The sequence below is a fragment of the Zosterops lateralis genome, assembly GCF_965231275.1.
Source record: "Zosterops lateralis genome assembly, chromosome: 4".
NCBI lineage: Eukaryota > Metazoa > Chordata > Aves > Passeriformes > Zosteropidae > Zosterops > Zosterops lateralis.
In genome coordinates, this window is record NC_139765.1 from 66,841,659 (window position 1) to 66,985,837 (window position 144,179).

At 42.8% G+C, this 144,179-nt stretch overlaps 1 protein-coding gene across 7 annotated transcripts; it reads left to right on the forward strand.

Moving 5' to 3' along the window:
- The first annotated feature begins 38,447 nt into the window (after positions 1-38,447).
- On the forward strand, positions 38,448-97,530 carry FAM107B (family with sequence similarity 107 member B). Of its 7 annotated transcripts, XM_083859170.1 has the most exons (5): positions 38,448-38,555; positions 40,355-40,473; positions 88,052-88,235; positions 92,244-92,397; positions 94,383-97,530. In XM_083859170.1, the coding sequence occupies exons 3-5, from the start codon at positions 88,108-88,110 to the stop codon at positions 94,497-94,499; spliced, it is 399 nt and encodes a 132-aa protein (XP_083715296.1). In that variant the 5' UTR covers positions 38,448-38,555; positions 40,355-40,473; positions 88,052-88,107; the 3' UTR covers positions 94,500-97,530. The 7 variants fall into 7 exon arrangements, with proteins under 7 accessions (XP_083715296.1, XP_083715295.1, XP_083715300.1 ...); XM_083859169.1 differs by lacking the exon at positions 40,355-40,473 and having other exon boundaries at positions 38,454-38,555; XM_083859174.1 differs by lacking the exons at positions 38,448-38,555; positions 40,355-40,473 and adding an exon at positions 38,938-38,956.
- Positions 97,531-144,179: the final 46,649 nt, after the last annotated feature.

Below are 144,179 nucleotides of genomic sequence, written 5' to 3' on the forward strand. Positions count from 1 at the left end.
TGCTTGAGCTGTTTGTCACCTGGAATACAGTGGGTTTACACCTCTTCTTTGCCACTGGATGGACTCATTGTCAATTTCTGTGAGCTCTGGGCTCCCTTCCAGATTTGGGGAAAATTCATGGTGGTGCTGTAAAAGTCATAGAAATGGAATATAAAGGGATTTTATTAGGCAATACTTCCTGTTGTAGCCTCCTGTCTCCTTATCTTTTTAAAGTAACGACAAGTAGTTTTAATATAATTCCTACTCTCCTTACAAATTAAGCCACTCTATCATTATTAAAAATGTGGCTGTTTCAAGTGATGGTCAGTCATTTCTGTTTTGGATGAGTGGGAATCAGCCTGGACTCAGGAGCTCCTGTGTGTCTCTTTGCAAGTGCAGAGCAAATATTGCAGAAAAGGCAGAAATCAGGATAGAAAAAACTGATGTAAATCAACAAGTTTAGCCAGGGAATGCACTGTTGTTGCAGCAGTAAGTTGGTTATAGATGAGCTGTAAATCACAGTCTGTTTCTGGTGGTTAAATCATTCCTGGGAAAATGAAAAGCAGCAAAATTTGATTTTCCTCCAAACTGGTCCAAAAGCAAAAGCCTTCAAAATTTCCTATAAACATACTCCTTTATGCAAGAATTCTATACAATATCATGTCCCCAGTAAGGTTTTGCAATTTTTTAAATCCTGCATTTATTACAGCACCAGGGATCATCTCTCCTCCCCTTCATTCAGTTTGTTTCCACAAACCCTTTCTCAATTTAGAGATACACAATAATTGCAGTCCCAGTCTAATCTCAGGGCCACCTTTGAGACCCAGAGGGTGGAATATCAGGACTGATTTTCTGTTTTTGACAAACAGGATGGAGACTGGAATATGATTCCAAGCAGAGACATTAGAGTTAAGTGTTTGAGAGGCCTTTTTTATCTTGAGGTGGAATTAAAATTTGTTGATGCATCCAGTGCCTTTTAATACAATCAAGAGGCTTAGAGAGGGACAAAGTGAGGCTTTTATTTCAACTGGAAAGTGGTTTCTGCCCAAAGAAATTGTGAGAAAACGTTTCTGTAAGAGGACAAAGAGGTTTTCCAGGCAGAAAGTACAAAAGCTGTTTACACGGGCTTCAGCATTTGATCACAAAGCCTAGGGCTGGGCTGGAGAGAGCTTGTGACAAAACATTCTTCCTTGAGGAAAACCAGCAAGAGGGAGTGAACTTCAAGAACAGATCAGGCAAGACCAGTTTGACTGGCTATAAACCCCTTCAAAATGCCACCCTTCTTTGTAAAAATGCCACCCCTTTTTGTGAAAAGTCATTCTACCATAAAGAGGACCCTTTCCAAAGCCACTTTGCAGTGCTGGCTTTGCCACTAACCTTGTAACAGACACAAAATAAATGAGGTGAGAAGTCAATCCTCTCAAAATAAAAATTAAAAAAAAAAACTTTCTCAAATGTAATTTTGAGAAATAGAATTTATTGCTATACACCTATTTGTATATCAAAAATAAAAAAAAAGAAAGAGAAAGCAAATGAGTCCAGGAAATTCCCCACTGATTTGCTATTGATTTTATGCAGAAAGAGCTCAGATCCTGCAGCAATAGGAAACATACAAGCCACCCATAACACATCTGGAAGCTGAAAACCCCAAACCAAGAAGAGTCTCTGGCTCCCACATGCTTTTGGGCTGTGTGACTTGCACTGTTTATGGAGAAATGTGCTTGCCTTAGACCCACACCTTAAATTAAAGACCAGGGGAATATTCTGCTCAAGGAGCTCTGACCTGGGTGAGGGATGGATGGCAGGGTGGCTCAGCAGCTGTTTTCTGACCTTGAGATGAGGCTGGTGCCTTTGCTGATGGAATAGGGTGAGACTTTATTTTTTAGTTGATGTCAAGTTTTATATGCTTAGAATTAAACATCTCTTGGGATCTCGCTAGAGCCAGTTGTAGCCCTGAGGAAGTGAAGTTCTGACATATGGGTTTATCAAGGTGAATCATGCAAACAGTGCCAGTCTTGGTGGATTAGAGACACTCCATTCTCCACCACTTAAAGATTACACCTGACACCCAGAATGGCTGATTCCGGTCCCTGGTTTGGCTTTTGTCACCTGTCCTGTGGTCCTTGTGGGCAATTCCAAGTTTGCATGAGTAATGCATAGACTATTCTAAATTACTGAGAGCTCAGACTGATGATGATCAAGCTATAAACATGGGATTCTAAGTGACCTTCACAGTGGCACCTTCCTGCCACCTCAAGGAAGGGGACACTGGAAGTCTGTGTCTATATCAGGTGTCAGGGCTTTGGTCAGAACAAGCCAGAAAGTCCTTTCTGCTCAGGAGCAGGAATTCTGATAGTTCTCAGATGAGGACATGGACACTTCGAGGGCAGCTATTAGTCTCCAGGCATTTGTGTGAAAGGGCAGTGAGGTTCTTTGCTGGGATTTAGGAGAGCCTGGGAGCGGAAGCTGGAAGTGTGGGTGTGTGTGATGTCCCCCATGGTTTGTCCAGGCTGAAGAAAACCATCTGGCAGATCAAGTACTCCCTGCTGGCCTGGTGGGCACTGAAAAGATACAGCAGACAGGACATATGTGAACACCCATCCTCCATCCTTCCTGTGCATCCTGTTATCAATGGCTTTTTCAGGATCCCACAGCTTTCTCCAAGCTTTACTTTTGTCCCTGGAGACTTGGTGGGTTTTGTTCTTTGTCAGGGACTGAAGAGACACAGTCTGTGTTAGAGAAGCACAAAGGCAGATTTTCTGCCAAGGAGAAAATGCTGTGGTTTGTCTATGAGCTACAGAGGCACATCAGAAACATGTAACAATCAAAGCTAAAAGTCCAAACAGAGCCATAGTCCTGCTATCATCTCTCTCCTTCCCCTGACAGGGACCTGGGAGATGAATTAGGAGGGTTCACTGATCCTTTGTTCAGGTTTCTTGGTTGGTCACTCATCTACCACTTACCACAGCCTTGGGTTCCTTTTCAACTTCTTACCCAAGCAGAGTTCTTCCAGCCTGTGTCTCTCTGTGGGCAGCTCGTGGGGGCAAAGGGCTCCCTGGTGCTCTCCCCTGGTGTCAGACCTCTGCCCAAATCTTCAGTGAGCTGTGGCTGTGCTGCAGGAGAGGGATGGAGGTGATGAGTGCCTGCTGGACAGATTCCCAAATAACTCTTATATGAGAAGGGTGCTGCAGAATTTAAACCAGTTGTGGTGGTGGGAAACCAGAGGTGACTTTACTAGAGGAGGTGGGGCACAACAGAAGAGGGGAGAGGTAAAGGGCCAAGACCTGAGGTGAGGGCTGTGCACCCCACTGCTAAAACCATGGCTGGGTCTCAGCCATATGACCATTTCTTTGCAGGCTGATACAGCTGCATGCTCTGCTGGGCCAAGGGGAAACAGAAAGACCAGCTTTAATTATTACAGCCCAAATTACATGATGGAATGAGCTGATCATGTAGCTCCTCTCTATGTCATAGTTGGCATGTGGTGCACATACATTCATATCCAAGGATTATAGCTCAGAAATGTAGCTATTATAAATCCTCTTATCTATTCCACGAGGCCCGTAAGAAAACCTTTTGTTTTTATCTTGGAAGTGCAGAAATATGTATGAAATGTCACTGGCCCTGCACACACAGAAATATGGCTCTTGCCATATCACTATGCTTTCACTCAAGACATTATTTCATGCCCCTGGTATGTCATTAACCACCCCTTCCTTATCAGCCCACTCCTGACTGGGAGGAGAACTCCTGTACTGCTTGTCCTCTTGTTTTCTGATCCTTTTGGGTTGGGCATACAATCCCAGGTTTGGGTTGAGTGTGTGACCCTCCCTGCAAGGAGAGACACAAGGTTTAGTGCTTTCAACCTCCAGAGTGATTGATACACTGGAAAAGTTTACCTGGGTCCAAGCCAAGCTAAACCTGTGCCTGGTGGAGAGGTGACCACTGTCCTTCCTCTCAGAAGGGTCCTTGAGAGATGGCAGGGAGAAGACATTCACAGCACTTATAGGCAGGGAGTCTGTTACTACTCCATGTGGCTTCTCTCTGCCTGAGGTGGCTGCTTTTCTGGTAGATACAGAAATTAATTTATTCTTAAAAATAAAAAGCAGAAAAGTGACAACCTCCCCTTGGATCCACCCAGCAGCTCCTGACTAAGGAATCCTACATTGCCCCATCAAACCTGGCCTTGAACACTTCCAGGGATGGGATAGCCACAGCTTCTCTGGCCATCCCATTCCAGAGGCTCACCACTGTCAAGATACTTAAGTTTGATTAAACTTTTCCAGGAGAAAATGGTGGCCCCATGTAGTAGGGAGTTATATTTGTTTGGAAGCTTTGATGCTACGTCCTGCAACTACAATAAATGCCTCTCTCCCAAAAATTTTGGTCTGCTGTAGTAAAGACTCATGAGACTTATCTCAAGTCTCTACTGCATCGTGATCTGTGCCTTCCAGGATATTTGGCTTCTGTGTCCCCAAAATCTGCCTAAAATGTCCACTTCCTGAAAAAAAGGAGATGGTTTCAGAGACAGAGCATCGCTTGTAAAATGAGAACAGAGCACTTATAACATACCCACTCATCCATAAGCTCAAACCCAAATTAAACACCTGTGAGGCACCTTGGCAACATTTTGATTCACTGCCTTCAATGTCTGATGAATACTGTTGTTTTTAATTTTTCACCAAACGTGAAGAATTTCCCTATTTAGAATTTTCTATCCAGAATTTTCCCATGGGGAAGGTTCAGTTTGCAGCAAGTTTATGGTGCTGCCGTCAGGGTGGTGAGGCAGCCTTCACAGAGCTGAATGATGAGAGGGAGTGAAATGGTGCAGGGCATACAAAACCTCTGCCTGCAGATGGTGTGGCTCCCTCTTGGCATATACCTTTGTGCTGGACACCATCAGCTTTAATCTCCTATAGGGACTTTCACTGTGGCCAAGGAATGTTGCAGCAGGTGGAACCTGGTATGCTCCAGAGCAGACAGAACAGTGGAGAGCCAGGGAGATGGTTGGAAATGGATGGGAGATGGATGGATGGAGGGAAAGCAGAAGCTGGTGGAGTCTTCACCCAGCATGTCCCAGTGGCATTGCCTGCTCTTCCTCTCTGTCATTGTTGTTGCCATCTCCTCCCCTCCATCCCCACAACTCCTGCTTTGCTTTTCTCCCCTCTCTGTTCCGCCTCATTAAACTGATTTTCTTAAATCAACACAGAACTTAATTCTCATTCATGGCCTTCTTTCCCCACCACAACATTTTAAGCAAGCTTCCAAGTGGAAGAGAACATTTGCTCCTTGCCCCCCACATGGCTGCTTTGTGCAGTTTCTGTCAAAACAGAGCTGAACAGCAGCAAACTCTCCACTGACCCGTCACTCGAGAGGCTGTTGTTGTCAGCAGGTTCTCCATAACCACCTCATCCATCCTCCCACTCCACGTGGTGCCTTGGGTGTGTGACAGATTTGCAATCCACACTGCATTTTTAATAAGCCTGTCCTCCCTCTTTGGACGTCAAAGGCACCGTTCTGAAAGTCAATCTCAGCCTCTGACCTCTCTGAGCTTCCCTCTTATATTTAATCTGGAAATACTACTCTGACAGACGAATATGATCTGCCTGCTTTATGCTCCAGCAGCACTCCTGGCCTTGCCAGCAGCTCTGTGGCATTTTGCCACTGCCAGCACAGAGCCCTCCAGGCTGCCTCACTCACACTCGTGTCCATGTCCCCAGGTGCCACAACAACACATGGATTAAATACCTCCAAGACTCAGCCACTTCCCTGGACAGTCTGTTACACTGCTTGACAAACTTCATGGTAAAAAAAATTGTTCCTAATATCCAACATAAACCTCCCCTGGTGCATCTTGAGGCCATTTCCTCTTCTCATATCACTTGTTAGTTGGGAGAAGAGACCAACCCCCACCTGCTACAGCCTCCTGTCAGGGAGGTGTAGAGAGCACGGTGCTCCCTCCTCAGCCTCCTTTTCTCCACGTTAAACATCCCCAGTTCCCTCAGATGCTCTTCATCAGATTTGTGCTCCATACCCTTCCCAGCTCCATTGCCTTTTTCTGGAGTTGTTCCAGTCCTTCAATGTTTTTCTTGTCATGAGGGGCTCAAAACTCAGGATTTGAGGTGAGGCCTCACCTGTGCTGAATACAGGGGGACAATCCTTGCCCTGGTTCTGCTGGACACAAATTGCTGGTACAGTCCATGGCAGGGCTCATCTGATCTAGCTCAAATTTGACTGTGAACAGATTTTTCCTCTGAATGCTAAAAACGTTCACTTATCAATGGGTAAAATCACACAAAAATAATAGTTCAGCCTCTTGCTTCATTCTGTATTTGGCATGAATGGATTTTTTCAAAGGAATGGAGTATTTGAATAAGGAAAAGTAGAATAATTCTAGTGAAACTTTCTCTTTTGAAAGTGAGAGATAAGCTTAATGACTTCAGTGGGAGCATAAGACAGACAACACTGGGTTCAAGTGTCAAGATTAAATCTTAGATTTAGAGGTGGCTCCAGCCAGCTTTTTCAGTGTAGTTCTGTATGTTCTAAAATGCTGTGTGGTTCTCTGAGGCTTTACATGATTTCTGAGCTTCATCTCCTCCATATATAGTGCTGGCATTATGTGGAGGTGATGCCTGACTCAGGGCTGTTGGGAGCCTTGCTGTCATTCTAGGCATGAGTTACAACACCGTTTGATGAAAGATGTTTTTGATGTAAATCATGTTTCTGTCTGGTATTAGTGCTATTCATAATTTTTGTCTTGTTTTGACGAATAGTTTAATGCTTTGCATTTTCCCTCTTTTTCTTTTTTTTTTTTTTTTTTTTCTGCTTTCTATTGGGAAATGCAACATAAAAGGAAGAAGATGAAGAAGAAGAAGAGCCACCACAGAAGCAGCTGGATTTGCCAGTCTTGGAGCATGAGCCCTTGTCAGGTATGAGTGATGTTCAGAGCTTGCATCCATTCTGTGGACCAAATTGAAACCAGTCTTTTCTAGATGGGCCTGAGCTGGGATGATAATGTGCTGACATTCAGATCATGGCAAATGAAAGGAGAGGTATCTGTGAGATAACAGGCCTGGAAGTTGTTGCATGTCTATTACAGCTTGTCTCTTGTCTTGGGATTTGTTTCAATTTGTGAACACGGTGCTTCTCTGGTCAGGCATTTGCAGCTAATGCAATTGAAATTGGCTTTCACCTCCTCCCTTGCAAAAGACAGTGACTGTGGATACAGGCAGTATTTGATCTCTCCCTCAGTCTGTACACTGCAGAGAGAGGTTCTAACAGCATGAATAAAGAGGAATTTGTCCATGTCTTCCTGTAAAGAACTTCATTCCCTTTTTGCTTAACAAGAAACAATGGGCCATGAAACCTCCCTGTAAAGTTTTGGCTATGAATCACAGCCAGGCTAAAGGTTTTTAACTCCAGTTTGGTAGATCTTGCTGTTAAAATCACTGGCAATTCCCAAAACATCTGTTAAAAAGATATCCAGCAGAGTATTTTTTTTTTTTTTTTTTTTTTTTTTGCCAGTCTGAGCCTCTTTTGGTGGGAAATTTCTTTTCCTACTTTTACCTGCCCAGATTTATTTTGGGAGCATTGTGCACCTCCTGCTTCCAGAGATGTGTTGGGGGAAGTGGACAACAGGTATTTCTTACAAAGAGAAGCCATCATCATAAGAGAACATCCATCATCAGTGTTACTGTCTCTTCTCAGGCCCAGCTGCTGGATCTGCTTTGTAGATTCAAAACCTGGAGGGATTTTATCTTTCTCTTGTGGATTTCTAGACAAGGGAAAACAAAGGAGAGGACAGCACAGCTTTCAGCTGTGTAGGGTTTCCCCCTACCTTTCCATCCCTGCCTGGTTTGCTGCATGTAGAGCAATAAAATAAAAACAAACCTTCTGAGCAAATCTGTGGTTATAGATAGAAGGGAGGGGCTGTGTTTAATATGGGCCCACCCAGCCACCAAGTGAGACATCAGAGGTGGAAAAGGACCCCAGAAAGAGTTGCCTGGTCATCTATTTATGGTGTCTGAAATTCTCTGGGTGAGTGAATTAATTGCTTGGTAATGTCCAGTGCTGGGACATATTTGTGCTGTAGCCTGGTCTCTCTGTTTATTTATGATAATACAAGCCCTGGTGCAAATGGTTGTCATCAGCTGCAGATGCTGAGATTTAGGATGCTGAGACTGGAGAGGGGAAAACACAGCAACAACTGAGCAGCTGCTGGTTGGGGCAGTGCATCAGGACAAACCTGCTGAGGGATGGAATGGCATTGGAGCTGATAGAGATGTGGAATAAATGTAGCGGGGGGGAAATGCCCTAAGCCCAAGCTGTGCCATCTTCCCCACTCATGTCAGCTCTGACCCAGCCTGGCATGGACACACAGGGCTCATGTGCAGCTTCTGTGCCACGTCCTGATGGCAGCACTGCAAGGATGCAGCAGTCAAATGAAACATTTGTACCAATGTAGCTTTTACCCTCCATCAGTTCCAATCAGTCACAAGGTTGCTTTTATTTTTTGTGGCAGACAAATGAAAGGGAACCGCCTGGCCCTGGCATTTACAATCCAACAGGCAAATTAGTGAGCAGAGATGCTCTGAGAAGCACAAAGCTCTGGGACTGGTGTTTCAAGAGTCAAGTAGAGATCAATATTGAGTCCTCTGAACCACGATTTATCTAAACTCCACCAAAGAGAGAACATGAGCAAGGCTTATGTAATTTTCCAAGCAAAAGAATAACAAATATTTTCCGTGTAAAGTCTGAGAAGCTCAGACATAATTTTGTTATTGTTTTTTAACATTGCTCACAGGAATGTGTCTTTTTCAAAAATAAAACCCCACATATTTTCCTGACCTAAAACTAGAATGGTGCCAACAGAAAGGCAAGTTTGTGAAGAAAATACTCTTTTAATAAAAGCAAAAAACAAAGATTGTTTTTAATAAATCATAAAATAATAGAATAAACTGAGAGAATGGTTTGGATTGGAAGGGACCTTAAAGACTATCTAGCTCAACTCTCCTGCCATGGACAGGGACACCTCTCACCTAGATCAGGCTGCTTAAAGTCCCACCCAGCCTGGCCCTGAATACTTCCAAAGATGAATATCTGAACAAAACTCAGTTCAGGGCAAGATGCCAAGAGGAACTGGGAGGAGAGACAAAAGCTCTGGGAATCACTGCTATGTCCAACTGCTGTCCGCATCTGTCTGCAGATAACCCTGCAGCACAGAACAGCCTCTCCCAATCCAGGCTGGCCATGGAGACTGGCAGGAGCTGTGTTGGGTGACAGTGAAGCTGCTTTGCACAGTGAGGCTGAGGGACTTTTCCCCTCAGCCCCTCCTTAGTCCTCCCTCCAGGTAGGCACTAGATCAGTATCTTCCTCTTCTGTGACTGCAAAAAGAGGTTAACTCTGACCACAGGCAGCACCCATGTGTTGCTGAGGATCTTCCTGGTGAGCCTGTAGGTTCCAACAAGCTGCAAAGAGTGGAAGAAGTAGCAGCACCCCTGGTAGGGCCAGGAGGAAGTGGTGAGGGTGTTTGGTTGCCTGGGGGGTGAAAGAGTAGAGGAAGCTCTGCTACAAATTCCTCATCTTAGCACCTGCTAACCTTGCTGCAGGAAGCCAGCTCCACCTTCAGTCTCTGGGCTAGAGCAGGATGTCACACTGCTCCTCCTCATGCTCTTTGGTGACAGGTCCCTCCAAAGCTCTGGGCCACTACCTAAACATCTGCAGCACCAGGATCCCTGCTAAGGGCTTTAGTGTGAGCCCTGTACCATGCAAGGAGCAAGTTTTGTCAGCCTTCTCACCACTGGTTTGCAACTCCAACCTCTCCAGCCCCATCATCCATCACCTCTCCCTGCACAGACACCACAAGCAGTGCTGGCAGAGGCTGTGAATTCCACAGGGACACAGCATCCAGGGAAAGGTCAGCTCCACAGAGCAGCCAAAAACCACCCAGCCCTCCTCCACAAACCTTGAAAGCAAAGCCAAAGTAGGAAACCAAGGGGAATGAAGGAAAAACAACATTCTGGCTCCTTGCTAAAGAAAACCCTCAGGGTGGCTCCTCTTTTCTTGCTGCTGTGGTGTGGTTACAGCTGCACCACAAGCCAACTGGCCACGATCCAAGCAAAGCTGAAAGCACATTTCTGAGCAGGAATCAGGGGCTTTGCAGGTAACTGGCAATGGATGGATGTAGCTGCAGTAATTTAATATATTAAGGACTCTGACTGGATGCGCTGCTCATCTGCTTCTGCATCAGGGAAGATGATTAAATCTTCTAGTGATAAAGAATATGGAAATGCCAGCTCTGGATGGTGAGCTGCCCAGTGAGACAAGGGTGTGTGTTTATTCCTGCAGCCTTTCAGGTCAGCCTGTGCTGTTGGTGACACTAAAACAAACATCTGCACTGTTGCAAAATGACTTTTCTTTGAGATGCCTTTCTTAATCTAGGGTAGACTTCCTTCAATTCTGGCAGGATCAAGCCACAGGTATTTTTAACCAGCGCTGAAGCAACTGCAATTTTTGTTCAGCTGCAAAACAAGTGTTTTCCGGGTTCAGCAGGTCTCTGCTCTGCTCAGGGCTCTCTGCTGCTCACAGGGCTGCTCACAGTAACCCACAACTTCCTTCTACAGCTACCACAGAATGAAATATGTTGTGACCTGAAACTTCTTCCTTTTCTAAGATAGCAGCTACCATGATAAAAGCCTCAACTGCCCAAGGTGTTTTATCCTTGGCAAAAAAAGTTGCTTGAGCAAAACTGAAGCTGCAGGTTAAAAAATGGCAAATGAAGCAGGTCCTAAGAAAGTAACTTGCTGAAGGAACCCACTGGTGCAAAGTGGAGTTCAGCCTCTGATTTGGGTCTTGCAAACCAGCAAATACCTCATGATCCACATTGCAGTTTTCTTTGTATGAGTGACTGGTGGTCAAGAGTGTGAGTCTGTGGGTAGAAAAATCTGGATTCTGTTTCCATCCCTGTTACACAGCTCCTATTTTAGGGTCCATGTGTGTTCCCCTCTGCAATGCCATGTATAAACAGGAAGCTGAAAATCCCAGACAGTGCTGGAAATGAAAGAGAAGGAAGGGCCCAAGGCAGGTGGGTGTTTTATTACATGGAGCTCCCTTAACATGGTGTACCTTCCATTGACAGAAATTCTTTTCTTGCTCAAAACATCAGCAGCATCACAGATGCTCTTCCAAATTACAGTCTCTTTGTTTACACTGAGACAAAAATAAGGACTTCAAAAAAATCCCTTCCTGCAGCCCAGGATGCAAATATACAGCACACACCTTGAATATAATTTAAAATAACAACCCATGGCACATGTGACTTGAACCAAAATACAAACATCATGTAACACGTCAGGGACCAGAGAGCAGATCCTTTCATGTTTGGTGAACTAGCCCTGACCTGTTTTTCCTTTGTCACAGCCCATCTGAAGGGGGGCAGAGAGAGGGAGCGTTCCTTGGCAGCTCCTGCAGATGTCAAGGAGCTGGGGGTGTCCCTCTGCAGGGTCCCTTCCCTGACATGGGGAAGGTGCAAGGCCTGAAGCACCAGCCAGCTCAGGAACAAACTGCTTTGGGGATGGCTCTCCAAAAAGCAGATGGTTTGCAGTTTCCCTTTTGGTGTGGTTGATAGGTAAGCACATGTTGGGAGATTTATCTGTGTTTCTTGAAATGGAGTTGGGAATCTGGTGGGATTTCTGGTATTTCCTACTTTCAATCAGACTAAATATACTTAAAGGATGACCTTTATCTTGATATCTTTAACCCCTACCTCTTCTAATCCTGATGTGAAAAACAAAGCAAAGAGATTCCTGGAAATGTGAGGTTGAAGAAAAAAAAAGGTGCTGGTCCTCCTCTTTTTCCATCTCTGGAAAGGGAACATGGTCATTAAGGGATTTGGCAGTTCAGTCTGGTTATTATTTTATTCCATATAAATCCAGAGTTCTTTCATTGTGCTCAGTGAAACTTTCCTCACCTTCTGCATTTTTTTAATAGAAAATGTAAATCACTTCTATTTAAACTACTTTTGGACCACCATAGATCCCTAGCCATTAAAAACTTCTTACTGGAGGAATTAATGCTCTCAGTTAAAATATCAGTATCCTTGAAACAGAGTCAGCAAAACTTCTGACCAATTAAAGCTTTTGCTTGTAATCATAAAAGTTATTTCCCAAAGCAAATTCCAGGAGAACAATCTGTCGTCAGCACTGCTTTTAGGGAGCACTGAACCTCTGGCAGACCTGCTAGATAGAAATCCTCTTCTGGAAGCTTCTGCAAGGAGTTTTCCTCCAGCCTTTTGTATTCCAGAGATTCTTTCCCTCCAGAATTAGGTTTTCTTCTGTGCTCAGTGAAAGATCAGCCACTTTGGCACAACAGATTTGATCCAGGTTTTTATTTCTCACTTGGGATTCTCCAGCAGCTCCAAACTAAAGTTCTTAGAAAAAGACTTTAGAAAAGAAAAAAAAAATAGTAAGTTTTTATATTAAAAATATTGCATGCCATGCCATATTTCAGGAAAGTCTGTGTGCAAGGATCCAGATGAGCTGTCCCTCTCCACATCTACTTGTGTAAGGAGGGGCATTCCCTCCCCTGTCCTCCTGGAGAGTAAGACTGGGAATATTCTTTATGTGTCCTGAAAGGCCTCAACCAGACAGGCCTTTCAGTGAAGAAATTGTTCCTAATATCCAACCTAATTTCTTCTTCTTATATTCTCCTTTCTTTTAACTCAAGACAATGGAGCACTAGGTACGGAGGAGGTAAATGAAGGCTCACATAATGTTCAAATTTTTAAAATCCTTCAGTCTTGAGACTCTTTTTATGAGAGAGTTTGGGAGATACAGAACTTGTATGGGGCTAGTTAGGGCAGGAGAGATATAAAAATTAAATTTTAAGCACCAAATTTAAGGGTGTTTATTATCACTTCTAGAAGGGAAATATAATCTTCACAGCTGAAGGGATATGCTTATCTGCTCTTGAAGTCACTGGTTTCAGGCTTCTTCGGAGGTTAGATACTCATCTAGCTGGACTTCAGGTCAGACCCAGTGTAGTGATCCTCATGTTGTTCCTATCCATGTGCATGTCACACTCCCTGCAGCTAAACTCTTCCTGATGAGTCAGTTTTGTATCTAGGTTGGATCTGTCCCTAATTCTCTCCTCTTAAAATCCCAACCAGCCTCTCAAACTGAGGGCATAAGAAGCGGAAAACACCTCAGGGTGCTGTTGGAAAGCAAATTTCAATAACAAGGAGCTGCTTGCACACAGTTCAAGGACTTGGCAGCTCCTCTTACCCAAGGCAGTAGAAAAAAGCCACCATTATCTTCCAATCTTTGAGTGTTGCTCTGCACATTTAGTGGCACTGTGTTTACTAGTCAGTGCTGGTTTTATTTGTGAAAGGGGAGCTGCAAACAAAGGTCCAGCTCTTGTCTCCAGGAGTGGGGGAGGCTGGATTTCCTGTGGGGAGGAAGCTGGGCAGGTGGTGAAAACTTTGTGGAAATGTTTGTTTTGCCAGCTGTGGTGTGGTGGGATACATCCCAAGCACCCCACACCTATGGCTCCTGCTGCTTGTCGTGCAGCAAAAATAAAACCTCAAATCTCTCGGGGTTTGTTCAGACTGGAAATTGCATCCTTCGAGCCAAAAAGATCAGCAGAGTATTTCCTGCCTTCAGCCTGCAGAGAGTGGGATGTCAGTGAGCAGCAGCACATCTCCAAGGGCCAAGAGGAGAGAGGGAAAGCCACTGAGGAGTTACACAAAGCCAAGTATTGCTGGAAACTACAAAGAGCTGGGGACTGTGTAATATCTGTGATGAAAGGGCTGACTAGAGCAGAGAGAGATTAATTTCTATTCTTTCTGCTACAGACAGTACAAAAGCACCCACACTCCTCAGCACCAAGCCAAGCCCTGAGCATAAGACCAGTTAGTTACCCAAGAAGGAATGAAAGCTCCTGGGGTCAGAGCAGGCAGGAGACCACCAAGCAGGGCTGCTGCTCACAGCACAGGTTGAACAGCACTGCAAAAAATTCACATTCCCCCCTTCCTGGACCTCTTGTCCTATTTCAGTGTGGATAGAGAGTGGGAGGGTACAGGATTGGTGCCAAGAGGTACCTGAAGATCCTCCAACAGCAGTGAGGGAGGAGTAAATAAAGAAGCAGATGAATTTAGGGGCTTGGTTTTCCAGCTCATGCAATGAAATACTGTGGTTTTTCTCAAAGGGCTCTCCTTCCCAATGGCTGGAACTGCATGAAGCATCCCAGTCCCAGGCCATGCCTGGAGCAGGGTAAATGATGTGCTCTGTAAAATATGATCAGGTTTCTGTATCAGATTGGCTAAATATGCTTCTGAGGCAGCAGGGTCTTCTCCATGCCAGACTTTGCTGATGTGTTTAAAATAGCTCCTACGCTTCAGCAAATGCAGATTCCTGCTCTCTCTGAGGCCCCTCAGATCCGTCTGCTCAGGCTGGCAGAGCCCAACTGCAAGAAGCAACAAGCTGCAGGACCATCTGGCTTCAAAACACCAGTGCCAGGCAAAGCACAGCCCAATGCAAAGGAGCAAGAGCAGGGGCCATCCACCCAGGGTGGTCTGTGCCCACCACGTCCAACAGGGCCACACAGTGTCACCAAGGCACGCCTCCACCTGCTTCCTATGGGAAAAACAATCTCTGTGCCATGAGCCTGAGGGACAAGTCACCTCCCCTGTGCAACCCCTCAATACTCAGCACTGGTGCAGGGGTAGGTTTGGGCCCCATTGACTGGAGGGAATATCAAGAGGAATGAAATAGGACATTTTTGTTTTCAGCATGAGAAGTACTTGCTGTGGCATGTCAGATAGATCAGGACTCTGATTTCTACAGGAGCACTCCTATACTGGTTACAAGGTGAACATCCCAGGTTCAGTCATTCATTCATTCATTCATTCAGGACTGGAAGAGAAGAACCATGGATGTGAGTATGGTCCAAGGATTAGAAGAACATCTAGGGGACCTGAGTTCAGGTTTTGTTCTGCCACAGTCCCTCTGTATGAAGCAAGAGAAATTACCATCCCTGGAATGATTTAAAAGACATTTGGATGTGGCACCTGGGGACATGGTTTAGTGGTGGACTTGACAGCACTGGCTTAATGGTTGGAGCTGATCATCTTAAGGGTTTTTTCCAACCTAAAGAACTCCATGATTCTATGATCATTGCCCAATTTGTGTCTCACTGACCCAGTGTTAATAGAAAGCAATGCCATTTTCCATGCTGACAGTGATCTGGAGGAGGAAAGACATGCAAGACTGCGAAGGGCTGAGCTGTTGCAGAAGAGCACAGGGAACAGCCAGTGCAAAGAAGCTGAGGGTGTACAATACGTCCGGCCCCGTGGTAATTTATTCCGTGCTTTCTTACATTTCCACTTGGCTTCCTCTCCTGCTCCAAGCCAGCTGCCCACCCTCTCACTGAATATCTGATTTCCCAGCTGGTAACCCTCACCCTGTCCACATCCCTGCTGAATGTGGTCTAGACAGTCTAATTGTATATAATCCTAGAGCTCTACCAACACCCCACACTAAACCCTGCAGTTCTGTGCACACAGGGGACTCATTTGCACACGTATCTGCTGAACAGCCAGAGCAGTCTCATTAAGGAGAACGTTGGGGATTAAAAGGTGAGGTTGAGGTGAAGACAAAGGCACATCCTTCCCAGTATGGGAGACACAACACTGCCTCTGACTGATTTTTGCTTATGATGCAGCAAATGTTGAAGGGAGTCACGATGTCACCTCAGAGCACCTCGTGTTGCTCCTGCTCTGCTATTGCTCCTTGCATCTCTCACTCTCCTCCTGCCACAGCCTCCCCTGTGACCCAGCCATGGGTACCTGTGCACATCTGAGAGGGGCACAACCCTCTGCACCCTCTGCCTGCCTCACAGGGGAATCCATCGTGTTCTTCATGGGTACAAGTCAGTGCTGCCTTGTGGTTTCTGCTGCAGAACCTAGGAATCTCTTAAAAATCTCTTTTCCTTTTTGTCTCCCTTCTCTTATTAATGAGGGAGTCAGGCTCAGAAGGGACCCCCATAAGTGATGCTGGGAGACTCAAGCTGAAGAGCTGATCTCTGAAATGACACTCTGGCCTCTGCTGAACAAAATAAGATGCTGTGGGAGGTTCTGGGAAAGACAGTGAAGACCTGGCTGGCGTTTTTGCTTAACACAGGCTATTCTCTATCAGTCTCAAGAGCTTGTCAGTGTGCAAGCTTCAAGTTTTGGAAAGTGTGAAAATGAGATGGATGAAATCAAGAAGGGAACTTATCTGGCTTTGCAGCAGAGACAGGGGCCAGATGCCGAGAGGTTACTGGGAAAAGAGATGACAAGTTTTTTTAATGACAAGTGTTTATCTTCAATTGCTCACAAACACTCTTTGTCAGGAGAGGATGGGTGGGGAAGAACAACATCTTCTATGCTTTCAAGCCTTAGAAATAGAGACACATTCTTGCTATGGCAAACACCCTTGCAAGTTCCAATAGACACATGCCCCAAGGAAGCACTGGAGCAAGTGGGAGAGTTCTCTGGCAGATCATGTTGAGGTGTCACACAGCTGCCACTATCCTGAAGCATGTAAAGGCTAAAGGGGAGTCAGGGGAGTCAGGGGGAAAGGGCAGAGAGGGAACAACCTTGCCTTGGGACTGGGATCTTTGGGGGGCGACAGGGAAGGTGTTGGAGTCAGGTGATGGATTTTAGGGACCTGTTCACAGCAAGAAAGACTCAAACATGGCTCCTCTTACACAGAGGACATCCTGAACGAGATTTATGAAGCAGGGAGAAGTGGGCAGTAAGGGGACTCTTGGTAGAACTGATCTGCAGGTCAGTGTGACAGGACAGCCAGGGCACATCCATGAAGAAACCAGCTCCTCACAAGGACATGCACAGCAATCAAAATACTGCTGGTGAGGCCAGGTTTCATTGTTTTTCCCTCCCTTCACTGACTTCTTTTTTGCCCTTTCCTTTTTTCTTTACTCTACCCAAAGTAAACACTCTCTGCTCAGGCTGCTGCCCTGACACAGCAAGTCAGGCTGGGTTTAACAGCAATCCATGTTTTCAAAGCTCCACCAGATGAAGTGTGAAGGACTTCCAGCCCTGCTCACAGCCTGACTCCCAGAGGGGTCAGTGGCTGGTGCACAGAGAAATGTGTTTCCTGCCCTGCAGCAGCAAACGAGAGGTGGATGGAGGAAACAGATGTGGAAAATACAGGCCCCCCTCCTGCAGCCTGTCTCTCAGAAGCTGCAAAAAGCAGATTTGGGCTCTTTTTCAGTGTGGTGGTAACGACTGCTCAGTTTTGCTAATGGAAAAGGGCTGCTGATTCTGGCAGTGGGGTTATCATGTTGCCATGCAAGCACACAAGGCAGGAAGAAAATAGATTTTGTTTTTGCCTCTTGCTGTTTTTCTTACCATTAGTCAGGTAAGAAAAAAAAAAAAAACTTCACAGGGCACCAATAACAAGTCTTCTCTTGAACCACTGACTGCAGTGGGTGTGATGACTCTGGTCATCTCCCAACTCCTTGCAATGACAGCTGGAAGGCTACATATCAGGTACAGCCATCCCAAGTGAGCAGAGCTATTTTATCTCCAGGTAAATATCTCCTGTCTCCAGAGGTGAGTGTTCCTTAGAGTTTGCATTGTCAACAGCTCAGCTCTCTGCTTAGAGAATAAATACATCACCCTCAGATGCAGCAACTGCCAAAAGCCTGGGAGCATAAACCCTGAAACACTCATTGGGTTTCCTCTGAAAAGAGAATTTGACAGGACTAAACTTACTTGCATGGAAAATTCCCTAAAGATGGGGACTGGAATCTGCTCTGAGCAGAGGCTTGCTGATGCCCATTAAATATTATCTTGTACATTATAACTGATGCACATGCAAATTCTCTCATTCTAATTGGAATATCTAGCTGAGAAAAGCCATTATGGAAATTCCTGCAATTATTAGCTATACACTTTATTTAGTCTTGGATTGCTTTGAATCAGGAAGAGAAACCTGATAAGGATTTGGAAGAGGGTTTAAATACATCAAAATATTCCATCGAGAAAAAATCCATGAGGGATATGGTGAGTGTCTCGGTTAAACAGATATACATGGTCCTAAAATACCCACACAGCTTTCACTTTTGGTGAATTTCCCAAAGAAATCCCTTTTAGTTGATGCCATCTCCCCCAAACACCTGGGAACCCAGAAGGCTCCCAGTGCATCCGTGGTGCCTCCACCTTCCTCTTTTCTTTGGAAGAGAATGGACATGGTCATGGACAAGAGAAGTTTTACAAGCCAAACACAGAGCCAACAGAGCTGGGACCGCTGCCTGGGACTCAGCCATCAATCAAATAAATAATCACTAAATGAAGAAAGCACTGCTGTTGCTGTCAAAACCAGAGGAATTTTTATCTTCAGTTTCACAGGAAACTGGATGGGCCCCTTAATCTTCCTTACTTAGGGAGAGGCAGGAGTGGGAAAATACAACTTTTGCTTAGGAAGAAAAAAATTATGCAGATAATGTGTAGTGTTTTTGTCAGGCTTTTAATTGCTGTTGCCAAGGAAATGTATACACTTGGGTCAGGGATAGTGTAATGACAAAATGCAAACAGCTTGATTCATGTTTGTAGAGAGACAGAGCCAAATTCATCCCTGGTGCAATTGGGCCGAAATGCAGAGATGAATTTGGCTTGTTATCTAGCTAGCAGTTCTGTGTTAACATGTTCTCCCAAGCTATTTTACAAACAACACCTAATTTATTAAAAGGGAAAGTTTAGGAAATGTTTTTTTTATGATTTACTGCTACTTGCCTGCCAGTTGTTCGAACAAGACTCCACCAGTCTGTTCCTCTTTGCATTTTTATTTGCTGAAAGAAATGCTCTGGGTTTGGGATTTCAAATCTGCCTCAGCAAGCTTTTAAATCAACAGCAGTGATTCCCTTCACCCTTGATTATCACTTATTCCTATGTCTTTTTTTACAAGGCAACATTTCTAAAATAATCAGCAATTATTAAATTCCCATTTGCAATATCACCCTGACTGCACAATACTTTTACTACCAATCTGCTGCATAAATTATTGCCACAGATCACAGTTACAATTTTAAAGCAAGGGTAATTAAAATACTTATAAAGGTCTCCTGTTCTTTAAGTGTTTCCTCAGTCCCATCTCACTCATATCCTCATCCTGCATAATGAAGATCAATGGGAGCTTTGCCACAGTGTGGGATCATGTACATCAATCCGAGCTGTGATCATGGAATAAGCTCCAGATCTGGGTCTGCAAAGGACCCACTTTGGCTTCAGCAGAGTCCTGAGCACAACTCAGTCCTTGTTTGTGATTTCAGTGCCCCAGTGATGCACCCCTGCTGGGTGTCAGCAGTCAAGGCCTCTTCCTGTGTTACAGAAAGGGGGAAAATGGCAGCACCTTGATGCAAAGACAAGGAGTTTGGGGCTGCTCTCAGGGCAGGTCCATGCCCAGCTAGGTTCAAGAGCTCAGATCTCTGTGTACCTCCCTGGGTATACATGCAGCTCTTCCTCCTCTAGCAGAATCTGCAATAGATTTTTCCAGCAAAGCAAAGGTGACATTGATTCCTCCTGATTTTCCAGACAAATCAGAGAGAAAAGATGGGCTTCTCCAAAACCAAAATGTGTTTTCAGAGGAGATACGTTCTCCAAGAGACTTCTGATGTAAATCTCACAAAGAAAATGTTCCAAAGTTTGCAATCCAAAACTGAAAATTTTATGATTCTAATCCAACATTTTTTTGATTTTGGCCATTTACAAAAAGCCCCAAAAATGCCTATAGAGGGAACCTCCAGTTAGCTGTCACCAGACTGGAGTCTTGCAACTCAGTGATGCAATTGATATTGATATGGAAACTGTCAGGGTGGCTAAATCTTGTTCTAAAATACCACAGAGGAAGCAAGCTGAGGAAGAAGAGAGGGAGGGGTGTGAACAGATCTTTGATAAGGAGAGCTTTTAGCTGTGGAATGAGCAGTTAGGGGAGGGTTTGGATGCTATCTTTAGGAGCCAGGAAACAGGAAAGATTAATCCTAATCTTCCAAAAGACCTTGCTACCCCAGCAGAAAATGACAGACGCTGTTGGAAACTCTACATTCTTCATTCTAATTGTCACCAAAAATGTCCACAATGTTCAATGTTGCAACTGGAAGCAAAACTAAAAAAAACCCTATAAAATTAATCAACACATTAAAAAAAATAACTGAAGATGCAAAGAAGTTAATCTGCTCCCTATTTTATGTGATAGATGCCTCTGTAGTACAGAACCTGATGGAAAATCCTGAAAGATTGGTGAAATTCCCCACCAGCACTCTCCAGAATTGCAGCACAGTTGATGTTTTATGCAGTTTAAAGAATTGGAATGTCATAGAATCCTAGAATCACAGAACACCAGGTTGGAAAAGACCTCAAGGATCATCTCATACAACTTCTCTTGGCAAAAGCACGGTCTAGATGGACCAGGACCCTGTCCAGTTTAATCTTATAAGTGTCTAATGTTGAGGAATCCACCACTTCCCTGAGGAGATGATTTCAGTTGCTGATTGTTTTCACTATGAAAAGTTTTCCTCTTGTGTCCAGCTGGAACCTCCCCAGGAATAACTTGTCTAACTCATCTTTTCTATGAGACTCCTTGTGAAAACAGAGTCTCCATCTCCTTTGTAGCATCCTTTGAATACTGGAACATGGTGATAAGGTCTGCCCTAACATTTCTCAAGGCTGAACAAACCCAGATTTTCCTCATACAACAGGCTTCCCAATCCTTGGGTCATCTCTGTGGCCCCTCTCTGCACCCTCTCTAGCCCACACCTCTTTTTGATGTGTGGACCAAAACAGAACACAGAATTCCCGGTGTGGCCAGATTAGTGCTGAGTAGAGTGGGATGATGACTTTTTCCTCTCTGCCCTTGTTGATGCAGCTCAGCACCTGTTCTTTCTTTGCAGCAGCAGCACAGAGCTCACTCATCCTGAGCTTGTTGCCCACCAGGACCCCCAGGGCCCTTCCCACAGAGCTGTTCCCCAGCTGGGCTGGTCCCAGCCTCTGCTGCACTCCTGGATTGTGCTTTCCCAGGTTCAAGACTTTACACTTATCCTTGGTGAACTTCATATGGTTCTTGTTAGCACATCCCTTCAGCCTATCCAGGTCTTCTGCAGGGTGGTTCTCCCTTCCAAAGTGTCCAGTTCCCCACTTAGTTTGGTGTGATTGGCAAAATTTATTAGACTTCACTCAATCCCATCATCCAGAACAAGGATTTGTTGCTAATCTGTCCTTCACAAATATCTGCTGTTATTTTTTGCTTATATAACCCTGATGCTGTATATTTTTAACCTACTGTTAAGTGTTATCTGTTGCACAGGAATGCTGGAAAAGCTCAGGTTTAAATAATTTGGAATGCCCTGGAGAGATCTTATTTTGTTGGCTTTGTTTTCAGCTGCAAGTAGCTGTTACATTTTGTAGACATGTAAAACCGCATTTCAAAAAAAAATTAAAAAGTCCAAGATCAAATTAGGCTGGTCCTGGGCAAACTTAACAAAGTTTGTCTACTTCCTGTCAGACACACAGACTGTTCTGCTCAGGAATTTGTGCCTTTCAGTCCACATTTAATTCTATTTGCTGCCTGATTTCTATTTATAAGGTACAAAGCAATATTATTTGCCAGTAACACTTTAAACAATGCCAGCAATACACTGCAATATGAGAAGTATGGGGAAAAAGAGAAGACTTTTCTAAGTGAGTTACCCGACTAAATTTCTGTCTTGTTTGAATATAGAGAGAACCACAGGAATGAACTACAGGTGTTCAAGGTTCACACTGGAGCCTGACAGTTCTGTGTCAATAAGGGGCTGGGGAATAAAAGTTCTGTTAACCCTGTGGTGGCCAGAGGGGGAGGTCTCTTCAGACAAGATCTTGTTTTCCTCAAGTTTTGTTGTTCTTATGATCTGTGATTTTCTTTATTCTGTGTATACATTCAAACCAAACTATTGCAAGCTGAGCACAGACCTAAATCACAGGCAGAAACCAAATCTCTGAACCTTATGCTTTTTTTTCCTCCCTCCATCCCACTGACATCTCCACCTATGTCACTGACATCTCTACCTCTGTGCATACATCCTCACCAGAGCCACTCATTTTCTTCTCACAGTTTTCCTTTCCTTTTGGAGTATGTCAGTCTGCCTGCTTTGACATTTCCTCTCACCATCTGAACATCCAAACCTTTGTTGAGTGTCTCACTGGGTTACACAGATAAAAGCAAAGTTCTTGAGCCCTTGAGCTGCTGACTGAATGTCTGTGTCTTCAGGTGATGTCACCTCAGTCAGATCCTTCAAACACATTGGAGTTTTCCCCATGGGCATCTCAACTTCAGGAGTAGTGGTCAGCAGTCCAAGATGAACAAAAAATTGCATCTCTGATGTTGGTCCCAATTATATCATTCTGTCAATTAAACTACTCTACAGCCCACACAACACCCAACACCTAAATACTGTGTAGGAGGTGTAGTACTGCCAAACAGCAGGTACAGATCAAATGAAAGCAGGGAATTCATCACAATGTTTTGTTGACTTATGGGGTGTTTGGGCTGCCAGCAGTTTACATGAGTTCGTTAATGAAAAACTACATAAAAATCACTGAAATGACGGAAGGTTGCTAAAACATAAAAATACCATCTGTGGCTTGGCACATTCCATACCTTGTTGAGGACTGGGAAACCACTATAGTTTTATTCTGTTCCTACATACCTTCACTGCTGGGCCTTGTGGAAGACATAAAATAGAAAACAACCATAACGAGGCCAGTCTCATCTTTTAATGACATTTAAATGACAACTAAATGCAAACTTCATTAAACAATGACAATTCCTGCTGCACAGCCTCAGAAACGTGAGGTTAAACCAGCAGGATCTTACACAGGACAAGCCCCCATCTCCAGCTTTGCTGCTCCCTCAGGTTTGCTGTTCAATAAAATCACAGTAATTCAGAGCAGAGACACAGTCCAAAGCAATCAGCCCTTAGCCAGGAAATCCCCCCAATGTCAAGAGCATAAATCTCCCAGCCCACGCAGAGCTTTGCATTCCTGCAGCACATGGGGCCCATTAATGCCCCTCACAGCCTTGAGGAACAGCAGGGCTGGAGCAGCTCTGCTCCAGGCTCCTTCAGCTGCTACATCTCCTCTGCTTGCCCCTGGTCCCTTTGGGGCTACTGAGGATTCCTTTCCTATCCCAGAAAAAGCCTGAGTGGATCTTCTGCACTTCCCCAGAGCCTGTGCCAGGTGCTGCAGGAGGGGCTGGAAACTCTCTTTCTTGGCTGCTTTGAGGACAGTCATGGTGCTGAATTCCTGAGCAGTGCCAGCAAACCCTGTAATTTTGCCTCATTATGTTCTAATGAAGCAGAGAATGAGACAGAGCTCCAAATTTAGTGGTGTTCTTTTCTGACAAGGCTGAGAAATGTCATCTGTCACTGAGCAGTGAAGCTCAGAGGACTCAGCTAAGATTCTTCCTGTTCAGATCAGTTCTTTAGAAGCAAGAGGCTCCTACCACACACACCAAAAAAAAAACCACACAAAAAAGGTTCTTCCAAGTTCCTCAAGCTCCTCATGCCTTTCACCAAAGTTTTCATTGCCATATTTACAAGTAGGTCAGGATTAGCAGCATCAGTGGGGGAAAGTGCTCTGGTACCTGGTCCTGGATGTGGACTAGAACTTTTAAATCTAAGAGAAACCCTTCATGGTGAAGGACCTGCAACAGCAGCTCTGTGAGAGACAGGTCTCACTGCCTGCCTTGGCCTCAGCTGTGCTGCAGCATGGAAAGGGAAGTGGGAGCCCAGTGTAGAGCCACAGACATCTCTTCATATGGCTACACTACCAGGTTTCCTTCCACTACAGCTGCCCAGGGCTGTTTGGTGGGGGATAGACCAAGTGGGTTCTTCTCATGTGATTACAGCCTTAAAGAGGGAAATGAGTTGTAAAATATGTGCACTGTTTTCTCACATGGAGAAGGATAATGCTTGTGTGTATCCTCTTACTGGACAAAAAGGCCCACAGCATACTCATGGAGCACCTCAACTCATCTGAACTAACCCTGCCTGAATTTCAAAGTTATTTATGGTTATTAACAGACATTTGAAAAAGAAACAACACCAGCAAAGCTTTTTATTAGCTTTGCCTTGGTAAGATGGGATGCACATTGTGTTTGGAACTTTAAAAGTTTTATACCACTTTCAGTCTAAAGGGAGGCCTGACTTTGCCCTGTCTAAATGAAAGCCCAGCTGTGAACCTCAGTCTTATTAAGTCCTGTGAGTGCTGAGGCAATCAGACTAAAGCTGAGTCAGACAATTTCAAATGAGGACATTGAGAAGGAGGCATTGCAGGCTGGACATGCACTGGAGATGTGAGAACTCAGAGTCATCTAGGCATATCAGGATTTGACCTTGGCTCCCTCATCTTAAGAAAATACCCTAAATTCTGAATTCTTACTATTCTGATGTAGGACAAGCTGATTATCATGTTGTGTAGATTTTCTCAGGAATGTCATTGTTGCTGAAACTGGTGTGAAAATTCCCACAGAAACCCCTTAGCTCAGATGCATGAGTTTTCTTTGTTTTCTAGTAAAAATCCATCTCATTGGAAAATTCCTAGTCCTGTCTTAGCATTATCCTTATAATTTGCAGCCACAGACACACAGCTGCAGGTGCATTTTGTTTTCCAGAGCTGGCCAAAAAGGAACCAGTGCCTGCAGTTTTGCTAAGCCCCATGAGAGGCACAAATTATCCTTCCCTATAACTGAGGACAGAAAACCACACTCACAGTAATTTGCAGGTACAAAGGAAGAAAATAGTATAAAAAAAGGAAGAAAAAAAGTCAAGGCCCTGGTGCATAGCAGGGATCTGTGTCTGTCAGGTTCAAATGCATATTCAGAGTGTGAAAGAGCACAGAGGAGTGAAAGGAGAAGGCATGGGTGAGAAAGAGAAGTACCTTCAAGCAATTTAAAGCTGTGTCAGGAAAGCAGGAAAGCAAGCTGAGGAGGTAAAAGTCATTGTGAAGGCTGTGTGGTATTTAATGAACTCCTTGCCCTTGACATCTACTGACCAAAGAGCTGAGCACAAAACATTCTATAGCTGAGCCTATAGAAATTAAATCACATTTGCTGTCTTTGTGAGGTTCTTTCATTCTAATAATAAAAGTAGCAAAATTCTACTCATCCTACCACTTTTAATTCATGGCACTTCTGATGGTGGAAAGCCCACCTCCTGTGTGAGTGCCAAAGAATCCATGTAGTAGTCCAAGCCCATGAGCAGGGATGTGGGATCTGACATAGATTTTTCAAACCAAAACCAAGGTGAGCCAATCTATGATGGTGTCACAGAACCACAGAATGGCCTGGGAGGCCTGGTGCTGTCATGTCCCCAGGCAGAGCACCTTGGGCAGCAGTGCTTCAGCTCACGGATCCCCCCCAAGAAGCAGCTCTCGTGTTGCTGTACTTATTATAGTATTCAGGGATAACTGTGTCCTTTAACCCAGCACCTCAGTGAACAGACAGACCTCAGTCATATCCCTGCTCAGCTGCCTCTTCTCCAAATGGCAGCTGAGTTTCAGCCTTTTCTGCCTCTTTGTGAGGCAGCTTCTCCATCCCTTGACTTCAGCTGTCTTCCTCTGCACCTTCTCCAGCTCCAGCTCCCCACTCTGATACCTCAAAGCTGAGATGAATTGTGCTGGGTTTGTCCTGCAGAGCCTTCTCACTCGTGTGACAAAGGGACACTGTGCAAATCACAAGTCACACAGCCCTGGCTGATACAATTTGGAGACCAAGAATTATCTCTAACTCATAACATATTGTATATCAAGTATTCCATCATTAATAAACGTTTCCTCATTTGTTTGTTTTAATTTCTGCAATCTGTTCATGAATAGTTTGTGAATATAAATAGTACAGAATTCAGAGAACAAATTGTGTGTGGAATTATCTGCTGAGCTCCCTTTGTCACGAGTTTCTCACCCTTGTTTCAGTTAAATTGGCACTTCTTGCACATTCCTTGTTTTTAATCACAACCTTGTGAGAATCCCCTGGAAATACCTTGCTTGCCTGCTCCTAACAAAACAGATAGACTTGCAGCTGGATTTAAGTACAGTTGATGAGAAAAGCATTTCATTGTTTCATCTAACTACCCCCTTCTCCTTGTTTCCTTCCACTCTGAAGTCTCTAGTTAGCAGATTATTTCCTACAGCAGAAAAAAAGCCATCAGGCCTTTGGGAAGACTCCAGCTCTGCTAGGAAAACTCTTGTGCTGATGGACAAAATGCTTCCAGCTCCACCCTTTTCCTCTGTCCTTTCTTGCCATCACCTCAGCACATTCCCATGGTCCCAGGCACCCAAGTGGATTTTCAGACCCAAGTCCTGTATCCTGTAGTCAGACATAGAGCTGTACCAAGGGATTGCAGTATCCAGTAATATAGGAATTGGCTGAAACTGTTGTGTCATATATGAAATATGACAATCTCCTAACCCATATGTACTATTTATTAATGATGATTGAGATGGGAGAAGATAAACTGATTATATAGATATTCATGCTTTAGAGCCCTGAATGACCTAAAATGTCAGAAGCACAGAAATTCAGCCTAATTCCATAGATCTAAATAGCTCAGGATTCTTTTAATTGGGTTATGTGTTTAGTTTAAATGAGCATGAGATGGCTCTAAGTAGTCCCTGAATAATAAGATTAACAAAGGAGATGGAGTGAAACCAGAACCAGAACCATTTGCCTAACACCTCCCAGTCAGGGACTTTTGATTATATCCCCATCATTCCCACTTTGGATTTTGCAAACAAAAATCTGGCATATGGTGCCATATGCAAACAGGGCCTCAGGTTCAGTGCTTGGACTGGTAAAATCATGTTTATATGCAAGATGTGGCAGGTCCTAGGAGGGCTGGTGACACATGGTAAGTTTCAGCTTGCTCCCTCTGATCCCTTGATCTCAGAAGTCTCTGAAATCAAATGTGCCACAGGGAACACTTTTGCCAGCCTTTTTCCGTTCATTTAATTGCTAACAAAATGTGTGTCTCCACTCTGGATGCTGTGAGACCAGGACAATGACATCAGTGGACAAAAACAAGGGGCCATGAGTAAACACTACTGAGCTTCCCTCTCCAAAAAATTCATTCTGTTAACACATACATAAGTTAGAAAAAAACCCATTGATTTTCCATTCTGTCTCTTTCTGGGAATGAACACACGGAAAAACACCACTCATCATCCCTCCACTGTCATTAAGTCCAGGGAATCCAGACAATGAGAGACACACAGGGAATGACTTGGTATTACAGGCAATGGAAATGCCATTTATCCAGGGTTTAATGCATAGGAAGCTTCCATAAGGAAGAGCAAACAGAATCACCCACATCACAGGGTCAGCCCAGGATCACCCGAAGTCTAACATCAGTCTTGCTAAGAGAATTGGTATTTTGAAAAGAAAATTTATTTTCCCCCAGAAACACGTTTTTAGACTAAATGGAAATATTTGTTAACAGTCTTAAGAAGGCATGTGGGTTGTGGTTAATACATGAACAAATCCTGAAAAAAATGTTTGATTTTAAACTGAAACAAAATTGTTTTCAATTTTTCACTTAAGTATTTTGCAAGAAAGCCAGAAATTATGTCTGAACAGCTGTTTTTATCAGATCAGAGTCAGCTTGAATATTGTATGTGTACCAATAAAGACAAATTTGCAGCTCAGTGTAACTCCTCTCAGAGGAGTTTATATAAACTCCTGCCAAAACTCACCCTGTAACTATGTCCATCCAAGTGCTGCACTTTCCCCTTATGATTTCCCCAGCAGCTCAAGGACATTTAGTTTGAGTAAAGACTAAATGCTTTCTGCAGGGTTATGATGGTGAGTGAATACACTGGGAAAACTCCACTGTTTTCTACAGCCAAGTTGTTCTTTCTCTCACTTCTAGGGCTGTATTTTTCTAAAGATTGATTTCTGATGTTTTATAACCATCCTTTATTTCCGCAGGATACTGAAGTGAATTATTTCACTTCTGTGCTTCCAGGAAAAGCCAGCAGGAAGCCTTTTGTTTCCCTTTCTTCCTCCTTTGTGCTAAGGGGATTTATTTAATACAGCTGGGAGGTCAGGCCCCCAGAGGTCTATTTGTACGTAATTCTACAACTGCCTTGCATTATAAAAGAATGCAAATGCAATATGTATTGACTCTATGGGTCACAGTGGCACATCTTGTTTGGGGAAATATTGAAGTTATCTGTAAGTACATAAATAAGAGAGTGCACTGAAGTATGCTGTAGTTACAGGGTGCCTCTGCCTGAGTTAATAACACAGAAGAAACAGCTGATCAAAACCAGAATACAAATGGCATAAATTTGAGGGAATTACAAGGAGATAATTCAGATTTAAATTCTCTGATAAAAGGAGACACAATGTAGCAAGATGAGTCTTGTAGCCACGTAAATGAGAGCAGAGCTTTTTATTGAACCTATTTGTTTCAGTAATTGTCGTGGGCCAGCCCCCTCACCACTCAGCCTTTCATCTATCTTTAAAAAACACTCTGCAGCTTTTTTTGAAGTGAAATTATTGTTTTGATGAATCCTGCTAGAAACTAAAGCAGGATTACAAAGCCAGAACTGCAATAAAGGGTACTGGGTACTTAGGGAGAGATGAAGCTTCACTTGGACTAAATTACAATCTGTACTTCTTTTTCTAGTCAGCCAGGAATTGTGGACCTAACAAAAATTAACAATCTCTTGCTGATTTTGAGGGGGCTTGGATTAAACAATACTGCTGAGATCTAACACCAGAGAAGCCTACAGAAGTTTGTCTTCATTGACCATAGGATAATGTTTCCTTTAAGTAGAATTGTACTAAGCAACAGTGATTAACATTTACAAAAAACCTTACTAAACAGTGCAGAATGCAAAGATTACTAAGCTTTGAAATTTCTTGCCAAAAGATACTGCCAGAGTCTCACTTGAATTCAAGGGGAGGCTGGATAGGTCCAAGGGAAAAAAAAGGATCGATGCAGGGTTGTATCTAGAAATCTTCATCTCTTTGTAGAAATTAGTAGAAATCTGCAGTCAGTTCAGGAGGCTGAGAGGGGGGTATCATGTATGATGTTTGTCCTTTTCTTGTATCTTGTCTAATACCCCTTGGGAATTTACTTTTGTAAATGGGTTGTGAAAAATTTCAACCTGAACACTACAGCCACTCTTTACAGACTTTTTATGTCTTTATACTATGATTGATCAGGAGGAAGCACAAGAAAGGTTCCCAAGAGGATCCTGTGAGGGCTGTCCCAGGACAGGCAGTGTTTCCTTGGGCTGATGAAGGATGATCTGTTTGTAGTCCCACCATGCCCTCAGATGAGTGTTCTCTTTCTGTTGTCTGACATCCCAATCCAGCTCAGGACAAATAAATGATCTAGTAAACAGCTCACATAGATGGCAGCAGCAATGAGACAGATTGTTGATTTCCCACCAGAGATGTCAAAATTCACTCTGTATTTGGAGCTGGGTGAACAATAAACTTCTCTTAGACAAAAGGAAATGCTGTGCAATAAACATAATCTGAGACATTAATGCATAATTAGAATAAGTCATTAATGTTATCTTGAGTCAAACTGCCATGTAACCTTGGTGTGGGTTTACAGATTTCATTAATTTAATTCCTAAATGCACATTTCCCTCTGAATGAAATAAATTCAGTTTCTTCCCATTTATCCTGGTGAAAATATAAAGGTATAAATAAGCCACCCATCTAACAGTGTTCAAACATTATTTTTGTATTTGCATAAAGTCAACATACAATGTAAGGCTTTTTCCAGAGAAAGGGCTCTCACAAAAGGAGAGGTTCAAGACAGGTCAGAGCTCAGACAGGACCTGCAAAGCTGGACTTGGGTGCTGTGGGGTTGGTATAAGACCACAGAAAGTGACAGCAGTTGTTTGAAATTGCTTCAAGTTACTGGAACTTGGAGTAGATACTGATCCAACAGGAGCACTAACAGGTTCCTTTCCTCACCCTTTTTTCAGTATAATAGGATGACTCCACTAATGAGATACTTTTGCTCCCAGTTATAAGATGGACTAACTCATCTCCATCAGCACTGATGTGTTGAAACTCATCCAGCAATCCAGAATGTAATTTATCTACCTAACACAAAAAGATGTTAAGATAAGCTTATCCCTTTTCCATTTGCTCTCTCACATTCATTGATCTCATAAATTAAATGTCTTTTCTGTATTTTGGCATGGCCTTGAAGCATCTCCCAAGGACTTCTGTGGTAGGCTGGGGACTTTAAAGTGACTTACCCAATACATTTCCTAAGGCTGCCACCTGAATTGTCATGCATGTTGTTCTTGCAGATAGAAATACTGACAAGTAGTTCTACTGACGGGTAGAACTTTCAAACTGATTTTTAGAACTGATTGTGGTGAGATAACAGTCAACATTAGAAGGAGTGGTGATATGTTTTTCCTTTGGAAACCACATGAAAATCAGGAGACTGGCCCTGAAAATGCTTAGCTTCACTCTTGAGTAGTCATGTTTACCTTATGTAGGAATAGTTTATTTCATTTCATATTCACTGGGGAAGCCACTTCTTGAATTGTACTCTCCAATAATTTAGGAGACGTGCAGGATTAGATCAGGATTTATAATGAGGGGAGAGCAGCCCCGAGGCAGATGCTCTTAAGCAGAGCTATAATTTACTGGCAACCTTATCTAAGATATGGTCAGTCAATAAGACAGCCTCAGAGGACTTCAGGGTAGCCACAGCGTCAATCAACCTGCTGATTTCTTCACAAGGAATACCAGCTGGTTACTAAACCACAGGGGGCAGACAATAAAATTGAAGAGTTAGGGACAGAATAATGATTTATTTCAAGTGGGAAACCAGGAAAATAGTTTGAAACCTATTTCAGTTAATTGCTTGCTTTGCTGTCATTACTCCATTACTATTTGTAGCAGAATTGGTGACAAGAGACTCAGCTGAAATTCTAAACTGATTAAGCTGAAATGGACCTATTGTGCTCACAGTGTGCCTTCACTACCCATTGCTGAAGGCTCTGATACAGCATTCCCCATATTTTCTTTCTCGATTTACACAATACACTAATACACAACCCAGCTTCTCAGCCATGGTTGGAAGTGCAGACTATGGCTCTGCTTTCCCCTGGGATTCTATCCCATTTACTTTGTCTCTTCAGTTTCTTCCCACAGTTCTCCCCATGTGTCTAGAGGACCAAGGCAAGCACTCCCATGATGAATGACTCACTGAGAAAGAATCAGAGAGACTTTGAACTTATTTTAGCACAACTTCCCCAGGAAGAATGACCCCAGAAATCCCAACTGCATCCAGGACTAGAGATAATTCAGGCAGAATTTTATGGTGTGACTGCCTAAGAAGGGCCTGAGACAGTTGGTGATGTCATGTGGTGATCACAGACACAGTTCTGGGGTGAGCACACACTCCAGTGTGCAACCTGCCTGTTACTGGGACAGTGAGAACCTGGAGCTCTGACTCCTGTTCCCAGAACTGCTACAAGGCCCAGTGTGTTGGCTTGGAAGTCTCTGTCACCTCTACCACTTCTCTAATTCATCTGCCATCCTGTGGCTTTTTTGTATTCATGGAAATTATGGAAAAACTAGAGCAGCTTGGCTATATTAATTATTTCTAGGTGCTCAGCAACTAGAAATAGTGGTATGATAAACTGGGCTAACCTGCCCTGCAAGGGGATTTGCACACACACAAAACTATTTAGACATGGACCTGCCAGTTCTGCAGAGCATGCAAAGAGGGCCGGAGATGCTGAGTTTGCTCAAGACTCTCTGCTTGGCACCATAATGTTCATGGATTTCTGCATAGGAAATCCCACATAGAAATATAGGAAACTCAACAACTAGAGATTCAACTTTTGCTTTAGATATCAAAGGCCAGCAGGTTTGTTTGGTGGGTTTGTTTTTTTGTTTGTTTGTTTGTTGTTTTTTTGGGTGGGTTTTTTTTTTTATTTTTTTTTTTTTTTAATTTTTTTTTTTTTTTTTTTTCACTTTATTTTTAGGCATGGCGATCTCTCATTCTCCTCTTAGGTTCAACTAGGGTTGAAAGTTGAAAATCTAGTTTTTCATTTCTAAATTAGACATGCTTATATATTCTGGGCATGAATTTTCCTCCTAGCAGCTGATACTGTAAGATATCAATAACCATGGTGTTTGCAGCATGCCCATGGTTGTTGATATCTTACAGTATCAGCTACTAGGAGGAAAACTAACTCTATCCCAGCCAAAACCAGGACAAATTGTTAGGTTTAACCAGCACTTTGAAATCCTATGATGGAGGATGCTGTAGAGTCTTGATCCATGTGCATGATCCTCTGCAAGTGTGCACCTGGCCCATTTAAAGTCCCCACAGTGCAATCATTGCTGCACAAAAGACAGAAATAAAGCTACTTGCCCCTTGCAATTTTCATGTCCTTTACGGTTTAGAGCACAGAGAATATCTTCCCATCTTTCCTTCCACGGAGGAAAGAGCACTTGATTATTTCTTGTACTGGGAAATGATGTGAGATTGTCTGCTCCAATTGCTGTAGGGCCACCCCAAGTACAACCTGCTAAGAGCCTGGGTAAATAAACCAGCTTGGGAATGGAAAAATCTGCCCAGCCTGCACAACAGTCCAGATGTGTCCTGGCTGGAGGCAGGGACAGAGCCTTTGTCTCACGTTTTTCTGGGTCTCCAGCTATTACAGCTGTATTTCCACAGACTTTCCTGTATCATCCCTGGGGAGACAGCTGGCCATGTCTTTTTAGGCCCAGTAAAAGAAAAATTTCTCATGATGTCCACAGGAGCAGGAGCAGTTTCCAAGCCCTCACCAGGCTTTATTGTTCCATCTCATCTATGAGGCAGGCAGAAATACAGGTTCAGTCTAAATTAACTTGAAGGCTGTGGCAATTTTAGCAATGGCTTAATTAGCTGAGTGAGGCTTTCTGTGTCAGACATGACTCTAGAGAAGTCAAATGGGGAGGAATTCTGGTATCATTACTTGCAGCACCTTCAGGCTTTGGCCCTACAGAGGATGCCAGTGACGTGTTGTTGAGTCTGTTAAAATGTTCTGCATTATAATCCTGAGCCCACTGTAAATGTCTAAGGATCTGATTTTTTTAGAAAAGTGCCACAGAATGCAAGGCACCGTGTATCTGTATTTTACATAGGATGTGTAACCTCTCCACAGATCCTGTGTCCTTCAGGATCAAACTGACATGTTTGCTCTTGGTGCTGCTTACCTGTGCCAGTGCCAGAGGTACAGTTTGTGTTACTAGAATGACGTAAGATCACTAGAATGACAGGAGAAGGCAAGCAAAGGCACATAAAAATGGCAAGATTAGGGGAGAAGGTGGCCAGAAAACCACAATCCAAGCATATCTACGATTTTCTTACCTAATCTTATGAGACTTTGAGGCTCTAGAGGTCAATATCTAATTTTATCTGAAGATGAACCTCAGTGTCTTCTACGTGCAAGTTCAAATGGTGTTAGTAAGGAAGTCACAGTTATTTTCTCCATTCTACTAGACCAGAACCTGAGGTAAAATGACTTATTTCAGGTTGCCCAGATAATCAGTAGTGGAGGCAGTATAAGAAGCTGGGTCTTAAGTCCTAGCAGAGGGAGTGCAGAACAGCTTTTTAGAGCCCAGACTACAGACAGGGATAAAATCAGCCTCAAAAAAAGTGATCAGGTGAGATTCTGCTTTTGGAAGGTAAATTAAATCTCCTTTTTTTTCTGCAGCCTGAGGAATGAGCATGTTTTGGATCCAACTGTGTGACATTAATCACAATATGGAATATTTGAGCCAAAGGTCATCCACAGGGGGCCAACTATTAACATATGGGATTTATCTGTCTACTTCTTCCATAAAGATGCAGCGTGCTGGATAATTAAACTTCTGAGTGCCAGTGTGGAGTGCAGTCTGTTTTTTTCCACTGCTCTTTGTGATTCGATCCAGAACCATTTCCTTTCACTGTATGCTCAGAAGGGGAGGAAGCAAAGGTGGCATCCTGATCTTCATTATTAATACACAGGAAAACTTGGAGGAAATCCCTTCTATGCCCCTGGCTTTGTGTAAAAAAACCCCTGCAAGCTCTGAAGTGATATTGTTTAGCTCCTATATATATGTTCATCTATGTGCAGAGCAGATGTTTCTTCAAATACGTAACTGATGTTTCTGAAGAACTGTGGTATGGAAAAACATCCATAGCAACCTGCATTCCTGTTGATTTACTTCTATTAAATTAAAAATCTAGAAAATAAATTACATTTAAAATGGCTACAGGGGAATACAGAAAACCAGAGTCTCCTGTGAATCAAATCAGTATTTGCAAAGGGGAGCAGGCAACAGGGAGGCATTTTACCACTCTGGGTGAAGGAATTACACAAAAAAAGCTAAAGAAATTCTGAGAAAGGCATCTAACTGAAGCTGGTCAGGGGCTGCCTTGTACAACCAGCAGAAGCACTCCCAAAGCAATTATAGTCCAGTTCTAATACAGACATTTAGGGCAGGAGGCACAAATCTCTCTCTGAGGGTACCTACCTCTTCCCCAGCCTTCATGACCTGCTTAGACGAGACGTCTGCTTGCAGACAGCTAAAACTAAGCTAGGGGAATCCCACAGCAGCTGACTCCACTTGTGTCTGCCCCTATAAAATATTCCACTTTGTTTCTGCTACGGTAAAATAGTTATTACTATTATTTAAGGTTATAATGTGGTAACACTCAAAGGCCAGGTATGGTGCAGGCATGGCGTAAAATGCAACTCCCTGCCTCACAAAGAGGGATTTAAATTAAAGGATGATTTTGCTTTTAATTCTGTAGTTTGACTTAAAAAAAAATACAAATAGCAACATGCAATTAAAATACATAATACTTGATTCATGTGATATCAAAATGCCAAAGTACATATTACAAATGTCCTGTGATTATCATATGATAGAATGTCTATGCACTTCTGGCTATAATATTAGCAAGAAGGGAATTTTTTCACATTATTTCCAGTGAATCATTCTGTCTAAAGTGCAGCCAGTTTATTAAATTTTTTCTTATTCCAATACGGCGCTTTTCATTTAAAATAAAATGGTAATGTTTTACATTTGTATATTGCTTTTCATCTAGAAAGATCCCTGAGGCTTTTTTGAGCGCTTTCTAGAGTTTCAGTACCCACAGCACTGGGGGGAGAAGGCTTGTCATGAGTAAAACACAGTTGTGGCCAAATTTCTTCATCACGTGAACCATGGACTGTAATCTTCATGTGGGCAAAAGGCAAAAGGCCCATTAAATGTGCCTTAAAGAAGGAACAGGAATTCCAGGAATCTGAGTGGCTCACAGCTGGGAGACAATGCTGACCACTCATGTGTTCCTCTCTTAGGGGCTGCAGCTGAGCCAGACTGACTCATTCCCCTGCCAGGGGTCTGAGGTACCAGGCAGCTCCTGCACCAAAACCAGGCAATGTGATGACTCAAGTTATCCCTTAAATTGCTCGTGAGATGTTTGACTCAGAGATATCATTTGACCACTGTCTTTTTTTGTGAGGCACTGAGTGAGGAATTGAGACAATGGGATAACAGATTGATCTCAGCCATTGCTGGTCTTCAGGTGTGTCCCTGATGAGTCCCTTCAACTTTCTGCCCCTCACAAATCTTCCCCTTTCTTGCTTCTGTCCAGCAATAGTTTTCAGGTCTGGATACAGCCATTGCAGCTTAGGGGACGCACAGCATTACAGTAATTTCATAAAACACAAGATAATTCTGTATGTGTGTGGATTTTGCTAAATCTGCACCTGCCAACGATGCTCCATAACCACACACTCAAACTGAATGTAACTCTGGAACAAAACACCACGAAAAATGCCCGTGCTCCTTTGACAAGCCATGGCAAGAGACCCAGAGTTTTTTTGTAATTTTGCTTCAGAAAAGTGTTACATTCCATTTAAAAGTGTGGATGTGCAGGATCTGCTGGGAAGACCATACATATCACAACAAAATAGCTGTCTGAGCCGAGGAAGGGTTGGGAAACACTGATGCAATGTGTCAGATTTCAGAGCAGGGACAACTGCCTGTTCAGTGTCTAAGGCAACAGAGATAAAAAGCTTGATCAGGGCTACTACAAAGTGTCTTTAGAATACAAATTGTTAATGCTTCCATACAGAAACTATATGGAGAGGTCTGTAAGGTCAAGAATGCAAAAGATAGGGAAATCCAGCATTCTGCTGGCCTTGCAGTTCATTTTATTTTGTTGCTGTTTGCAATTTTCTGGCCATAAACTATTTCCCCCTCCCATGCTTCAGATGGAGGCTTGCTCACAGACCAGGGAACTAATCAATATTTATACTGCCTCATTCATCCAGGCACATAATTTTACCACATTTATTTTAAAAGAATCAATTTTTATGAGGTTTTCTCCCTACAGTGTCCATGAACACCACATACAGAACAACTATATCTCCCAGTTCTCCTATAAAGGAAAGAATGCTGGGGAATGAGGCTGCCCATTGCCAGGGCTGACACTGTGGACATGGACAACACAAACTGTTGTCCATTGGCATGTCATGAGGGATTTTTTGAGGAGCATTTAGCATTTTTTAACATTTCATTTGTTCACAGGACAGCTCTGATTGTGCATGCAGGTGCTTGGCAGCGGGGCTTGAATGGAACCAGATGTGACAATGGCCACTGGTGCCCTGGATTTCATCTATTTCCCAGGTTTCAACCCGGCTGCCGTTTATTCCTAGTGGAAGAACAGCTGCACACAAAGTCCTGAACAGCCTTTTAGTCCATACCAGCACTCTGGATCTCAGCCCTGCCTCACAGAAAACGTGTTTCTCCAGCTCACTCTCTTCCCTTCCCATCCTGGGGCAGAGGGTTATTTAGGATAAATTCGGTGGAAATAGCTCCATCTGCTGAGCACCCAACACGGTTCCTGCTGGGACCTCTGGGGCTGGGGGTTTTGCAGGGGAAGGCTCTGTCTCCTCAGCCCAAGGGATGCTGAACGCTCAGGTTCTCAAATTCCTGAAGCTTTCTGTAGTATTTTCCGTGGATGGCAGGGACAAGGAACTTTGCAGACCTGAGATGTTCTAGAAACACGTGGTTTTATTACAAAGGTCGTGGGTAAAGCGGGCTCTGCTTCCAGCCACCAGCCTCGGCTAAAGCAAAGCCCTAAAGAGAGAATGGGGAGAGAGAGAGAGATAGAAGAGAGTAGGGGGAAAAAGGGGAGAGGCATGAGCGTAAAGAGAAGAGGGGCAGAACAAGAGAGTAAAGAGAGCGATCACCGAGTTACAATACATTATATCTCTTTTTGTGTTGAATATTCTAATTTACAGTGACCAACCCGTGCAAGATACAAAACCTACAAACTTGGCATGCAGCCAATAAGAACTACTATATTACCATGTCATTTTATATTCTAAACTCTAAAAGACTGCTTTCTTATGTACTTGTTCCCTGATGCCTTAGCAGGGTGGAAAGGCAACATTCTTGAGTCTTTTGTTTTCCTCTCTTTCAACCCATCTTCAGCTAATCACCGTTTTCCTGCCTGCCATGCACACATCTCGAAACTGGCTTTCATTTCTATTTCACTCACAGGTTTTACATCTGCAGTATTTCTTACCATACAATCATATCCATAAGTCCTTCCTGTCCCATCTTTCCCAACATCTTCCATCCCTGAGATGACTCCAGCCGCTGTGCTGTGATTCAAGTCTTCCGTTTTGAACGAACGCAAAATAATCCCAGCAATAAATACACTATAAATAAATCTATTTAATCCCAGCGCGTACCCCAGTGTGTAAACATACATTTCATCCCCAAACGTCTTTGTTTGGGTTCATTCCCAAGTCTGTGCACGCTATGGCGTGTCCCAGACCCTTTCTCATGTCCCCACCGTGTAAATGTTCACTCGGAGATGATTTTGGGTACATTGAACACATGTTGGCCGGGCCGGCCGTGACCTCTTGGCCTCTGACATGGATGGGGACCTTAATTCCTACAGAATGAGAGATGTGAGAACATCCACAGGGCTCCGGGGCTCGGGGAAGGAACCCCTGGGGAAAGTTACAGGCAGGCACAGCTGGGAAATCCTTTTCCAGGGAAGGCGAGGGGCTCCCGCAGGTGAGCGGGCCCAGCTCAGGGCACCCCCAGCCCCGCAGGACTCTGAGAACCACCCGCGGCCGCCCCACACGCGTCGTCCCACCCGGGCCGGGCTGGCTCACAAGACCCAGTTTTCCCCCCCGTTTCCCTGGGGATTTCCCCCCAGCCATCCCCTCGCCACCCCGGATTTTTCCACGCCTGACAACAAAGGAGGCGGCGGGGCGGCCGCGGCGGTGACTCAGCGCCGGGCCCGCCCCCGGCCCGCCCCGCCGCTCCCCTCAGGCGCGGCCGGGCCGGCTCCGCGCGTGTGGCGGGGCCGGGCGGACACTCCGGCGGCACCGGGCGGGAGAGCGGGCAGGCAGCGGCTGCTTCTCTCCTGTCCTTCCTCGGCTCCCCCTGCTCTCGTTCCCCGCGCTGCCGGGCGGGCAGAGCCGCCCCGCCGAGGTAGGTTCAGTGTCGGCTCCGCACACAAAGGCGCTGGCGCGGAGGGACGGGATATCCCAGCCGGGGGGGCTGAGGGACGGCGGGTCCCGGCTGGGGGGGCACCCGCGCTTTCCTTCGTGGAGGGAAACACGGGGAGTTCGTGGTGGCTTTGCATAAATGAAAGGGGGAGCGAGCAGGAGGGTGCCCGGGGCTCCGGGTGCTGCCGGTCCCGCCGCCCCCCGGGGGTGTCCCCGGCTCGCCGGGGCCCTGGAGCCCACAGGGGGTGCTCGGTGTGTCCCTGGGGTGTTCAGTGTGTCCGTGGGGTGTTCGGTGTGTCCCTGGGGTGTCCAGCGTATTCTTGTGGGCAGCTTTGGTCCTTGGGTGACTCTTGCAGCCGTGGGAGCACCCCCATAGTACAGCGGGTACTATGTGTGGGTACAGGCTGGCAGGACCGGGGGAATGGATGGTGGTGGAAGGGAAGAGGAGTTGGAAAAGCAAATAAAAAATTATAGATATTTTATTTCCTCTACGCGGTGCTCTGTAAAATTGAGCATTCAGAGCAGCTGAACTTCTGGTGTGGGCAGTGGATGTCTTTTTTACAGGTCTTTAAAACAAGTAGGAGCTGGGAGCGGGACAAGCCCCGAGGAGCTGCTTCTCCTGTGCTCCCACCGCTCCCACCTGGCTCTGTCAGACTTTCCTCAAGGAGCCCGGGAATTCAAATGTCCGGGTTTTGCTGTGCCTTGGGTTGAAAGGCTGAGAAGCTGGACAGGGAGACTGCACAGAGAAACGCGTTGTGAGGATGCATAAGGGGAAGGGGAGCTCTGTGTGCCTGAACTACTTGTTTGCTTCTTCAGCCATTGGATTTTTTTCATAGCTTAATGAGTTCTGGCATAAATCGATACTGTGCAAATGTGGTGTACGGCCATGGCTGGCATTGGAGCAGAGTCTGGCCCTGTAAGCCCAGGGCATGCTTGTGGTGAGCTCGAGAGAACAGCAGAAACATGTCAACTTGTGGGATTTCGTTGTGAATTCACATGGTCAAACAAAAATGTAACAAAAGGAGGAAAAGATGCTTCTGTGTGAGCATAGTGTGATCGCAGTGTATAGTTTGTGGTGGGAGTATTGTTGAATAACTCTTGGCAGTGGAGCTGCTCGGCGTTGTGGTACATCTGTGTGTGCACTGAGTCCTGCAGCACCACTCAGGACATTCAACTTTCCTTGACTTGGCACAGGAGCGTGGAAGGATGTTGCTGAAAATGAGAATGACTGCTTGGGGATCTGGCAGGCAATTTGGGAGGCATTTAAACTGCCCTTAATTTCCTTGTGATATGAACAGGACAGTGGGAATCTGTTGCTTTATTGATGGATGTCTTCCCATGGACAGACAGTGTGGGCTCTGAATGTGATGGCTGCTTGTTTGGTGTCAGCAATATTTGCTTAGGGACAATCAACAATTGTTTGCTGGGCTTTATTATAAAGGACCAGAAATTCCCCATATCTCCTGAAACAAAGCCTTTTTTGTCTTAATGCAACTGTGGGCCAATTTCATGCTTGGTGTAGCTCCACTGATGATGGTGGAGTTTTGCCAGGGATGATTTTGGCAGGTGAAATGTCACTTCTGTGTCCATAATGCTCAAGAGTAATGCCACTATATTGTCTTCAGCACTTGAGTATTGTTAATTAAAATGGCATGCTGATGCTTCCCAAAAGTTAGAAGTGGGAGAACCATCTCATCAGGTCCTCACGATACTTTTCCTCTTGCTTTCTCCTTTCTGCTTCACTCTCATATCCCTTAACGTATTCTCTTCCTTCTTTTTCAGTCTTAGCGTCTTTCTTCTCTCTTCAAAATTAGGAAGTTTCTCTGAAGTCCAGTTTCACCTCCAAGCATTTAGAGGTTTTTGAGCCTGTGTTGAGCCCTGCAGCACCCCTGCACGACTGGGTAAGTGAGGAGCTGTGTGGCAGCTGCAGTAGGGAGCTCCTTCTCGCACGAGCTCTCCTCCACAATCTGATTTGTGTGGTGGCTCTGGTCGGGGCATTTGCTGAAGTGGCAGATTGTTTGTCAGAGTCACGCAGTGGAACAGCCTGGCTTGAGAGAGAGTGATAGACAGGGCTGGGGGTGGGGGAGTCTCTTGGTTTTCACACATTGCCCATACTCAGGACATTGAGAAACTGGTTTTGAGAATAATCCTTCATGACTTCAGTAAGGACGTGGAAATTACCTAAAAATTGGGGCAGAAAGAGAAATGGAGAAAGAGAGAAGGAAATAATCATGTTTGCTAGCTGTGGGAAGAAGAGTGGAACTGTTTAACCAGGAATTGGCTCTGACAGAACTTTGGCTCTATCAAAGTTTCAAAGAAAATATTTGATTGAATAAAGCCATGTTATCTTTGTACGCGGTTAACAGTATTAAATACATGTGGCCAACTCTTAATCTGCTCTGGGACTGTGGTAGCTGTAAACAGAGCCCAGTTTCAGTGCTCAGCTTCTGCTGAACAGTTTTGTATCTGACATCTCTGTGCTGTACAACTTTGGATCTGTTTGCATCTCATAAGAACACAAAGCAAGAGTGCCTGACACAGCTCAGGGCTGATACTGTTCTGACACAGTATCAAAGAGCAAGATACATGCAAGGTCTCACTGTGGAGGGGAAGAAAATGCTTAATTCTTCTTCAGCTCAGTTATTAGTCTAAAGTTTGTTCTGGTTTGGCCAGACCTGGCGTGTTTTTGACTGTCAGTGGAGCATGGTTTGCAGCACAACAGAATGTTGCAAAGAGCCTGCAGCTCTTCTGTGTTTACTTAAAAGGCATGTAGGTCAGGGTTTTGATGTTTCATTTTGACACAAGACAGTGGAAGGATTCAGATGTGGAAAGAGAATTGTTCACATGCTAACCTGAACATAAAGCTGCAGATTTGATAGGAAAAATGTACTTTTAGGAGAAAGAGAAGTTATGTGTTTAGAACTACATTTATCAGTGATACTTCCACTTCCCATGCCTTGCATGCTCTTGGCAGGCTTATCTCTTTGAATGCTTCATTTGTATTAATCCTTCTAGAACCATTCTGAAGGGGAGTACCATGTGTTCCCATTGTGGGGAAGAGACACCTTTCCTTTGCAGAATGGGGAATAAAAGCACAAGCAAGAAAATGAGTTGTCCATGACCACACAGGAACTGTGTAGTGGTGGAAGAACTTGAGCTTGTGTGTTCTGAGCTGTTGGCTAGTGTTGAAATGAAAATACTGCCCCTGCCAGAAGGAGTGGGAGAAGAGGCACAGCCCAAAAGGCACAGTGTGGAAACTGGTTGGGTTACCTGGCTGTGATGTACTCAGGGGTTGACTGCTCTTCCATCACAGCCATGCTGGTCTTTGTGAAACTGTGGAAAACAGGAGGATTTTGTAGTGGTAAGTACTTAAACAAAGAGACTCAGCATAGACAGGAGAGAAGAGAAAAAAGAAAGGGATGTTTTTCTTCTCCTTTCTATACCTGTCTTCAAATAGTGGGTGCTGTTTTTACAGGTGGGTCTCTGGCTGGGTCTTTGGGGAGGTCCTTCATGTCCCACTGTACAGTTGTGTGTGAGCAGGTGCCAGCAGAAGGGCAGAGGAGACTTTGCAGAGCCAGGTGGGTCATGGCAAGACCAGGACTGCCTTTCTTTGACCCCAGCAGCTGAGTGAGGTGCTTTGAGCGCAGACCCCCTGAGAGACCAGGCTTGTCCTTTTTTTAAAAAAGTGCTTTCTAGAGAGGTGGTTGCTCTTCGTTGTGATACGCACAGGCAGTCACGTAGCTGCTCTTCTCACCTGGTTGGTTTTTTGCTTTGGGTTTTTGGTGTGAAGGGCTGTGGGTGTTGCAATGACAGCAGGGAGTGGCCCGTGGCAGTTCTGTGGCAGAAATCTTATGAGCAGGGAGCACTGGTGAATGCAAGAAAAGGAAGGATGTGGTCTTTTCTTCCCTTTTCTGTGTAACTCGAAGCACTGAAGTTTACCTGCTGCCTCTGTGCTCTATCACTTTAGGAAAACTGAAATAATGCTTTTCCTTGCAGTGCTCTGTTTGGTGCTTGATGGTTATAATTGTGAAGTCAGTCCTGTTTGTAACTTTGATTTCAAAACGACTTTTGTGCTGACAGGCTACTTCTTGTGCTTAGGCCAGTGCTGTAAGTTCTGTGCAATGAAGGGTGAGACTCTTGACAGGTGGGAGAACAGTGTTTCCAAGCTGTGTCTGTAAAATAATAAGTTGCAAAGGTTTTGGAGCATTTGTGGGCAGTGCTGTCTGCTGGTCTGTGTCACATTTTAAAATAACTTTCGAAATCAGTATTTTTTCCACTGGTTTAGCTTGGGTGTGCATCTGAAAGGGCAAGTGTTGTGGTGACTTGGTGCAGTTTGCTTGTAGCATAGGTCTACTCTGCAGTGGAGTTTACTGAGTCTTTAGCAGGTCTTCAGTTTGCTTAGCTGGGACAAGGATCCTAGTTTTGTGATGTCAACAGGGAGCACGAATGCAATAACTTTTGCCTTGTTTAGCTTTATTTATCCTAGAAGCAAAACTCCTGGATTTGCTTACATTTTTGAAATGTCTTTGACAACATGAAGGCAGAAGGTTGCCTTTTGTGCACATACATGCTCGTCATCAAGAAAGAAATACTGCAGTCATTTAGGAACAGTGGGACAAATCCCTTTCATTTAGTTGAGCTCAATTTCTTTATTTTTACATCTGTACTGCAATTTTTGGCAGCATATGTACTTTCAGGATGAACTGTAAAACTTCTGTGCTGTCCTTTAGCAAATCTCAGCCATTTCCATTTACAGCCTCTGTGTGAGCTGCATTGGAGTCCTGTAGAGAGCTTGTGATGACAAAGCATGAAAAATGCTGCTGCTGTGAGGGGTATTTTAATATCCTTCAGAACAATCTTGTTGCTTGTTGTGGTGGGGTGGATCTTGTGTTTTACCTTACTGGGGAATTACCTTTCTTGTGAGCTATAGAGCTGAAACCCAGGGATGCTTCTGAAGGAGAAACTGCCCTCATGTTTGGCTTCATTTGAAGCAGTCACTCATGTATATTTTAGGTAGGAGAAACTCAGTCTTGAAAGTGTTATTCTGTAGGAGGGAACTCACTTTGAGCTTCTTTTCCTTATTTGATTATTCAGAGTTCTCCTGTGCCCCTTGAAAGATGCCCAGTTCTCTGTGCTTGTGCCCACTGGTGCTAATTACCTCACCAGGTCAGCAGTGTCTGCCCTGAAGGGGAGGGAAACTCTGCCCATCAAAGGTATTTCAATAGTCATGGCATTCAGTGGGTTGGCGAGAGGAGGATGATGATGGCAAATAATAGAACAATTCCTTTCATTCCTTGCCTGTGCAGTGAGTGGGCATTTGTCAGACCTCATGTACATGCACAGGCTTTTTCTTGTTCTGGTGCTAATAATAAATAGAGTTCACAGCTCTGGGTAGCCAGGACGATGTGGCCAGAAGTGGGTCAAGACCATTCGTGTGTGCATAACTGCATTGCTAATCTAGGCCAGTGCTGTGCTGGATGCTTCTAAACAAGCTGAAGAGATTTCAGGGAGGCTGGAGTTTGTGCTGTCAGCTGGGTGAAGTGCACCTCTAGCTGACTGAAGCACTTAAGGACAGGGCTCAGAGTGAATGGTTTGGAGTAGCTTTACGTGTTAGAAGGATGTTAGAGGTACAGCTTTACTGTTCAGTACCTCTAAAGAGCAAGGAGTTAAAGTAAACTTCTGCTTCCTGGCAGGATGACTTGCTGAGCAACCCTTCAAACATGTGCACTGCTCTGCTGTTTCACTGAACTATGTCTCTGCTACCTCAGTTTCCTCTGAAGTGTCACTGGGAGCAAAGATGGCTTGTTGAATGTCACATTGTATTGTTGCCATGTCCTTCAGATTTGCTGCAGTGGTTGAGCTCCTTGGTGCTCTTCAAGGCAGAGTGGGTGCCTGGCCTCACCCGGAGATGCAGTTTGGGGCTTGGCTGCTGGTAGAAGAAGAAAGCCAGTTTTTATCTGAAGCCACTGGGATTTGTTGAGTTTATTTTTGGAGAGAATAGGGAGGAGGAGTTTGATGGGTTATGATTTCTTTTATGGTTCTATGCTTACGGGTTTTTTCATCCTAGAGCTTTTTGAGGTTACTTGTCCTTGAAGAAGATCTATGACTTATAAGGCAAGCTGTAATACACTTTTTAATTCTCATAATACCTGACACATCACTGCTGCTCCCTGAAAACAGCCTGTCAGAAATTTATACACAAGTTTGGATGGAAATGGGGGAAAGGATAGGGAAAGAGTCATCATAGTTTTGCTATTTTCATTGTCTGGAAGGTGCTGTTTTGGTATCTAAAAGTAAATGGATCTTTTCTCCCAAGCCTCAAGTACATTTGAGGCCATCCCTGTGTAACATGCAGAAGCAAACAAGTGCTGGGAGTTGTACCCAGGGTGTTGAGAGTGTGGGCAGTGGGCTTTGCCACATGAAGAGGTGACCTTTGGAAGGTGAGCATGGCTTTTCTTGGCACTGTCCCACCATCTCCTGTGTCCTTTGTCACAGTGAGCAGTGCAGTGACACAGTACCTGATCAGAAGTGCTCAGGCACTGGCATGTTTGCTCAGGTCTGGTGTGTTCTGGAAGGGAGCCCTGGCTGTGCAAGGGTTTGTCCTGTGAGTGGTTTGTTACCACAGATGGCAACTGTGGGAACTGGTGACTCTCCAAAGGCAATGTTAGTCTGCCCATTACTCTCTATTTATCTGTTTGTTCTTTCAAGTACAGGAAGGCTGAGCAAGTCATAAACTTATTACGCAAAATATGAGCAAGCATATTCTTCCTTTTTCAGAAAATACTTTGAAAGCAAGCTTTAGAATTCAAGAAAATAAACATCTCTGAAGAACAGAAAGCATTTATTTATCTCTTGGTGTGAATCTAAATCCTATTGAAAAGATTTAAAAAATACATTTTTCTGAAATATAGCAGCTAGAAAGCCAGCCTTGAAGCTTTTCATGAAGACTGGAGTTTGTGAGTGCCTGTGCCTGTCAGTCTTAGGTGGAGGATTTAGTTTAAGAGGTCAAAGCAGTGTTACAGATGCCATTGTATCAAAACTCTCTTTTGGGGAAGCTCCAATCTGAGTTGGGCCTGTCTTGCTTTGTCTGCAGTTAATGACTGATTCATCTGGGCATAAAGAGGGAGAGGTTAGAGACATCACCTGGCTATTTTATATGCTACATCCTTTTCCTAACTGGGCAAAAGTGCTGTACCTTCAAAGTTTCCTCTTAAATAAATTAATGAGTGTGCAATGACTGGTTGGATTTTGGTTTGCTGGTTGGGGTTTTTTTTCAGTATAGTATGTAAGCAAAGTAAAATAAATTTCCTTGCTCGAGGACAAGTTAGCAGATGAATTTAGAAAATAAGTGTGCCAACTATTGTTTTGTTTTCCAGTGGCCTGAGGGTCCTTCCCACTTATCACTGTTGTAAAGAGACAGTCTCTGCCCTGAAGAATTTACAGTTTAAGTAAGGAAGAGTGTATGAGTGGATATTAGAGACACAAAAAAGTGAAGCATGCTGGTGTGAGGGTTGAAGTGGAAAAATCTTTCTTGCAGTGAATACAGCTGCTTTGATGGGGAGAGATTTTTACTTGAACTTCCACTGTAGCATCATGTATCTGTATAAAGCTGTTTCATTGGTCATGATTATTGCACTACAGGAAGAAATTTTAGCAGTGTGAGCTGCCCCAGAGCTGTTCTATATAATTTCCAGCTAGTTAGGGCCTCCTTTTTTTTTTTTTTTTTTTTTTTTTTTTTTTTTTTTTTTTTTTTTTTTTTTTTTTTTTTTCTATAGAAGCACTAAAAAAGCATCTCCTCAACCTTGGTACCTATTTCCAGGTAACTAATAGGATTAACAGATCCAAGACAATGTGTTCCTTTAGCTAAATGTAATCCATTTGCCAGCTTCAGCCAAAATACTGCAGGGAGGAGAAACACTTGTCTATATAGTAAATCTAATTTTCAAAAAAAGCAGGGCTTAATACAAGTTAGACCAGTGCTGTTTTTCCTAGAAAATTTCCAAAACTGTGTCATTTCAATTATGCAATTTTAAACTAAAAGAACTGGGAGCCAGCTCAAAATGCATCAGAAGTCAGTCAGGTCAGTGATACTGGGATACCTTTTTAAGGGAACTGGGAAAAGCACTTCAGGATGGTGAAGTATTTAAGTTCTGGGAGACTTCTTGTATGCTGTGGCAGTGGGCCATATGGATCACTAAGCAGCTAAATTTTCTGTTCAAATTGTAATTCCTGTGGCTGTCTAGTCTCTTCCTAATCCACTGCCACGATTTCCTGTGGATAAGTAGTTCTTCCTTCTCCCAAAGCTGTCCCGGTGTTGCAGGCACGGGATGTCTGCAGGCAGCAGCTGCCAAGGGGAGTCTCTTATTTCTGTGGTGCTGAGGTCGAGGTGGGCTCAGTGTGTGATGTACAACAGCTCTGCCCCAGAAGGGTGCCCAGGTTTATATTGCTGTGCCAATTTAAAGTCTTGATGTCTGGTGTACAAAATTCTTAATTGCTGAAGCATCCTCATGTCAGCTTTCAGTCAAGTTGTTTTCCAAAGCATTTTAGTTTTCATTCCCCACCACACAATTATGAAAGAAAAAGGTGACTGGTTGCTGAGGAACAAGTGATGTTACCTGTTCTACTCTCCTGTGGTTTGTTTGTTTTCTGTATTGATGGAAGGCTTTGTTTTGATGCTTAATTCTTCTGACTGACAGCATCAGTGGCATACTGGGGACTGTGATGTGTAAGGCCTGTTCTGTGCACTGAAAGGCAAGAGTTTAGAATAAGCTTTAAAGTAGAGGAATGTGTCCTTTCAAAGACTTTATTCCTTCCAACCCTGAAATGGAGGTAATGAATCAAATTGGGCAATGGCATGCATTGATAAAGTGGTGCTTTGTTAAATGACTGCTCTAAGGAATCGTTTCAACCCCTTCCTCCTATTTTAGTATTGGATCTTAATCTCTTTATTGCAAGTAACATCAGCACCAGTAGAGTTGAGAATTAAAGTTTGAACCAGTGGTGTTTTTTCCTGTTTTATCTCTAATGGTGGAGAAGCCTCAGCTGATTTCCTGCTCAGGTTTGATGATTCACAAGGCTTGAGGTTCATATTTATTTTATCTCCAGAATGTAATTTGGTTTAGGGTATTCCCCCCCCCCCCCCCCCCCCACACAGGAAGCTGATTAATTGACTGGTAAAACAGGGACAGATGTAGTTAATTTATTTTTCAGTGCAGACATTTTGTGTGTGAGGAAGTTGGGCAAAGATTGGATTCAGAAAGGCCCAGATTACAGACACCAGTCAACAAAACATTGAATATCATGAAAAACTTACTGCTGTAAAAGCAATGACATAAAGAGCTCTTACTCCTCTGTGTATTCCCCCATGAGGAGGAGTTGAAAAAAATTCTGTAGTGTAATATACAGTCACTCAGATTCCTAAGATTAAATGTTTCTGTAATCAATGCATTCTTTCTTTTATTTTTTAAAATTTTTTTAGACTGTCACAGTTAGGATGCCATGAACTCAGCTCAGGGTAACATGGTTTGCAACATGGGAGGCTTTTGAAATGTACTGTAGGAAATGGTCTCCTTGAGGAAGGAAAGAATAGAGAGTTCCACAAGCCATTTAAAAAAATTACAATCATTCCAGTTAATGTGGGTAAACTGGGTAATTTTTGCATAGAATTTTGTAAAGTGATGTATTTGAAAAACTGTGTCAGGGTAAACACATCTTTCCAGTATCTATTTAAAGTACATAAATATTTATTATTGTCCTTCTTTTACAGATTAAGAAACAATGGCTGAATTGACTTGCCTAAAGCTATAACTAATTAATGCAAGGATAGAATGTGAACTTGGGACTTTGAACCAAGAGAAAAACAAACAAGATGAAACACTGTAAATGGAAGCATAATGAAAAGATAATATAAACTTACTCCAATATAGAAATCATCCTTCCATAAATGCCTTTAGGCAAGTAAGCAGCCTAAAAAGCTGCTTCTTACTGAAAACAGAATCTGTTTAGACCAGATCATTTCTTTACTTGCCAATTTTGTGCATCTAGCATTACCCCCAGTAAGCTTGTTGCTTTTGAGAAAATTCCTTAAAACCGGAATTCAAATTAAATTTTCAAATAATTTGAGTTCAAATGAAGAGAACCAGGCAAATTTCCAGTTCATCGTGAAAAGCTGCAGCAAAATCATGCTCGAAATTTCCTTTGCTTATCTCCCAGGTAGATGGTTGGTGTGAGTCAGCCAGAGCACTTGTACTAAATATGGGAATGGAGCTGATTCAGAGACAAGTGATTGGCATCGTTGTATGGGATGTCACCAACTGCAGCTTCAATAAATGTCAGTTTTCCCTCTGTCTTGGTCAGATGTTAATTTTCATTGCAATTTTGACTGAACATAGCAGAATTTTTTTTTTTTTTTTTTTTTTTTTTTTTTTTTTTTTTTTTTTTTTGGCATTTGGTAATTTCCCTGGATCACAAGGGCCACCCATGATTGTTGTTTTTAATGGAAAGAACGGTGGATCTGCAAGGCCAGTTCTTATTTCTCTTAAATTGCATGACCTTGAGGTGGTTACACAGACATGGTCACTGCACCACTCCAGTGTTTCTGCATTTTGGAAGAACAGGGTTGTCCTATAACAGGGTTTGCGATTTCTCTCCTCCTTTTCTGGACATTATTTTGGAAGGAATTTTGGAAAGAATTCGTTGCAGTAGTTTTGGTCAATGCCTTTGTGTCACTGGTAGACATTGAGAGATAGGGATTTTTTAGCAGCATTTCTGTATAACTTTAAGCAATTTCAGACTCTTGTAATGATATTTTTTTTTCTAAACTTGCCAAGTTAAAAGCAGACTGAAGATTTCCTAGTTTTCTGGGCTTTTAAATGTCTTCTGTAGTGCATGTTGTTTGAATTGCGTTCCTTTGCCTGAGCTGCCTTGTTTGTTCTGGTGTTTGTGATTCATTTGAATGTGCACCAGCCAGCACTTGAATAATGGAAAACCTAAAGTAAATAAGTGATAGTGCCTGCTAGAGAATCAAAAGCTTCTACAGTGAGTCGTGGTGCTCTTTAGAACAATTTAAATATCTTTCTGTAAACAAACTGCTGAATGAAGAGTGGTTGAATGGAAGCTGAAAAGCTTGAATCATTCAAGTTTGGGACATTAAAAGTCTAGACTAAATTTAAGTGTAATTACTATGAAGTTCTTAAAAGGGACTAGAGGGCGTTCTGAGAAGGGCTTTCTTTACCTTTGCCTAGGGTTTATAATTGAATCTGGGGTTTGGAGGATGAAACTGGGTTTATTCTCATTGCACCAGTTACAGTTTCCTCCCATATATGGCAATTTTTTAAAGGTTGGGTAGGTTTAGTAGGTTGCGGTTTTTTTCCTTAAAATGAAAGCTGCTTTAGATTTTAGATGCCAATTCTGTAATTAACAACAGGAGGTTTGTAAAATGACTGGAAGGGGTTCTTGAAAGATCCTGAAATATGAATCACGTTCATCGCATTGATGGTACGATAGGAGAGGTATTGTATTTTAAACAAGAATAATTCTGGCTTTTGGGGCTTTTTTCGTTTGTGATGGGGGGTTTTGTTTTGTTTTAGATTGGATTTTTTTGGAGGGGGGATTTTTTTGTTTTGTGGGGTTTTGTGTGTGTGTTTAGTTTTGCTTTTGTTCCTTAAATATGTCCCAGAAACCAGAATTGTCTTACAGGACACCTACTTACACCTACTTTCAGAAAGTATGAGGCAGGTAGGTACATCACAGTTGGTCCTTTCATCATGTTTGATAAATTTTGAAAGAAAATCGGTCACACTGTAAAGAAAGTGAAATAGGAAAAAACTTTTAAAAAAAATAAAAATCTATTTGTACCATATGTATTTCTGCTACATCCCAAAGCTGTACACCTTCTATCTGAGCTGTGTGAGATAAGCCTGTGAGAATTTTTCACACCATCATCACAAACTCGACCTCTTCTGTGTTGCTTAACCATTGTCATACAGTTCACATGTGGTCAGCATGGGGATCCTCCAGTTTTGCTTTCCATAAACCTTGGTATTGGGTTTTTTTGACAATTAATTTCCTGTTATTCAAATTCTTTGTTTGTTTGTTGTTGTTTTTAACATTCTGCCAAAGGCTGTTACTTGCAACTGTTGTCTGGCAGCTTTGGACTGAAGCCTGTCCAGAGCCTGGACTCCTGGCACCTTTCATTGCTCAGCCACAGTTTACTGGTGAAGCCTCCATGGGGAATTTCATGGAGGCTTCAAACCTCTTAAAAATTTGGCTGATACTGGCCAAAGTTCTGGGGCAGGTTTCGTGTGCATGCTTATGTTATCATACAAGAAATCTAAGAAGTTTGTTTAATGTAAATTCTTGACCTGGCTCTGTATTTGCTTCTGGTTTATGGAACAATTTCCCTGAATGTGCTTTTGCAGCTTTGCTTGGTGCCCAGGGAACTCCCTGTGGTGGCTCTGGTTTTGCTAGAGCCATACTGACTTCCTCAGGCTGTGGGCATCAGAATGGCATCCTAGAGTTGTCCTACCTCGTGTGGAAATGCTTTACTTCATGATTGTTACCTCTTCAGAAAGGCTCTTGTGCAGGCAAACCACACCGACTTCCTGCATTAAACTGGCAGTTTGTGGGTAGCGAGTGGGGAACAGTAGATAAGGATTTTGTTCTTGCTGACTTTCTGACCAGTGAACCATGTGAAATTTTGTAAAGCTGGAGGTGGGGAAAAAACCCCAGTGCTTTTCAGTCCCGTTATTTGGTTACAGCTGTAAAGGGTAATGTGCCTTTATCACTTTCCTTCTAGAAGCTTTCTGTAACTGCGTGAGCTATTCCTGCAGTTCAGTGACATGTGCATTACAAAGGCTTGAAAATTGGAATGGATCGGAAACTCCTGTTATTTCAAATTATGTAGTTGTAAACTGGCTGCAGGCCTTTGGGTTGAAAGACTAAGCATTGATTTCTGCATACTGCTGGGTTGTATCACAGAGAGATAAAAGCTGATTTTACGTGAAGTGGAAACTTAGGCATGCCAGTGTGGAAGTCAGTAAGCCCATGGTGAATACACGTTGGCTGCTCACAGATCGTATCATAAAGCAATTTATTTGTATCAGTGGCCTGTCACATCATGTAGGATCAATCTTTGCTTAAATAGAGAATACTTATTAAGGAAAGCTACTGCAGACCTGAGCTTGCATTCTAGCTGTGATATCTCTGTGGGCCAAGAACCACATGTTTTATCTGGTTTTCTTCCCAGTGCACGAACATGCCTGGTGAGTAACACATGAAAACCAAATATAACAAGGGTTGATACATTTGGCCAATTTACAGAGTGTAAGGATCTCATTATTTTTTCCTACTTCCTGCCTTTGTTTTTTTTTTTATTTGAATTGTATCTATCTAATTTCACTTTAGCAGCCTAAGTGAGGTTCTTTCCCATTTTATTTGCAGATTAGTCTTTCTGTGGGTGTGGCTATGATGAATTTGGTTGTTATTTATTTATTTTTGTGGTAGCTTTTTTACTTGGCTCTTGAAGGAAGTGACATAGTTATTTTCTCTTATTTTCTTTGTACATCAAGGAAGGTGAGGGTCACATTCTATAGGGGAGAAAAAATGAAGGATGTCAGAAATGCACTACTTACCACTATCAATAAAACTTTAATTAACTAAATGCTTTATCTGGCTTCTTGCCCATGTAATATATAAAAATCAGACAGATTCTCCTAAGTCATTATTACTGGTTATTAAAAATACTTATGTTTCCATTTACAGTGAAGCCTGAAGAAGAATTGGCTGACAAGTCCCAATATGCAAAGAAAACTTGATTATTCAGGTTATGCATTTCCCTACACTTGCATGGTTGCACTGGTGTGCTGAAGAGCTGCTTTATCAATCCAATCCATATTTAAAATTGCCTTCATATATTCAAAGTATGAGTCCCATAGCAGGACTCCTGTTCACATTCCTGTAAGGTCTGCCCAGGGTTTGTAGCATTACAGAATGGTTTGTGTTGGAAGGGCCTTAAAAGATCATCTCATTGCAAGCCCCTGCCATGGGATACCTCCCACTAGAGCAGGTTTGAGCAGTGCTCCATCCAGTCTGGCCCTGAACACTTCCAGTGTGGGCTGGATTTGCTGCAATATGAGGGATGCTCTCTGCAGAACTGGGAGGGGAGGAGCTCCTGTTGAGCAAAGCCTGTGCCTTGCCTCCTCCTGTACCATTAACACCGGGTTTCTCTTGGTGCAATGTCTTGCTGCAAGTGCTGTTCACCACTCAGGATTTAAACTGTCTGAGCAGGAATTGGGCAGCTGGGCTGCCACTGCAGGTCGTGACTCATTTTGCCACCCCCAGGAGAAATGAACCTCCCTGCTCCAAACTTCTGTGAGGTTTTTAATAACTCCCAACTTTTTCTGCTGGAGACCAGTAACCTCCCTGCTCACCTGTCCAGAAGGGATTGAACAGTTTTGCCTGTGAGTGGATGTCCTTTAGCTGCATTTACAGTCTCACGTGATGAAGAGGAAAACATCTCTGACTGCCTTGCTTTACTTTTTATTCCTGAATCTTCTGGGTTTTGTCTCTAATCTTCAGGCTCAGACAGTAAATGGGGTTTAACTGTGTATGGGTCCTAACACTGAGCTGATTAGGTGCAGATCTGTGGATCAAACATTAGCTGTCAGAGGGGAGTCTTGCTGTGCTGCCCAAGATGAAGTGGTGTCTTGTTAGGTCCCCATCAGACAAACCACATGTCACTGTGTTTTTCCAGGGCCCAGCAGTCCCCTCGTGCCATCCTGTGTGTGCCACAGGAGGGAGAATGCAGGGGCAGCATCCACACCACTGTAAGTGCAGCCCTGGCACCAGGTGGGAGCTGGGACTCCTGTCAGCTGCAGAATTGGTGTCTCTCCCTGGTCACTCTTTTGTGGGTTGGTACTGTGGGATTGTGGGCCCTGTTTGCAAAGGGTCACCTGCATCACCTGCTGCAGGAACTGGTGAGACTCTGCCCAGGTTGCCCTTGTGCAGTGTAGGTGCTGGCAGACAGGAATGAACTCCGGGCAGCATTTCCCACCACTGAAACTCCCCACAACAGGGGAGTTTCTTGATTTCCCATTTCCCATAAATTGCAGATACTGTCAGAGAGTCTCTTGGCTCTTTTCTTGGCAGTGTTGTTGCAAGAAAGCATTTTTAGTAGGTGCTTTTCACCATCAAAATGATTATTCTGCCATGAATCAGAGCTGACTTAAATGCAAGTGAAGGATGACTCCCTAAGCTGGGGTGTCTCTGCCAGACCCCAAAGGCAGTTGAGCTTTCTGCCCATGAGGTGTCCTGATCTGCCTTACATCATCTCTATGTCCCAGAGGGGGTTTGCCACAGCTGATAGCAGCCTGTCCTGACAGCCAAGGGTGAGGGAAAGGAAACACAGTCCTGAAATCCCACTCCCTACAAATGGAGAGCTCCGGTAACCATTATTATCTCTTGAGAGCCAGGACTTCCCAGGGCTGCTCTGTGGGGCACAGGAAAACTCATTGTTTTCTTCCAGCCCATTTTTTTCATTCCTTGGTTCGCCATTCACGTAGATTTCCTTTTAAGTGGTGTTTACATTTGCAGCTTGAAAAATGTGGGAAAGGCTCTGTTGTGGCAAGCTGTAATACAGTGGAAGTTACTATTTCAGAGCTGGCCTTGCATTGCCTCTTGCCCTCTCATCTGTCATCAGCTCCCTCCTGTGTTTTGTGAAGTTTTTCCTTCATTGCTGAGAGTGGCACAGCAAAAAGTGAGCTCACAGAGAGCTCCAATTACTATTGAGCCAGTTCAGGTCTGTTTAATGGAAACCTTCCTTCTCCAAAGCCTTTCACACTCCTTTTACTTGAGTCATAAAACTTCTTCTGTTTGAACTTAGTGAAAACAAACCCCAAACCCTTTTTGTTCTAGTTACAAAACACTTTAATTCCTTTCCCTGGTTTTGTTTCACATTATTTACTGAACTCCTGCTGGAGTAGTGTCTTGGGGTAAAAAGACACTGCTTCTTAGATGAGCAATTTAAATTTTTCATCAAGGGAGATGTATAACCAAACTCTTTGTGAGATGAGTTAGACATCCATTCTACTCCAGCTCCAAGTAGGAAGTGTGGATCATTTCAAAACCCAGGAGAATTCAGACACGATAGGGTAGGTACGTATGCAATAGTACTTCATCAGCTGTGGGCATGAAGAAAATCCTCTGGCTGGTTCTGGCAAACGCTGCCATAAATGTGTGACTTTGGAGGGCAGTGTGTGCATCTGAACTCCTGAGATGAGGGTGAATTTTTGCATGTTATGCTGAGTAGTGGTGTGTGAGCATCAGCCCATATTTACAAAGCGGTGGTACATGTCTTTTCCATTTTAATTTTTTTTTCCTGAGGCAGAGATGTGCCAGGATCTATTGTTGACCTTGTTAAGTAAATTCCATCTCTCCTTTTGTGTTTTAGTTTTGCTTTATGGGTTTCTGTGCTATTGGCTAATCTATTAGTGATGCTTAATTTTAAGGAGATCTGAGTTGCATGGTCAGTCATGTGAAGAAAAAATAAATTGTATTTACTTCTGAGTTTTTTCTCTGAACTTCTTATGTTGCTTTGGTTTTTCTTGAGATGGGTGATACTAAGTTGCTATGGCAGTGTGGACAGCTTTTTAAAATTATCAGTCATCTTGCATTTGTGCAGGAAAACCTTTGCTATCTTCTGCAGTCAGAATTTCAGCAAACTCACTATCAGTACAGAGTCATCTGGGTATGGATTCTCTCCACTTGCTGTGTTTGATTTTCACAAGGATCTGTACATATCTAGAAACATTTAATGAGAACTAGTAAAATATTTTAGCCCTGCAGACTTGCTTCTCTGTAAACATTCAGCCAACATTATTGAGATCAATGGTTTCCTGTGTTTTATTAGCACAGCAGTTTCAGCTGGTCCTGTAATCTCACATTTCTTTTTATAACTATTTTATAAGGAGAAGGACCCAGTTACAGGTTTCTCTGTTGCAGTGCTCTAATGCTTGCTCTCATTGTAACAAATCTGTCTTGGCTGTCCATCTGCTGTGCTTCCCAAGCCTTTGTGTTTTCTCGCTGGCACCTGCATTTGTGCCAAAAGCTCTGCAGTTACTTATGCAGTGTTATCTTTTTGACCATCTTTGTATCCAGATGTGTACACAAAAGTGCACAATGCAATGTTTGCTTGGTATTTTTGAGCCAGCACAGGCTGAGATTACAAGGTGGTTCCACCTCTCTGTGCAGGACTGCCCTAGGCACTGAAACCTCCCCTTCACATCCTGGGGACAGGGCAGGGCTGGTGCAGGGACAGGGAAAAGAGGGTGCAGTGGGAGAGAGGGTGGCAGCTGCTGCAGGGTGGTTAGGACAGCCTGTGCTATCTGATACAGGGAGCCAGGTGGTTTCTGTTGTTGCCAGTAAAGGTGGGGATAAAAGGTGGGCAGGAAAGAGGGGCCATCCTCTACCTGCATCCATTGCCCCAGTGCAGGTAGCTCAGCTGTAGCAAGAAGACTTTAGCTCTTGGGGTCTTGTGCCTCAAATATTTGTTTTCCGCTTCTCCAGACCAGAAAAATACATGTGAGCAGAGCCTGAAGGCTTTCTTCTCAAGACCTAAGGCTGAGGTGACTGATCCTGCTCTGGGTACCTGGTGAGTGGTAAAGCTGGGGCACTGTGGTCTTCTCTGCTCTGCTGCTGCACTGGTGGTGCCAGGAGGTGTATGGGAGCATCCACTATGTTTGTGCTTTAGTCTCCATGCAGAAATCCTGCCATTATTGTGGTGCAGGAGTGAGGGCAGGGGAGGATTCTTTAGATTCTCAGTTGGGGTGATAAGACTTAAATGCTCGTTATGAATTCAGGATTGGCAAAATCCTGTTGTAGGGCAGAATGGCTTGTCTTGTCCATGTTATGATAACTTCCAGGTATTTTGTTGAATGTATAAATGGGGTAGGTCTTTAGGATTCTGCAGGTCAAAACATTAATTTTAACTGGGCCAGAAATACATAAAAGTAATGGTGAAAAATATTATTTGTGAATTAGTTTTAAATAAATGTGTAGTTGAGCCATAGTGAAATAATTCAGTTTAACAGCCTTCCTTACCTGCCCTATTCTAAGCAACTCCAGGCTTCCCCCTTTATTACTTATTGACATTTACTGGTTAAGAGGTCAGAACCAGGGTTTTTTTTAGAAGCAAGCAAAATGTCTCAGTAATCTTTCAGATTCAGAGGTATTTTCTTGATTTTTATTACATTCAATGAATTCTGCAACTAGATATTTTCATTCAATAAAAAGTTATTCCAAAGCTGAGAAAGTGATGAAAAGTCAGGAATGTGATTAAGATAGAAAAAGACAGCTCTAGTAGTTCCGAAATCTGGAATCAGGACCAAAAATAATCAATTTGTGAGCTTGAGATAATAATTACTTTCATAAATTTTATCTATAAACAAGATGTCTGTTCTACTTTGTGCCCAGCCTGCTTCAGGGGGTTTTAGCTAAGTAAATAAAATCAGTTTCGCTTTGATGCTTTTGCAGACCTACTCTGCCTTCACTTACCTCTATTAATGCCACGTTGACAGGAATATCAGTTGAAAGTGTGTTCATTTAGAACATTGGAACTGAGTAATTTTCCATGTGTAATGAAGAATTTGGGTAAGTGTGTGTTATATGTGACTAATTAGTGGTGCAGTTTATCTGCCTCTTCAGCAAACAAAAGGCTCATGTTACAGCAACCCTTCTGCACAGAACAGCAATCAGGATTTCTGCTTAAATTACTTCCAATTTTTAGCATCTGTTCACTTCTAGGAAACAAATCAACACCAGTGCATTCTCCTCTGATATGTCTTGCTTGAATCCTTTTTAGCTGAACAGAAAAATGGAGGCATGGCGTTATTTTGGGCCTGTATGTGCTTTGCTCTTGAAGTAAAACTGAAACTCACAGGCTGCAAGCTTTCGATAGGCAGCCGTTGCCCCTGGCTGTGCAAGAAGATATTTAGATGTGCAGATCATGAAGAAAATTTGTGGTCTTTTAAGGAAAGATTACACTGGGTAAAAATGAGTTTGAAAATTGGAGCTTGCTATGATTTCTTTCTTAAATCTAATAGATGACTGGGTAAAGGGAGTTACTCATAAGAAGGAAGTCATAAAACTGGTTTGAATTAGATTTCAAAGGCGAGGGTTGTGTTGGTCATTTAAAGCCTTGGATTTCTCACCACCACCAGAGTCAATAAATAGCAATCTAACACAAGGTTCTGGCCAAGTATGGTCTGCTATGTAATGGGCCTTTTGCAAGTTAAAACTGAGTGATTTGGGATCATATTTAGCATCTGTGGCTGGTGCTGGAGTAGTCTGTGGGAGGAGATGGCTTGTTCTCACCAGCATGGGATGTTTGGAGATCCTGGTGAAATGGAGCCATTATTTTATTTATGCATGTTTTGACTTGGCCTTCAAGTTGGAGAATGTAGGTCAGCTGCACCACTGTGGCTCTGGGTTCTGAAAGAAGATTGCCAGTCCTGTCCCAGTGCCTCTTTCCAGTACCCTTTGGGCTTCATTAACAGTCTGTTTGCTGGCTCCCCTCGGCCCAGAGACTATTAACCATCTGACACTCCTTTGCCCAGGGGCTGCATGTTTGCTCAGTAATGGAGAAAATGGGTACTGAGTACCTTACATCTTTCCAAAGCTGTTACAATTTCCCTACCACCACCACTATCTTTACTGTTAATTTCAATATTTGATATCAACAAAATCACAGTAGACTAAATAATGTTTTTCAATTCCAATGGGATGTGATTGCTTCCAGGATGCCACCAGGACATTTCCATCTGAATACAAAACCTGACCGATGGGAGAGGGAAGAAGAGGCTGCTAATGAGATTATGAAATAAAATATTGGCAAACAACATTCTCTCTCATGAAGATTAGGGAAGGAGGAGAAAAAATTATGCAAAATAAATAGACTTTTTTTTTTACATATTAATTATGGATTAAAATTTGTAGTTTAAGCAGGGGGATTTAATTTCTTAGCTGAATCAGATTTTATAGTTAAAGTCTGTGGAATAGACTGCATTTGGGATAAATATTCAAAACATAATTATTGCAAGAATTTAAACCAGAAACTGGAAGGGGAAAAGGAATGGGGAGAAGTAGGAAGCAATTCTGTGTAAGGCTCTGAGACTAGGACTTATGTATTCAGTGGAGGGTTTTGCTTTGGTTTTTTCAGTCAATAATACATACCTTCTCTTCTGAGAAGTCAAGGATCTCTGACAGACAACTTAACCAGGGCTACCAAATGAAAAAGTATCTTTAGCCCCCATCTTCTATTAAATTGTTTCAACATCAAAGGGCTTTCACTGAGGATAAGTTTTTTTATGTTTTGCATGGTCCACGGTTCATTTTGGTTCTTGAATTCTTCATAGGACTGTCTGCTGTGAAGCCTTTTATTGCCTTGGTGAAGAGTGGGGGCTTTATGCTTAGAAAACATTTGCATGATGGTGATGCCTATTAAACATAAAATGCTTCTGAGATATCCACTGGAAAGAATATCCATAAATAAAAAATGAACCACTTAAATCTATACTATTACTTTTCATTCTCTGTTTTCTTTATCTTGCCGGTTGCTTTTATTCTCTTTATTAGCTTTTCATGATGGTGAAGTTTTCTTTTCCAAAGAGGCAATGTGTCTCTGTTATTCTCCATTGCTTTGTTTCATCTGCAGCTCACACAGTAATGTGATAGGGGCATTGGGAGTTATAATTTCAGAACTGTTCATGCAGGTAGTTTGTCTTTAAAACATTTTTTTTCCTCCCCCTTGCTACTACTTGGGTTTTTTTGCCATATCGTCTTTTCTATTTTACTGCTTTTTATTATTTCATTTTATGGTATCTTATATAGTCTGTGAACACAAAGTAAATTGATGGCCTTTGAATCAGAGGCTATTACAGCATTTTCCTGATTAGATGAGGTCCTTGCTCTCACTCAGATAAATCTTAAATAATCCAAAGCACTTTAGGTAGAAGTATAGTTTTAATAAAACTACCCTGTGTTAAATTCCTGGAGATTTTTGTCTTTCTAACAGCAGTCCTCATTGGGGTTATTAATGTAGAGTTATTAACTTTCAGGTGTTCAATAAGGCCAAGTTTCATTCACTTCTCTTCAGTTTTCTTTTAATATTTTAATAAAATAGCATCATAAGGTCTTTGTCACATCTGGGCTTGTCTCTTATGTGTGGGGGATAGAGGTGATTTACTGTCTTAATTTCAAAGTCCTTAATGCTGTGCTAAGTAGAGTGGCCAGTGTTCATTGCAGCTGATAGACCTTCCCCAGAGAAGGCAGGTTTGGTAATAACAGAGGAATGAAGATGGTGACAAGAGTCCCTGGGCTGGAGGAATGGGCAGGTGTCAATGCTGGGCAAAGAGCAACAAAGTGAATAGTGGCCACGTAGTGAGAGTGACCCTCCAGCACTGACTTCTGTTCAGACTGATTTTTCTATCCTATTCTTTTTGTGATCACAAAACTTGATTCTGATTTAGTTCTCTTCCCCTTCATTGCTAGCATGGAGGTGGTCACAGCTGGTGATGGCAATGAGCCTATGCACTGTGCAGTCAGGGGAGGCTGCACTTCATTGCTGCTGTGCCCATTTAATAAAGTTTGAGAGCATGCAGCAGCAGTGTGTGCATTTTATGGTGATGACAGAGCCTCTTAGGCTTTTAATGCACTTTATTTCCAGTACCATGACAGGGTTTTCATGCAGCTTGAGGCTGTGTCTAAGGTTTACCTCAGCATTTCCATTGTAAGCCCCTGATTTCCAGGGATGGTGCTGTGCAGCAGCCTGGTTACAGAGGACTTAGTGGGAAAGGATTTCGTCAAGATTAAGGGAAAATTTTCAACCCCTTCTTAAATTGTGTCGATTTCATCAAGATTAAGGGAAGATTTTCAACCCCTTCTTAAATTGTGTTAAGAAAACATATTGAAAGTGAAGAAAGCCTCTGTGTGTGATTAAAATGGTCTTAGATGGAGTTTGAGGTGTTTGGAATATGAGGCATGTCTGTAGTAGAGTGGGAACATGGAGGGGGTTAAAGGTAGAGCAGGACAGCATTTTTCATTAGGTGAGGACTGTGGAGTTGTTGGCACTGACCTGGAGCAGTAAACACAAATGTTAGCAAGGCTCCTGCAGTGAGCAGGGGCTGGAGTGACTGTAAGTGCTGTTCTGCTGGAGTTCACCACCCCCATGTGCCGGGAGCTGTTCCAGCCACAGGATCTGCCTGCAGAGATTTCTCTGCATTGCCATTTCCATTAGACGGGATTGCTGATGACCTCTGGCTCACTTTATTTGGCTTGGTGGTGTCTTCTGTTTGCTGGGAATTGTCTCTTGTTTGGAAGGGGAACTCTTGGATCTCTACTGGTGGCATATTTGTGACTTGTAATAAACTTTTCTGTGACTGTGAACCATGTACTTGACTAAAATGTAAGAGGAAATTAGTGGGACATCTGGCCTTTGCAAGGGTCAGACTTTCATTTTTACTTTCTTGACTAGAGTTTCATGAATTCTAAGTTAATCTGAGTTGAGTGACCTTTTGACTAGGGTGAAGGCCTATCTTGCCTTTCTTTTCCCAGTTTAAAAAGGTTTCACGTCCTGGATCTGTGAAATTGTAATTCTACGTGGTGTGTAAGATGGTCATTCCTTGCTCATACACTCAGATCTAAATGCACAATAGCTGGAGGCAGTTTGTGGTATTAATCAGTGGAAAAGGAAGACTTGAGTTAATCAGCTCTTAGGGAATGAAATCTTAATGATTGTATCACAGACTTCCAGTGCTGGCCTTGTGGACTGTTGTAGGAATTCAGCAGTGTGCAGGAATATTAATTTTCAAAATGAAATTCTATTAAAAAACAAGTACTGTTTTTGCATTGCTTCGAATCTAAATAATCTGTATTAATTTTTAATTTCACATTTTTAATGTAAATTAAACGAATAGTTGATTTAGAACTAATAAAGCAAATGATATGTCAGATTTTTAGAGTGAGAAGGGATTTCTGGCACTAATGCTAAACAGGCTTACGTGTTACTCGGCCTCCAACTTTAATCTGCCAATCAGACTTTGTTTTTCACATATTTTCTTAATAGTTTGCACATTCAGGGAATGTTTTTTTACAAGAAACACTGTAAAAATATCAAATAGAGGTGATTCATCAAGATCTGTTCTGATTATTTACAAAGGCCGTATGTGTGACTATGTATGTGCATTTGTATCTGTGTGTTTATGTGTGTTTTAAACCAGCAGGCCTTACCCACACACAGAATGTAATCACATCGTGGTTTTTTGGCCAGATTTGTGGCCAAAAAAATGGACTGTTTATTCTCCTTTTAAGTCTATTTGTGGACATAAAAGGAAAACAAAGAGATGTAAGCAAGATTGACATTTGGGATTATAAGGAATTCTAATACTCCCTGCCAGAGTTAGGGTCATCTTTTTCCAATGATGTAAAATTCATGAGTCTTGTGTTACAGTTTAAGTAGGCAGGATTTGAAATTACTGCACATCTAGATGTGTAAGAATTGGTTAAATGCAGAAGGGCTTTTTTTACAGGGCTCACTCTACTGAATTCCTCAAGTAAGTTGATTTGTGATTTGGATTTTTAGTTTGTTTTTTTTTTTAATGTTCACCTTCTTACAAAATAAGGAAGCTTGATGTCAGCTCTCCAGAGTGCCATGAAGGTAAATTGGAATGTGTTAGTGGATGAACACCATGTTTCTGCTCCTGCCTTTAGCCCTGGGCTGCCGTGATAACGATTCAGGTGGGGAGAGAAACACTTCCAGAAATTGACACCTTGTGTGTGTATATATATTTCCATACTGCTACCAGCTATAACAAGGAAGTGTTATAAATTCAATTTATAAACCCCTGTTGTGTGTGTGTAGGCTTGCAAGGGGAGCCCTCCTGAGAGCTGACTACCAGTACAGGTGCAGGCTCCTACACACACTTTGCACTCCAGAAAAGCTCTGGAAACTTGAAATAACATTGGTGTCTAATGAGAAGTCTTGTACAGATATAAACCTATATTTGATTTGAGTTTATTTAAATAACTGTGAGAACATATGCCACCAAAGCCACTTTTCTCAAGACCTAATTGCCTTTAAGTCTTGAAGAACTCATCCTGTGCATGCACGTCTGCGATTTTAAACAGCTTTAAGATAAATGTAGATTAATGAAATGTCTTGAGAGTACTTGCCTATACATGCACTTAACCTAAATGGATGAATAACTGAATATATGAATGTTTCATTACAGAGAGACAGAAGAGAGTCTAAAGTTTTTAATTTAAATTAAGAAGGCTGGGATTGACTTTCATACGCATCCAAATTGTATTCACGTGTCTCCTCGCTAGGAGTCTGCCACTCATTTACAGTCTGATCTCATCCCTCTCCAACAGGAGCAGATGGGGATTCTTGAACTTGGCCCAAATTCCTAGAAAGTCTCTGCACTGACATTTTGTAAAGGTGTGAGAGGAGCTGGGAATTTGGATGGCAGAGGGTGCAGTAACAGAGAATGCTACAAGGATGAAGCAGCAACACTTCCCTGCACATCATTCAACACTGTGGCAATGACTGTGAATACAGAATGCCTCAGTGTGGCAGAAAAAATGCTCCTCTCTTACCAGCTAGGTGACATTTGACATGGATATTCTTTGCTTGATTGTTATGCTCCTCATCACCACCCTCCCCCTTCCCCCACATTTGATTAGCTCAAAATTATCATTCTTAATGACATTTCCAAACTGGAACATCCTGATACTTGAGTTTTTCCCTCCCCCCTCTCTTGTTCATATTCATATGGGAATTTTGGCTGTTTTGTGGATATTTTGAGGCCCGTGCTGAAGATGGGTCTGAAAGCCACATGCAGATATTTCCTATTGCTCTTTCTCTGGTACATGCCTGTCTATTTCTTTGTAGTCCTGGCATTGCTGCTCCTCTCTGGGGAACCTGGGAAGGAGGGCTCAAATCCCAGGGGCTTTTGAACAAGAACTGGTTCTGCCACTCATTGTTATCTAATGGAACAAGAAGAGATGAGTATGTGTTTTATTGGAAATAAAATAGAGGGGGAAAATTTGGGTTGTTATATTTAGTTACAATAACATTTTCCACATGGAAATATGATTCTGCCTTTTTTTAACAGGGAATTCTCTCTTGCAAGTCAGGCTGGTAATCCCATTTGCCCACAGCTTTTCTTATTGAGTTCTTGTTTGCTTCTTCAGGGGTTGGAGTTTTTGTGAGCAATCTTACAAGCTGATTTTTCAAAATTTAAAGTGAAACATTAAAGATAACAGTGAATGCTTCTGGTGGAGTAACTTCTGAATACAAAATCCTTTTGCTTCTCTCAAAACATTAAATATTCACACCAGGAAAAGTCTGGAAGCTCTTCTTGAAAATGTGTGACTTCAGCCTCCGTGCCAGCAAGATTTGTGTTAGAATGAAATTGCCATATTGTGTCTGACTACAGTTGTCTCTATATTAATTAGGTGTCTACTTGCGTGGTAGGCTTTTCAAAGGAGAGCTGAGCACATCTTTTGTTCATTAGTAGCATTTAATTAGTAGCATTATTTTAATACATGGAAAACCTGTGTCTCTGCATGTGTGTAATTTTGCACACTAAGCTGAATTACTGCTTTGCAAATCATTTTCAGTTCTTCCACTTAAATTTGTTGCCTTTTTTCTTAAAGTTTCAATTTATCAGTTATTTGTTCCACTGTTCCAACACAAAAGTCAGATACTATTAATTAATGTATTTTAAGTCTCTGGGACTGGGTGACAGCATGTAACAGAAGATTGAAGCAGGAAAGGGAATTACTGCTGGTGAGTGATGAGATGGATGCTGCTTTTCAGTACCTAGCAAGAAAACTGGCAGATGTGTAGGCTGCAAACCTGGTATCTGTTTAATGCAGGCTGTTGGAGTTATTATCTGTCACACCCAGCTCTGACAAGCATGGGCCAATCTTCTGTGCATCTCTCAGAGTAGGAGCCCATTGCTGTCTCACTGCTTCCTTCCTTCCTTCTTTGTCTTTCTCTGTGACAGAACAGCCAGCACAGAGAATGGGTCCTGTCAACCAGCCTGCTGATGTGAAGGTACTGAGCCATCATCCTCAGAAATTCCACAGCAGCTTCCAGGCCCCTCTGGCACCAGTGCCCTGCTGTGGGCTCCCCTTCAGAGTGCCCCATAAACCATGTGCAGTTTGTACCCAGGCCAAAGGCACTCTGGTCCTGCAGGAAGCACGATGCCATTTGGCACTGCTGTACAGCTGAAAGCCACACCAGAGAAAATGCAAGGAATAGTCCGCCTTTCAAGCTCAATATTCAAGCAGCTGCTTTGGAGCAGCAAGCCTGCCAGTTCTCTGGATGCAACGGATCATAGTATCCCTTGCTGTTCAGTCTCCTCCCGTGCAAGGAACAGACCTCAGCTGACATTTCTCCTCAAGCTTTTTACCCCCATTTTCAGGCCTGCACATGTGTTTGTGGTTTTCTTTTTAACTGTATGATACAGTTTCTATAGTGAATCTTAATTTACTTCTTGTCTGACAAAGGTCCTCTTGTCTGTTTTACAAGAAGCATATGCTGACATCCACTCAATTAATCAAGTATTTGGCAGCGTAATTATATATGGAGAGTTGTTCAGACCATACACCTGCTGAAAGATCTGGCCTACAGTATGTACAGTATGTATTTTTCCCTGGGTTTTGATCTACTCAACACTTGGAAGATAATACAAATATGGTTGAGGCATAACCATCAGTATTCAAAATCTGCAATTTTTTGTTTCAGTCTTAACTATTGGTTTTGTATTTAGTTTACTTTATGAAAGCAAAAAGCCTAGAACCCACACTTGCTAATGCACAGATTGTGTAAAGAATTTATAAAGACATCAAAAATTTTAAGTGCTAAACCAAACTTTACATTTTGGTGACTGTCAGGTTAAATGCTCACTACTGAAAGCTTTCTGTCTCTCTTGGACAGACTGGGCCTTAAGGGATCTCTGGGATAAAGGAGACTCCTTGGATCCTTGTCTTGTTGCTTTCTTCAATGGTAAATTGGGACCTAATAAGAGGAAATCACCTGGTATTTTCTTACCCTCTTATAGACCAGTGGTGGGTTGTTAGACGTTCCTAACTCAGCCCTGGAAATCTCAGGGATGGCTGGCCATGGGCATTTTATCCAAGTTTCAGGTAATGTGGCAGCTACCAGTTGTGCAGTTCCTGTACACCCACTGCTGCCTGTGCTCTGTGGGATTCAGCTTAAATGGCTTTGTATGCGAAAGTCCTGGATCCCACATGGTGTCACTTGCTTGTTGTGAGCCAGCTCTGCAGTAGGCATTGCTGTCTGTCTGTCCATCTGGTTACCTCCAGAAGGAACAGCATTTGTGTGTCTTCCACAGTGAATACACCTGGAGAGTTTCTCTGATCAGTGACCTGTTTTATTGTTGTCTCAGCTCTGCACATCTGCAAGACTCAGCTTTTTTTCTCTCCCCCTTAACACAGATGCAGAACAGGAGGATGTTGTTATGAAATGGATGTGACATCTGTGTAGGTGGTTGAGAGCTGAGACTGAATCACAGAGTCTTCAGTGCTTTGTGTCCATCTTAGCTGTTGTCACAGTCTGTATGTCACAGCACATGGATGAGCAACAGGCAGCGATGGGAATGGTACTGGGGAGCCTTCTGACCTCTGAGGGGATTGGCCAACATGCTTTGTATGTGATACAGCCACTTGTAGTGATACAGTTATGAAGAGATCAGTGTTACTCCAGCTTCTACATCCTTTTTTCCCCTGCATTTGAACTTTTTAAGGAATAAGTGGCTGACAGACCAAATAAACCCAATAGATAGGGATGAGCTCCCAAATGAAATTCAAGGCAAGACTTCTGTAATCAATATAAGGACATGTTGCCATTTCCCCTTTCCATCAGCTGGGACAGAGCAACTGGATGCTCCCTGTACATGGGGAGCAGTTGTTTTTATAGCAGCTGCCCAAGGGGGACTGGTTGGGTCTTTGGGAGGGCATGAACTGGTGCAGGACCCCTCTGGCTTAACTAGGACAACTGTGCTTGTCCTCTTTCCAAAAACAAGGGGAAGCTTGTTGGGGGAAGGTCCTGTGCATGGGCAGCTGTGAGAGTTTGAGCTCTGGGATGGAAATCTGCCATTTCCAGCTCCTGACTACAGTGGGTACGATGTCTGTTGTGGGTCACAGGAGATACCCTGCCTGTCACTTGTACAGAAAGTGACAGAGCCACTACAGATGCTTCGTGTTCAGTTCTTTCCCCTTTTTTTGGTGAATAAGCAATTTGGTGGGGATTTTTAATGCTACCATCAAATTGTTTAATTTAGTGATTCTCTGGTTTCTAAGAAAATGCTTTGCAGTTCTCCATCTCATTAATGCCTTTATTCAAAGTGGTGATCCAAGCGGCAGACTAATAATAGAATTTAACAGTGTTGCTTTTGATTTGAGAACTGCATGAAGAATGGGGTCAAATTAAAATACTTTGTGTTTTGTGTGTTGCTCTTTGTAGTCTGAACCCTTTTTGTGACAAGCGGCATGAATTTTCTACAATTCTGTGACAAAGCAAATGGCTATCTATTTCTAATTGCTATTGGGTAGGAATGTGATATGTGTGTAATGCAAGAGAGATTGATTAGAGTCATTAATGACATGAAATGAAAATGTCAGAGTATAAAAATAAGCAACATGGTCATTGCATTTTTTTATTACACTTTTGCCTTGGGTTTTGCATACTTAAAAAAGGATCATATACACAAAAAGGAATCTTGCCCTGAAAAACAGAACATCTGAGAAGAAAAAAGCCCTCTCAATTATTGCAATAAACTGAGTCCCAGGAGATTGGGGAGTATGATTTTTTTTTTTAATAATTGCATGAGAAAAAAAAATGTAGGGGAAAAATAGAAGCAATATATATTCTGGTTTAGAATCACAGTGAGAAAACTGGGTTGCATCTCAACATGAGCACATGATTATTTTCAGGACTGGCAGAAGCAGTGGAAACACTTCCAAACAGATCCTAGTGATTCCATGCCTGGAAGATGTGGAAGGAAATAAATGTTCTTATTAGTGAGTTATTGTCTTTAAATAAGCTGCAGTGCCTTGTTACAAGAATTGAGGCCTTGCTTTAATAATTTAAAACTTTTTTAAGACTAGGATCTGATGTCCAGACCCTTCTCCCTTTACTTACCACTGAAGTGTCATCAGTAGCTGTTAGTCCTGAATCCTTCCCTGCTGCTGAGAGCCATCCAAGTAGTATTTTTGCAGAAAGCCTTACTGAATGCCTTTCCCTGCCAGCCTCCCCTTTCTTCCCTCCACAGACTCTTATCTCTGAATTTGTGGCCCAGGAGATTTGGAAGGCAGAAGAGCCAAGAGCTCTCTGCTCCCTGGGCCTCTCTCCTGAGCCTGTGACTTTCTGGTGGGAAAACAGAGGGAAGGAGATAAGGCAGGGGGAATGCCCCTCTGCCATTGCAAGGGGATTTTATGACAAGATTGTAAGAGCTGGGGAGGTCAAAACCAGACTTGGTCAATGCAAGGCAGGGGACAAGACCTCTCTGGGAACAGAGAGGAAGAGTGGCCTCTTCTGTATGGCAGAGGGAATACCTTCTGCCTCAGTGCCTGTCGTGGAGATGATGGCCACAGTGAGAGCACTGCAGGTTTCCTCATGAGCTCTGTGGTCTCCTCCAGATGTGCTAAAAATATCTACTGCAATGAAAATTTAAAAAAAATCTGCTGAACAGATTTTTAAATTTCTGCTACGTTTGACTCCTGCTCTAAAGAAATTGTTCATCTGCCTGATAATGTCTCTGCTGTCCCTGTGTTAGTGAAGGCACAGCTCCGCTCACATCAAAACTTAACCATCCAGTTTGATGTTCTGTATATCCATTAGCATTAAATGTCAATGCCTGGGGCTTAAAATCAGATCAACAACTGGGTTTAAATCACATCTTGTTTTGGATTAAAATCAAGAATGAAAAGTTTTGGCTCAAAAACCTCTTTGGCAGGAGGAGACTTCAGGGGTGTGTAGGTGAGCTACAGCTCGCCCTGGGGTAGGGAAGGGCTGAGGGGCCTCTTGAAGTTCCTTCCAGCCCAATTTTCCATGTTTCTACAAAAATGTGATTACAGTGGTTGCTGACTGTGCAAATTGCTGTAGATAAATTGCTTTTGGCAACTTGAGTGTGTTTTATGGCTGTGTCTATCACTGTAGTTGATGCAGTCTTCGTGGGAGCAGCACATTACAGGTGCATCCATGCAGGTCTGCAGCACCGTGTGAGGCTTCCCCAGGCCACTGCTCTCTCCAGCACCTCTGCATGTGTGACTTTGTGCAGAGCTGCAGTATTTATGTTGCCCACATTCCCTCAGGAGTCAGATAAGCTGAGGAAGATAAATTGATTTTACTAGACTGGCTCCAGCTCATGCCAGCTAAGAGTCTAACCTGATGCTGTTTGTAGTCATATTTTGTCTGAGTGTGTAATCTCAATGTAAAAAATTGAAATCTTGAATATATGGGTCTGAATTTCTGTGTACACCTAATTTCTGAGCTCCTTAACACAACCTGAACTGCATATGTAAGGTGGCCTTTATTTAAGACTGCAGATACTTAGATATTGAAAAGAAACTAAAATAAATAAACCCTCAAACCAATCAAAAAACCCCACAATCCCTCCCCACCCCAAAAAATCACACAGAAAATAAACAAAAAATTTGAAACATCAACCACAACAAAACTACCCCCCACAGAACCAGACAGGAAGAATATTAGGTTGATCACCTGAAAACAGAGTATTCTGAAACACTATCTTGACATTTTCCATCTATTTAATGCTGGGAACTCTGTTCCAATTTATTTTTAAACAAGTGTTCTGGGAACACAAACGAAAATGTTTCAAGTATTTCCACACAGATTTATTTTAGTAGAATTTATTCTGAAACTCATTTTTGTTGAAAAACATTACTGGGCCAGATTTATCCCTGGAGTAATTGCCCTTGATTTTTAATACCATTGCAGGAAGAGTAAATTTGGCTTGTGTTTAATTTATATCACAGGAAATATGTACAGCTACAGAACATCTTTACCCGGGGCATGGTGCACAAGGGGAAAACATGTATGTTTCTCTCAGTACTTTGTAAATTTAATTGCAACAACAGATGCAGCATTTCATTTATTTGAGTGTTGTTACTGAGTTGCTAATCCAAGTGTACCCCAGCTCTGGGGCCCACAGTGTAAGAAGAACAGGGACCTCTTGGAGTGAACACAGAGGCCCAAAGATGCTCAGAGGGCTGGAGCACCTCTGCTGTGGAGACAGCTCAGAGAGTTGGGGTTGTTGAGCACGGAGAAGGGAAGGCTCCGGGGACACCTTAGAGAGCCCCTTCCAGTATCCAAAGTGGCTACAAGAGAGCTGGAGAGGGACTTTAGATGGAATGATTTTAGACTGAAAGAGGGCAGCTGTAGATTATGTATTAGGAAGAAATTCTTTACTGTCATGGTTGTGAATTGCTGGAATAGGTTGGACAGAGAAGTGGTCCTGTTTCCATCCCTGGAAGTGTTCGAAGTCAGACTAAACAGAGTTTTGAGCCACCTGGCCTAGTGGAAGATGTCCCTGCCCATGGCATCTAGTTGGAACGAGATGGTCTCTTAAGTTCCCTCCTAGTCCAAACCTCTGATACTCAAAGTGTGTTTCTGTTTTCCCCAGCTACAACACTGAGTGAAAAGCCTCAGGCCGTCTTGAAATGTTAAGCAGTTTTGCAACTTCCTCTCCCTCTCTGCCTCAATATTCTATTACTTTTGCTGATAGCACTTGGTTTTGAATCTTTGAGATGTCTTCCTTTCTGCTTATACAAACACCTGTTTCTTCCTGTGTTCAGAGAAAGAAAAATGCCACAAGACAGACTTTCTTCCTCTTTCCTTCTTTGTTTTTTTTTTTTATTTTTTTATTCCCTCCTCTCCTCCATTTTTAGGTTACAGCATGTTCAGAGTTAATTTAAAAATTGAGCTCTCTAGGAGGTGCAGTTTAGGTACAATTATGTTCAGTGGCATTTGGTATCTGTTCAAGAAAGTGCTTCCATTAAAGGCATTTCTTAAATTGGAAAGCAGAGTAGTAAACTAGTGAGTGCTACTTGTGTTTGGTGGCCTGGAAATAACAGAAATATTTCTACGGGTATTTCCAGTGGTGCGGTTTAGATTGCTTTCAAACAGAAATTTGTGCCTCTTGCTTAACCAGGACACACAGAAATGAGATGTTCCCAGCTGTGTTACGGGTATGTGGCCACATCTGTGGCTGGGGAGAGCAGCAATTCTGCTCCAGGGTGTCCTTCACCTGTGTGGATGTCCTGGCTCCAGGAGAGGAGTGGCATCTCTCTCACTGTTGGACTCCTTCTGTGCACCAGTACAGGCACCCCCAAAATGTGTTCATCCCATCCTCATAGAAATGTCATCACTCAGAAAGTCATGAAGGGCTTTGAGTTGGAGGAGACCATTAAAGTTCATTTAGTCCAACGCCCTGCAGTGGGTAGGGACATCTTTCACTTGGTTGTGTTGCTCAGAACTCCATCCAGCCTGACTTTGAGCACTTCCAGTGATGGGGCACCCAGAGCTTCTGTGGGCAACCTGTGCCAGTGTCTCACCACCTTCATCATAGAACATTTTTTCCTTGGTGACCCTTCTCTCCATTCCTTCAAGCAGTTTAGCCTCCAGGTGTGAAAGCTCTTCTCTCTCTTTGATTTTCCCCATCTTTGGGACTTTCCACAGTTGCTTAAAGGTTTACTCACCTTCCTGTATAGGGAGGAAAGATCTTTTTTCATTCATGTGGAAGGGAGGGGGTTGTTCTTCAGTTCAGCTCTCATGCTGTAGATCACAGGAGCTCATTTCTCTCATTATTTAGATCACTACTTCAGACCAACAACATTAACAGCACTTGCAGTCATTCTGTTATCTGGATAATTAATCCACAAGGTATTGTACACAATGTGGTGAATAATACAGGAAATGATTAAACTGACTATTTTCTATGGCTTTACATCATACTGCATGTGAAGCTGGAAGTAATGGGCATACTGGAGATAGTGTAAAAAGCAGTGGCAGGTTGGATTTGTTCAGTATTGCTATAGTTTATGAAATTCGAGCTGCACTTTCTAACTCTTGATTTTTGAAGAGACCTTTCCCATTGCTTTAAAAAAGCAGTTTGGGAGTCTAAATTCTCTGGAGTTCTCGTAACTGGAGGGGGAAGGAGAGAGTGTCTGGAAGCTGCTTGAGAGTGGTGATATTTGACTTTAGTGCTGAACACAGCTACTTTGATTTGCCCTCTGGATAACCATGCTAATGCTATAAGGAGCTTGCCTTCCCATTTTAGCTGCAGCAGTTACCGGCCTAAAGGTAGGTGACATGAATGCTTCTATAAATATGTATGTTTTAATCAAGCCATTGTTTATAATTAGATAATAATCATAATGGTGTAAATAAGGGTTAGAGTGGGATGTCTAAAAGGTCTTAAGCAAGAGAGACAAGTGGTTGCTGTCTTTAGTTTTTAGCTGAGGTATTGGGTAAGATTTAGAGAGGGCAGTTGCAGCTGAACAAGGCTGATTCATCTCATGTAAGGAAGGGTGGAATGAGGTGTGAGAAATCGGATGAAATTCTTGTTGCCTTCGCCTTCTGTGTCTACCTTACTCATTTAATGTACTGTCTCCTCCTGCTTCTCGAGTCACTTGTGGAAGTAATGAAGCTGTCCCGTGGAAGGTTTTTGGAAAGGGATATTTAAAAGACACGTTCAGAGGTTTTTCTACTAAATGGATGTCAGCACTTTCTAGCAATAGAAAAAAACCCTGGATGGGATAAAAACCTCTGAAATCTGCATAGATGTCTTTTCTCTAAAAAGTCTGTGCTGTAGCCTTTACAAACTTACCCATCTTGGCTCTACTATAAAATTACAAATTTGTTACCTCCCTACTAGTGAGAGTAGTACTTCTGAGGGTGAGCAGGCACATTTGCTGGCATGAATTTTAGTAAAGCTGCTGTTACTGTGTGGGAAAGTTCATCCATTGATTTCAAACTTTTAATGTTCTTATTGTACTTTTTTATCACTGTGTGAATTTAACTAAACATTGTTTTCCTGGAAGCACTGTGTTTTCAGTGGTAGTTAATGTTTATGTTGAATGGAAGCCATAGGAAAGCACTGAGCACAGTAGGGTGAAGATCAAAATTAATTTGTAGACATACACTTCCTGAATGAAAACCTGCAATCCTGCCCAGCCACAAGGACTTGCTGTTTATTCCACCAGGCCCTGAAGTGTGTAGTTAAGTGTGTTGGTGAGAGGGAAATGGCTCTTGAAATGAGGGTGTTTCACTCAAAACTCTGGGCTTGATGGCTTAGCTACACATGAGATGGTGCCATGCTGGTGGGCTCTCATGGGGTGACTGTCACCCTGCTCAGAGACACATAATACTGTATCTTGTGCAGCCCAATTTGCAGCAAACAGGTTAGTAGTGCTGGCTGGGTCAGGTTTGGGGATGGAGGTGGCAACCAACATGTTTTTTATCTGGGAAATCAACTGAACAGTTACTTAAAATGTGAGCGGGATGTTACCTTTTTGTGAAAGATGAGCTGACAGTGTCTCTCTCTAAGGATACAATGTTGGCTGAGCACAGTCAGTAAAATTTGCAAAAGTTCTACTATTTCCAAGTCCCAAAGGCCCTTGGCTTCCAGGAAGATAGAGTATATAAAATTGGAATAATGATTCAGTCATCTGTGTAGACTTATGGAACATAGTGGTGTGAACAGTGAGGTTGGTCTAATTTTTGTTCCAATTGCCATTTGTAAAATAAGTGCATACCATGGGATCTAATGAAACTCGAATAGGATTGATATTTTGTCATTTCAGTTACTGAGATTCTAATCTTTTCATACAAGTTGTTCTGTAGGGTTCAAGGGATCTGAGTGTCTGCTCTAGCCAGTTGTGGTTTTGCTGGTACAGCTGTTCCCACTCTGGAGTAACTTTGCTTGATACTGATACAGATAGATCGCTGTGCTGATTTTCACTAGTACGTGGCACAGAAGCTGCAATCCCAGCTGACTGGGCCTGTCTCTTCTGAGGGTTTTGCTTCCTTGCAGGGCTGTTTGCTCTTGCAGGTACAGCACAAGCTGCTCTAGAGTTTCTCCAGTATGAGGAGCTGGGACTGGCTGGAGCAGACTGTTGTCTGCTGGAAAGATGCTTAAGACTCACACTGGGATGAGCAGACACTGTTCAGCCCATTTCACCCTCCTCATTTGCCAGTTGCAGGGTGCTGCCATTGGTACTTGTGGTGTTGTGCTGGAAAGGTGCAGGTGAGAAAACAAGATGTATGACAAATCTGTGCAGGGGAAGGCTCCTGGATTACTTCTGATAGCCTAGCTTTCATAAACAGATGCCTTCCTAAACTGGAAGTGGATCCTATTGCTGCCTTTGTTATGTTTCTGTGCAGCTTTTCTGACCTTCTGTGGGGATCATGGTACAACATCCTCTGTGCAGGCAGGCTGCTGGCTTCAGTGTATCAGGTCAGAATCCTGTGTTTAACATCACATATCTCAATATGAATATGAAAAAAGTTATGGCTGGTTTGTTAACATTCACATTAAAGGATGACTATTAACATTCTTAGATGAAATGAGACTTAATTGTAGCGAACATTTGCTTCAATCTTAAACACTAATGTACGTGTTAAAGTCACATTTGGGAAGTGGCTGAAGGTGCAGTATTTACACCCCGCTGAGCACCGAGGCTGTTGAGGAATACATGCTGTTTTAAAGAGGACAGATTTTGACAAATGGGCTCTGTCTTATTACGAACATGCTCAAAAAGAACGTGCTGTATTCACCAGTGGGATAGGAAAGCCCTCAGGCTCCCAGCTCTCATTCCGGCTTTTCAATGTGGATTTTTGTCTTGGAGTCATTTCTGAGAACATATTTACTAGTGCAGCTTAAAAAAGCATGTGTTTAATGTGCCTCTTTTTGTCGTTGAGATGATAAATCCACAGACAAATAACAAGAAAAAAAAAATCACTGGGGATTTTGGTAACAACTTGGGAAGGAAGAAATTCATAAAAATAGGCTTGGGGTGAAAATAGCGTCAATTCTTTAGGCATGAGACTTCTAAATCCCTGGTGTTTGTTTTGCAGCACCAAGAAGTTCACAGCCTCTGTGTTATTAACTCTTAACATCTTTCTAAGTTTTATTCTGTGTATCTCTTAATCCATAACTTTGTACATTATTTTAAACATCGTCAATTTAATTTTCTAAACTTCTTTCAGCAAATTACCTGTTTGGATTTTGTCTCTTGATTCTAAAACAAGCTTTTGTTCAATCCTAAAAAAAGAGTGGTTAACATGAAATGGCTCCAAAATGTCTGACAAAATGCTGCCTATAATAGAACAAAGCATAGTGTTGTTGTAATTTCTGATGTTTCTTATTGATTTGCTCATCCAAAAAAGCCTGTCTTGCTCTCTCTGCATTTGGTATCCAACATGTCCTGCGCTGACAACCACAGCTTGTTCCAGAGTAATTTAAGGCTCAGCAACTTGCTCAGCATCACAAATCCAGTTTTTTGGTAGAGCTGAGAATAGAGCCTCTCTTCTGTCATGGCTCAGTTCCTCACTGTAATTGTGGGGCAGCTTTGCTACTGACTGAGTGAGCCTCTGATGTGACCAAGCCCATTATCATGAACATTGCTACTTCAAATTTTGATGAAGTCCCCTCGTTCAGTAATTTTTTTTTGAAGTTATAAAATTCCTCAGTGAATCGTGGCAAAATATGATTGTCTAATTAAAAAAAGGAGCAGATGTTAATGTTCTGCTTTGCAGTCTCCAGTTCTCCACTGCTCGTTAAACAAGCAGGTTGAGAAAGTGACTGTGTTGTAAGATGATAGATAACTGTGGTGAATGTAGGAACTTGAGCAACTTGAGTTAAAATGTTTGAAAGTGTTGTGGCAGTTTGATCTGCTTTACTCGGGTTTATGGGACTAGTAACAGGCCCAAAGATTCTACAGTAAAGGGGCTTCCACCTCCTTTTATTTTTTTAAGAAACTGCTCACATTTGCAGATCACCTTTCTCACAGTGAGGTGCAACCCCAGGAATTAGCGATGCATGAGATGCCCTCATAAATATCAATTCACCTTCCACCCTTAGTCATAAAGAAAGTTCTTCTAGTAAGTCCATAACATCTTTGTAGGTTAAGCAGTGACAGAGAAAACTAGTAATTAATTTAGTGATAGGAAGCATGAGAGGCAGTGCTTTTGTGGCTTGTGAGCCACATGGCACAGTATGTCCTCTAGAATGCTGACTGTTCATCTGTGACCATTTGTTGGACTTTCCTAGAAGTCTTGGAGGCCACATGGGCTCACCGGAATTTTAATTACAAATTTTTTTTCTGTGTATGTGCGTGTGGTTTTTATTGTTGTTGTTGTTGGTTTTTAATACCCCATTTAATTATTGAAGGAGATCAGGAAAATGATGACAGAAACACCTCTTGCCATTTCTTCCTTCCTTCTACAAATGTCTGAGGCAGTGAGATGATATCCTGCTGAGGACACCGCATGGTGATATTTTTAAGGAGTCTTTAACATGCAGGTTTTTGCCAACAGAGAAAGTTTGCTTGCCTGAAATTTTCCCCTCTTTGGCTGCAGGCCTAGCAGGTGCTCAGAGCCCCCCAAGTTGTGTTTTCAGCAGCAGAACAAAGAGCAGGGCTGGCTTCAGGCGTGAAGAGATGCAGCTGGCAGTGGAGGTTATGATTGCCTATCAATAGGTATTCATCCTATTAATTAAGCTGCTGCTGTAAAACGCAGCTAGAGGACAGCTTTTCAGCCTGCCTGTTGTAAAGTAAGCTGAGTCACCTGTGAAATGATGTTAATAAGAGGCCTCCAAGGCTTTCGAGGAGGCTTTTTTCCAAGCCCTCTTCTCTTGGGACTGGCAGCAGCCTCTTTCAGAGTCGTGGCTGCCGGGCTGTCTGTCTGTGAATGACAAATGGCACTCGATTCTCTGGAAGCTCTGGGCTGTTTTTGTGAACCTTGACTAGCAGGAGCCAAGCTGTGACCTCACACTGCTTTTGTTCCTCAGCTGTAGGCATGTTATGATAAAGACTTTCAGCCCCTTTCTTGGCTCTACTGAAGTCTTGTTTTGCAGCCCTTTGGTTTTTGGCTTCTTTAAGGTTTTTCGTTATTTTTTGAGCATGAAAAAGCAAGAGTGTGCACATTTTATTTTCCTTTATGAGACCAGTGTAAACTAGTGTATGACCCTTTGGGATGCAGGTGCTTTGTTTTAACCGTTTGATGGAGATCCTTGTAGTGTCTCTTAGGACTACTGAGAGGTTTTTTTCTTGTTGAAATTACATACTTCAGAGTTCTAGCATTTCAAGTTTAGGTCCAGTTCAGTTCCACTTCTGTTGGGACATAAAGCAAGTGAGCCACCCTCTCTAAAGCCCTGGAGAAGGATGTGAGGAGCAGAGTGGGGGATCCTACAAACTCCAGCTCGCCCTCTTCACAAGTGCTGCTGAGGAAGGACAGCCTGAGACTTTCCTCCAGGTGGTCTCTCATGCAGAAAGGTAACAATTGTAGGAAATTCCTTTCCTGCCACCAGTTCACAAGCTCAACAAACAATCCCTTTGTCGAGGCATTGGGGTCATCCTTTTGGTTTCTTACTCTTCTTTGCTAACTACTTGGAATTTGTAAAACAGTTCCTTTCTGGAGGGATTAGGGAGTGGTAGTCTGTTTCTCCCTTCCTGAACCTTTTCAAGTCTTTCTAAAAAGACAAAAAAAAAGTTGACTGAAAACGTCCTAGAAACAGTCCCATGTCATCATACACAACAAATTGTTCTGCCGAAGGATATGCTAAAATCTTCCTTGTGTTTGTGCTAAGCTTATGTGACTGCTTTTGTTTTAGATATTGACATTCTGGGTTCTTCATTCCAGGGAGGCTGAGAAGCCAGAGGCAACTCAGTTGTGTGAGTAACACATCAATCCTGATCAGATGGAGGCTTGTTTCTTTAGAGAACGACGCCCTTCCTCCTGAGCGGCGAGGCTGCTCTGCCGCCCTTTCATGTGCAGCCTTCTGGCTGATACTCAGTCCTGCCCTGGTGCCACAGCCTCCTGATTTATGAGCTTGCAGGAGAAGCTGCTGATTGTAGCTGCTCATCAAGAGCAGCACTGAAAAGTCACCAGCTTTGACAGATGCGACCGAGTGTCAACATTTTTCTCCATTTTATTCTCTGTAAGTTTCTGGTTTTCAGACCTCTCATTCTTCCCATCCAACAGTGAGCAGACGATGTTCCTCTACATGCCCTGTGGCATGCTGTGTTCTTTGCAGAGCGCCTGTTGATCACTGTTGCATTTTAATAGTCATGTGTATCGGGCTTGGCTGTCCTGAGCCCACTTGTAGCTTCCAGGAGGCTTGTGCTGGCTGCCACACATTCCTACACCCACTCAATCCTTTTAAACCATTAGAGCATCGTGCTTTTGGTTAAGGTCATGAGTAGGGTGTGGAATAGGCCTTTTAAAAAAATTCTTACTCTACCTCACTTTTGGAAGATTGCTCATCAGTTTTAGTGGTGCCCTCATTTTTGCTTTTTCCTGCAGGTCTTGTTTTCCTTCCTTTGTAGTGGTTTCTTTTTCCACGGAGTTGCAGTGCAGAGCCTCATACTGAAATGTATCTGTGCCAGCTGAGAGTGGATAAAACAGGTCTGGGCAAGGAAGGGTTTCTCTTTGTGGACACAGTGCAGGCTGGAATATGGATGTAGTTGCCTGAGCCAAGACTAACTCCTTGAGGTGAAGGTTTTATTTCTTTCCTGTGATTAAGCTGGGAGTGTGTTAGTTTGGAGTAGCAGTAGGTTAAAGGAAATTATTTCTTTTTGTTTCCTTTTGTCTGTTTCTAGGAAATCTCCCTGTGTTAAGAAATTAAAACAGAGGCTAGATTCTTGCTCTGAGCCATTTGTCACCAAAGAAAAAGGAAAAAAAGCAATCTTTGCTAGTGCTGATATTTTTTTTTTCTTCCTAGGAAAAGGGTTTCTTCCTAGAAAATGAAAAGAACTTGAGTTGGCAGGTAATTGATACATATCTGCCCGGCCTGAAGAAGTACTTAACTTTTACATAACTACCTATGAGTCTGCTTAGGAAGCTGCCAAGCTGCAGTGGACCGTGTGGTTTGCATTATGTCAGTGTATTTAAACTTGTTGCAAATGGCCGCCTTTTATGGGTGGTTTAGAATTCCTTTTAAGTTGTCATTCAGAAAGCCCCAGAGGGGAGGGGAGCTGTGACAGCTCAGCAGATCGTGCTGTGCCCTGACTCTGGGCAGGATGCTGCTGTGCCCCGAGGAACAGCCCGTGGCACGGAGCAAAATCTGGTTCAGCATCCCCGCTGAGCTCCTTTGGCAGCACTTGGGGATTTACAGCGCTGGAGTAACTGAGGCAGCATGAGAAATACTTGGCTTTCTTGGTCTCATTTTTGATGCTGTAGCTACTGAATGCATAACTACCTGATTAATGCAGAGATTTTAATCTTCTGACCCCCTTGCAAACACTTATTAATTGCACTCATAGATTATAAATTTGTAGAACTAGAAGGGATAATGATGATTCTGTAATTTGGTTTCTCCGTGCAGCTGAACACAAATCTTTTATTAAATCGGTGGCTTTACTCCCCTCACTTTAAAAAAGTGTGCTCCTTATTTAAGGGATTTGTTTTCTAGCCTCAATACCCAGTCGTCAGAATTTCTCAAAGTTTTGTCAGACTTGCTGCTTATATGATTATTGGGCTGGTATTGATCTTCACTTCTTAAAAATCAAATGAGCAGAGCTGTTAGAACAGCCTCAATATAGGGCACGTTCTCCCATTTACAGATGTTCCTCCTCTATTTGCTTTTTAGCTTCCTAATTTCTTTTTAACAAATAAAACTTTGTTCACTGTGCAGTTTGTTTGCTGTTGTTTGTCATGTTTACAGGGTTGCTAAGTAACCTGCCTCTTCTCTTGCTCCAAATTTTTTTCACATATATCAAAGGTAATTTTAACCTTCTTGGCTTGTATCTAATATAAACTTCTTCCTGGTTGGATATTTGCTAGGACCCTCCATCATCATCATCCTCACTATCATCACAGCATCCAGAAGAGAATTCCTGTTCCAGGAGAATGACCTACACCCTTTGGTCCTGGACATTGTTTGGCCTCACTGGGACACATTAGTCTCTAATCTTTCTCTCTAGATCATGTGAGGAAAATACAGAACAAGTGGAAAAACAACCACTATCAACATGTTTCTCTCTTCCCTGGAGGACTCTTGCTAAAGTCCTCTGTGAACTAGATTTTAAGAACATTCAAACTTCATCAGGCTCCTTTTAGGTATCTCAGGTCAGATGCTTGAATTGTTTGCAGTCTCCCAGTTGTTAAGGGGCTGCCTCTGCTCTGGATTTCCCCCTCCCCCTCAGAAATACCTGTTTAATGTTCAACCTTTTATATTTGAAGAATCACTATTCTCTAATGCTGATGTTTGAAGAAATAGAATCTTACTTAGAAATAGAAGTAAAACTTCCTGCTAAAATTGTGGGGGATATAGTATGTTTGCTCTTTCAGTTCAGCAGTTCTGTATATAAACATGAATTTGGGTCAGTCTTCCCCCTTCTCCCTGCCATGTTTTTCTGTCATGTTCCTATTTGCAGGAAGTCCTTTACCACTGGGTGCCACTGTTTGATAGTTCTTAACATTTGCTTCAGTGACGCCCTGAAGAAACTCTCCCCTCACTCTCTGGACTCCTGATTTTAAATCAAGCTCAGTTTTCATCCGGCAGCCCATGTTTCATTGTAGTAAATTTTGATTCAAACAAACTTGCCCTGATTTTTAGTTTAGTGGCCCACACTGATGGGTCTTCAACAGTGATGGTGCACTGTAGCTGCAGGGAGCATAAACTGATCTTATTTGCTTTTCTGCTTTTAAAATCTCTTTAAAAAATACGTCATTCCAGAACTGCATATGAATCACTGTTGACCCATGTATAAATAAATTGCTTGTTACCTTTGGGGATTAATCTAGTTGCAAACTGTGCTGCTGAGTGCCTTTCCTAAGAGGCATAATTTCAATTATCATCTCCTGAAAATCATGTTACTGCACTGTTATAATTACCTGTGTAGTGTTTTGTTGAAAGTTATGTGTATATTCAGTTGTGTGCCTTTGCCAGTGATGATTTATTCCTTTCAAAGGACTGACAGATGAGAGGACAGTGGGGTGGGCACGACTTGCTGTTTTTCTGCAGGGCAAAAAGCACAATAGTCACTTAGGGCCTTTTGGATAAGAGGTGTCCAAACCCTTGGGTCTTCTCCTTGTCATCAGAATGGCTTTACACACCCTCAGCCCTGTCTTGGGGTTTAGATGATCACAAGATCCTGAGCAGAATAAGTATGGGGAATATAAAGTCCTTAAGAAATATGTAGGGAATTTAGGAAAGACACATGACATAAGATGCACAGTGTGTGTTATCTGCTGTTAGTCCCAGACTGGAACCACGGTGTTACAGTGGGTGGATCACAAACCAGGATTTAGGGAAGATGTTCAGTGTGCTGCTCTTCATCCTGAGTCTTTCTGTCTTTTCTACTGCCTGTGTTAAAAATTAGATGCTAAGTAGTTCGTTGCAGTGAAAGTCAACATCTGAGTTTTGCTTGTGTCTGACAAAGGGACCTTTAAGAAGATCTCCATCTTTTCCTCTCAGTGTTCTTAAAGCACCTTGTGTACAGACCTCTTCTTGCAGCAGAAGGGGAGAGGCACTTTCTGTGTTCTGCCTCTCATTACACACCTGCATTTCATACACCTCTTCTGCATTTCAGCCGAACAAGAGAAGAAAGAAATGCAGCTATTTAGAGCTGATCCTTTCAGCTAGTTTGAAACCCAATGCTAGAGGGCTTCCTTGCAGATCTTGCAGCCTGAGGAATATTTCTTTAGGATTAATACAAATTCCTCTCATTTGGGTTCCTGGGGGTTTTAGTGAAAGGTGTGAGGCCATTCTTAAGGCTGTTTGTGTCTTCTTGCATCTCTTTTCCAAGTAAACTATAGAGCAGGAGGAAGGGGCCGTTCTGACCTCACCAGCATTTCGCTCCAGGCCTTTCCCTCTGGGGGTCAAGGCTGTTCCCTCCACACCCAAGACTTGACTGAACTTCAAAGCCCCGCAGCAGAGAGTGCCTGATGCTGTTTGAATTGAATGGGAGCCATGAGCAGCTCTTTGCATTTTAATCGTAACAGTGTGGAGCACTGCCCCAGATCTTGCACTCTGCCTTCCTTTAGGTGTCGGTGCCAATGCAAACATCTTTAAAATGACCCTTTTTCTTCTGGTTTCTCGTTTAGTGCATGTTTTATCTGTGCTTTGTTGATGTTACTCTCAGCAGTGCTTAAGGAAAGAAAATATGTGTGAACTGGATTTCCTTCAGATTTTGAGTGGGTTAGGTCATTTTAGTATCGTCTAAAGTGACAACAGGAACAGCTTCAGGAGCCAGCAAGTTCTGCCTCTTTCCATATCCTTGACATCACTGGGATTGCTTTGGGCTGCCCAAATCAAGTGAGCCCGTGTTCTTCCTGAGAGAATTCTCTGTCTGTCAGCCTTTTGGCAGCCGTGGAATTAATGAAGACATGATACCAAGTGTCAGGGGGGTGCTGTGAGTTAAACTGTCCTGGCATGGGATGGACAGAACTTTGTCAACCTTGGGATGGGATGTGAGATTTTGAAGTGCACGACAAGAAGCAGCGAGATTGGACTTGCAGAAACGCGTGGTGGTTTCTGAGATGCTCTTCTCTAAAGGGTTTAAAAGCTCCATGTTAATTTTGAAGAATAGTGATGTAGTTAGTAACCTGGCAGTAAGATAGTAGTCAGTGGGCAATCCCAGGTCCATGCGCCCTTGAACGTGTTTGATTTTGAGGCAGATGAAGACACTGCTCTACAGATCTAAAAGCAAAGCTCCTGTCACGGGGAAGTGGCAGCCCTTTTGAACAAAGAACGAGGGGCTGGGAGGAATTGCAGCCACCAGGACCTCTCTGGTCCTCCCCTCTCCCTGCACAGGCAGTCTGGCTGTGTTTTGCCATGGCCCAAACTCCATCCTCCCCTTTCAGCCACAAAGAGTCAAATTCCTTTGTTGGTGCCTGGCTCGACCATTGTGGCTGGGAAGAGTATTTTGTATTCTGTTTTCAGGAACTCTTACTTGGAATTAAAGGATGAACTGTGGGAAGTTATTAATGATATCTATAATCAAGGATTAATCAAGTAAATCTCTCTAGTCGAGGGCCTCTTACTGCACTGAGAGCATACAGATAAAGACGATAGCGGTGTGAGCTTTCATGTGCAAACAGTGCTGAGGTGGTGCCTGCAAAGCACACTCTGCATTTAAGTAGCTCTTTTGCTTTCTACCCAAGCTGGCTGATGTGGGGCGGTGCTTGGTCCTGTAACATCTGAGCAGAGACATGCTGAAGAATTTTTATTTCAATTCCTCTTGAAATTGGAAGGGGAAAGTAAAACAAGATTTATTATTATTATTATTCCACGAAGATGCCTTTGGGTTCCTTGTAGCAAACGGCGAGTCTGCGCGGTAGTTTAAAAAGCTAAAAATATAAGTCTTAAAGTGTTTAATGGCTTACAGTACAGCTCAGAACAGATGTTGAAGCTTTTTCGTGAATAAAATCTTCAGTGTTTGAGCTAGAGGTCCTGTGGAAGATATTAGTTCGAGAATTAAGGAAATCACGTGAATTTGCTTTTAATGTAACTTTTGGATCCAGTATAGTCTATTATTTTCATGTCTGTTGGTGTTTTTAGGCATTTATTTATCTGCTTTTTAAGAGGCCTCAGCTCTACCTCTGCTTTCACAGCTGGAAATAATTGTGGGAATCATTTGAAGGGTGAAAATGCCATATATATGTGTAATAATATAAATATATGGTGTCTCACAGGAATTTTTATATTCAGATTCCATATGTAGAGGGTGATTTCTGGTATGAAGAATATCAGATAGAAAATAAATGCAATTCCCTGAATGCCATATAAACATGAAAGAGTTTGGGGTTTTGTTTGTTTTTTGTTGGTCTTTTTGGGTTTTTTTATGAATGTCTTTCTCCTGTGGAAGCTCTTTTGTACCAAAATCTGGCAGCTGCTGAATCCTTAGACTGGCATTGTTAAGATACCTGTTAAAAATACTGTCTGTCTGTAGTTCTCTTTGTACACATGTTTCCAGTGTTACTACCATTAAGGGACTTTTGGTGGAAAAAACCCTTCTGTAGATAGAGTAAAAAATAAATAACATTGGAAGCAAAGGTATTATCTGCTGGACACGTTCCCCCAAATGTGACTCATGCTTCTGGCATGCTCTGGTTTGGTTGTATCTCTTCAGCAGGACCAACTTTTGAAGGCTCTTTTCTATTTTCCCTTAATTTACTTGTGCTCCAAGGAAATTAAATGAGAGAGTTAGAAGTATGTGACCACTTGTTCTTGGCTCTTCAAAGCTAAGGTACTTCTTGATTACTCCAAGAGCATCTTTTTGTCTGGAAACATTAAACTAATGTCTGGGAGGATACTTGAAGTAATTTTTCTACAAAGGCATTTTGTCTAGTGGGATGTTGAAATTGCTTTGCAGTTGTTTGAGGAGTTAAAATTCCTCTTCCATGGAGGATCCCCAGCTTATTCTTTCTCCACATATACTGAGGAAGTTGTGGACAAAGACTGTGCGAGTTACTCAGGCACTACAAGGCAGATAAATGCTTTTGTGCTGCTTGTGCAGCAACAGCCAATTCAGCAAATGCACTGGGAAAGCACCTGCCAAATTAGTGGGTGTATTAAACTTGAGCCAAGCTCAGCTAAAACATCCCCTGAATCCAAATCTCCTTTATTTGGAGCAAGGTAGTGAGGAAGCACAGCAATGGGTTGTGCATTCTCAGTCGATCATGTAAGAGCAGATGGTTAAAAGGAGCCTCTCGGATGCTCTTCAGGCAGCACATTCCTGCTAAGTGATTATTTGGATTATTAATGTCCCACTGTAGCACCTAGTGATGATCTGAAAGCAGCTTTATGGGCTGTGACTTTTGTGGTGATGAGCACTAGAGACTCATGGAATTAATAATGTTTTAATTGTTATTGCTTGAACATTGATTAAACTTGTTTAAGGACTTTTAAGGGATTCTGTCATCGAGCTTGACTGGTTTAATGGTGTGAGCCTGAACCTCAGAAGGAAACTCTGGGGATAAACTGCTCCGTTCCTGTCTGCCCTTTGTGTGGTGAATCCTTTGTGCCTCAGTTTCCTTTTCATGTGACACTTGCCTGTGCTTTTGTAAATGTTAGCTTTGACAGGGTGTGGGGAGAGATCACCTTATATTAGTTGTATTGTTTGCATATAATATTACACAGTGACTGTGCAGGACTTTGTCGGTGGCCCCCAGCCAGGCTGAGGTTTGCAGAGGGTGTGAGAGAATTCACAGAGTGGAACTGGGCGCCCTGTGTTGCTGGCTCTGTTTGGAAATTCTAGTTGAAGTCATTTGCAGCTTAATCATACATGGAAAGACTCTTTTCTTCCCAGGGGAGTTTTTATTCATTCATGTTTGTTGCTAGTAGAGTTCATGTTACAGTAGGAAACCACAATTCCTGACCTCTGAGTTGAATACATGTTTTAAAAATAGTGATGGGACAGAAGAAAGAAGAATAAATAAACTTCACTTTAAGGGCTTGCTCAGACCAAATCGATGTGCTGCAAAATACAGCACCACACTTTGAGAAATGATTGAATCAAATTGTTTTTCAGGGGCTTGTGTCAAGAAACTTGTACATTGTTTATGGCAGTTGTAGAGTAATTCTGCGTTTCCCATCTCCACCTAAGCAAACAAGAACTATCTTGAAGAAGCAGCAGGTTATTTTTGGATTTAGTTTAGCAGAGAGCTGTTGATGACAAAAGGCTTCTAGAAGACTCACAGGCCTATCATTGCAGCAGGACTGATAGAGGAGTAACGCAAAACAAATATTTACAGAGAAGGTTTATTTTGGGTGGAGGTTGGATATGTAATATTTGAGTTACTTTAGTTGTAATCAGCCTGATGTGAAAACAGGAAGAATGAAATGTTATGTCCTTATGTAAGAAAAGAACTGCAGCTGGTTTATTCACTGTCTGTGCTAAAGAGAATAGACCTCCACAAATGTTTCATTAACATCACGGTGCTGTATGGCGTGTGTTGTTTTTGGTTTTTACATGGCATGCTATGGAACAGTGAGGGATCTGAGATGTGAGTTTAGCCAAGGCTCCCAGGATGGGCTGTGGTGGGAGCTGAGGGACCTGGGCTGGCCCAGCCCAGAGCAGAGGTTTGGCAAGACCAGACATCAGCCCCCTGCCTAGGAGGTGCTTTCCAAGGAGATTGACCCAGGCTCTGCACCAGAGTGGTTGGAGCATGGGAGGAAACAGGCTGGAGTTGACAAGAGGTTCATGGAGGTGTGAGGAAAAACCACCAGAAGAAAGGCAAGAGGGGCCATCCACAGAGGCTCTGCAGCCTTGGGGAGCTTCAGGGTCTTACTGGGAAATGTCCTGAGCAACCTGCTCTGATCTCATGGCTGTTCCTGCTCTCAGGAGGAGGTTGAATTAGAAGTCTTCCAAGCTTCTTCTGACCTGTTTTCCAGCGATCCCATATATTTGACATGTGTGGTGATAGCTGGTTGCTTGATTGAAGCAAGGAGGATTCTGAAGAGGAGACAGAGGTATTCTTATTCCATGATCAGTGTCAGTAAGAGATTTTTGCTATGTACAGCAATATATTTCCATAGTTTCAAACTGTGGACAATTTTTATAGTAGTGCCAGAGGTCCCTGTGAGACCTGACACACCCACAAAATTCAAAAATTCTTCATATGAACTTGCCTTGAAGAACTGATAAAGGAGCCACCCAAGAGCAGCTCACACTGGTGAGCTGTTTCTCATTGAAGTTGCTTGACAGAAATTTGGTGTGTGAGGTGTAGCACCACTAAAACACAGTTCACATCATCCATTCTAAAAAAGAAGCTGAAAGATCTTTGCCAGATCCACTGGACACATTCAAATCTGGAATATCCTTCTTGCATCTGCCGAAAACTTCCTTGTTGTTTTGTTTCCTCACGTGAAAGCAGCTGCAGCTCAGTGATGGTGGTACTGTTCAGTTTTAATCTACTGAAGTATTAAGTGAAAATCTTTCTGCTGTATCAAGTGGATTTGATCAGACCTGAGCAACAGGATGAGATTCTTACTGAAAGAAAATAGTTCGGGGATGAAACTGTGGCTGAACGTAGATTTTGTAGCCCATGGGGTGAGAAAGAGAGGGAAGGGCTGGTAACAGTGGGATCTGAGTTAAAGCACATATTCAGCTTTTACAGGAACAGCACAGCAAATCCCAGTGATTCTCTGATTTGTGAGTACAGTGTGCAGCGTTCAGCTGTTCTGCCAGTCAGGAGAATGGAAGCCTCTCGCCTTTGCTTTCATGTCCCATTGATTCATCTCTGTAAACCCACATGCTGTGAGATTATTTTTTGGGATCCATTTGAGAGGCCAACATTTCATCAAACTGACAACTGCAAATTCTGTGTGCAGGTTTGCACAACAGTGAGGAGAGACAGAATTTCTCTGAATGTGCTTGTTTTGGATGCTTGTGCTTGGTGCTTTTTAATGGAAAGGGGTATGAATGGTCACATATGAATGATTTGAAAGCCATCGTTTACTTGTCAGTTGTTGATTCAAAACGTTGTGATTTGATGTGTAGATAAGTTTTCTATAGCAGGATAGGAAAGTGCCACTTTTCCAGATTAAATAAATCATGAATTCTTTGCCTACAGGTCAGTGATTTCTGTGGATTTTCACTGGGGTGAATACAGCCTTTAAGGAACAACCTCACTTAACTTTTTTCTCTTCTGCTTTTCTACTCAGAAATCAGTTCCCCATCACAACAATTGCAGATCTGGCAATTTCCACATGGAAGCTTTTGCTTGATACAGTTCAGGGCTTGCTTATTCACAGAGCTGTTTTCCCCACAGCTGACATGTCACTGACAGCACAAAATGAGACTCTGCTTTTGATACACATTCACAGTATTTAATACAGTCAGTATTTTAAATGTCTTTAGGGTCTCAGTACTATTGATCCAAAAATGTCTCATATGTATAGGCTTATTAAAATCAATAAGAGTCTTCACACATTTAAACTAAATTATTTGTGAAGTTCTTCTCAAAATGGGGGAAACTCTTGTTTCCAAGTCACTGGATGAAGGCTGTTGGAGATGCCATTGTTATAATATTGCTGCCAATTTAAAAAAATGCTACTGATGTTTGCTCTGAGAGCCTTCACTTTCTACAGACAAAACTAATCCAGCAAAAGCATGACTGTTGCCAATGTAATATGCTGCCTTTGTGGTTTAGGACATCTTTAAAAGGCCTTTCAGTGTAGATTGACTACAGTTTTTCCTGTTTTACAGATACTGTGAACAAGGACACTGAACCCAAAGATCCATTTCCCACTCCAAGAAAGATTATGGCTGAACCAGACTACATAGATGATGACAATCCTGAATTAATTAGACCTCAGAAATTAATTAATCCTGTGAAGTCATCCCGGAATCATCAAGATCTCCATAGAGAGCTGCTTATGAATCAGAAAAGGTAAGAGTCTAAAAATCACTTGTACCACTCTCCCACCCCAAACACACAGCTTGAGTTTTAGTTTCACCAAAAAGACGTTGTCCGCAAAATCCAGCAGGCACTGTTTGTTAATTCAGGTCTTGTAAATTGAGAGACTCTGATTCTTAACCGTGGCATTTATTCCTGTTTGAATTTCAGTGCAAAAGCTTGCCTTAGAAGGCTTCTCATTTCATTTTTGTAAATACTCAGAGGGTCAGTTTTGAGAGGAAGCAGTTCAGTTCTCCTCTATTGCATTTCATATGAGCTACCTGGGCACTGCAGTTTGTCTTGTGCTCTTAATGTTATCAAGTATTTGACAAAATTTTGCTAATAACAGCAGGATGGTAAAATCTGTGGGCTTTCACCATTCCCAGTGCACTGAGTTTATCAGGCCACTTTTAAATCTGAGAAATCATGTAGTTTATTTCACATGAAACTGTTCTCTACTTATTTGATCTCACAATGCAGTGTGATAGTCTGGTGCCTGCTCTGCTGCTGCACAAGTGTTTCTTTGTATGTTTTGCAAATGCTGCCTGCTCCTCTCTGGGATGGGATGCACAGCTGTTGCTCTATATATTGCTTTTAGAGATGTAAACAACCATGTCTTCATTTCATCAACTTCAGAGACAGAAGCACCTGGCTCAGAAATAGCTGAAGTTCTGTTATTAAATCTCTTCAGCAACAGAGAAGGCATTTAGAAAACACATTAAGGAAATAGCCACCAGACCACCTGGTGGAGGAAAAGGCACTAAGCCTCTTTCTGCTCCTTTTTTTAAAACAAGAGAAACCAGCTATGATATCAGTTGGTGATTTGGTGCATTGAAGAAATCCAAAATGGACTTTCCAAAGGCAAGGTATGGGGATCTATAAAATAGAAGTGGAAAAGCAGTATTTCAGAGTGGGTTTGAGCAGAAGGCTGTTGGTATCAGCCATTCTGACTTTTTGAGACCCAGGACCTTGATAAAGTAGAGTAAAAAGCTATGACTTTGGCTACTCCAGCACAACTATATTTGTCTATTTAGCAGGAAGAGTTACATTATGGCAGTTTTTTTCTCTCTCTTTTCTTGTCTTAATCCTTAGACGTTGTAGTATTTTGAGGAGAGAAGGGATCTTTTCATGTGTAATAGCAAAATCCTCACAAATGCTGGGCTTAGAGACATAATTCTAAATGAATTGCATACACAATATAGCATTTCTTTAGTGATGAAGAAGGAGAGATATTTTACAGAATTCCAACTGAATTGGAAGAAGCTGGCCTAAATAGGTGTTTGTCCTATTTTTCATTAATGGGATTAAACATCAAAGTCAGTTCCTGGCACCGAGAAGTTTATAGTCATTGAAAGAAAATAGTTGAAGTTTCCTGATGATCTTAATCTAGAGGATGTGGAGGCTGCAATAAATTAAGACTATTTTTTTTTCCTTTTAAGTTTATGAAAGCATAAAGCACTTTTAAATAGTATTGGGTTCTTTTCTTTTTGGAAACTATCCTATTACACAGAAAAGTTGTGCAGACCTCAATACCCTCTCTTCTCTCATTGTAGTTTTGATTAGCTGCAGCTGTTAATTTTAGATTTTTATTTATTGGTGCAGAAATAGATACTTTGAGGATTTTCACCAGCAGAAGAATTGGTATCTTTTAGAGGAGGGTTAGTCTTCTGTGCTCTGTGTCACTGTACTAGCTCTGATAGGAGGCTTTTCAGTAATGTAGATATTAGGCTCTGTTCTGCTTTGTTACAGCAGACTGTCAAATGTGTGGCTCTTATAGAAGAAGTCTGCTGAACATGCTGCTTATTTTGTTGCAAAGAGTCAGTGTAGACATCAGCAGCCTCACTTGGTGGACCCATCAGTTCTGAACAGCCAGAAATGGATGTTGGGATATATTAGTACTGGTAGAGTCATTCTGCATGCCCACTGTGAGCAGGGTCTGTCAGGTCTAAAACTGGTATAGTTATTTATTTTTAATAAATAAACTGATATAGTTATTTATTGCAGAAAGAGTAGTTGTTCTGGGGAGAAGAAAAAAAAGTATTCAAGTGCTGCTACCTGAAGAGCACTGGTCACTTAAATTGTTTTCACTTACTAGGAGTCAACCTCAACTCTGCAGAGTATTGGTGCTGTCCCTTCCAGAGGTTTTAACCCTCTCAGCTCTCACTTGTGTTGTAACACACTTTGCTTTCCTATAGCAAAGCCTTAGGAATATTAATTTAACCAGAATAAGACCCCAATTATCCCAGTATCCACCAGTTTGTCCTTTTTACATGAGAGTGGAAACAGGATTGACTTTATAGTTCTGTTACAGATCTGCCACCCCCACCTGATTGGACTGAGGGGATTTACTTGTAGCTTCTGCAGGTTCCCTTTGTTACAGCACATCTGAACCAGTCTGTGCCTCTGCTTTGTTATGGTGCAGCCTCAGTGAGAGAAGTAGCAACAGTGATGTTACTTTGCAGCTGCTCTCTGGTTTGTGGCTGTTCTGAGTGCTGATTGCCAGTGTGGAAGCTTCCACTGACTCTGCTCTGCTCAACCCAGTAGTAGTAGTAGTAATAGTAGTAGTAAAAGTAGTAGTAAAAAATGACTCCAGCTTTTCCTGCCTGACTTCAGTTTTATGTGCTAAAATGTAATTAAAATAGCATGAAACATAAAATATGAACAGAGTCTTGTAGCTTCTGTTGCACTCAGGCCATGAGATCTATTATGAGAAATAGGGAACAGCATTTGGTGTTGCTAAATATTTGATTTTGCTGTCAGGGTATGTACAGGGATAGAGTGTTGCATAATATATGGAGTCATTCCTAGATATCACCATAAAATGGCATTTTAATGTTTTATTGGACATGCTGTCAGATATGCATATTAATGAATAATTAGGCAACCACAGATGTACAGCAAGTAGGAAGGGTAAAAATACGCTTTCTGAAAGCTTATTCAGATTATTGAGTTTCTTAAAGTGGAAATAAAAAATGGTTGATGTTAAACTTAACGCTGGATGCTTTCATGTAATCGTCTTCACAGGAAAAACAATAACAAAGACAAATTTCAGATCTCTCTGCTCTGCCTTAAGTGACGCTAATACCTGAATAACAGAGAGAGCTTTGAATCTTAAATTTTGAAACCATCATAGCGTTACAGAGATAAAAGAAATCACTGAAGTCACAAAAATAAGTAGGAGTGAGTATCCATGTGTGTGCCTGTATAAATAACGTCATGCATCTTCCCAAGGAATGAGCTTTCTCATTCCAGAGTAGCTGGCTTGGAAAGCAATTTGTGCTGAACAGGCTCAAAACATTCAGTTCATGTAACACCTAAAGGCTTGTCAGAGGGAGAATCCTCCAGGCTTTGTCTGGTCTCCAAGGTGATGGCAACTTTTTTATTCTGGATTTTTGTTGTCTTAGGCTCTTTGTGATGTTTATTGTAGCCTGGGAGCTCTCAGTGGAAATAACTTCACAGCCAGGCATGGGTAAAGCTGTCACATTTTCAAAGAAAGGAGAGAATCCATGATTTCCAGGAGCAATGGGACAGACCACTTTTTAGTTTTGTCTATGCAGACTTCTGTGGGCAGAACAGCCTGCACAGGACTGTCTTAAGTGCAGTCCTTCTGAGTTACCAGGCACCAAGCACATTCTTCTTGTCCAAAATTAGTTTCTAGCTCTGATAGTGTCTTGATCTGTGATGGTTTTTGCAGTCCATTCTTTTGGAATCAAGAGAACACAGTGAAAACTAAAGATGAAAGTTAATGAAGTATACAGGAGAAATACTAGTATGCACATTAAAGGGAAATATCTTTAGTGATTATATGGCTTAAATTCTAGCTTAGGGTACTGGTTAGAAATCAAGCAAATGTCTGCATGTTCTTCCCTTTAAATTATTTTTTTATATCCCAGTCTATCTAAATAGGCAACTAGTTGATTTTCATAAAGCTGCCTGTAATTCTGTGTGAATTCCCTCCAATTAAAACTGATCTCCTTTTTCTTTGTCCCATGTAATTTGAAGGGGTCTTGCACCTCAGAACAAACCAGAGCTACAGAAGGTGATGGAGAAAAGGAAACGAGATCAAGTTATTAAACAACAAAAAGAAGAGGAAGCACAAAAGAAGAAGTCAGACCTGGAAATAGAGCTACTGAAACGGCAGCAGAAACTGGAGCAGGTAAGATGAGGAATAACAGACTTTTACGCATCTGCATCTGAGCTACTCACCTGAGGCTCTTTTTGTAGACAGAAAAGAAGCAGCAGCCAATTTTTGACACTATTTCCCTTAGTTAAATTCAGATATCTCTTAGGATAAGTGAAATCATGCTCTTTAATTACCTGTTGTCACTTATAGGAGCTGCATACAGGGTCTGCCTTTGGTCAAATGAATCCTGCAGCAGCCAACAGGAATGTGTGTGGAGCACTGATGCTATTTAACTATTGAAACTGTAGTGATTTAGTCAATTTTTGTAGTCTAACTATGATCCACTAAGAATGGCTGTTAGGCTATAGTACATCAAAATTACATTTAATGAATTAAAATCAATTGATTCTCCTAGATTATGTAAGAAACTTGCTAACTTTTTAAAGATCTTTTGTAGTCTTTAAAGGTGTGAGCCCATTGGTGTTTTCAAGTGAAAGAAAAAGTCCTCAGACCCTGTGCATGGAGATGATGTGGAGCTGGAGTTCCTTGTGGTGGAGCTTTTTGCCAGGGATAGGGCCAGCCAAATGTCTCTGTGCCTCTGGAAGCACTTTGTGTGCCTGAGAGGAAATATCTCTGCAGTTAAACAGCTCATCAGAGAAGTCACTGTGCATCAAGCAATGCATTTATTTTAAAATAAATTAATGCTATAAATAAATGCTTTAAAACAGTACCTCCTGTGTTTCTCAAAAGAAATCAATTAAGCCAAATAATTACTGTTAAAATTACGTGTAATCCAATCATTATAGGTTTTAGGGTTTTATTATAGGTTGGTGGATTTTTGTTTTAATTAGGTTTAGAAATATTTTTGGAGAAAGCTATTGTATTTTTAAGTGTATCATCCTGTCATTTTTCTTATCTCTCTTAAGGGCCCAGCTTTGAATGGTTCAGCTTGTGGGAAGATTTGATTTGAAACTGAGCCATCCAACATAGATTATGTAGACTAGAAAATTCTGTTAGAAGAGGAAAAGCCTGCCCATTACAAACAGTGCTGTGACTTTGTAAACATCATGGGAATGGCATTAATTGACAACATGACTCATGGAGGGACCTTGTTGTAATTTATAGAAAGGCACATCCCTTGTCAGTGAACCAGAGACAAAGGAGAGATTATTTAAGTGAGCTGTACATGTTCCCCATTAATCAGGGAGACCTTGGTCTGTTTAAGAAGAAAAAAAAAACCAACTCCTTTCAGGCACTTTTGTTAGTTTACTAAAGGGTTTTTTCTCCCTTTCTGCCAAAACATCTGCCTTCCCTAAGGATCACTAAGTAATCCATATTTTCTGTGCCATGTGTGAGCCTGTGCTGGATGGGCACTGCATGGCCTTGCCACACAGAGCATTTCCTTTCCTCACATGGAAATTTCAAGGGTCTGCATGGGCAGGAGCTCCAGTTTGGTTAAAAAAGTCAGTGAATGGGCTCTCAAAAATTAATGGCTAAGGGCCAACAAATATTTTTGGGGATATTACTGCTTTTTTTTGATAGACAAACCAGATACTCTTAAAGAGGCAGAAGTTAGACACAGAAGTTCATACCTAAACATTCAGAAATCAGTTCTGCAAGTTGCTCAGTAGTAGCTGTTCACGTGTTCTCCCACGAGGCACATTCTTCCTTGTTCTGTTGTAAAAGCCAGAGAAGGGAATTACTGTTGTTTCTTTAATGAAGATGTCCAAGAATTCCTTAAAAAGTGCTTCATCTTGTTCTTGTACTGGGCTTGCAGAGTTTTTGTCTGTCTGGCAAAGGTGGACATCTGGAACAAGCTAGAGCCAAAGATTTGAAAAGATTTATTGTTTATGAGAACAGATACTCCCAAAGAAAGGCAATTTTATCTTTTCCATGAGACAAAGAAAGGAAGCAATTTAAAGAGTTTGGCATGGCCAGTTATTGAAATCTTTACTTTTTTGTCTTGTATTTCAATGATGTGTTTTCTATACTTCTTTAACATGTGATTCCCTTTTAAGCTGGAGCTGGAAAAGCAGAAGATACAGGAAGAGCAGGAAAATGCGCCTGAATTTGTCAAAGTCAAGGGCAACTTGAGGAGGACGGTCCAGGAAGCAACAGAAGCCCCAGACTCCTAGAGCCAGCCCCTGCTTAGACTTCCAGCTTTCCTGCAGAGAGAAGCTTTTGCAAGTTGTCTCACATTTGCCCCTCAAGAGGGAAAATAACAGCATCCAGCTGACACTTACTGAAGATGAGATTTTTAATTCCTGGGATGTGTGGATTAAAAAGACAGTATCGTAAACAGATCGACTTGCCAAATACAGTCCTGAGATCAATGGATAAGGAGTGTCTCTGTCAGTTCAGTGTCATTGGACCAGGCTGACATGTTTTCTCAGAGATTTTAACCAGGGATACTAGAGAAACTCCTTCAGTGTTGCACTGCTTTAACTCTTGTGATCCTTGTTTAGTGGAGATACACAGATTATATTTTGCTTTAAAACAGAACAAAAATCCTCCTGTGATATCAAGCTTTGCTGTGCAGGTAGATTTCCTCCATCTAGACCTACAGCTTGTGTATATCCCACAATAATTTGTGTTTAGTTGGAATTTTTATTAAATCTAGGAGGATATGAGGTGTGCTGATTACTGCTGCCCATCCCCACTCGGATAGGTAGGTGTGGGTGAGATGAGAATGCTTAAAATTCACCAGCAGTGAAAAGTTAAGCAGCCTTAAAGCCCATTTCTTGCTGTTTGGCATGTAGAATTTGGGCTATGAAAGAACAAAAATCTGACGATCCTTTCACAGGGAGACTCCAGAGGCTGATTTATCTGTCTGTAAACTTCCACTGTTGTGTACAGGCCTGTGAAGTGCTACCTGTGAATTTACCTCTCAAAGCAAAATGATCTGTCTTCTACTTTTCATGTTTTGAAATCCTACTTACTTTGGTGTTGTGGCCTTTCTCCTCCAAGGACGTGCTGAACAGAGTTCAGTGGTAACACATCACTTGGTAGTGTTTGAACTCATTTGCTGGAACTGATCTGCCATCAGTTCCTTCTCTCTGCTTGCAGACACTTGTTGTAGTTTCTGCAGTAGAGAAGTGTTTGAACCAGACCAAAACAATTACTGGAATCTACTGAAATGGATTTTTTTTTTCCCTAAAGTGAGGCACATAACATGAAATTAATTTTATCCCATCCTTCATTCAGCCTCAAGAAAGAAGGGAAGAGTGTTACCACTGAGACTTTGGGTCCAATTCTGTCATCTTCTGCCTTTCTACAAGTTGCCCCTGTGACTTGCCATTACTTAAAATATTGCTCACCTTGCACAGGGATGACAGAATCTGATCCTTCATGCTTATGACTACTAGTTATCCAGGAAAGCCTGGGATGAGGAGTGGGGAACAGATTGCTCATGTAGGATTATAGAACTGGATTCTTACCTGGTGTGACTGGGTGCAGATATATCTTCACAATCTGGGGAGAAATCTTTGTTTTCCTTGGTCAGGGTAGTCCTGGCTCTAATTGAAACTGTGTTCATACATACCTGCTGAGGATCTAATCCCTAGCCTTTGCCTTAGGATGCTAAACACAATAATTTCTACTTTGTAATTACGTTGGACATAACTGTTTGAGAACACTTTTTTATTGATATCAGCAGTGGCATGTTTGTATTGTAAAGGTGTGGTGGAGGGTTGTTGGTTTGGTTTTTATAGTTCCTTTTGCCTTTCCTGTAAGTATTGGACATTTAAAATACGATTTCAGATTAGCACTTGGGACAAAACACTCACAATTAGAAATGTTTCCTAGATACAGACTTCCATTTGTTAAGATACAGGCATTTTTTGTGAAGATATAATCAGATTGAGGGTAAATTGAATTGTGATAAGCATATTGCCATTGATTTAGACTTGCAGTGTGTCTCATGTCTAGAAGATTAAATGTGAAGATGGTCTAACAGACTGTTCAGATGATGGACATACAAAGGCCAAATGTAAGACTCTTCCATGTATTATCTCAACAAAGGAACACCCTGAATGCTGCAGGTTCTTCCCTCTCTCCTTCCCTTCTCCTGGCAGGAGAGTATCTTCTCTGGCAACACATCATTCCAACACTTGCACTGATTTTGTTTCATGTTGTTGAGACAGCTCTATGTCTGAGCCTTCCACACCCTGCTCACACTTCATCTTAGCTGTTCCCAGCCTACCCAACATCCTGCCTCTTGGTTTCAGCTCCATATTAACCTTCTGCTCAGTCTGGAAAAGTCTAGGAGTGAGTGAGGAAACCTTCCTCTGGCTTGAGCAGACCATTTTGTGTTAGTCGTTTCCCCGTGGTGATTATGGCAATCCTACCACAAATGCACAGTGAAATGAAATCAGTGGAACTGGGAGTGGTGGGGGACAAGGACCCCTGTTTTGGCTTCAGGGGGTGTGTTGGATTGAGCCCTCAAGGCTAAAGGCAGTCTGCTTTCTCCCCAGGTTAGCTTGTGACTGAGGGTAGAGTTTCTCTTTCTGAAACACAGGAGGCCAGAAATCTCCCTTGTACATACAGCATGAAGTTGTTTTTTTGTTTTTCATTGGAATTAACTCTCTGTGTGAACAGAACATCAACGTGTGTGTTAGAACATCTTTAAATCCTGCTAATCCTTTAGTCTAGGAACCCCAGCCACCTTCATATCAATTTTGACAGGCAAAAGCTTGTATTTGAAGTCAGGATTGGGCAACCCTTTAATGGGTGGCCAGTTAGTCACACCACAAGTGTCCTGTGCAGCTACTCAAGTAAGAAACTGCTTGGCAGTGAGTGTAAGCAATTCCTGCTCTGCTCTTCAGCTATATGGGTTTTGAAGCAATCCAGCAAATACTTCAGTGATCTGAAAATTGCTCACTTATCACTTTGTACTTTTTTAAAAACTCTTGCTTTTGATAGTATAGTAGTAAATTTTTTAGCATTTTTGTGGCTTTAACATTCTGTTAATATCTGCACTTGTTTGAGTGTACATATATAAATATATATAAATATAAAAAGGGAGCCTTAATGGATTTGTTTTCATAATTTAATATTTTTTGTATTTGCTCTTGTATAATTGTTTTTAACTAAAGGTATTACGAGAATGAGGGTGGAATACTTAGAACCAAAGTTATGCTTAATAAAATCTACTACATGCTTGGTGTATCTGGTGGTGTCTGTCGTATCCTGCCAAAAACAAAATCTTGGGGGTTGCACTGAGATATCCAGATTGTTTAAAATTCTGCAGTGTGGGGGGAAGTATCAAGATCATGATGACTCTTGGTTCCTTAAAACCCTTCATCCCTGTTTGTTGACAGAGTTTGCTGTCTCTCTAAGCAGTATTATCCTTCAAATATGTTGGATGCAGAAAGTTTTTAACAGGACTGTGCAACTGTTCAGGTAATCCAAGGTGAGGAAGAGCATGAGGGAAAACTTCTCATGGGAGCCAAGTAATTGTGGAAATCATTCCCTTCAAACCTTGGGATTAATTAGAGTTGCAATAGCTCCGTTTCAAATGGGAGTGCAAAGAGAGTAACGAGCCTGATCCTGGGTTCAGGTCCTACAATTCTCCTTTTAGTTTAGCCAATGCTCCAACATGTGGTTTTAGTAGGAAAGACCTGGGCATGAGAAAGAAGGTGCAGGCACAAATAATTTGCTGGGTTAGGGTCAGACAGCTCAGTGCCAAGGAGCAAAATCCAGTGGATAGGGAAGGTAGCAGGGCATGGACAGGGCTGGAAGAGGTGTGTGCCATCAGTTCTCCACAAAGATCCTCAGCTCACACTGGTGAGCCCTGGTCAGCTGGGCAGGTGACAGTGGAGTGGGAGCTGGAGAGGAGCATGGGGCGAAATGAAATGGGGGAGGAGGAGAGCAGTGAATTCAGAACAGATGTCAGGAAATGCTTTTTTCCATCAGAAACTGCTCAGCATGTGGAATGGGTCCTGGCAGTACTGCTGATGCAGTGACTCTGGACTCACTCCAGGAGCTCTCAGATGTGGGGGAGGTGAAAAAGAACAGAGAGTTAATAAGGGGTGAATTTCTATGGCCTGTTGGAGATACTGCCCTGTGCTCTCCTAGCTCAAGTGTAGCCAAATGTGTTTTGAATTACCCTTTGATATTTCACTCCAGCTCCAGAAAGAAAATGGTGAGGGCATGTGATCTGCTTTTGTAGTATGTCCAGAAGAAAAGATGATCCTCCTTTTGTCTGCTTTTTTGGATTGCATTGAGCTAATAGGTTTTGTCATGTGGCTTTGCAAGCACCAGTCCACTGGGGGCTTTGCCTGTGCCCCTGTGGCCATAGGCAGATGGGTTGTCATGCCATAGTTATGTGAAAAGAAGTACCTTGAGGTCCCTTAGCTGCTCTTACAGGGTCCATGGATAGTATCTGTCACCTGAAGTGGTACTTGTGGTGACCCGTTGCATTTAAGAAAATAACTAGAGACCAAAGAGCTGCTGCTGTGCAGTTTCCATAAGATCAGAACTGGTGTTTACAGGGGGAGGAATGGGAGGGCAAGTTGGGTTCTCAAAGCTTTGCAATGGAAAGAACACAAACACTTGATGAGATCTGGAGGAGTGGAAATACAAGATACTTTTCTCCTCCCCTTGCTAGTTTAAACCATTCATACTGTTTGGAATCTTTCATCTGTCAGAGTAAAGGTTTGTGGTGCTGTTGTCAATATTAAGGACGACTGTCCCCAATGGAAGTGGCAGAAACTGTGGCCAGAGGAAGTGTTTGGTGTTAAATAGAGCACAAATGTCCTGACTGTCACTCCAGTGCTTGTGTTCCACAGCTCATGTTTTGGCATTGCTTCAGACCTAGGTGAGGGCTGCACTGGGTCCCTCCCATGACCTCCAGTGCCTCTCTGAGGTTAGCAGGGACTGCTGCTGTCCTCTGGGCTGATTTTACTGAACCTCAAGTACATCCATTTGAGCTAATCATCCACTTTTCACTGATACCAGAGCAGAGCAATCAGCCCTGTGGATTATAGTGCCTTCCTTTGGCTGTGGAGGAGCCCCCAACACCTGACTGGGAGGGAACACTGTCTGCATTGTAAGGATTCTGAAGCCAGGCAGTTCAAGCACCACCTCCAAACCACCTGCTCTTTTCCATGGAGTTTTGCATCCCAGGATAGATGAGGCACTTGGATGCCTTTAATAAATTTGGCCCTTCATGTCTATGGGGTTCATAATGTGGTAAAGAGCCCATCTCTGCACTGTGCTCAGCAGCTCTGGTGCCTGGTGCCATGGAGTCAGCCCAGTGCTTGGAGGGGACACGTGGCCTCTGCAGGGGGCTGCAGAGAAGGGACCTGCCCCAGGCCTAACACTGACCAGCAGGAGAGGAGGTGGAAGGAGGAGGTTGTGAAGCACCTGAGAGGAAGCTACAACAGCCAGAATCACCCACTGCTGTAGCCACAGTACTTAATTATCTGAGTAATCATTTTCAGAATTAACTTCCATTAGGCACCCAAGTCTAATCTCTCAGGTGGATAGCTTGAGCAATTTAACACAGATTGAGGCTGGCACATGGAAACTTCAGCCTGATTAGATGGGAAGGAGAAACATGTTTCTTTCCCCCTCTTCAGCTACTCGGAAACAAATCTTTAATAATGCAATCAAAATGCCAAGTCTACTTTATTGTGCTCAAAAATTAAAGAGTGCCCAGAAAGCATAAACCCCTTAGTGGGGTTCATTTAAGGTATGGTATAGAAAAGCAAAGGGAGCCGCCTGTGGAGGCAGGACATGGCAACCCAGCCCATCTGAAATGGTTTCCCTGAAGGAGGGGTTGTGTCCATCTGCTTGTCTCTCCTTTAACTCTTCCTTTGGTAAATGAAGCCTAAAAGATTCTCTGATAAAAAGCTGATCAGGATTTTGCTTTAATCAGTAGCAGCAGAAAAATAGAGACCCTTCAAATTTACATTGTTAAACCTGTAAAGTCCTTCATCACTGTGGTTGCGGATCATAAGGGGTGATTTTCTCTAATGTGCAGTTTGAGCTCTTGTCTTCATACAGCTTTGTTTTGGTGCTAATCCTTTCAGTGAATTCTGCTCCATACAATTCCAGGGAACCACCTTCATGAGCTGAGCTCAGCAACAAAGTGGATTTGGGGAATTTGCTAAACCCAGTGGATTACATTGCAACCTCTGCTTTGTTGGAGAAATTTTACTCTCATTTCTAGTACAGATAGAATTACCTTCTTATATTCCAAGGAGTAAATACTCTTCAAAGAGAGATTGTGCATTTTTTATCATGTTCTTGTTGCAAGGGACTTGCTTCTGCTTTATACCGAGAATTCCACTCCCTGTATGTTAGGAAATCATTATGATAACCAGACAAGAGGTGAGCTGCAAACTACCTACAGGCCCCTCTGCAGTTGGACCCAGTCAGTCCTGATGCTGGAAAGCAGGGGTTGCTCTCTGAGAAGGAAAAAGGAGCTGCTAAAAAGGAGGAACAGACAGTGGCAAGGCAAGTGCCTGACTGATGAAGGTTTCCACCTTGTACCCAAGGTTAAACAGCAGCTCTGAGGATGATGCACACAGCCTGCATCTGTGTTCACATCTAATGTACCGTGTGCCTTTTTATTTCCCCTGAAGCCTCATTGTGTTTTTGATTCCTTTCCTATTGTTTCCTTTCACCCCAAGCTCTTCCTGCCTATTCAGGCCTCCTTGCCTTTGGATTATTTCCCAGGGCTGGTTTGTAATGAAAGGCATTTAATTAGCAAAGAATCCTTGGGATGGATCCTGAAATGGGTGTTTGAGGCTGAGTACTGCGGCATGGAGGGAAACCCAGCCCAAGGCCTTGGTTTGTGGGGAATGGAGATGGGAAATACTGGGTATGCAGGATCAGGTGGGAATAAAAAATTCTGAGTGGCTGTCTGACAGAGCATAAACGAGAAACCAATATGGACATCTCAAAGCTTTTATCTCAGAGACCATGATGAGAAAAACCCTATGGAGGTGAAAAGGAGAGTGGCAAAAGTTTGTTCCTTGATTCCTTCTCTACTGCCCCTGACCTTGTGAGACCCCACCTGGAATGCTGCATCCAGCTCTGGGCTCCCCAGCACAAGGAGGACATGGAGCTCTTGCAGTGGGTGCAGAGAAGGCCACAAAGATGATCTGAGGGCAGGAGCATTCTCTCCTAGGAAGACAAGCTGAGAGAGCTGAGTTTGTTCAGCCTGGAGAAGAAAAAGCTCTGGGGAAACCTCATTGTGGCCTTCCAGTACCTAAAGGGCTCTTATAAAATTGAGGGTGAGCAACTTTTTATGTGGGCAGATGGTCACAGGACACGGGGAAATGGCTTTAAACTAAAAGAGGAGAGATTTAGATTAGATGTTAGGAAGAAGTTCTTAACTCACAGGGCTGTGACTCACTAGAACAGGTTGCCCAGAGCAGCTGTTGATGCCCCATCCCTGAGAGTGTTCGAGGCTGGGTTGGATGGAGCCCTGAGCAGCCTGGTCTAGTCGGTGACATCCCTGCCCATGGCAGGGGCTGGAACTGGGCGATCATTAAATTCCCTTCCAACGCAAGCCATTCCATGATTAGCAGGACGACTAAAATAAATACACAGAAGCGATGCGTGGGCAAACTCTACTTGCTCTCCTCTCCAAAGGAGAGCCTCTTGGAAGGATTTGCCGTGCAGGCGTTTCCTTACTCAGGTCCTTACCCAGCACGGAGCTACCGGGGCCAGGATGCTGCGGCGGGGCCGGGATATGGCCGGGATGTGGCCGGGATGTGGCCGGGATGCTGCGGCGGGGCAGGGATGTGGCCGGGATGCTCCACAGCCCCCGCTCAGCTCCTGCCGCCTGCTGCCCTCTCCTGGGCAAAGCGGAGCGGGAGCGAGGGGTTGCCTTTCCTTCCCCTTCGAACCTTTCCTCTAAAACCGCTGAGCTGTCGAGACTGAATGACTGGTGCGCTCTTAGGGAATTTGCCGTATTATTTCGTGATTTCTCTATGCAAATGTCATTAACGCTTCCGCTAAGGCGTGGCTGATTCGCTGTGTGTTTAAAAGCATTGACTTGACTGAGTGTGTTTCAAGACCTCGGTAAGTGAGGAGCTGGATTCACAGGGGGGTGTTTGGTGCCCTGTGTTAAATAAAGCACGATGGTTTTCCATGGAGAGATGTGTGATGGCCACTGTGGAGTGTCCAGGGCCATCCACCGGCAGATCCCTGCAGAGATCCAAGGTGTTCTCAGGACAGGCTGGAGATGAGATAAGCCCAAATGTGCCAGGGTTGTGTTTGGAACAGCCTTCTCCAGTAGCTGGTCCTTTGCCTTTCGTGGTGACAGCCACCACTGTTGCAGTTTGGGGTCGTTGCAGAGGATTTATCTCCTGCTGCAATTCCAGGCACATCCCTGTGCTATCCCCCCTCTGCCCCCTTCCACCACCTACACCACCTGCAGTGGTGTTCATCCTGTTGTCACCCCAGAGATGTGCCCTCTGTGGCCTGGCCCTTCCCAGCAGGAGAGACACCCCAGCCAGCCCCTCCCTGTGCCCCAGGGAAGGAGTTCAGTGCGACCATCAGAATGCAGGTGGGGAGAATCCTCCATTCCCACACATCCCACTCATCTGCCTGCCTTTGCCATCCTGGTTTCCATACCTACAACTTCTCTCTCTCCCCATTCAAACTCTCTCCTTTGCTTTCTAAAAATGTCCCCCATCCTCAGCTCCATCCTCTCGCTGGCAGCAGACTCCTCCTGTTGCTATAACAACGAGCAGCAGCCCATCCAAATCAGCCAGACCCTGCCACATTTCCCTGCCTGCATCCAAATCATCTCCCTAGGTGTGAACACACTCTCTTCTTCCTCAAGTCTTTGCCATCTGCCTGCAAGGGGGAGATTGCTCCCTTTGGGGGGCTGCTGGCCCTCTGCACCCCTCCTTGTTCCTCCTTTCCCCTCTGTGCATGCATTGCAGCCTTCCAGCTGGGTCCACACACATGAACTGGACCACACTGACTGTCCCACACACCCTCTGAGATAAAACACCACTCTTTTGGCCCATAAACCCCATGCAGATTAAATTATGAATGGAAATGGATAAAATTGCTTGAAATACAGTGGAAAAGATGTCTCCAGGGTTGTGTCTTGGTCTGGTCTGAAAGCTGGAAGGTGTGTCTAGCAGAAAAGTGCAAGGGAAAGAATTTTTTTTCTGAAGTAGAGTCTCAGGGTGTCTCTGTCCTGTGGCCTAAGCCACACATCCAGTCCAGGGAGTACCCACTGGTGCTGTGCAAAGCCTCTCTGTTAGGAAGGCTCCCTGCAAGGGTGCTGTGGGCAGAGCTTGCTGATCCTGCAGAGAGCAGGGAAACAAATCCTGCTCCCTTGAGGGCCCTACTAGCTGATATTTATGGTGGCTTTTCCACCCTGGATCATGACCTCCACTTAAAACTGCTTTCTCCAAGCCTTTCTGGGCTGGCAGCAGCAGACTGGGAGATGCAGGTGGAAATAGTGAGTTCCTCTCTGGCAGAGAGAGTGTGGCACAAGGCTTCTCATCCTGAGCTGCATCTCTGCTGCCCTTTCCTTGGGCAAACTGCTGCCCCAGGGCTCACCATGAGGATTTCTAACCTCCCTGCAGAAAAAAATGTCTAGGACAACCTGCTGGGATAATGCCAGACTGGAGGGACATCAGGAACCACACCTGGAGTGCTGTGCCCAGTTCTGGGTCCCTCAGTTCAGGAAGGACATTGAGGTGCTGGAGCATGTCCAGAGAAGAGCAATGGAGCTGGGGAAGGGTCTGCAGCACAAGGCTGATGAGGAGCAGCTGAGGGAGTGGAGGATGAAGAAAAGGAGGCTCAGGGACAGATCCTATCACTGCAACTCTCTGGAAGGAGGCTATAGCCAGGTGGGGGTCAGGCTCTTCTTCCAGGTATAGAGCAGGAGGAAATGGCCTTGAGTTGCACCAGGGGAGGCTTAGACCAGGAAAAAAATCTTCACTAGAAAGGTTTCCCAGCATTGCAACAAACTGCCCAGGGAAGTTTTGGAGTCACTATCCCTGGAGGCTTTGAAAGGACATGTAGATGTGACTTGGGGACATGGTTTACTGATGGACTTGTCCAGCATTTGGATTCAATGATGTTAAAGATCCTTTCCAACCTGAATGATCCCATATCCTCTGCCATCTTCTCACCTCAGGACAGCTCGAGCTTTACCTGTAACATTTTTCATTTTCCATTCCTAGGCTGGAGACCAGAGGAAATCTGGGGGTTTCACAAAACATATTAAATAGTGTAGCCTCCTCTAGTGAGTGAGCTGGCAAGGTTGAGAAGCTGTTCTCCTCCAACATTTTTTGTTTGACAAGCAAGGTACATGGCCAAAGAGACCTGCTGAGAGTTTGTTCCCTAAAAGTACCTTTGTGTGCATTTTTTAATTCTCCATCCCCTTAGCATTTCTATCCCACCCTCACTAAGTGGAGTGAAATCATTTCAAACCCAGAAAACTGGAAAGCTCTTTAGAATATTTATGGCAATTTCTGCTCCTTTTAGCAGTGAACTGTTTTTACACTCTTGGCTGCAGCTGGAATTAAATATCCGCTACTGTTAATTTTGGGGGGTTTTGTGGCCTCAACTGCAATATAAATTTACTTCTTTATATATGGAGCCTTGGATTAAAAACCTGTTCTTTCAGTTCATCTTGGATTTCTGGGTTCAAGAGCTCCCTTACTCCAAAGCTACTGATCTCTTCTTTTTAAAAATCACTTTTAGGTGCAAAATGTTTTTGGCTGGGTGTCCAGATGGACTTTTCACACAACCTGGTTTTGATAATTGGGAAAAGGCTCCAGACAAATCTGAGCTGCTACTGCCACTCTTCCATCAAGGGGAAACATATGCTCTTCCTGTGACCCCAGAGGACATTGCCCCTTTGTGCTGAGCTCTCCATCCTCCAAGGGAGCAGTGAGGATATCTTTAATGAAGCTGGTAAATGTTATGGGTTCTCTTACCAAAGAGAGGTTTGCTCCCATAACTGGAGACTCCCAGCTGCCCTTTTTTTTGCCTGCATTCTATGCAGGCTCAGTTGAAACCTCCACAGCAGCTCCAGGCTGTGCAATTCCAACAGGAGCAAGTGGGCTCAGATGTTCTTATCTTCACCTTGGCTGAGGAACCTGCTGCTTCCCAGCCTAATGTCCACCTCCAGTGGAGATGGGCTGCCTCCCTCAGCATGGAGATGCTCCAGAGACAGGGACAAGAGCAGCTGGCCCAGCAGTGACGTGGCATGCCCACAGAAAGTAGCTCTTGACCCAAGTTGACTTATCCATTGAAATGGAAGTAATTCCAGTTGCAGACCACCTTGGTATCAGAAATCCTGCACCCTGTTTTCTCCAGGGAAAGCATCATTCTTTCATTAATCCCATCCAAATAGGAATGTGTGAGGGATCCTGGCTTTCCACCTGCCATTTCAAGGGCATTTCAACCCTGCCAGGCTACATTAAGTTGTGGTTTTCTCAGTCCATGTATTTTCTCCATTCCCAGCTTTTAAGTCATCCTGGTACACAGGGTTGTGCATAGAGGAGCTAGAGAGGGAATTAAGGCTTGGTAGCTTGAGTGTCTTTTTCATCCTCTTGCTGCAAGATTTCAGACCTGAGCAAAGCTTCTGAAAAGCTGTTTTTACAGGCCCCCTTCAACAAGTTTATGCCATAGAAGTTCTCCAAATTTTGTTTGTTCTCACCTTGAGTTGGATTTGTGCAACCAAGCATTCAGGAAAAGATAATGGCTTTTTTATCAGTGGTTATTCTAATTCCTAAAGATTTTAGTCCTATCTGCTGCATTTCATTCTGGCTGAGTTTGTAATTGGGTTTTTTTTTTGCCAGTGAGTTAATATGCAGCAGTGATGACATCCCTAAACTTAAGCTAATATAAAATTGAAGATATTTGGAATAGCTAAGCTTCCAAATAAGAGGAAATAATCTAAGAAAATGCCTGCACAGTTTAATGATGCTTTTCAGTAAAGGAATTTTTTACGTGCAGCTCCTTCAAAGCAGCTGTCTTCATAAAGGCCAGTATTCAGCCAAGGAAGTTTCAAAAATCCCTCATTGTCTTCAAAATGCCATGATTATCTCAAATGTGGGAAGGAGGGGACTAGCAGACATGCTTGATCCTTCTTCCAGCCACAACTGACTGATTATTGTGTTTCACCTGTTTTGAGGTGGGGGTTATCTCATGGAAAGGGCACCAAAGGCAGTTCAGAAATATCTCAGCTGGTGTTTAAGTTCAGAGATGTTTACATTGCAGGCATGTGAATGTCAGAGTTTTCCAGGAGGTGCTGGGAGTGGTGCTGGAGATGTTTGCAGAGGGTGCTCTGCACACGAGGAGCTCCTGGAGGCTGCATTGTGTTTTAAATGTGACTGGAGCCCACAGCAGAACGAGCAGAGCTTGTGCAGTGTGAGGTTTTGTGTCTGTGCCAGGGGGAAACTGCCTCAGGATAACTCATTAAGCAAAACAAAGTAGAGGCAGCTGTTTGGGTCATCTCATATGTGTAGTTTGTTCTTTTCCTTTGTGCTGAAAAAAAAGCTTTAATGAATGGCTTTGGGTCGTGAAGGGCAACTTTAATAGTTTCTTCTGTAAAAAATTAAGTGTTCCTTTTTATGTGTTTTAACTTTTTTTTTTGTAAGAAGGGTTGAAGAAATGTGGTGTTGAGCCTCATTCAAATTTGTTAGTGCTCTTGAAATTCTAGAAACGTTGCATTCCCTGAAGTTCATTGTTTTGATCACATATCACTGCCGCAGATAATACCATGACCTATGTGTTTAATTATTTTTCATCTTAGCTTTCAAGCCAGTTAATTGTGCAGTTTTATTTTCTCTCAATTAGGTATGTTCAGATTTGTCACATCACTCTCCTCAAATATTTTCTGTGTTGGTTACCTGGAACATCAGTAGCTGTGAATGCAGAGATGCACAGGCATCCTGTGCATCATATCCCCAGATCATTCCTGTGGGCTCCTGTGTCATCCCTTATTGCTCTTTCATGAAATCAGTGGAGAGAGGAAGCCTGATCCTGTGTCTTGAATGGGGAACAAAGAGCCAGGAAGCTCCTGGGTTTTATTTTTGGAGCATTTTCTAGCTCACTGTGTGGTCCTGGCCTCCTCCTCAAGGCTCCAATTCAACCAACTATTGCAGCTTTTTGCTCCTGGTGAGATCCTGAACATCCCACCGAGCTCAGTAGGAACTCAACAGAATAAATGCTTTTTGTGCTTGGGTCTGAACCTCCTGGTACCAAGTGTTCTGGTGTTGATGTGTTGTGCATGTCACATACCCAGAATGGAAAAAAATGAAGGTGCATGAAAAATGGGAGGGAGTATCTGGATTTCTCACTGCTCTTTGTAGCTTAGAAGGTGAAAATTAATGAGGTATAATTAAACCAAAAATGCAGCATGTGAACACAAGTCCAGAGCACCAATTAACCTGACATCTTGTCTGTGGAGTGAGAGGATATGGATTGAGATGCCATTTTGGCTGATGTATTGTTCATATAGGTGTAGACCTGTGGAGTTAACATCTGTTCTTTCACCCTGTGTTAAAAAACAGCGACTCTGATGCTCTGTGGAGTGGGTGCTACAGGGAGCAGGCAGCAAAAAGATTACACAGAGCTCCTGTGAGACACAGGTCCCAGGGATGAGGATCCTGCTCCTGGGATCCTTCCTAAGCATGTGCAAAGACTCTGGACTCCTCAAGCAAAAAAATCCTCAGGCTTGTTCTGGCACCCTGAGTTTTCCCTCTGCCTTGCTTTTCCTGGGCAGAATAATGAGCTGCCTTCAGGTATGATTTAAAGCTGGTCATGGTGATTTAGGGATGGAAATACCCTTACTTTTTAACATGATTTGTCTGCCTCTAAGTGCCACTTTGAAAATATATTCCCTGCTGATTAAAATTAATGAGGAAGTCTAGGAGAAGGGAAATAGTGTTCAATATTCTCTGCCTTCTGAATTTTGGAAGGTTGCCTGGGAGTATTTCTAAATTTTGGAAGCTTTCTGAGAAAAATCTGTAAAACTGAAAAGCACGAGGAGAGTTCAGCTGACATGGGTTATTTTTGTGCCTAGCTAATGAAAATCAAATAAATACACTTGTTCTCAAGCTGTGTTTCCTCTCTGGAAAATCAAACCATAACATGACACTGGCTGAGATGCAAATCCCTCTCCCCATGTCTTTTGGAAGGTCAAGAGCAAGACCTTTTTCTGGCAATCCCAATCTTATTTGTCTGTCCTGTGGGCCTCATCCCATCTGTTAGCCTGAGTTGGTAGCATAATCCAGGTTGGAAGGGACCTCTGGATTTGTCTGATGCACCCTAAAGTGGGGGCCAGCCTAGGGGAGGTCACTCACAGCCTCCTCCAGCTGAGTTTTTATTATGTCAGTGGACTCAGTGATCCCTCTGGGTCCATTCTGCTGCAGGATATTCTGTGATTCCATGATCTCCAAGGAGAAGATTTCCTTTCCTCTCAGACCAGCCTGTTCCAGTGCCTCATCACATTCCTCACCTTTCAGCTGTGTGTCTCTCTTGTTTTTCTGGGTTCTTTTGAGCTTACTTAGGTAAGGGCATCAGCAGATTTTAGTTGCCTCAACATTGGTGTCTGGTCCCATTTTAAGTGCCAGTGGGGAATGTCACCTCAGGTAAACCCCTTCCCAGGGTTGCCTGGGGAGTAGAAATGGGGACAGCTGGAATTACATGGCAGCCCAAGCCATGAAAATGTTCCTGGTGGAGACCTCCATGCTGTCTGTGGAGCCCAACCTTTCCAAGCCCAGCAAGGATCAAACCTCCTTCCCCTGCCTGATGAGCTGTGCTGCCCAAGGCTACAGGTAAAGCTGAGCTGGGGCTCCATCTCTGGAGAGCTGGACAAGGGGTGAAGGGGAGGAAGCTGCTGCATTATGGTGTGAACGGGCAGAGCTGCTGTAGGGGTGGTGCATCCATTTTGGTTTTTGAACCAGTTGAAACTCTGGCCCATTATGAGAGGAATATTGTATAATTACTGGAGCTACAGCCTGAGGAGGACATGACAGTCAAAATCTCTTTGTACAGAGTTCTAAAGATTTAATACATATAAAACATCTTATGTCGGTATTATAATAATACAGATATTTAATGTATAATGTTAAATTTATGACATGACCAAAGGGTTTATCCTCTGATAGGTGACATCCTCAGCTGTATGAAGGGCTGATGGTGTGGAGCATGATGAATAGTCAAATGAGCTGCAGGGGACAACCACAGTCAGGCAAGCCATAAATTTAAGCTCTTTGTTCTCTGCTGAGACCAACCTACAGTGTTTATATAAAAATATGACATAGGTGAATATTCTACCTGAAAAGGAGGGGGTGACAACACTAAGATTTCCCTGCACAGAGCCTCTGTTTTTCTAGCCAGAGGTACATTGCAATAGACACAAACATTAGCATTTTCTGCTTCACAAGGCAACTGCTGGATGGGGAATTTTTCATCCAATAGTGTGGAAATAAAAAATGTTTGACAGAGGCAGAGCCTGAATGGCATGTATGAATAATCAAAGGCACCAGCCTGCATCTGGGGTTTACAAAATGCTGTAGCACACTGAAGATTCTTTTCTAAACAACCTCCTTGAAGTTTGAATTCTTGAGCTTCCAGACTTCTCAAGGCCCAAAGGCACTAAAGAAAAAAAAGGATGTACAAACAGAATTTTAAATAAAGCTCTCTCCAGAGAGGAAACTAAAAAAGAATGAGACTTTTCTCCTGTAAAGGAGAAAAAGAGCTGAACACACAGGTCCTTTGTTGCATTAGACCCTTGAACTTCTCTACATGGTGCTATCATTTCCAGTGGCTTTGTCTTGGGGTTGCTAACACCAGGAAAAAAACAATGCAGGATTTTATCAGCTTCATTTTGAGGGAGACTTCCAGGAACTAGAAATCCCACCTAAACTGTAACTATTTTATTTTTGTGAAGCAGCAAAACAGAGTCTGGAGGAAGGACTCCCTGTGGAGTCAGTCAATGGAGCAGCTCCCTCTGCTCTGGCAGTCAGCAGCAGAGCAGCCCAAAGAGCTGGTGGTCTGTCTGAACTCATAGACTATTGGAGACTTTGAACTGCTCTGTATGTTGGTCACCAAAGCTCTTACCTCTTGCCTAATTATGTAAATCTCTAATTATGTAAATCTCAGTCCTGATGTGAATGGCCAAACTGCAATTTATCAGTGACCGGAGTCTTGGCTTTTAATTCCTAACAAAATCCCTGGAACATGAACATGCATCCAATATCACCACCCAGAACATTTAACTTTGGGAAAGACTGCCTGTGTCTGTCTTCAGAGAGATGCAATTGAGTGGGAGTCCTCAGCTGGGTTTGACCCCTGGAAATCCTTGAGGAATTTGGATACTTCACTAATTTTTTAATTAATTTTTCCTAATTTTTTAATTAGGAGCAAATATGTAGTAACTTGTTTCACACATCTGGCCCCTGCTGCTCATTACAGGCTGGAAACTTAACAGAGAAGCTTGTTGTGGTCAAGAGACTTCAGCAGAAGTGCTGCAGATATCTGAGGGTCCCATCCTGCCCCACTGACCTGTATGGGATGGAGCTCTTTGCAAGAGACACTCCTGACTATATGCAAATTTTGAGTAAGGAAAATAAAAGTCCAAGGAATCTGTAAAGGAAAAAAACTTGTTCACAAGAAGTTACAGGTAAACAGCTGGTGCCTAAGTGAATTTTGCAGAGAAACTGGCTGGTTTCAGCACATTAAGGCATTGAACAACCACTGAAATGTGGATTGTTGTTTTTTTTTCTGAGCTTCTGGCTCAGCAGATGAATGGGAAAAAGAATGAGAAAAAATGAAGCGAAGAAAAAGCTGCTGCCACCTCAGAGTACTCTGGGTTTAAGTATTTCCTTGTGCATTGCCACATAAGCATTTTGATCCCTGACAAATAAAAGAGCACATACCCTTGGGAAAGAATGTAAGGAATTGTTTTCCAGGAAAACCCTTTTAGGGATGATTTGCATGCTGGAGAGAGGAAGCAATCTCAGTTGTGCAATTCCTAAGGTATTGCAAAAATGTCTTGAGATGTACCTGTGCACTAATGATTCCCAGGACTACAAAGCAGAGTAAAAGGAATAAGGGATAAGCCTAAGAATGTTCCTCTGGGAAATTCATTGCCCTTTGATGAGCAAAAGGCCTTTAACCCTTTGAAAATGCCTCTAACATATTTGAGATTTAAAACATGTTCCCTGCACAGCAGTTCTCATGTGACAACTAACAACAAAAAAAAATGGGTCATATTGCACCCACATTGTTACAGAACACTGGTTTAATTGTTGCTGAATAGAATTTCCTTCTGGCCTGGAATTAACAATTACTTAAATAAGAGGATCCCAGTGTTGATATTGTTTTATACCTCTCTTTCTGCCTCCCCTGTCCAAGGGAGAAAGAAAGAATGGGTTGCTGCCCTTCAGCTGCCCTGACATGGGATTCTGTCCTGCCAAGCTGTTGCAGAATGTCTTAGGGTACAGCAGGCACCAGCAACCAGCCCTTCCTAATCTAATTCTCCTGCCAGAAGCAGCAAAATCAAGAATCTAAAATTGCTGTTTCCAAACATTCGATAAAATCAAACGGTAATTAAAAAATTCATGAAACAAGCCTTAAAATTTTGCTTGAAATACACTCAGTGGGATAGTTTCATTTTCTGCCTATAATTTTTCTACAGCTTCAGGGGCCAGACACTGAAAAAGATGGATAAGCTGTCTATGCAGTCAGTATGGTCAGGAGGCAGAAGTATTAACAAATATGCCAAATCTTTCTGAATACCAAAGGATTTACCAGTTATTTATATACAGCCCTCAGTTTTGTAGAGCTGTTGGTGAAAAATAGGGAGAAGTGTCTCTGGAGAGCCTTTCTCCATGGTGCTGTGTTCCTAGGGAACTCCTGATAATTCACACTTTTCTTCTCCATGGTGGTATCTGAACAGCTTCTTGTTGAGCCTAAAGCACATGAGTAATATCTGTCAACACTGATTACAGCTTTACTGCTGCTGAGACACTGTAATGTCAATTCTTCTTACATTTAGCTTCTCAATAGCCCCACTCTGAATTCAGATGTTTGCTGTAATTTAATAAAATACTCTTACAAATATATTTGTGTCAAACAGAAGTGTCCTCAGTGGTAAGTAATAAAACACTTAATCCAGCTGCAGAAGCATGAAGTGTAATATTTCCTGTAATCATTTCCTTTTCTGTCTAGCAAGATGACCTTAAAATCTCTCAGAATGTGTTGAGCTCCAGTGTTGAAGCAGTTCTTCTTTGCTGTTCATCATCTAATGAGTATTTTTTTCCTTCTCTGGTCTCCAGCCTGAAAGGAGAAGATATAAAAGAGTAAGTACTGAGCCTATCACAGCACTGAGTGATCTCAGCCACACATTGCTCAGTTTATTTTAAACAGATTAACACTTTCTTTTTATTTGTTTTGATTTTTTTAAATGCCCACAAATTTGGAAAGACAGCTTTTAAAAATTGCTTTCATTTGAAGACAATCTATTCTGCTTTGATTTTTAATTCCGTTAGGAAACAAATATTCCCCCCTTTCACTGCTTTTTTTCCTGCTTCTTTTTCTTTTATCACAAATTACTGCAGAGTATCTGTTAACTACCTGGACTCCAGATCCTGGAGGAACACTTTCTGTTTCACCCTAAAGCTCATAGGAAGGACAGGAAGGGTTTTGGGTCCCTCCCCCTGAATTTGGGATTGGTAGCAAGTTGGAGATTTTTCCTTTTTTGATATCCCCCCCGGGGCCTTTAAGCAAAAGAAAATTTCCAATTAGGAGCTGCAAATAGCAAACACACGAGGATGCAGAGGAGTGCAGCATGGAAAGGTGTGAACATCCACTGCTCCAGCCTGGTATTATTAATGACTGCTGCCAAGGGAAGGGCCTGTACCAATTCCTCTCATGTTTTATTTCTTTGTCTGGTGCATAGAAACTTCTTTCCCTTCTGTGCTGTGGCAGATCCTCTCCCAGATCTTCATTTATTTACACAGCCATTTAAAATACATATATTTAAGAAGCAAGAAAGGAAAAAAAAAAAAAAAAAAAAAGAAACCGAAAAAAAACCCAGAGGGAGGCACTGAAGCTAAACTTCAAAGCCATTCCTTCCCTGCTGCCTCCTGTGACTCCACATTTCTCAGTTATGGAACACCAGGGCTGCATTTAACTCCTGCCACCAGCACAGCGTGACCTCCCCGTGTTTATTTGGGATGAAAGAGGAACCTGCCCCTCAAGGGAGAGCAGAGAGCAGGTGGAGGAGACCCAGCCTGGCCATGAGATTGTGACACAGGCTCCTGGCCCAGGCCAGGCTCAGCACTTGGCTCTGCTCAGACATCTGCTGCCCTTCCCCAGCTCAGCTCCCCGTGCTCCCAGCGCAGATGGGACTCCCCGGGAGGCAGCAGGACCTGGTTGGGATCAGCTGCTCCTCAGTGGGATCCTGCTCCTGCCACCAAACGTGCTGGAGCTGTCAAGATGTAGTGAAGCAGATCAGAGGATTTCAGACAAGCTGGAAAGAAGATGAAAAAAAAAAAAAAAAAAAAAAGAGCTACAGTGGGAAATCAACCTCTCTGCTGCTCTTTATGGCTACAGCACATTGGGTATCATTCAGCAAGGGTTGGTGGAGGTTGAAGGAGATGGCAAAGCTCTTAATTTCTACAAAAGGTGTGTGTTCTGTGGTTTTGATCTTCATTTCACTGAAGGTCATTCCTAGGAGTCACAATTTGTTTAGGCTCTGCACTCAGACAAGGGAACTCTTTGAGAGTGGCTTGAAGAGAACAGGATGTGACCTGGGCATCTGGGGACACTTCTTAGAAGAGCATCACAGCCTTGGGAAGCAGGAATCTAATTCTGAAACTGATGCTGGCATTTCTGGAGTAACAGTGACTCTCCTGGATAACAGGTCTACTTGCCAAAGCAGAATCCGAGGTGCCTGAAAACTGGGGCTGAAAATCCTGAGGCTGTTGTGCCCAAACCAGATTAAGCTCTGTCACTGTGCTTCCTGTAGGCAACTAATCTACAGGACAAAGGACAGGGTCAGATTTCTTCCCCCGACTTTGCCTATTGCCAGTTTTACAGCACCAAAAAATTTCAGCATCTAATTCTAATTCCCAGTGATTATGTCCCGGGTTAAGGTTTAGCAAGAGGCACAGACAGATTTTTGAGTCATATAGAGGACTAATAGCCAGCAATTAGATCATTCTCTCGAGTGTGAAAGAGGCAGGTGCTGGTCCTTCCTTTGCTTCGCCTGAAATTTGCATCGAGCTCAGGCTCCTGCCCCCAGGGACCCGCCTTCCTCCTGGGCATTCAGGGATGTCATAAACTGCGTCTGTCTTCACTGGCATTTATCCACTTTCTATGGTAATCGAGATGATGGAAAAGAGGAAATAAATGAGAAAGCTTGGGAGGAGCAGCAAATGTAGAGCATTATACAAATACTGCATTTGTTTTAAAAAGTGTAAAACGATTTAAAGGTCCAAAACTTAACATTATGCCCCCATTTATTGTTAAAGAGAATTCAGGGCTAAATTTTAAAATGACATAGCCTGTTTTGTTGCCAATTCTTTAAAAAAATATATGCAGATCATCCCTTTGTGATGAATGGGTTGGCAGCATGAGACCAGACAGAGCTTTAAGGTTGAGCTCATTATTCAGGCCACTGTCCTCTGACAGATACAGAGGTCCAGGTTAAAAGCTGATTTTATGGCTTGCTCTTTGGGTTCTTGGTGGCTAGGAAGAGTGACCAGCAAGAGCAGCAGCATATTTACCTTGAAATAGCTTTAAAGATTTTATTTTAACTGTATGTTGTGTGTCATAGAAAAACTTCAGGTGTGGTTTCAGTTTTTGTCTCTCATTTTCACCTGCTCCCATGAGATTTGGAGAGGTGTCAGTCCCCTGCAGGTAGGGCACTTTGTCTTAAATTAGAATAATTCCTCAATATTCAACAGAGTCTGGTGTAATTTCAGTCACAGCATCCAAGTGGGATTTGATCCATGCAGACTCTGTGGATCAGTTCATTACTCTGCCCTGATTAAGCAGACACATCAGTGCATCTCTATTCTCAGTCACAGACTCCTTGGAGTTCTCTCTTCAGGAACATTAATTACTCCAGTGCTTGATTCTGGGAAGCCCCTTTCTCATCCCTTCCAAATGGTGCTTCCTCCTCACAGGGCCCAAGAATGGCTGGAAAACCATCACATCCCTGCAGCTGTGCTCAGAGCACAGCTCTGGGGAGGGACCTGTGTTCCTCTGCTGCATCTCCCTGATGCTTGTGCAGGGAGCAGATCTGGGGAATCACATGCACAGACAGGGAGAGCCAGCAACAGGCCCCTCAGACACCTGCAATACATCACAGGAAAATGAAATGCACCTTTAATTGCTGTTGAGGCTTGTGAAATAATTTGTCTCCTCCAAATCTGACCACATTTTATTTCCTTTTTAAACAGCAAGGCTGATGTATAACTACCCCTAGATGTCTGCTGCTGACAGCTACTCAGATAAACCTATTTGGTTGTGCAAAGATGAGTTTTGTATGAAATATGACAGTACTTGGTCACTGCAGTATTTTTTTTCAGGTGAAAAACTGATGAAGGATAAAGAGCATGTGGCTCATGTTCCTGCATGCACAGACATGCACAGCCACCTACCCCAAGTGTCCCTTTTGGGAACAGCCTGGCAGGAAAATTAATGCAGATATTATACATATATATATATATATATACATATATATACCAAAAGCAATCTTTTAAGTCTAATTTCCAACTCCACTGTGTATGGTTAAGAAAGGAGAGCTTAAGCTGCAGTATCTGTAATCTGTAGTAATATAGATTCTCTGGAAGATCAGTTTCCTTCCAATTGGAAGGCTGCAGAGGGTTTGGATGCAGCTGGATCCATATCTCCAAACAGGTATGAAATGCAGAGTCCAGGATGGTCCTGGAGCAGCTGCTCTCTGCCTGCTCACATCTACCCCGAATCACAAAATATCAGGTACTTTCAACAGAATTCCAAACACTGGATCAAAAAGTACAAGGAGAGAGCAAGAGGAAGGAAGGGTTTTATCAGCTTGCTGCAGCTGTATTTATAACTGGATTTTTTGCATACACTGAAGTTCAAGTAACCCTTTTTGAATCTTGTTTTGCAATTGCCAAGAAAAACTAAAAATAATAAATTTTTTTTCACTTTATCTTTACAATAAGAATGGGGGCGGGGGGAAGGTCATCTTGAACAACATGAAATTCAAAGTATTTTCAAAGTTAAAAGCTTTTGCCTTTTTTTTTTTTATGGGGCAAAATTATCTTCAAATCCACTTAATGGAAACAATTCTCAATATTTTCCAGCTTGTGCAGACTGGTGACTGTGCTGGTGACCATGGGGGTGACTGCTGACACAGAGTCACTGCCCCTGGCCTGACAGCTGAACTTCCCAGCTTTGCATTCCCCTTTGAAATGAGCTGCTGTTTGTGTTGGAAACAAAAGCCACGAAAGTTTTGTCCTGCTCAACAACGAGATGAGCTATTCATTATTTGGCAGAATTTAAAACTTAGCCCTCACCTTTTTCACCAGCTCCTGAGCTATTGGATTTGACATTTTCCCACTAGGACACACGTTGTCCAGGCTGGATTACAGCAGACTTGCCTGGTTCTGGCCTGCTGTCTGCAGCCTGATGGGCCAAGAGCTGGGGCCAGGGCTTGAGAAAAGGTGCAAGGTCAAATGGAGGGGAGGTGAGGAATCATCCTCTGCAGACAGTGCTCTCACAGAACTGATGCTGCCTACTTCAAGTCAGTCTCTGACCACCAGTGCAGGAGCAGTGGGCTTTGCTGTAGCTAAGAGTAATCCTTTGTAAATGTTCCACTGGAAATAAACTTCACAGCTGGAAGTGGAAGCAGGAAGAAAACCATTGCCTTGTCTTTGTAGCACCAAGGCTGTTCTGGAGATAAGAGGAAAGAAGACCTGCACTTCCTTGAGCCCAGAGGTAGAAATAGTCCTCCCTCTTGTGTCCAAGTTAACTGTAGGATTTTCCAGTGGGATCCTGTGGTGCTGTACAAGCCTACCCCTGTGCATCCCCCTGGTGCCAGTTACCCCAGGGCCACCCCTATGATCAGCCATTCAGACACTCACACTGAGAAAGGAGACTCACCGGGGCAGGAGGAAGAGGAAAAAGGCCCTAATTGACAGGAGTAGAAAAAACCCAATTACAGAGATGAAAGAGGCAGCCCAGGCATATGTTTCTCGGCTTTGGATCATCAGAGCTGCCAGTTCTCATTATTTTCTAGCCAGGCTCACTCTCTCTCAAGAAGGGGCTGTGGCAGTGTCTGGCCCTTTGTGCCTGCCTGACTCACCTGAGCCCGGGTGAGCAAAAGCACCTGGTGGCAGAAGCAGCATCATTCCTGTGAGGGGTGAAAAAAAAAATGGATTGGAGGTAGATCAAAGAAAGGAGGAGGAAACGAGGAGAAGAGGGAGGGGAGAAGAAAAAGCCTATCCCTGGAGAACAAACTAATCAAAACCGTGGCATTAAATAAAACAAAGCATCTCCCATTAATAATTGAGGAAGCACGCCTGTGCTGCATGCGCCGGGGGTAACTCATCTGTCTGAAGAATGGAGGGAGCAAAAGGGAGAGAAGCAGGTCTGAAAGGCATCATTTCCCTGTGTCTCTAATGAGCACTGCTGCTTGCTTTTTTCCCCCACACACATCCTCCCCTCATTAAGCTCCCTTTCCCCCTCACCTATTTGTCACCTGCAAATGCCTGGCTCTTAGGAGGACACTGGTGTGGTTCAGGTCTGAAGGAGGCAGCAGAGCTGCTTTGTCCTTGTGTCATTGTCAGGACTGTCCCCTGATTAGGGCGTTTCTCCAAAGGAGAGGGAGGGGTCAGTGTGTGGCATCTTTGTGACCCCAGACATACCCAAGTGTCTGATACACACAGAGACTGATTTTCTTGAGCTGGAAAGACACAAGGATGGATGTGTGAATATCTGGCTCCCACACACTGCATATCAAATAAAGATTTGGAACATTAATTTGGAAGAAATTGGTCACTTTAAATTAGGAGAGGGCAGGGTTGGTGGTATAACCCAAACAGATCTTTTTCACATGAGCAGATCTAATTATTTCTTGTGTGAATGGCTGTTATTTCCATGCAGAGAGATGAGTGAGGCTCATGGTACCCTGCCTTGCTGGCTGCAGCCACGGGTGATTGCAAAGGTAGGAAATGGACTTTAATCCCGTGGCTAAAGGAGGCAAATACAGCCTTTCAGAGCTGTATCCCATGTGTCCCTAGTGTGAGGAGTTCCATGTTAGATGGTGGCACACATGTCCCTCTTCCCAGGATGCCCCCTGAGGAAACTGCAGCTCTGTTTAGTCTGTCTATAAACATCCCCATCTGCAGGGACAAAAAAGATCTGAAAAAAAAAAAAAGCCTGCCTCCAATCACGTTCCTGTTTGGGTTTCTAGAGTCTGCAAGCTGATGTGCTGCCCCAAGCCTCCTGCCTGGCCAAAAGAGAGGAATAGGAAACTCCTGACATCCACCCAAGAGTTCTCATCCTGGCCCATGGGCTGAGCCCACCTCTCCCTCCACAGCACAGGGAGCCCAGGGCCACCCAGATGGCCACAGCTGCAGGAACACAGGCTCTGGTGAAGAACAAAGCTGAGAAGGGAGCTGGGGCTTCTGACTCCTCCCAGTGCTGCTGACCAGGCTGTGCTGCTGGGCAGGGAGACAGGGCTGTGCCCTGGTGTCTCTCCAGCTTCCTTTCCAAAGCCATTTCTCCAGGCGGTGACCACTGCCTTTCCCAGCCAACAAAGGAGAGGCCACACACCAGGAGCAGCTCCAGACAGGGCGGACATGGGAGACAGACACCCTGTGGGCTCACACTGCTCTGGGCAAGATAAAGGAGATATTGTGCAATGGCTTGTCGAGAGGCAGGAGTTTTGGGAATGTTTCTACAAGCAGTTAAAGAAAGCTGTTGCAATATCAGATACACAAAGGATGAGGCAGACAGCAGAAGGTCAGGCAGGAAATTTCTATTTTAATATTTTTGACTCTATTTATATATATTTTTTACAGAAGGCAAAAGATTGGCTACACAGGTTGCCAGTTCTTTGACCTCGTAGGTGAACATCACTATCAATCATATTTCTTCTCCCAGAGGAGAAGTAAATAAACAGAGTAGATAATTTTAAATATATACATAGTTTACATGAAGCTGCATGAAAATCTCCACTACAGAATTGCAAACACTCACAAGGCAAGAAAACTTAGAACAACAGAATCCCCCTAAACCTCCAGCCACACAGGATGGGGATCCAGTAGCCCTTCTTGGGGCCTAGAAATTGAGTTATTCCTATTTTAGTTTACATAAACAGAGTCAAAACTGGACATGTGCATTGCTTTCAAAAAACACAGAGCAATTTTCAAGATTGTAAAGTGTATCAAATAGCATTGAGAAACCCAGCAAGGATCAGAGCTTTGCTTTGGTAAATTGAAACTCTTCTTCCAAAAACATGTAGTCTAAAGCTTCAACTTCATTAGCTATTTGCTTCCAAGCTTTGGTGAGATTTGGAACTGAATTCCCCAGCAGCAGCCCCCATGCAGGATTTGCATTGGTTTTCATCCTGGGCTTGGTGTGCATAGGTTGAGTTCCCTTTGGAGGACACACAAGCTCTGCCACCAGCACTGATTCTGTCTAGAACCAAAAAGAACCCTGCAACTTGCACAGGCTCACCTTCAGTGAGCCCCAGATTCCTGGTTTACAGCCCTGCTGAAGGGTGTGTGGATGGAGGAGAGCCAAAGGAAAATTTCAGTTTAAAGGAATTCCAATAGCAAATTGCTAAACTACCTGCAGCAGTGTGTAACCTATCACTGGTTACAGCAGTGATATCAGCTGAGAAATTCTGTTAAGAATCAGTTCTTCATTAAAAAGGACTCGAGGGGATCCAGAGAACTATTACTTGGACTGAAATAGCTATTTGCTATACCAGTGCAAATATGTTTGTTTGCTCGTGTGTCTGATGAGTGTATTTGACTTCCACACCAGGAAAATCATTTAAAGCTATAATTTAAAATAATCACTGGACACAAATATAGATATATCAAGGGAGTAGGCATGACTTTTGTAGAGAGAAGCCATTCACCACAGGTGTGTCAGAGTTCTTTTGGTGTGTTTAGGGTACAGAATAACTGAGTGTTCTCAGCTGGTAGAGAGGTGTCTGTGGGGCCAGAGGGGTGAGCAAAGCTGTAATGTCCCTGTGGAAAGAAGAAGGTGCCTGAGGCACAGCTGTTTTCTCTTTGGGTGGCAAGCATTGCACCAAAAGAGATCTGCAGGTTCCAGGTTTTTGAAAGTAAGCTGAAGGACACACAAAAAACCACTGCAGTAAGAGTGAGGAGCAGCAAAATGCACTGGAGGGACTAAGCTGCTTTTTCCACACAGCATAGATTTAAATTATCAGACTCCTTGCCAAGGGATGATCTTGAAAGTTTTCAAGGGTTCAAAGAGATATTAGACAATTTGATGGAAGAAAAAATTCTTAAAAACTGTGTAATACAAAAACAGTGAATCAGAGACAGGAAGCCTTTAAGTTTCATATTTCTGGGCCTGGGGGAAATTACTCAGGAGTGGCTTAGAACCCTCTCAGTGTCCTACCCTTGTCCTTTTCCATGGAAAACTTACAGACTCTCCTTTGGCCTTGACTCCTGCATCCACCACATCCATGTGCTTTTACTGCACAGTGCTCAGGGGTCACCTTCAAAGTGAGTAAGAATAATATCTTAAATTAGCAATGGAAATAAATATTCTCAAAACACCAGAACAGTGGCAGTTGCAAAAGTTATTCAAGAATCCAAAGTTAAACTGGGTTTGAAACAATCTGGATGGATCCATGGCAAATACATCCATCCTGGACTATTAGACATGATGCCCCAGAGGCATTGAGAGGCTTGGAAGCGACTGTGCTGCTGGTGCTTTGGGGCCCTGTGGAGGTAAGGAACACTCAGTTTCCTATCTCCTCTCTTAATATCCAGCATTATCTGTTGTAAAAATATACAGCATCCATTCCAGCAGACCACATTAAAGAATGTTATCTTAGCCCTCATTGCTGCAGGGGCCCAAGGAGACTTTTATCAGCTCCAAGGTTTTATCACTCAGAGGAACCAAATATGCAGGAGGGGATATGATGCACTGGCACAGGTAGAGCTCTCTGGGGAATATTGACTCCCTGAACGTGGTAAGCCTGGTGTAAGTGGAAGCCTGAGCCTTCAGTTTAAGCTGAACTGCTAAGCTAAGTCACCTCTCCAGCTGATACAGGTCCAGCCTCCTCCATCCAGCTTGCCTTTGAAACACTCAGTGCACAGCCTCCTCCAGGGAAGATGGACCCCATCACAAATGAATTTTTGTTCAAGCTGAGCCTGAAACACTGGCAACATTTTTTCTCTAAGCAAGCCACAGACATTTCTTCAAGCTGCACAAAAATCTGTAATCACTAGACAGCAAGATCTAAACCAGATCTTGAAGCAAAGGAAGCCTATCTTAAAAATACTTTGGATTTATGAAGATGCTACTGCATTATAAAGCCACTATATTCAGCATTTCTATAAAGAGATTTTTACCCAGGCAATCACATTTAACTCCAGCTTCCATCCCTGCAGCTCCCTAATCTGTGAGGGCGTGTTGATAACATACAGGTTTTTCAGTAGGAAATTCACTAAGTTCTAAGAAAAAGTCATTTTATTTCCATGAAAAGCACAGAGCAAATTTGCTTTGAAACCTTTATTTTCCCATAAAAATTGATAGAGGAAAAGTCCATGGTCTTCCTGGGGTTCAGCTCTATAGAAAGAGGTGATATGGAAATAGAACTGAATGGAAACAAGATTTTATTGTGTTCCTATTTGCAGCACTGCAAACCTCATTACTATAGCAAAATAATACATTTTTCTAATCAAAAGAAGGATTATATGAGCCACTGGCACCAAGAGGAAATTAATTACATGTTTAAGTGCTATATTTGATATTTAAAAGGCTTGGTAGGGAAGGTAGGGGGTTCTCTTTTCTTATGAGTGACATTTCTCCAAAGGATGCTGGGATTCCTATGAGAGTAAAATACCTTCAGTTTATATGGCAAAGTGTCAGAAGTGTATGTCTCATTCCTGATACATTTTTGATTCCACAATATATTCCTAATACGTCAGACATGCTAAGAAGTTGCTGAAAAAATGTGTTGATGGAAGAAATATGAGTTGAATTCCTGTAGAGCTCCTCCAGAATATAAATGAGTAACTGACCCATCAGAAATATACACGAAGACCTGATGCATTGAAAAAAACCCTGTTGCTGCAAGTCGTATGATTAACAAAGCTGTCAGATGCTTGTTGTTCTCTCTCTCTCCCTTTCTAAAATCATAGTTTAAAACATAGATTTTCACTGTCATCTGCCCTCAAAAGTCAATGCAATAATTTTATGCACTCCAGAAATGGTTTCGCTCAGAGGAGCTCAAAGCGCTTTACAGGTAATGCCCAGGCCCTGCCTGAAATCAATAGAGTGGCTCTGAAATGGAGGAGAACAACTTCAGACTGACTCCAAAGACATTCAGCAGTTTCAGGCAGAGCTGGACTCCTGTTTTCTCCTCCCTTCCCTGGGAACAGGGAGCAGTGGGAAAACACTGGACATCAGCAAAGAGGACAAGACATGACCCAGTTGTCACAATGTCTTGGGAAGGCTGACCTGGATCAGAGACTGGACAGAACTAGAGAATAAAGTAGATATTTATTAAAAGGTCTTTAGGGTGCACCTTGGGCAGGACAAGAGCCTGGCCAGGGCTACACCCAAGGTGGACCCAAAATGGTCACAAAAAAATGGACAACTGGTCATGAGGTCTCACACTTTTATAAGTTTTGGTTCATTTGCATATTGGGGTTTAATTGTCCAATTTCAGCTTCAGGTTGTGAGGTCTCATCCTTCTTGTTCCTCCCTTCAGCCACCCTTGTTTGTGCTTTTGGGCCTGAAAGTTGTCCTTGGTCTCTAGAAGGAAAAGGATTGTTTTGTTTCCCTACTCTGTGAAGAGAACTGAGCAGCACTTAATATGAGGTTCAGAACTACACCCCTAGGTAGCACAAAATCTAAAAACCAAGAAAACTCAAGGCATCAGCCACCTCTGGCTCAGGGGTGACATTCTGCAGTAGGTGAAGGTAATTCACAAAGGAAGAAAGTGACCAGGATTTTCCTCCCTTAGTTCACTTCTCTACATGCATATAAAGAAATCTTGAAATCCTTTTGTCGTGCTTGTCATCAAAAAAATGCCTTTTATTTTTTGCAACTTCATGTATTAAGAAAGTACTTTGATTTTGGAGAGTGACTCAGCGATCTCTGATGCATATTATGGACTTTTTTCAACGTTTATTAAAAAAAAGTAGGGATACAATGTCATTCCATCAAAGCCTTTTTCTGAGTAATTTCCCCCTGAGGTGTATAAAGATAATTAATGGAATCACACATCAAAACAAGGCAGAAATCCTGAGCCTGGTGGCAATACTTGTGTTCAGTATATTGGTAGTTTTAAAAAAACCCCTAAAAATCTTCTCTCCTCCTAGGCATTTAATTTACTCATTCTTTTATGCCAATTTTCCAGTATTTGAAAGACTTTTTAATAAAATGCAAGTTTTAAGAGTATAATTTCTAGTTAAAAAAGACAAGACTTCATTCTAAACTCTTTAACTGTGGTTGGAAAAGGGCTCTTTGGCCTCTTTTTAATTAATTCTCCCGGGAATGTCTATGGACTTCCCCAGTTTCAGCACTGATCAAGAACATCCAATGGGCCATTGTTTCTGTGCAGTCTCCAACTCAACATAAGTCATGGCAAATCCCAGTTTTTCTAAAGTCCTTTTGATTTCCAGACCAAGAATCTGAACTCTAATGCTGTAACATCCATGCCCTTACAAGAACATCAAAGTGGACCAAGAACTATGAGGATTAAAAAAAAAAAAAAAAATTAAAAAAGAAAAGAAAAGAAGACAAGTAGTTTAGACTGTATCTCCCTGATTTGGCTTTTGTGCATAAACTCACTGCACTGAGCTTCCTCCTTTGATCTGGAGAAGTGGGGAAAGTAATTTCTCTTTAAGTGATCAGAAGTTCTCACTCAAGGTAAAGTGTTTTAAACCTCACTGGAAAAATAATGCAAATCCCTGTAACTCCAAAATTTTAATTCAAAGCAAACTGTTTGTAGAAAAAGCAGAGATTCTTATCAGCAGGTCTGGTCAATATTGTCTCACATCTCATTTGTGGAGCAAACAGATTCTTGTCCAGGTGGAGCTGTGATGATGAGATTGATGCCAGCCCTCATGAACTGTGTCTGGGTCAGCCCAAATTTAAGATTTAACACTTCTGCCAGGGGGAAGTCTCCCTTTGGTGAGCTGGCCATGAGGAGCTTCCCAAAGAGCTCTGCTTTAATATAAGGTCTGAATTGTGCTGATACTGATCTTGTACACAGACAATGGGAAGACATCCCATCCATCCATGGAATGATGAATAAAAGAGAGAAATGAGGGATTAAAGCAAAATACAACAGACAATAGGAGATGTTCTCGTGCTGTATATGTTTGACTACTTCTGTCTCATCTGTTATGAGGTCATTAACTCTTCAGTTTGGGATTGTATCTGTTGGCAACAGAACAAATAGGTCCCATTTTTTCACAGTGAAGCCTTAAGCTGCTGCAACCTCTGGAGATGTTGCAATATAACCAGGAGTATTAAAAGAAAGATTAATGTGAGGGAATTTGAACAGTAATGGAGGTAAGAAAACGCCATGCAGAGTTTCATAGGTGAAGTCTGAAGTGAGTTAAGGAAATGAATCTTTCTTACTGTTGTTATTATTCATTTATATTGAGCCATAAGTGCACGTGTCAAGTCTGCGGAGCGGAAGTCACAAGAATCAATGTTTTCTTATTGCATTTATGTATTTTTGTCAAAGCTTCATAAATTGCTGCCATTTTTGGAATCAGGTTTTGAACTTCATGCCAAATCCAGCTGTTGTTCTTTTTCTAATAGAAAGCATTGCTGCCATTTATTGTTAGGCATAAAATTGAGAAACTAACCATAAAAGGATGCTCAGTACTGTAACTCTGACAAATCCATCTCAATGAAGGCTGTTATCTAGGGATATATAAATATTGAATGGGGAGATGCTTGTTTCCTTTCAGCACATTCTCCTGGATAATCCATTCGGTGTCACAATATCAAAAGCTTTATTTTATATATTAAAGAGATTTGTTTCTCTGGTCCCTCCTCATTCTGCCTGTGCTTTGCTTTCCCATCAAACTGGTTGAATTTCAATTGCAGGTGCCACGGGTAGGAGAGAGGGTTATTAAAATACACCAGGCTGAGCAGGTCTCTCCCAGCCTGACACTTGTGTGTAAGAGCTGCCACTGTTTAAAGCTGATTTTCTAATTACTGCTGGGCTCCTGGTACAAGGAGACAGGACAATTCACCATGGAGGGGCAGCAGTAACTACAGTGAGTGGGACCCGTGTAAAAGGAGAATGAATGTCAGGAGATGTAGGGAAATTATTAACTCACACCCTTGGAACACCAGCAGACCATATACATCTGAGCAGCCATCTGCATTTGAACACTCCCCTGTATGGAAAAGCACATGTTTAGATTAAATATGTCAGACCTCCTCAGGGGATGAAGAGATTATTTGAAGAGGGGATGGGGGGGACTACTGTGCTATAAATAGCAGGCTCCTTGAATATGCCAAGGGACAACTGACTGGTTTATCATCCAGACAGGCACAGGAGAGAGCTGCACAGTCCTGCTGCTGATAAACAGTGATCCTGTGTGAGGCTTTGGCTTCAGCTGGTTGCCAAAAACAGAACTAACAAAGGAAAAGGGAGAAAAATTTCAAAGCTTTGAATGAATTTATGGGGCATCACTGCCCATCAGAGGAAACTCTGTCTTCAGCCTGTGAGTCAAAGGGTCCCTCTGCCCTGTGTTCTTACAAGCAGTGACAAACATCTACTTGATGGCTTTTGGTGCTGATACTTTCCTGCTGAATTCTGAAATCCTTTTCAGCCTCACGGTCTGCTGTGCCAATAGGAAAGTATAATTTTGAAGGTCAGCCATATTGCCTTTATTTATGTGTATAGAATTAACCCAGGAATGTGTTTTCCCCATTAACTTCAAAATACAGGAGTTTAGGGAGCATTTTGGTGTTCAGCATTGGCTCTTGCACAAAGACAATACTGGGAAGGAATCCACAGCAGAAACACACATGAGGGAGAGAATGGAAATGAATTAAATCAGAAATTGGCTGCTTCATGTTCCATAATTCTTGCAAAAGCTGAAGATTTCAGAGGCCTTCTGTGAATGTCATTCCAGATGACCCAATTAACCCTTTTAGATGGGCAAAAGAAAGAGGGGAGGCCCACAGAAGAGTGATCTGTGAGTCTTATTTCTGGGTCTTCAGCTGACAATTTCTGTCAACAACATATTCCATTTCCATCTTCTGTGTCTTCTCCTGCAATTTGTGTAGCTCAGTTTGCAAACTATTTTGGCTGAGTTCTTTGAGTCAGCTTAGTTTTCTTGCAGGGAAGTGCAGCACAAAGAAAGTGGCACCCCTGACTGTGTGGAGCCCTAGGAAATTATTACACCTTTGGGATATTAACAATTAACTGCATAGGCTATAAGTTTTAAGGAGATGCCATTTTGCAAATGTTTAAACAGATGCACCAAGATTTTTTTTTATATTTTTACTGTCTGACCATCTGCAAAGCCAGGTGTCCAAATTACATGCCTTAAGAAGATTAAAATAGACACATATATAGCTAATACAGTCAGAAGCTGATGAAATAACTTAAAATGCCTCTCAAGCACACAATTGTATGGCAGCTCTGGTCTGACATCTGGGCTGGCTGTAGGATTTCTACACGAAGGAAAGTATTTATTATTGGAGAGCGCCAAATAGAGGGACACAAGGATGGTTAGGATATAGAGAGGCAAAGGGAACTGCTCTTGGTTAACTTGGAAGAGAAAAGCAAGGGTGTAACAGCAGCTTTCTGAGACATGGAGGGGCTGCTGTGGAAACTGAGGCCAGACCCCCTTCAGGGGTGCAGTGACCACATGGTGGGTGGGAGAAAGTTCTTGGGGGCTTTCAAAACTCACTCCATGTGATGCTGATTTCTCATGTACAGTTGGTTCTGGCTGCCAGAATAATTAAGTACTTTAAAAATGCCTATTATGCCTCACAGCTCCTGGCGGGATGTGGCGGAGTTATTATTTCATTAGAAAAATGAGGGACTTGTGTCAACCTTTTCTCATAAAAGGGAAATTAATTTCAACCCCCTTTAGCCTTTAGATAGGAGTCTGATTGATTTGCAACTGCAGCAGTGAGTCCATGCAAGACTTCCCTACACAAAATCACTCCTTCAACCAGAACTGAGAGTAAAAAGTCCTTTGGGGCAGAGAGAAGTACCTGAGCTGTTTTTTCATCCCTTTGATGCTGGACAAAAATTTTAAAGTGGGAAATGATGGACCTATTAATGGACTTTGCCTCATTAACTGCTACCAATTATCAGAAGAAGGCAGCTGTGGCTACTGGTTCTGTCCTCTGGCATGGGGGAGTGAATTCCAATTTATTTTATTTAGGTATTTTTGAAAGGATCTTCCAAATTTATACAAAATTCTACACATTTCCCCAGTCTTTGTAGAATTATTGTGGTATTAAAATAGTATTGGTATTAGTTATGGGGAGATTATCCATCCTCCAGAGCTTCTATGTGCTGAACCTGGTGACCTGGTGCACCTAATTTATGAGTGGGGTGTTAGAACAGCAGGGTTTGGTTGGGGTTTTTCTACCTGCCAGAAACATCAAGAGATGATTTCTTCCAGGCAGATATTTTGAGAACTGCCTATTTCAATCTGGCAGACCTGAATCACTGCAGCCCTAGACCCACCACAGTGTAATTAACTCTAGTTTTGGTCTGTTTGTCCCTCTCCATTATGGGAACCAGCCATTTCCCTGTGACAACACCAAGGAAATTGTAATTGTGGAAGACAGAGAAAATGGGTAGTCATCCTGTGTGGGTGTCTTAGTAAAGAATTTTAGCCCATGACATCTGAAAACATTTATGGATTTTCCTTTTTTCTTTTCCCTGATGACATTAAGAAAATCCCCATTGGAATCTCTCACTAGAAGGAGATGCAGACAGCACTGATGTGGGTCACTCCTTGCAGGTAACTCTAAGTCATATAGAGATGACTTTCTAAGGCACAGATTTATATTAATATTATTTATATTTATATTTATACGAATCAGGCCATTCTCAGGAAGTTCTGAGATGAGAAGAGCAAGGATAGACAGTGACTCAGATGAGTGGAGACTCCAAATAATGTCCTTCCACAGCATGATCCCCATTCCTTGCTGTCCCATCTGTCCATCCAGCTCCCATAGGAACTGCACAGGCTACAGGATACTCTGTGATTTGTGCCCTATTTGTGCTCAAGGCCAGGGTGGATGAGGCTTTGAGCAACCTGGTCTAGTGAAAAGTGTTCCTGCCCATGGCAGGGGGTTGGAACTACATGATTTTTAAGGTCTCTTCCAACCCAAACCATTCTGTGATTCTCTTTACAGCCCATCATTGTGAGGTAACCTTATGTGAGAGCTCACCCCAGTCTCATGAATGCATTATATGTATTTTCCTTTTATTCTCATTCTTTCAGCCTCCACTTGCTGATAATAATGAGAATAGTAATTCCACCAGGGAAATTTACTGAACTGAGAGAAACACAACTAAATTAAGATTTCATTTTAGAAGACATCTAATAGAAAAAAAATAATGCAGAAAGAAAAGGACTGATAGAAAAATAACATTTTAATTTATGCTAGTGCCATTAAAATCTGAGACAGCTTAATTTCCATCTCTCTTTGCATCCCCTCAGTATGCCAATGTGTGTATTTCTGAGATAATTATGTCCATGGGATGACCCAGGGATAATAGATTCAACTAATTTTAGAGCAGAACAGCTGAGCTCTTTGAGGTTGCAGGAAGGTTTTGCAATGGGCAGGCCATGCATTTGGCCAAAAAAACAAAGCTACTGGGTAGTCCTAGACCTCTGCCCATAAGAAGGTGGTTCATGAGCTCTCACAGAGCTTGGGATCTGGGGAGTGGCCGACAGTAAAATTCAGTCACCCAGTGGAGTGGTGGTGTTTAAGTTCAGCTGATGTTGCTCTCAAGAGCTGTCCTTTTCTTTGGGAAACTTGGAAAATTTACTTTCTGTTGTCCAGCAATTCAGATAAAGCAGGAGTGAATCCATCACCTCGGGCTACTTTCCCTTTCTGCTGTGCCCTTGCCACTCTCCTCCAAGCCATGGGTGGGCTGAGAGGGTGATTCAGCAGCTGCAGAGGAAGGAAGGAAGGAAGGAAGGAAGGAAGGAAGGAAGGAAGGAAGGAAGGAAGGAAGGAAGGAAGGAAGGAAGGAAGGAAGGAAGGAAGGAAGGAAGGAAGGAAGGAAGGAAGGAAGGAAGGAAGGAAGGAAGGAAGGAAGGAAGGAAGGAAGGAAGGAAGGAAGGAAGGAAGGAAGGAAGGAAGGAAGGAAAGACAGCCAGCTGGTCAGACACACATCAGCCCTTCTCACCAGTGAGCAGGTGAAATCCAGCTGCAAGGTTTTGCTACAAAAGGCAGTTTGGCTTTTGCTGGAGTAATTTAATGGGAGGTTCCTGACTTCCTATGCATTATATTATCCAGGGAGGCAAATCTGTGCCATGAGCATTGAGGCAATTCCCCAGGGGATGGGAAAAGGGTCACTTTGGCCTCCATCACCATTTGAGATTTACAAGTTCCCTTGTGGTTTAGAGAGCTCAGCGTGGTGAGATTTGCATTACTCTCAGGCAAAATCCAGCTCTCAATTAACAACTGTGCTGTGGAATTGGAGGAGACATATAGAATAAATGCCTGGGGTAGGAATTTGGCCAAGTGACTTAATGATCCCATTTAAACCAGCCTATTCTTTTTCCTGAGCACTGGAACTGTTTGGCAGGGAGCCTGTGAGTTGCAGATCGAGCCTGGCTGGCAGCAAAGAGCCCTTTAGCTGGGGTAGCATTTGTACATCACAACCCATTTTGTGGTGATGCCTGCACAGCAGCCCCAGAAACAGCATCCCTGCAGCCCCTTCCAGCTCAGGGATGCTTTACTGTCACACACAGGCAAAAGGACAAGCACAGAGTCAGCCCATGCTCGGGCTCACCCAAGCCCCCCAAGAGCACCAAACATCACAAGATAAAATCAAATCCCAAACCAGATTTTTGAAGGATTCATCTCCAAACCCAGACTTGTGGAGGTGCCAGAGGCATTGGCATACAACTGAGCTCCCCCAGTCTGCTGATCCTCCCCGAAATTGTGTTGTGCAATGCAGATGAATTGACATCTGCACGCTGATCCATAGATGCTCTTAGAAAAGGAAGTGCAGTTCTGCTCTGCAGATATAGGGCATGACTCATCCTCTAATTAGAAAGGACACTGAGAGTGTGTGAAATTTTATTGTGCTGCAGAGTTCCATTTGTGGGTCAGGCATGATCAGCAGACCATGAGACTGAACAGCTTGGGAACATGTAACAATTAATAATGAAATACAGCTGCATTCATTTGTAATTTGTAGTCTCTTATTATCTAGCAGGGGCAGAAGTTTTGTAAATACATGATAGGAATTCTGTGCAAAAGGCGTTTTCAGCAATATGAACTTTCAACTGCTGGCAGTATTTTGATTATGAATGTTTTTAAGGGCTGAACTCTTTCCGCGGGGAAGCATCATCCTGGAGATGTGAATCCTGTTCTTAATCCTGTTCTTAATCTATTTCTCCATTTTCTCTAGAAGGTGATTCCTATGAAATGAACATGAAACATCTTGGGAGAATAAGTGTTTCCATGGTTGTGCAGGAAGGGTACCAGGTGAAAGGCAAGGGAAGATCAGGGGTGCCAGGCTCTGTTTGTGCCAAGGGCACTGAAATACTGTTCAGTTTTTAAATTCCATGACTGAAAGTTAATATTTGAATACCAGAATTCCTTCCCCTTCTCTTTCTTCTTCTCTTGTCCTTGCCCTTTCCTCTTTATGTTCCTCATTCCATTCCTTGTTTCACTGAGTCCAATTCATATTGGTAGAAGTTGCATGCAAAGAAAGAGAAAAATAAATGGTGTTTCTTATTAACATGCATGGAAAAGCTCTTCCAGTTACCAGAGCAGGCAAGCTTAACCCCAAGCCCAGGAGTTAATAAATGGCAAAATGAGGATAACTTGGTTAATCCAAACTCTGCCCCTTTTCACATATGCACCCTCACTATCTTTTTAAAAAATGTGTTCTCAGTGTGCAGTGTAGCAGTTTTGAATTTCTTCACATCTTCATTCATTGAATGAAATTCTGTTTATTCATGCCTCAACTAAAAATTAAATCCATAATTCCCTTTCACTGGAAATAGGGAACTTATAATTTCTACTATACTAACAGGGGACTGGGATGAAGAAGGGATAAAAAAAGACTTGCTGAAGGTCAAAAGTTTTGGATAGATGAGAATCAAACCTGCTTTGCCTTACTCTTGAATGTGGCTTTAGTCATTAGACACACAACAGAGCTCAGATCACTCATTCCACATCCTGATCCTATTGCCCTGAGAGAAAACCTACATGGGCTAGGAAACCTAGGAGAGTGGAGAGACAGAGATCAAAGAGCCAAATGTTTTTCTTGTATGATTCCAGAGGTTTTGGTTTCCCTTCATCAACACTATATGGACACTTAAATTAGAAAAACAGCCTAACTGGCACCTAAAATCCAGATGCAATGTAGATGCCTGCATTACATAACATGGATTCCACCCTTTGCTGACAAGACATAGACTGAAAACTTCACTTCTGTTCTGGGTCATTAATTTTACCCCATGTTCCATGTTAGACTTTGAGGAAAGTGGATCAGAATAATTGCTCTTGATTAATGACATTTCCTAAATGCCATTGAGATCTGCTCCCTGCTGAGACAGTTCCAGGAGGAAATTAACCTTCCATTAGGCCTGGATTGCCCCCTGGATGTGTTTCTCTTTCTGGTAACCACAAAGTGAGCAAAGTGGCTGATGTATTCTCATCTCAGATAAGAAGAAAAACTCTAAAAACTACCAGGATGGAAATAATATACAAAATGTCTACACATCATGGGTTCAAAGACCTTGCCAGCTTCCCACATTGCAATCCCACTCTGGCCAGAGTGTTTCTGTTCCATGAAATCACCTGTCAGACAGAAAGATTTCTTATGAGCTCTTTGTAAAAGGGGTCTGTCCACTATCACACAGGTTATGTGTGGGAATCACCTTTCATTAGCCAGTGCATGAGGTTGCTCAATGCACAGAGCAGCCTGCTGAGGAAATCAGGTTTGGTCACACCTTTATACAGTGCCAAGGAAATTGTGTCTCTCCTTGGCCAACATTGTTGTGGAGTTTAGACTTCCTTGCTCCCATTTTAGCTGTTGTGACTTTGGTGGTGGTGGTGGTGTAACAATCTGAAACTGGAACGAGGTGAAGGGAAACAAAGGGCTGTGATTTCAGAGGGTGACCATGAGCCAATTAATTAGTCATGTCAGTAAAGCTGTGCTAAGAAAATAGGTCAGTTGCTCCCCTCATTTATACCTTTGTAGGCTCTTGACTCCAAAGGACCAGAATTGATTTTTCAGCAGCAAAGTCTCAGGACTGCTGTCTATCTGACATGCTGCTCCCACTATCAATGTGAAGTCTGCCTTTGCAATCGTTTTCCTCCCTTGAAATGATTTGAAAAGGGATGTGTGAAGTCAATAAAGAACAGGCCATTTTTTCACTGTACATTTCCTGGTTTAGTACCAAAAAGGGAAAAAAAAAATTACTCTGCAGACAATAGGAAACTGTATGGCCATTGAAAAGATAAAGTCTTGCCTTAAAGCAGGTATTATTGTTTTTTTCAGGGTAATGAGACCTCTCTGTGAGCACTAATAAAACCTGCAATATGTGAACCTAACTCTCTTTGTACATGTAACAAAAACCATGTATGTCTTAAAAGGTTATGTGGACATAAAAAAAAAAAAAATCTAGTGTAGAAGCCACATGAAAGTCAAGATAACCTCCTGAGAAATGTAACATGAAGTAGCAAACAGAGGGCAACATTTCAGGATAGAATATATAGATCATACGGAGCACATAATGAAACACATAGATTTTATGGTGAAATTGCATTCTTTACTGATACATGTGTTATGTGGATGGGGTATTAAAGAAAATAGATGCACTTTTCCAGCAATCGAACACAACACTCCACAGCACACCGAGTAGAGAAACATGACATCAGTGAACTAAAACTACAGGGCTGTGGAACTGGGAGCAAAACCAATTTCAGCTCATATGGGTGGATGCAGGGTAACTGCAGCTTCCCCAAGCCAACTCCCCTGCCTCTACCATAGGGTAAAAAGCCTATCACATTTTTTCTGCAAAAGACAGAGCTGGGAAACCTGGGGGAAAATTACAGGTGGAAGCCGAGAGAATGGCTGGAGCTGGGATAATCAGAGGCGTAGGCAAGACTTGGTAATTACAGCTCGTGTGCTCTGGATTCACTTTCCCAGAGCTGATCCCCGCTGCTGGGTTAACATACGTGCATTAGCATTGTTTAACATTAATATGTTTGTGCTTTTGTAAGAGCCCCTGGTGAACTCAGGCCGGGATGTGGGCTTGATGTAGGACTGCAGAAGGTGTGAGGCCAGGGCTCTCTGCTCAGGGTAATTTAGCTTGTCACATGGTGCTGAAAAACTGGGTCAATTAGTGCCTGCTGAGCAGTGTGTGCCATTGGAACAGTGGTGAACACTCACAGCCTTCCCATTTACTAATGTTTGCAGCGTTCCCATCTTTTCTCTTCTCTTGACTAGAAATGCAATGTAGTTCCAGCTTTAGCTCGAGGGATAAGTCACATCCCCTAAAGTAAGGAGAAATCAAAGATTCAGTCTGAGGACTTGGCTGGGTTTTGCTGAGCCTGCCCATTTGTGGGTGGAGTGGGAGCTTCAGATAAAGTTTATTAGGGAAGCCCTCCTGTTGAGTCATGAGCTGTGGAAAGGTCCCCCCTTTGCTTTCTAAAGGCCACATGGAACTCTCTGGGTGTGCCTGGATCCAATCTGAGCCCCAGGCTTAGCCAACATTTTAAATCTAATGGACTTAAGAGGTGTTATCAATGTTTTGTACAACTTTGTCCCCCAGGATTAAGAATGGCAAACCAGATGGATTTATAGAAAAATGAATGATTTATTATGATAAATGATCAGATAAAAATATGTCAAGTGGGATTATTTGCTACACAGTATAGAATCTAAAAACTACTAATGTGGTATAGTGTATGTATCAAAGCAATTGTATTAAAGGAAGCAAAACCCCCAAATTATTAAGTAGCAATTGATGCTACACATACCAACAACTGTGGGCAAATCTTTTACTCAGTTTTGAGCAGTAACCTTGAGGGTGTCCCCACCCAATGGAGAATATCCATACACACTTCAAGATAGGTATGTTAGAAGAACCTGCTGTTTAAAGGTGGGACTGGATTTTTGTACTTTGAAATGTTTTACTGTCAGTCATATGTCACCAGGCCAGCTGTGTCAGCTCAGCTTTTTTAGATAAGGAAATTTTACCGCATCTGCTGCATTTTCCCTCACTATCAGGATGTTTAACTTTGGGGTTGATGAGTCACACTGGTTTTAGCATAATTCAGCATCAAGAGCAGCATGATAACCCCTCAGTTCACCACTGACAGCCTTGCAAAATAAGGCATTTTCCAAGGTTTTTTAACCCATTCCAGGCAGAGCATCCTGTCTTATCCATATCTTTGCCAATAGAAACTAGAACTCGTGTCCTCAACCTGCCAACACCTTCCTTGAAGAATCCATGGAGAAATTGGATAAAACCTCTCCTGTAGGTAGTTGGAGAGTTAGCAATGAGGAAGTCTGAGGCAAAGGGGTGTCTTCACTGGTCCAGTATTAGCCACAGTCCTAAGTCATCCTGCAGCAGATGTGCTCCCTTGGGCCCTGAATTGAGGTTTTGTCAGGTGAAGCCTGAAAATATTTTTTTTCCCTAATGCCAGAAAATGTTGGTGTCTCTTCCTATGGAAGGTTCTTAAAAAATACAGAAAATAGCCATAAACACAACAGTAGCTAGAAATGATGCCAGTGAAAGAGTTCCAGCTATTAGTGACCTGCAGGGAATAGAGAGCAAATTTTCAAGGGAGACTTGCTCCAGAGCCCAGTCCATTCTCTCTCTCTCTCTCTGTGGAATCTCTGTGTACAGCAGCCACCTAGAGTGCTTTTAAAAAAGAGCTTTATCCTCTCATTGTGCCTCCTGTCATTGCATGTCTGCTCCTAATGAGAAGCTGGACATCACATTGCAGATGGCTTTCAATGGTTCTGGAGTGGTACTGAAGAAAATAGTAGAAATACTGCACAGATCTGATCATGAAAAGATTTTAATTCTCCTCCTGCCCATCTCTACTAAAATATTTGAAGGTCAAAGTCCTCTGCTTAGTTAAACTGTGGAAGGGAATTTGGTTCTTCATTTGAAGTCCTTCCTAAGGTCAGCAGAATGATCCCTCTTGGCAGAGGGTCATGGGCAGGGGGAAGGATGAAGCAGCCCTCCACTTTCTGGAGGCCAGTGATGAGAAGTGGAATTAGGTCTGTCCATAAGTCAGCCAATAAACCCCCATTAGTGAAATGATGACAACCTATTAGGGCTATTTAGATGTGTCCCTTTGGAGCCATAGAGAGCTGTTTAGAAAAGATTAAAGCTTGCTACAAAGGCTGTAAATGAGAATTATCGGCACATGATGACTCCAGCCCAACTCCCCTGTCTGCAGCACTTCATGAAGCCACAGGCAGCAATGGGAAGCAGGTTCCCTGCTCCAAGAAAGGCAGATCCTGATGGCTTGTATTTCCTATCTCTGACAAGTGCCTGGTCACCCAAGGGCAGGACAAGCTGTGGGACAAGCACACATCTGCAAAGAACCACTGCAGGCGTGAGGCTTGTCAGGACTGTGAAAGCAGATAAAAGGGATCACAATTCCTGCCTTGTGGCAGCAGGGAGATTGCAAAGAGCAGTGGCTGTGTCCTTTATCACTGCTGGCTTTACTAATCCCATCTCCACTGCTGTGAGCATCAGCAAGAGAAACACCAAGCACTGGTTCAACCCCGTGCTGGTTTGGTTTGGTCCTAGTGTGACTATGCTGACTCAGTACATATTGTGTGACACCAGCCAGAAACTACAAGCTAGTAGGCAAAAAAGATTGGAAGAAGAATATTTTTGGCCTAAATTACCTACCAAAGAAGTCCGGAATTCTAGGCAGAGTTGAGACTTTTCTGTTCAGTGGTTTTTCCAAAGTGTCTTCCTTCATTTGATGCAGCAAAACTGCAAAAAATAGTAATTCCTGGGGAGCTGGAGCCAGCAGAGTAGCAGCACCACATCCTCAGCAAGGCACTTGATTGTTTTTACTGCTTTCATCCAACCATGCAATTCCATTTCTCACTGTGACTCAAATATCATTCTGCTGATCTGCTAGGACTGGAAAATTCATAATGCACTGGAATTCAGGGAGAATTTCTTTCTTTGAGAAACAAACTACTTCCACCTGATTAAGTTTTGTGGGTTTTTAACTGACATGGCTAGAGATAGATTACTGGAGGAATCTACCAAAGTGTGAAAACAGCAAGGAGCTTTATTATAATATCTGTAATATTTTAAATAAAAGAACCCTGAGCAAAGTAAAGGAAGAGACTCACAAACTTTATGGCTCCAGCAGACTTTGGTAGCTATAAATCTGCTTGTGAATAAAACCACTGATCTGTGTGAGACTTGGTAGGAGTGGGATACTGCTATGATTTATAATTATGACAAAAATGAATATGAATTGATGAACTTAGGGTGCTCTGAAGATATTTTGAAGCAGAGCTCAGATGGACAGCTGGAGCCCTTCTAACTGCGCTCTTCCAACTCCAATTTGTATGCCATGCTGAACAAAAAGGGTCCTGTAAGTCACTTCCCAGCTGCCTCTCAACAGTTTGATTATGATTCTGAAATTTTGCAAAGGTCACCAATGATTTTTATTATTTATTGAGATTTTGGATAGCTGCCTCCCATCCACCTCAGACAAGCACAAACAGCTTGAGGCTGTCAGGTGATGATGTGAAGACATACCTATCATATTGCAAAAGCAAGCCATGTCTGCATTAATTTCCTTTTCCATCATGATCAATAGCTATGAGGTTTATTGACTTCACACTGCACCCAGCCTGACAATAAAGTATATATCACCCTACAGACCCATCATCCCATCTATCCTTATCTTCGTCATCAGACAGCCCTTGTCTGAATCACCCCAGCAATAGGGTTGGAAATAAAAGGACAGGGTCTTAAGGTAAGAAACAATAACATTCTTTTTTTAATTTCAGCTGAAAACAAGCCTTTATTTAACCCTTCTTTTTTTTTTCCCTCGGTACAAAGTGTTTTGTAAGGCAGTCATTTCCCTTCACCTGCACTTGAACTCCTGAAATTTTATCTTCTGGTTAGGAACAGGAAATCATACTCAATATCACCTCGACTGCAGCCTTGCTGCAGTTCATCAGCTGTGATCTGAATGAAAGAATTCCAGTGTCTCCATTTGCTTGGGCACTGAAAAACCAAAGGATCAAGGAGTGTTAACAAAAACTCAGCTTGGCAATTAGCATATCTGTCTGAAAAAGGAAAGTTCTGGGCTGATTGTCAGTGCTCAGCACCTTTTATATGTTTGATGTGAAACAAAACCTGGGAACACCCCTGCCTTGTCAGCCCCAGGCTGATGTCCTGCTGCTGAGTGCTGCTCCTGGTTGGCCTTGAGTGCTGCTCTCTGCCCCAGAGACTGGCATCCTTTGCTGACTCTGCAGGAGGACGGAGCTCACATTGCTCTGACCCTGTCTTTGGGGTCATCTGATGAAAGACAAGGGTTTTCTGTGGCACACACACTTACTGGAAGCCTCCTACAGCCCAGGCTGGCCATGGAGTGAAAGACAGGAGGATGGACATGACATGATGTGTTTCAAAAAGCAAAAATGGGGATGTGCTCAGTTCTTGTGAGAAATAGAGACCTGCTAGGGTCAAGAAACTGTATTCATCTGGATTCAGATCTGGAGATTTCTGCTGGCAAGCCTGGAAGAACTTCTGTGCTCACTATTTGCATTGCCCACCCATAGGGACCTTTTTGCTCCAATCGCCTCCTCTTTTTGAAACAGAATCCCAACCCACCAAACACATTGCAGAGAGAACTGTAGTGCCCCATAACTGCACCTGCAATGCAGCCTCTGCAATATATGACAACTGAATTAGAAGCTGAAACATCTCCAAATTCATACTCTCTTAACAAACACATTACTTATATCTATGTGTTGTATGAATTTCTAGAGGATCCATGATCACAACAGCAAAGGGTCATTTCTGAACCAATGTAAAGGAGAGGTTGGTCTGCACTTGGTTTCTAGAGGCCCACTGTGAGATAAGGCCAAGACAACCATGCTGCAGGACAGCCAGACCCCAGTGAAGCCTTGGTTAGAGCTCAGTTTTGTAAAGCTTTGAGCCCTCTGGCCTCTGTCCAGCAAAGCACTTTAACACATGTTTAATATTAAGATTGCAAGTAATGCTGTTGACTGCAATGGGCATTTGGAAAAAGTATTCTCCTTTGATAGAGGTCCCTTTATTGCCTCCCTTCAGGTGTTTCCAGACTGTATTTCCATGGGTTTGCCAAATACTCAGTAGTTTTTATGAAGGATGTGGACAAAGGTGACCACTGAGTACACCTTCTAAATGCACCCTATTCCTTTGCCACACTCCAGGGACTAAGATACTGCCACATGCAATACAGCCTTTTCCCTCTAATCACAGTCCTTAAAAATATTGTTTTCCTACTGTTTCCGAGGCCAAGATCTAAGTTAAGTGAATGTGCACAGAGCATTATGAAATCCACAGGCAGCCCCTCTTCCATGAGATTTTCCACTCCACTCCATCAAATGACTTCTCTCTGTATAGGAGAAACTAAACAAGGAAACTGCATTTTAGCATGGGTAATTTCAGAACGACTTCTCTCTTCTCATTAGCAAAATGCATGAGAGATGCATCTTCTGCTGCATCTAATGGAGTTTAATCAGTTTCAGCTGAGCCACATCAATGCATATCCCAGCACAGTGACTCCAGACTTCATTTAGTAGCTGCATATGTAAATGCATGTTTATAAAAATCGTGTTTCTTGAGGGGCTTGTGTGCCCATTTATTCATGTCTCCTTCATATCACAGGAGCAGAGATATGTGTTCTTCTGACATAATGAGGACAATAAAAAATCACCACTGACTTCTAAATATTGTGTTGGTATTTTTTGTTTTACAGATAATATTTTTTTTGGTGATATTTCATGGATCTTTCTCATCCACACATTTCTCCTAGAACTGATAAGAAGCCTTATAAAATTTTATTAAGTATTTCCATGTGAAGGTTAAACTTGGCAGTGTAGCTAAAGAACTACACTTCACCATAGTGTATGAATAAGATTGTCCTTCTGTCTTGTTATATTCCAGAAAATTGCCACACAATGTAAAAATGTAAACTTTAAAAAAGGGTTTTATTTGATAAGTGCTGCAAAAAATTGTATTCACAGAAGCTGTAATTCCCTAAGTGTGTGCACACACCTGAACAAGCCAGGTCACTCCTGACCTGCCAGGATGCCTCATTCAAAACCTCTCCATTCAGTGTTGTTATTTTAGGGAAAAGAACCAAATAGAAGAATATGGGTGTGAATGGGTAATTCCTCCCATTGATTTCTGCAAATAATTACTGATTCAAATTGCCATGGAGAAGTGTATTTTTTGTTCCTCACCTCCTGCTTAGAAGAAAGGAAACCTAACTGTATTCAATTATTGTATAGCAGTTCTACGTGTGACAAAGACTTGACTCTATTTTTGAGGCAGGAATAATTACATTAGCAATATTGTTACCATGGTGTCACCACTGCTTCGGAAATTTATTATACTGTAGTAAATAAAATTCAGGCTCCACAATAGCTTCTACAGACACGTTTAATAAAAATTCCACCTCATTATGAATATATGTATAAAACATCTGTAACTCTCATGGCTTAGAGGAAAGTGTAATGTGTTGTTAGTTTAGGAGCAGCAGAAATAGCTATGAGTGAAAAAAAAGTAGGAAAAAACCAGTGATTTTCCATGGTCCAAATCTTCTGCTATCTCTTTTGGGACTGAGAAATGGTTGTTCTTTCCCACTCCTCTCCCTTCATCTGCTATGGATGTCACTTTCTCAGTATTGGGAGATTTTCTCTATATAATTTTGTCACCCTTAACTGTAAGTCTCAGCCCTTGTCTCAAATTCTCAACCCTTCCAGGCTGCATGAGATGAGGGGTTATAATGACAGAGGTGAGACCTCATTCATGAGGAAGGCTTGAGCCTTTTTCTGCAGAAAAGATTTCTGCAGTGGTTTCTTTGTGATGGAAAGCTGCACAATGGTTAATATTTTAGCAATTTATTCCCCATTAGTGCAGTTGTTTCATATCAGTAAAACACCACCTGTTACAAATTGCTTCATGCTTTTGAAATAATTTAGCTGTTTTTTCTGCCCTTCAGTAAGGAAGGAAATTGTTGCGATAGAAAGGTTTTCTTTCTTACAAATATGCAAGCATAAATCAATGCCAAGGTGCAGCCTCTGCAGGATTATTGCTGAAATGGGACCCTGCAGGCCATCTGGGTAATGGTATTGTGTTAAGCAACAAAGAAGAGCAATGCTTTAAAAAAAACAAAACAAAAAAGCCCCAACCAAAACAGGCAATGAAATTTCATGAAAATGATGATTTTAAACATCACTTTTTTTACAGCAGATCTCTAAGGAGATTGACTGCCCTGACTGCAATGCTGTTGACTGCCAGGTGTGTTTGTCACAAGTGAGTGATTCAGGGTCTCTCAAAGAATCATCACCAAAGGTACTAGCAAAATGTTTTTTATATAAATTTATCAAAGTGTGACTTCGCAAAGTTTGATGGCAAGGTTGACAGTGCTAGTTACTGTACAGATAGAACATACAAAGGAAAGTGGAACTGGAATCAATTTAAGGTGATTTATATAGACACCAGAGGTACAAAAGGGTGAGTTAGACCTTCCTGTTGAGCCACGAGGTTCACAGTGCCCCCCCCCCCCCCCCCCCCCCCCGCCACCCCCACCTTCTTTCCAAAACTCCTGATGGAGCTTAGGTTGAATCTCAGTCTCAGACTTGGACAATGGTTTATGTCAAAAGGAATTAACTACACAGATTTTATTAGCACTGATTTGGCATGCTATCAGCAGCTTTCTGAGAGTGTGTTGTGAATAAGAGGTCTCTTCACCTTGGGAGAAGAAGGGTTTCTTAGGCTCAGGTAAAGAACACCAAACCTTGAGAGACATCCCAGCTCAAGAGTCACCACCATGCAGTCCAATTGAAACTGAGACAGAGCTTGAACTGGACTTATCCAAAGATAAGTTATTAAGGTCTTTCTGCTTCAAGGGACAACTTTGAGGGGTGTTCCAGCTCAAGAGGAGATCACCACCACACAGCCAGGAAGGGAAATCTCAAAGTCTCAGGCTCTCATATTTATGGGATAAAATGGTTGACTCATAGTCAGATTGCCATACTCTGGGAAGGCTATGAGACTCTTGTACCCACAACTTTCTTTTTTCCCTGACAAATGAGTCTTGGAAAAATCACTGCTGTTCATGTGTCAAATGCATGACCAGAGTTCCAAGCTCATGTGCATTGATGCCCACTGGGTCACTTTGTCCCTTTGTGAGTTTCCTGGAGGAGGTTTTGACCTGAATGTTACTCATAGAATCATAGAATCTTAGAACTTGCTGAGTTGGAAAGGATCCATTAGGATCACTGAGTCCAACTCCTGGCCCTGTGCCTGACACCCCAAAAAATCCCAGCATATGCCTGAAAAGGCTGAGGCCTTTACCTCCTGTGGAGATTGTCAAACTTCTGCTGCTTTGGCTGTGGGGGTCCAGTGCATCCCTCACAGTGTTAACACTGTGAAAAGATTTCTAAAGAAATGGGAATAGTTATATTTATATACATTATTTTGGTAGTGGAAGCGTTTAATTTAGATGCAAAGTTAATTAGCATCCTTGGTACAAAGATTTCTTGAGAAAAAGTCAAGGGGGAAGAATTTCCCCCACGTTTTTCTCATTTGATGCCTTAAGAGAAGCTTTAAAAAATGGAGGTCGGAGTTTTTGTGTACAGCATTTCTTTTTACTCTTTTTGCATCTTTCTGGATGCATTTTCAACTATGTAGCTTATGAGCCTGTACTCCTGTAACTGGGAAAAAATTTCAGAGAAAGTTAGGTCAGAGTAAGTTAATACTTCTAATAAATAAGCAAACTTAAACAAAACAAGACCGAACTCCTCAATTCCCAAATGCCAAAGATATTTAATTAATGTGAGCTTTGCTTTCGTGCTGATAACTCCTAATGAATATGAATGTCTCTGAGTAATCCAGGAAAGGATTTCTGAGAATTTTGTTTGCACCTGAGGCATTGTTGAAGGGAGCCTGGCATGGCATCAGTGAGCTGAGGTACAACACACAGGAGCTGCTGAGAAGAGAATGATTTTGATTATTTTGATTTCTCCCCTTCAGCCACAGAAGGTGAGGGTCCCTCTCAGGGAGCTCTTGCACAGCCATGTCCCACCAGATCCTCAAGCTGCCAGAGAGTCCCTCTGGCTCAGCTCATGGGATGGAGCTGTGGCAGCCTGGAGGACCAGACACACCAGAGATGCTCTGCCAGAAGGAGTGGGAACCAGTTTAGCAAAAAATAAAGTGAAGATACAGCTGTGAGAGGGGCAGTGCAGTGTCCCCCTCAGTTTCTATAGTGAGAGGACTCAGTTTTCAGGGTGCTTTGGCAAAATGAGTAGAACCAGTCACTGCTTTGTCTTAAACATTCACTGCTCTGCTTGCAGGACTTGGGGAGTGAGATTAAAACAAACCTCAAGCAGGGCTTACTTAGTTTGGCATTTAAGCATGGACCAGAACCTTGTTTTTGTTGCTTTCTTCTTTCCATGTTCTATCATGTTTTGTTTTGTACAGGAAGTCTCAGGAGGACACTTCCAGGACTTCCAAAACCCAGATTCTGTACCCTGATTACAATTTTTTTTTAAAAAAAAATCCTATCTTTCAATAGCTGCAAATAAATATCTTTATTTCTTCTGGAAATAGGTATCTTCACACACCTAACATTATATGCAGGGTCTGACCCAAAAAATCACTTATATATATGCCTCTCTCCCACTTTCAGTGGGCATTTGGTCAAAGGAAATGCCCCAATATCTCCCACCAACCTCAGTGTAATGGGGGCTTTAATTAGGATTGCTTTCATTAAGATAATTCCTTTTATATTCCTCATTGAGCTGAAAGACCATCCAATCAATAACAATTTTATTTTACAAATCTCCACCACTCAATAGAGAACACATTTTCAGTAAAAATTTTCAATATCCTCTCCCAGAGGGTAGATTTTCAATAGAATATGTATAATCAGTTTGCAGCCTTTCAGCAATTGTGGCTGTTTCTCAAAGGGCATGCAAGATTTGAAGCTATTATGGGAAGGTTTTGAACCAGCAGCAATTGCAAGAATGACTCGTTGGGGTTTATTTTCTTCTCCTCCTGGAACAGATGGGCACAGCACAGAGCCAACATTTAGCTGGGGCTGTTTGGATCCACTCTCACACACCTGCCTGCAGGGGTTTGCTCTGCCCTCAGTGCCCAGGCAATTCAGCACATCTATATCCTGCC

Excerpts from the sequence above, each read along its gene's own strand:
- FAM107B (XM_083859168.1), top strand. The coding sequence starts at position 50,044 with ATGAATCACGTTCATCGCATTGATG. Across the intron at positions 50,069-88,051 it reads TCACGTTCATCGCATTGATG|ATACTGTGAACAAGGACACT; the intron begins GTACGATAGGAG and ends CCTGTTTTACAG. Across the intron at positions 88,236-92,243 it reads CTGCTTATGAATCAGAAAAG|GGGTCTTGCACCTCAGAACA; the intron begins GTAAGAGTCTAA and ends TGTAATTTGAAG.